A 144,179-nucleotide genomic window follows, 5' to 3' on the forward strand; every position below is an offset into this window, starting at 1 on the left:
GCATGGTGGGCCACGATGTGCTCCACTCTCTCCTCTTCCCCCTTCATCTGTTCCCGTGTGCTCTGATCAGACATGCTCCTCTCCTAGAGGTGCAGATTCAGTGCTGTCCTCTGAAATACATTCTTCTGCGGGGAAGGGCAGGTGTCCACGTAGTTGGGCTTGGGGCTGGCCCCTCAGACCAAGATGAGACTTTTTTCATTCTCTTCACTGCCAAACGAATTTCTTCATATTATTTTGCCTTGCTTTGTCCGGTCCCACTCCACTCCTTCCCCAAATTGGCTCATTGTGCTCGTAGGAAACTCCTGTACACCAGCTCTGTAGAATCACTCAATATTCCCTACATCTTGCCTCAATGAAAACCTAAACCGTCCCAAAGCAGTCTGTTTGCTCCGCAGCCCTGTGAAGGGTTGTTTCTTACTCTTCCCCTCCTGATGCATCTGAAACATTCAGTCTGACACCATTGTGCTCATCGGTGATGCATTTAGGCCATTATCCTCTCACTCTTGTACACAATTCTTTTTGATTTCGAGATCCGAAGTCTGGCTTTACCATCTTCATCTCTCTCACTGTCGACTCCCCTTATCATGTCTTCCCACTCACTATAAAACCTGGCTCTTCATCTATGACTTCCCGACCGCCCCCCTCCACCCCTGCCTCCCCCAGTCTGTTATCATTGAGAAACTTGAACTGTTCATATGAAAGACCCACACTCCAGAACCTCCTTTATGTAGCCTTTTAACTCCAGGCATACGTTTACAAATTCTAATTGCCTATCTCCCTCACTCTTACCTCTGGATGTTTTTGTTTCTCATGGTTGTTTTGATTTTCAGATCTCAGATGACTAATGATCGCAAGCATTTCTTCAGATGTTTGTTGACCACTTGACTGCCTTCTGGGTGTACTGTTTGTTCATGTCCTCTGCTCAGTTTCAAAATTAATTTTTATAGATAGATGATTTCACTGCTGTCATTTGGCTTTTTTTCCTCCCTCAAACCATTTTATTAGGAGATAATCCAGACATCATACCATGCCATAGTTCAATCATGTCAAGCAGTGTTGTACAATCAGTTTGCTCATTTTTTTTTGTCGTTGGGTTATTCAACATTTTCTTGTTGAGGTGTTGAAATTTTCTATAGATTGTAGAGATTAGTCCCTTGTCTGGTATCTCACTGGCAAAAATTGTTTCTCATTCTGTGTGTTCTCTTTTTATTCTTTGGGTGAAATCTTTGGATGCATGTTGTTATTGTTAGGGGCCATCCAGTCAGTCTGGCTCACAGCAACCAACAAAATTAAATAGTGCTCAGTCCTGCACCAATTGTGAAATTGTTATGTTTGAGTTCATTGTTGCAGCCACTATATCAATTCATCCTGTCAAGGGCCTTCCTCCTTTTCTCTGCCCCTCTACTTTGCCAAGTGGCCTTCTCCAGACACTGGTCATCTCTGGCAACATGTCTAATGAACGTGAGACGAAGTTTCACCATCCTTTCTTCTAAGAAGCATTCTGGTGTACGTCTTCCAAGACAGACCTGCTTGTTCTTTTGACTGTCTATGATACTTTTAAAAATCTGATTTAACTTTTTTAATGTATAATTTAATGACACCAATCATGCCCTGCAACTGTAGCCAATATCTGTAGAGCAACCGAAGTTTTAAAAAATTCATATATCATAATTTGATAGCTTAATCATATTAAGAATAGTTGTGCAATCATCACGACAATTTCAAAACATTTTCTTTTTTCTCATACTTATTATTAGCTCCTCCTTTCCCCCAGCCTCCCTATCATGTCCCTAGGTAATTATTATTCCAGTTGCTATTTCTATAGATTGGCCTATCCTGTATTTCATAAACAGAAAATCATAAAAACAAAAACAAGACAAGCAAAAAAACAAAAACCCAACAGTGATAAACAAAACAGAAAAACCTCAATGGAAAAGACAATAGAAAATATTAAAAAATTAAACAACTTTCTTCATCAGCACCATGACCCAAATGCATTGATTCTTCTACAGTCTTCCTTATTCAGTGTTCAACTTCTGCATGCATATGAGCTGATTGAAAATTCCGTGTGTTATTGGGTCAGGCACACCTTAGTCCTCGCTTTTCAACGCTCTAAAGAGGATTTACCAATGCAATGGGTAGTTGGATCGCTTCTGTGCTGGTATGTATTTCATCAGGAGAAGTCCATGTGCATAGTAACCATTTGTGTTGTTGAAAAATTATTTGTGATTAAGAAGTCCTTGGTCTTGCAAAATTCTACCATGTGATTTCCAGCTTTGTTTCTATCAACCAACTATTCTTCCTCTGTTTCCACCTCTGGCCTTCCAGTTGCCAATAATTATCAATGTATCCTGAATGAATGTTTGATCAATTTCAGACTGAAGTTGATAGCAAAATTCTTCTGTTTCTTCATCACGAGCTTTAATGGTTAGTGCATAAATTTGAATAAAAGTTGTATAGACTGGATTTCCTTGTATGCTGCTAGGCATTATCTTCTCACAGACAGCATTACCCTTCAAGATAGATTTTGAAGTGCCTCTGGCATCTGTCATTCCTAGCATAGTAAACCATATGATTGTCTGATTCAAAATGCTAATTCCAGTCCGTTTTACCTCACCAGCACCTAAGACATTGATCTTTATGATTCCATTTCATTTTGACAGCTTCTACTTTTCCTCAGTTTCTATTTGATACATTGCAAGTTCTGATTATTAATAGATGCTTGTAGCTGTTTCTTCTCATTTTGAGTCATGCCCCATCAGCAAATGAAGGTCCCACAGGCTTGACTCCATCAACTTCTAAATGGTTGACTTGACTTTGAGAAGGCAGCTCTTCCTCTTTCTGACCTGAGAGGCTCTTCTTCTGGCACTCCCTCTGACAAGGTTCTGCTGCGATTGATGAGGTTTTCAGTATCTGGTGATGTTTTGATATTATCTATAAGGTTTTTAGTGGTTAATTCCTCTGAAGTGAACAGTCAATTCCTTCTTTGTAGTCTGTTTTTAGTCTGGAAGCTTTGCTGAAACCTGTTCACTTTGGGGGATGCTACTTGGAAATGCCAGTGACTTAGCTTCCAGAGACACAGAAACGCAATCCCCACAGTACAGCAAAGTGACAAACAAGTGGTGGTTTGATGCGTACAAGTATCTTGTGGTTAGGAAATCCTATTCTTCTATTCTCTGTTTTGCTGTGTGTGTTTTCATTATATTTGATAGTGTGTTAATGCTAGCTCATCTTTTAAAAAATCGTTTTATTGGGTGCTCGTACAATTCTTATCACAATCCATTCATCCATCCATTGTGTCAAGCACATATGTACATTTGTTGCCATCATCATTCTCAAAACGTTTGCCTTCTACTTGAGCCCTTAATATCAGCTGCTCATTTTACCCTCCCTCCCCACTTCCCCCTACCTCATGAAGCCTTCATAATTCATAAATTATTATTATTTTGTCATGTTATACTGTCCGACATCTCACCCCACCCTCTTCTCTGCTGTCTACCCCCCAGGGAGGAGGCTATTCATAGATTATTTTAATCAGTTCCCCTTTCTACCCTATATTCCCTCCACCCTCCAGGCATCGGCACTCTCACCACTGGTCCTGAAGGAGTCATCTGTCCTGGATTCCCTGTGTTTCCAGTTGCTATCTGTACCAATGTATATCCTCTGGTCTAGCCAGGTTTGTAAGGTCGAATTGGGATCATGATAGTGGGAGGGGGAGGGAGCATTTAAGAACTAGAGGAAAGTTATATGTTTCATCGTTGCTACCCTGCACCATCTGACTCATCTCCTTCCCACAACCCTTCAGTAAGGGGGTGTCCAGTTGGTTTGAGTCTCCACTCTGCACTCACCTACATTTACAATGATATGATTTTTTGCTCCTTGATGAGCAATACCTGATCCCTTTGACAGCTCATGGTCACACAGGCTGGTGTGTTTCTTCCATGTGGCTAGCCCATCAGTTTTACCACGCTCTGAAAGGGTTTCTGTGCCCTGGAAGTATGGCCTTTGTGTGAACATGGTGCTGGGTTCAAAGGGAGGTGATCTGGGGCTATCGGTCAACTATGTTTCCTGTATCTGTTTTTCTTGAAGGAGGTATGAGCAGTGCATTTTCACAGCTACCACAGAACATGAATGCATTCCAACCTTAGTTATTTAGCAGAAATTCCATAGAGCTCTTTAAAAACATATGTACCTCCTGAAAATTTTGATTTAGTTGGTCTTGGATGAGATCAGACCATTTTATTTGCAAAACCTCTCATAGGTAATTTTGACTTACAGCCAAGTTTGAGAACAATGATCTGTATGTTGATAACAAGGCCCACACACACAATTGCCTGCTGGCTCTTTCCATTTGGATGTGCTCATTGTCCTGTCAATGTAATCTGCACCAAGCTGCTTCTTCCTCTTGCAGCCCCTATTTCCTTTCTCCTTGCACTGGTCCAGATCAGAAAACGCAGCATCATAGTCAGCTCTTTCTTCTCCCCGACTTTTTACAGTTAGTTCATCACTAAGCTTTGTTGGGTCTGACTTCTTGAAAGAGATACATTTCAATCTATGGGTATCTTCCCCTCTTCTTCTCCAATGCCACTATGATAGCTCATGATACCATCCCTCCCTCCATTCTTATCTCCTCTAATTTATTTTCACGTCTTGGGATTCTTCCAAGGCCTGAACTGATAATGTCACTGGCTCTCAAGATGAAAGCCCCAATCACTTACCCATTATATAAAGCTCAACACGTGCAGAGCCCTGTTTATCTGTGACATCTTATCTCTTGCCACCACCCTACCTCCTGCTGAGTGACTAGCAGTTCTGGAAGATCTCTAAGCCCTTTGTACCAGCTATAATTGGTAGATTCCTCGGGTGAGAAATACCTCTGTCCTTGGCTTTGCATTAGAAAGAATTCACTCTGAAGCCTAGTTTTGTGATCTAAGCGAGTTTTTATAAAGGATAGAAGTTTCAGGTTTTACAGTTAATTGAACACAGGACTGCACCCCCACTTGTGACAACCAGAGGCCTGAGAGAGAGAGAGAGAGAGAGAGAGAGAGAGAGAGAGAGAGAGAGAGAGAGAGAGAGAGAGAGAGAGAGAGAGAGAGAGACCACAGCATAGTTGAGCAGAGGCAAGGGATCAGTGGGGAGGGAGGGGGCGGTGGTCTCCAGGTTCCAGCCTTTGGGCACCTGCAGCTGAGAGGCGTGGTTGACGGTACTAGTTGATCCCCATTGGCTGAATTAAACCCACCTGGCCTAGATTGGGCCAATTCAGTACTGCCCACCCCACCTCACCACCCCCTTCCCCACCCACCCCCCACAGCTCTGGGACTGAATTGGCACGTGCCCTTTAGCCTTTATCAGCTTTTAACTTCCTGTAAGGGGCCCCTAGGTATGGAGAGGAATAACCCCTAGCTTGCTACCTAACCTTACTTCTTCCTGAAACACGGCCCTCCTTCCTTTCCTTGCTGATCAGTAGGTCTCTGCTTTCTTGCGTCCTACCTTCCTTCCTCCCCCTTCTCCCACCAGGGCTTGGTGAGGTACTTGCACCCCATAGCTTCATGCATTTCAGTTTTCACAGTGGTTAATGTGAACTTTGAGACTGTGGATGTGCTGACCATCTCAGCACTTAACATCATTTCTAGCACAACGTCATCATTCAGTAGCTATTTGTGAGTGGAAATGAGTGGGTGATATCATTGCTTTTATACTAGACACTGATGCGCTAAGCTGTGTCCTGAGGGCTGTGAGCAGTAGAAAGAACATAAGCTTTGAATCTCAGCATGGCCATGGCCACTTTTCAGAATGTAAAAATGGCAGGGAAGCAGCATCTGATCTCCCCTGACTTCACCATGGGAAGGAGAATCAAGCTCAACATCAGTCTGAAGCTGATTCCTATGAAGTAGAGGTTAGGTAGGTCAGGTCAGTCTCTACCTTCCAATCTTCTTTATCAATTTTGACACCAATTGTCTTTTCCATAGCATGCTCTGCTTCTGTGCTGGGTTCAATAATTGATTGCCATGGTTACATAGAATTCACAGATAATACACATAGTTATGGGGTCCATTAAACAAGTGATCAAGATACACTCCAGGATCCGAAATGGTATGGATACAGTTCTTCCTATCAGGGTCATCTCTTCTCAGCTGTGCCCACAGGCATGCCTCTCTCAGGCAGTAGGCCTCTCAGACACTCATCCCCTTGGCCTCTGCCCTACTTGGGATATGTTACAAAACTCTTTTAGTACTATCTGTGGATGCCTACAGGCCACTCTGCTTTGTCATAAGCCTTAACCCAAAGGTTTGGCTATAGCTCCCTGGGTCAGCCAACCTACCTTTCCTGAATAAGTGTCTGAAGGTAGCTCGTTCTGCAAGGGAGCCTCCTGTCTGAAGGCACTCAGCTTTCTCACTCCACGAGCTAGGAAGGCTGCTACTCTGTCTTCTGCTCTTGGTGCTGCTGCCTCAGTTGCCTGGTTTTGTTGTCACTTCTCTGGTGTCACTGCTCCGTTGCCTAGATCTAGGAGGTTCTGTATGCAAGGATCCTAAGAGCCAAATGATCCTGTGCGCCACTTCTGACTTGTCTTTCTTGGTGGTGGAGAGATCTGCCATCCTGATTCTGAGATGGCTCATTTAAAACCCTGCAGGATGGCAAATGGATCAATCCCCCTATTCCAGTTTCATACACCTTATTTGCATGGCCCTACCCACCATTTAAAGAAGCCTGATGGCATAGGGGTTGTGTGTTAGACTCCTCACTGCAAGGCCAGCAGTTCAAAACCACCAACTGCTCCACAGGAGAGAGATGAGACTTTCTATTCCCATTAAGAGTTATGGTCTCAGAAATCCACAGGAGCAGTCCCACTCTCCCACTCTTCTCTATATGCTCACCAGGAATTAGAATAGCCTCAATGGCGGGGGGGGGGGGGGCGGTTCTTTCATTCTTCTATCCATATTGAAAAGAGCCCAATGGTTAAGCATTGTCCTGCTAACGGTAGGTCATTAGTTTGAAACCATCAATCATTCTGTGGGAGAAAGTTGAATCTATCTGCTCCTATCATGATTTACAGCCTCAGAAACCCTACAACTTGAGATTGACTTGATGGCAGCGGGTTGGTTTTGGCTGGACCCAGTCATCAGAGAAGTGACAAAGACTGTGAAGAGCCATCTCAAAGAAATCAATGCCTCACACTGAATAATCTCGGCCCAGTACACAATCTTTTTGACCTTCAGTTTTCTCATCTTTAAACTGAAGGGTATATTTTCGGATTTTGTAATAATTAAATGATTCATCCCTTAAAGCACAGTGCCTAGCACATGAAAAGCATATCCCCAAATTTTAATTCCTTAGCCTCCTTGACCTTTGTAATATCTCAGCTTAATTCATCGAGTCAAATCCAATCTGCCTTCTTATTCTTTCCCCCCTAGAGCTATTTCCTTCCTGTCTATTAGACTAACTTCCCACAACTCATCTACATAGCCACCTTCCTCTTTTCTTTGATTTCTTCCACGAGCTGAGTCCTGTACCTCATTGCTGAAGCAGACACACTAATGATTTCTGCAGAAACTGTGGCGTCAGGCACTGCATCAAACTCATAAGTTACTGCGCATCCATGTGTGCACAGGATAGGGTTACATTCCCAGGTGGTCACGTGATAAGTATAACTGCTAGAGTGGATCCGTTAATGGTTTTTGCAGAAATGGTGCTGTCAGAGCTCTCATCACGTGGAGACGTGGACTCCCAAGAGCAACAAGGATAATAAATTCTACGGTGTCAGAAGTTCTTAGCTTGGTTTTGAGCATTAACTCACAGTTTTATGTAAGCATTTGATGGGGAACAAAAGCTAGCTAACAAATCCTTCTCATCCAGTCCATCGAGAAATAATGCATGACTCGGGACTGCTGTCCAACACATTCATTAACTAACCAATGAGTTATCGCAGCATGTGTTGAGTGGCTGCTATGTGCCAGGCACTGTGAACGGCTCATAAAATAGTCTAGCACAGTGGTGGGCTCTAGCTACTGTGTTCCCTCTAATCTGTGCCTCAGTTTCTCTGACTGTCAACTGAGAACAACAATGGAATATTCCTGATAGGGTTGTTAGGAGTAAGTTCATTAGGGGTCACGTAACGTAGTACAGTGTTGGCCACAGTGTGCCCTTAAAAATGATCGCCGCTGCTGCCGTGCAGACTCAGAGGAGAGGCATCCCGTCCAGGTGAGGAGATCATGAATGGCTTCCTGGAGAAAATGGTGCCAAAAGTGAGGTCACAAGGATGAGTGTAAGCAGGGAGGGACCATTTGAGAGGCTCGGAGCAGTGTGCACTAAGCCCCTCGGTGTTGTGATGGTGACTCAAGATGGAACGCTGTTCGTTGAGTGAGAGTTGTTGGGTCCGTGTGTGCATGTGTTTTGAAAACAAGAGGGTCATAGAGAAAGATGAGAACGGTAAGCAAGTACGCTCCATGTCTTCCACCTGTCGGTTCTCTTCTCCTCTACCCAGCTCTGTGACCGGCTTCTATGACCGCTTCAGTGGACTCTGCTTCCACTTCCACTGTGTTCGGTCATTGAGGAGGCAGGAGAGTGAGGGTGAGGAGCCACGCTGTCCTGGCTCTTTCCTATGGCATCACAGCAACCCGCTGCTCCTTTGAAGCAGCTGTGTCACCTAAGAGCCTAGTGAAGAAAAACTCCAAACCAGGAGAATACCAAGAAGGCCACCAACTCTGATGTCCATTTGCTTCCTGGGGGTTTCTAATACCCACTGAAGTTTCTAACCCCACCACAAACACCAATCCTGACCGGCAAAGAGGAAAAGTCTATCTCTTTATAATCCCCTTTATTTTACCTTAAAATGGTTTAGAATCAATTATATTGAACTTTCCATTTCCCCTGTTTGCTTTTCCTATATCCTCCTTTGTTAATTATTTGAAGATGACTGACTTTACAGCGTCGTTATCTTAATGGAAGTGGCACCTATGTTCTGCTGTAGCAGAAGCCTCTGTATTTGGATCGCCCTGGGAGCGGCTCAAGAGAGGAAATCCCTGGAATGACTTGGACCAAAGAATTAATTGCCTAAAACATAAACATATAAATTGAATAGGTTCACAATATTTTAATTGCTACACAAAGATTTACAGTGGCATCTGTAACTATCTTTAGTACTCTACATAATCCCTGCCATGTATTAAGCACTTAATACATGATGTCTATTATTATTTTGTAAGTTAGAGATGATGCAGGTGTGGTTAACCCTTTTGTTGCCAAATTATATATATTTTTTGCATTGAATTTTTCGTTGATGTCATGTGTTTTCAGTAAGGGAGAGAATGCTAAAAGCAAGGGAACTTTTCTTTTTTCTTTTAAAGGTAATGTGGATTTTAATATAATCATGTGGGATACACACGTCCCAAGTGGGCTCTGATGGTAGGATTGATGGGACGAGGCCCATTTCTTCGTTTACACCACTTTATGGGATTCCCACCAGATGGTAGCACATACTACAACTGGAATAGCATCTTCCCAAGAGATCTGAGGCACTGAAAATATCACTAGGTGATATATGCCCTAGAAATGGCATTTCCTATGCGCTGATTCTGAAGGGCTCTCTATACCGCACGGACAACTAACCAGCTATTTATGTGGTCTTTCTTCTTAAAAGAAGCTTTTTATCTGAGGTGTGTGTGTTTCATGGTTTGTTTCTTTGTTTGTTACCCTGCCTCTGAAACCTATCTAGGTGGAGCTGTGGTAGAAAGAACTGTCTTAATCTTGTTATCACCTGACAGGCTAACTTGGATGTTCTGGTTCCCCAAATTCCTCTGCAACATTCTTTTTTTTCTTTCTTTTTTACATTTTATTAGGGACTCATACAACTCTTATCACAATCCATACATATACATACATCAATTGTATAAAGCACATCCATACATTGCCTGCCCCAATCATTCTCAAGGCATTTGCTCCCCACTTAAGCCCCTTGCATCAGGTCCTCTTTTTTTTCCCCCTCCCTCCCCTTTCCCCACTCCCTCATGTGCCCTTGGTAATTTATACATCGTTATTTTATCATATCTTGCCCTATCCGGAGTCTCCCTTCCCCTCTTCTCTGCTGTCCCTCTCCCAGGGAAGAGGTCACATGTGGATCCTTGTAATCAGTTCCCCCTTTCCAGCCCACTCACCCTCCACTCTCCCAGCATCGTCCCTCACACCCTTGGTCCTGAAGGTATCATCCACCCTGGATTCCCTGTACCTCCAGCCCTCATATGTACCAGTGTACAGCCTCTGCCCTATCCAGCCCTGCAAGGTAGAATTCGGATCATGGTTGTTGGGGGGAGGAAGCATCCAGGATCTGGGGGAAAGCTGTGTTCTTCATCGGTACTACCTCGCACCCTAATTAACCCATCTCCTCTCCTAAACCCCTCTATGAGGGGATCTCCATTGGCCGACACTTGGGCCTTGGGTCTCCACTCTGCACTTCCCCCTTCATTTAATATGGTATATATATACATATATACATATACACACATATACACATACATACACACACTTATATCTTTTTTTTTTTTGCATGATGCCTTATACCTGGTACCTTGGCACCTCGTGATCGCACTGGCCGGTGTGCTTCTTCCATGTGGGCTTTTTTGCTTCTGAGCTAGATGGCCGCTTGTTCACCTTCAAGCCTTTAAGACCCCAGACACTATCTCTTTTGATAGCCGGGCACCATCAGCTTTCTTCACCACATTTGCTTATGCACCCATTTGTCTTCAGCGATCCTATCATGGTGGTGTGCAGTCAATGATATGATTTTTTGTTCTTTGATGCCTGGTAACTGATCCCTTCGGGACCACTCGATCACACAGGCTGGTGTGTTCTTCCATGTGGACTTTGTTGCTTCTGAGCTAGATGGCCGCTTGTTTATCTTGAAGCCTTTAAGACCCCAGTCACTATCTCTTTTGATAGCCGGGCACCATCAGTTTTCTTCACCACATTTACTTGTTCACCCATGCAACATTCTTACAAAGCAGATCTCAGCTGGGACCAGTCTTTCACAATATAGGGAGAGGATCATTCAGGTGCTGCCCTACAAAATTGCCCCAAGGTCATCTCAATCCAACAGCCATTCCCACCAGAATGATAAGGAAACCTTACTGGAAATTCAAGTCAAGATGGGGGTAGGATATGAAGGACCAGCCTCCCTGCTTCCCCACAACCAAATGGACCCAAGGGTCAGTTGTGTAATTGAGGGGTACGTTAAGGAGACATTAGAGAAGATGCAGCAAAGGCTCACCTCTCCATTGGAAGACAGTGCTTTATTGACTCCAAGATTTACATAATCTTGGGCAAGCAAGCCACTTTAAACTCAAAAACAGGAAGGGGTTATATAAGAGGCATACATGTCTATGACAGGTAGGCACATACATAACAAGATAGGCAGGTTGTAGAGTCAAGATGGCATCCTAACCGTGGTGTCCCTGAGTTGGCTTGACTTCTGACTTCAGACTTCTTCAGGGTAACAGTCCATTATCCTTATCAGAAGGGAGTGGGCCCTGCTTTGGGCGGGGCAGACAATAGGGTCGGATTGTTTTGAGGGCAGACAACCTTCAGGCAGATAAACGTCAAGCAGTTGACCTTCAAGAGTGAGCGACCATGTGTTTGCAAAAGCACCTTAAATGTGGGAATATTATGGGGGGGACAATGAGGGGCATAACTTTTACTTAGAAGAATGTGAGTGGGACAACGTGAAGTTTTCCTCCACAGGAGGAATGCTGAGTTTGTCTGCTTACACCCCTCTTCCTGGTTCTGTTTTCCCCCAGTAAAGGCATGTAGGCAGAAAAGGCAAATCTCTTGGAAGGAAAAATGGAGAGGAGGGTGAGGGAGGGGAACCAAAACAAACAACAACACAACCTCCTTCCCCCCTGCCCCGCCCCCGCTTAACAATACTTACATAGATCCCAAGGTGAGAATATGCCTGGTACTAAGTGTCTAATGGGACACTTTTTACCCTAATTTTAGAGCACTTTTTTTTTGTTTTTGTAGTAAAATGAGGTGCCTTGGCTGATATTTGGGTTGGTTTATACTCGAGTATACATGGTAGCTTCAAGGCAGCCCTTGGAGGCCCAGGCCTTGTGCTATAGACTACTGGGACTCCCTTCTGTGGACACGTACAACGTCCTCATAAGCCGCACCATAAGAACTCCATGTGGAAACACCACTAGGTGAACTAGACTTTACCAAAACCTCACCTGTAGCTCTTGCACTTAAGGCTGAAACTCCCTCGTATGAGGAAAAGCAGACGACTGCTAGCCCAAGAGCATAACTGGTGGTCATTGGACTTTGGTTTGCTCTTGCCTTGAGGGTGTCGAATGAATGGTTGCTTACAGTTTTAATGCCCTCCTTGCTTCATTATGGCATGCATTAATCTGGTAGATGTGACTTTCTGTTGTGAATGAATATTATTGGAATATTTGTCCTATTACCAGCTCCTATTGTTTGTGCAACTTGTGTTCAGTCACTTAAGAGTTTAATCTGTACAAGCCAACAATTCATCTATTGTGGTTCTTAGTAGGCCGATAATTATATATGTTCCTTTTCTCAACAGTGTTTTAAATTTTATACCATTGGCTAAACCATTGACACTGTTGATGCATAGTGGTTACACATCAGGCTGCTAACCCAGAGGTCAGCAGTTCGAAACCAACACCCAGCTTCACAAAGGAAGGGTGGGGCTTTCTACTCCTCTAAAAAGTTGCACACTCAGAGATGCACAAGGGGCAGCCCTACCTTGCTTTATAGGGCTGCCATGCTATTGATGGCAGTGGAAGTGGTGCCCCAGGGGGATGATTGATAATGCTCTATAACATCAAAGGACAATCATGTCTCTAAGGCGTGCCAGAGGCATGGTTTGCTCTTAACTCTAGCCCCAATCTAAGAACAATTAGTTCTTATGACATGGCCTTCCTGATGCTCACCCTCATGAAGAGATCACTGAAGACATGGGCGCTATAGCAAAATATGGTGAAGAAATTAGATGGTGCCTGGCTACCAGAAAGCATAGCATCTGTGGTCTTAAAGTCTTATTTTCAAACAAGCAGCCTTGTAAGTGAGGTGTCAACTAAATCCACTTGGAAGAAGCACAGAAGCCTGTGTGATCCAAGGATTGTGCATCATATAATCCAATTCTAAAAGGATGGTATTAGAGTTTAAATTGTGAACACCTGGTCTGCAGGCTCTAGGTGACAGTGGAAGCCCAAAATCCATTAGTAGGGTCAACACATGGATTAAGGCTCCCATGAATCTCCTCTGATCATAGTTGAGGGGTTTAAATCGTCCTCTTATCAGACAGCATTGCAAAGTCAATTACGGCACATGGAGTTAAGTTAAAATTTAGTAAATACGTGTGTATTAAGGTCCTGGTGAATCCCCTCTGACCTTGGACCAAGGACGTGGATAGCCTTGTTATCATGCAGAATGCATCGGAGAGAGGAGTGTGGGAGATGCAGCTGGGCTAAAATTTAGCATCCTATCATTTGATCTCCCTTATAATTCATTTAAATTTGTTCTAATTTTTAATATTTTCTACTTTCTTTTCTATTGAGGTTTTTAATCTATTTTACTTCATTGTTTTTGTTTTGTTTAATGTCTTCCTGCATGTGAAATCTAGGATACATAAATTTGTAGAACTGTAACTGCATTAATAGTTCCCTGGAGGTGTGGCAGGGGAGGTTGGGGGCAATGGGAAGCTCATAAAGGTGAGTATAAGAATTAAGAAAATGTTCTAAAACTCATTGAGGTGGTGATTGTACAATTCTTCCTAAAGTGATTTAAGGATGGAATTGTATCACATGTGATTTATATGGCAGTAAAGTGTTGTGGGTGGTGGCAGGGGTGGGAGGAAGGTAGATCTCACTGAGTAGTAATGGCTCTGCCAGCACAAGCATCCCGGTTGCCAGTCCTACTAAAACTCTCACTGTAAGTATGACTTGGTCAAGGTCACTGGCAGCTGAGAGATTTTCCCCAGCGATGAGAGCTCCTAATACTACCATGGCTGGCCTCTAGGAACACTCTGGTCTCACGAGTCCCACCCAAGAGCTTCACAAGAGCTGAGCTGAAGGGATCAGTCAATCCTAGAAACGGGCTTTCTACACAGTGCGAGTTCTTGATCCTAATGTAATTAGAGAATTCCCAGACTAGTTTGCTTGCCCAGTCCTCCGTGTTGATAGAAACCAGCTCCTTCTCTGTGACACTTCCTCATGTGGATTGCAGACCAAGGTACACAGACCCCGCGTTCCCGATCCTTTGGGGAGTGTATATTGGTAAAATAGGGTGGTTTTCTAAGTCTTTTCCAGAATCTTCACTCTTCTCTCTCTGTATGGGCTCCTACTCATCATGTCGAGTCTTGAGTAGTTCTGCATAAATTAGTGGTTACCAGGGGCTAGAAACAGAGTTAGAGGGGTAGAAAAATGAATGTGCTATAAAAATACAAGCTGGGAGATCTTTATGGTGATAGAATGTTCTAAATCTTGATTCTTATCAAAGTCAATATTTTTATCAAGTTATTGTACAAAAATTATGCAAGCTATTATCACCAAGGAAATAGAGTAAAAGATATGTGGTATCTTACTAACAACGGCATGAACATCTATAAGTAATTATCTCAAAAAAGTGAAAATGTAATCATAAAAAGTTTTAACTATTTTACTGTTTATTTTAAATAAAAGGACTTCAATATTTAATTGTAATAAAAGCACCGATATGCAAAGTGCTGTGTCTTGGGTACAAACAGACAAGTTTTCTTAAATTTTTAATATATGCAAATATGTATACTTAAATAACTAGTAGGTGATATCTATAAATTATAAAAATAATGTCTGTTGTTCAATGTCTGTTGTTGTTGTTGGGTGCCATTAAGTCAGTTCCAAGCCGTAAGGACCCACAGCAACAACAAAATGAAACACTGTCCGGTCCTGCACCACCTGACAAGCATTGCCCTGCTTGAGCTCCTTGTTGCAGCCCCTGTGCCAATCCATCTTGTCCGGGGTCTTCCTCTTTTGGGGAAGGAGCCCTGGTGGCTCTGTGGGTTAGACATTTGACTGCCAACTGCAAGGTCAGCAGGTCAAACCGACCAGGTTCTCAGTGGGAGAAAGACGAGGTTGTCTGCTCCCATAAAACTTTAGTCTCAAAGTCCCTAAGGTGTAGTTCTATACTATCTTAGAGGGTTACGATGAGGAATCGACTGGAAGGTCGTGGGGGTTTCCTACCTCACCAAGGGGACTGGTCCTTCGTGATAACATGTCCAAAGCACGTGAGGTGACGTCTCACCATCCTTGCTTTGAAGGAGCAACCTGACTGTACTTCCTCCAACATAGATTTGATTTTTCTTTGGGCATTCCGTGCTATAATATTCTTCATCAACATCCTCATTCAAAGGTGTCAGTTCTTCAGTCTCCCGTGTATATTATCCAACCTTTACAAGTATGTGACATGTGACAATGAAAAGTACCATGGCTTGGTATTTTAGCCCTCACAGTGACATTTTGGTTTTTTAACACCTTAGAGAGGTCTTTGGCAGCAAGTTCGGCCAATGCTATACAATGTTTCATTTCTTGTTTGCTGCTTCCGTGAACATTGATCATGAAGACTTCAATCTTCTCCCCATTTACAAAGATGTGACTTATTGGTCCAGGAGTGAGGATTTTGGTTTTCTTTCTCTTGAGGTAAATGTATATGAAGGGCTGTAGTCTGTGATCTTTATCAATAAGTGCTTCAAGTCTGTCATCATGTAAGATTATGTCATGTGCTGTTCTCAAGCATCAGTGAGTCTTCCTTCCAATCTGATGGTGCATCCTTCAGATAGTTCAGTCGCTCCGATTATTTGCTCAGCGCACAGTTAGACTCAGTATGCTGAAAGAGTATGAAGAAGCATGGCGCACATCTTTCCTGATTTTAAACCATGTAGGTAGGATCCCTGTGTTCTGCTGGAAAGATTGCCTCTTGGTCTATGCCAGGTTCTGTATCAGCACAACCAAGTATTCTGGTCTTTCTATTTTTCATAATATTATCCATAATTTCTTATGTTTCACAAAGTCAACATCATTCTGACAATCTCTGCTTTCAGCCAAGATCCATCTGACATCAGCAGTGATGCATGTGTTACGCTCATTCCACATTTCATTCTGAATATGACTTGACTTTCTGACAAGTCTTTATCAATGTACTACTAAAAAAACCATTTTTAATGAGCTCCAGGCAGATTTTACTGTTTGAGGTAGAATGTGATATTTCTCTCTGTTGTTCTAAATTAATGTGGCCTGGACACCTGTGGTATCAGTGGTAGGATGGAGCCATCTCTGCTCTCTGGCCATCTCCCAAAGATGCCTGGCTTCTCCTGTTTCATAGAACATGCTCCCTGTTGGAGCTGACCGTAAATAGCTTCCTTGAACTCCTCCTTCCTCTATGTGAAATGCCTTCAATTCTGCTCAGCCCCTCGGCCATGCTGGGTGAATCATTTTTTTCTCATCTGGAGAAATAAAACACAATTCAGAGTCTTCGGGTCAAAATAAAAACCTTTTTGAAGAGGGGTGTCAACCAACCCAGGGACAAAGAAACAACAGGTAATCTAAAATTGATGGCGAGGAGGGTGTTGGATGCCTGGTGGGGCTTGATCAAGGGCAATGTAGTCTAGAGGAATTACTAAAATCCAAATGAAGGTTGAACGTGATAGAGGGACAAGAGGAAAGTAAAAGGAAATAGAGGAAAGAACTAGGAGGCAAAGGACATTTATAGAGGTCTAAATATAGGCATGTACATATGTAAATATATTTATATATAATGATAGGGAAATAGATCTATGTATTGTACATATATTTATATGTTAAGTATTAAAGTAGCAGACAGACATTGGGCCTCTACTCAAGTACTTCCTCAATGAAAGAACACTTTGTTCTAATAATTTGGGGGGAAAAAAAGGTGGACCTTTGTAAGAAGAAAATTTCCTGGTAAGCAAACAATGCAAAACAAAAGCCCTGCATCCCAGGTATACAACATACATTCTTGGCTGGGGGTCAAGGTCCACAGCTAGGCAAAAAGATACTATTTTCCCCTCAATTTTACTTGAGCCAAACGAGGGTTTTAAAGAGGTACACATGTTACTTCTGACACCAACTAGAAAGAACTAAAGTCTGTAGTAGGACAGCTGCTTCCCCCCCACAAAAAAAATGGCTTGATACCCCATAGCGGCTGTCCCTTTAGGAATCTAAGGAATTAAATTCAAAAGATCACATCGAGGGACAAAAAAATCAAGATGTTATTATCCAAGAATTAGAACGTGACAAGGAATCTTGCTTGGTTGACTAAGCAAGTTATTCTACGCCAAGATAAAGTTTTCAAGGCAGGGGAGCAGTGTAATGTGGGGGGGGGGGGTGAGGGCAGATTTGGTGGAAAACTCACTTCTAGAACTTAAAGATCTTATCCTGTCTATTTCATGGCAGGGGTAGATTCTGCTCCCAAGCAAGAATCAAGGGGTAATCTGCATGCTTCCTCTTCTCTGTTGCAGGTTGGGCCCCAGCATTTCTGGAAACTTTTGATTTCTGTATGAGTCAGCGATTTGATTGCAAACAACAGAACAAGAATTGGAATAACTTAAGCGGAACAGCTTATCATCAAGAAGCTTAGAGAAACTGGCTCAGAAATACAGTGTTGACCCAATGGAGGCCAGGCAAGTGGACCCATGGCCAATGTCATGTCCTCTCACTGGGGTCATTGTTGCTGCTCGCACCTTGCTACATACCAGTGGCTCATCTACCACAGGAGCCTGGTGGGCATCACTATTGTCACCACCACGTAGGTGTGCTTGAGCTTGGAACACAATGAATCACGATGAAAAACGTAGTAAACTTTGGAACATCCTAACTCAACTAGGGCCTTCAAGAGGATAGCCTATAAATCTGTATTTGTAAATAAACTACCAAAGCTGATTTTCAAGAACTGCTGGATTTGGAAAGCATGGGCTTAAGGGTGGAGTATTAATCACTGTTGCACTGCTCAAAGGCTTCTTGTTGGTATTCTATTCAAGTTTCTTCATTATTATGAAGTGTTGTTGTTGTTAGGTATCATTGAATCAATCCAAACCCATAGGGACCCTAAATACAGCAGAGCTAAACACTGCAAACGCCTGTGCCAACCTCACAATTGTTGTTAGGTGTGAACTCGTTGTTGAAAGCACTGTCGATCCATCTTGTCGAAGGTCATCCTCTTTTTTGCTGCCCTCTACTTTAACAAGTGTGACATCCTTCTCCTGGGAATGGTCTCTCTTGACATGTCCAGAGTGCATGAGGCAGTCTGGCCAGACTTGCCCCTAAAGAACATTCTGGCTGCACGTCTTCTAAGGCAGATCTGTTTGTTCTTTTGGCAGTCCGTGGTACTTTCAATATTCAAATCACCACAGTTCAAATGCACCCATTCTTCTCTTCGCTCTTTCTCACTCAGTGTCTAACTTTCACATGCACACAAGTTGATTGAAAATACCATGGCTTGGATCAAAGTCACCTCTCTGCTCTTCAACACTTTAAAGAGGTCTTGTGCATCAGATTTGCCCAATGCAATATGTCTTTTGATCTCTTGATTACTGCTTCTATGAACAGTAATTCTTGATTGCGGAGCCAAGCAAGACAAAAATCCTTCACAACAATCTTTTCTTTATTTATCAAGGTGTGACTTATTGGTCCAGTTGTGAGGATTTTGGTCTTCCTGACCTTGAGTTGTAATCCATACTGAAGGTTGCAATCCTTGATCTTCGTCAGCATGTCAGTGCTTCAAGTCCTCTCTTTCAGCAATAAGATGTAGTGTCTGGGGTCTTAAAGGCTTGAAGTTAAACATGTGGCCATCTAGCAGAGAAGCAAAAAGCCCAGCCTGTGTGATCATGAGGTGTCAACAGAATACATCAGAAGACCCAAAACAAAACAAAAAACAGTTTTGAGAATGAGAGGGGCCAGAGCAGAGACCCAAAACTCATCTGTAGACAATAGGACCTTCCCTCACAGAGGAGTCACAAAGAAGGAATGAGTCAACCAGGGTGCAGTATAGCACTGATGAAACACACAATATCCCTCTGGTTCCTTGAGGCTTCCTCACCCCCCACTATCATTTCTGGCTAGAACAGCATGTACACTGGTACAGATAAGAGCTCATGACACATGAATCCATGCCAGATAAAACCTTCAGGAACATAAATGGGAGTAGCGATATCATGAGCGAAGGGGGGAGGTGAGGGAGAAAAGGGGAGGAAGGAGGAACTGATGGTAATAATCAATGCATAACATCCCACCCCCACCAAAAGGGATGAACAACAGAAACATGAGTGAAGTGAGACAGCGGTCAGTATAACATAGCTAAATAATAATTTATCAAGGGTTCACAAGGATGGGAGGGTTGGGGAAAGAGGGGGCGAAAAGAGGAGTTGATACCATGGGCTCAAATAGAAAGTTAATGTTTGGAAAATGATTATGGCAACATGTACAAATATGCTTGATACAATTGATGTATAGATTGTTGTAAGAGCCGTAAGAGCCCCCAATAAAATCTTTAAAAATATATAAAAATAGTAATAGAAAAGTCTTCCGCCAATCCCGATGCTGCATTCTTCTTCATATAATCCAACTTCTCTGGTTATTTGCTTAATTAATTTTCAATCTATAAAAAAATTAAACACTGCCATCGAGTCAAGTGTTGCATATGATAAATTAGTTTGAATTTCTTAGAATGAATGCTATCAAAGCTTCGCATGCTCTGATTCCATCTCGTTTTCCCAGGTAGATGTTTTCCGCTGGACTATGTGAATCCACCACATGGGTCCCCCTGCCTGCCCAGCTCCTTCCATGGCAGGGCTGATGTTTCCGTTTCATCTTCCACTTCTAGCTGCTGGCATGAGGTCCCATGAGCTTTTCCTGATGCCCTCTCGGCTTTCTCTGCAGGCTGTACCTTCTTCTTTACGCCTGTCCTAGGGGGAAATCATCACGCAAATGTAATAGTGAGGAGGAGACAAAATGTTATTCGGCGTACGCCAAAGGAAAGAGACAGAAAGGGGCGGGGCATGCCGCCAAGGATGGGTTTCCCCGGATCCACACACGCAGACATCTGTCCCAGAGTTGATTTGGGGCTTACAGCAGATGAGATAAAGGAACAGTAACTGCTGCATATCCTTGGTCAAAGGCTTTCCGATCAAGACTGTGAGGAGGAGTTTTTTGGTCATCCATCAGGTCAGAATTGGGAGGACAAAGGGGATGGCTCTCCCCTGGTTGCATACCGGGAACTGCCTCGGCCTTGTGTGTTTCTCCTTTCACCTATCTGCTCTTGGTCTGTTTCTGTCTATTCAGTGTGTTTGTTCCTCCTTCAGCCATCTTTCCAGTCACTAACCCTCTCCTCCCTGCTTTCTCAGATCCCCAAGGAGATTGCTCAAGGCTGTTGTGCTTGGACCTCACATTGGCAGCTCGGTGGTCGGAAATAAAGTTGGAGAACTCACGATGGCATTTGAACTAATCTTAAGGGTTAGGATGAAGTCAGGGCTCTGTCAGGGGTGCCTTTGCTTTTATGCACTAACTCCTGTCTCATGATTTGTGATATACTTTTTTTCATAATTGTTATTTATAGTAATAGATGATAAGAAAATTTGCATCACCTATGTATGAGGGGGGTTCAAAAAGTTCATGGGAAATGTTCCTTATCTTTTAATTCTATTTTCCCATGATCTTTTCAAAGCCCCTCATATATAGCACCATTCCTAGTAATAGTCCATAAAAATATTTTTAAAAACCAAATAATTTAATAAAAACATTTTAAACTGCCACCTTGGGGATTATCCCGTCACGATTGTAAAGAGCATTCAACATGTTGAATGATGCCAATTCGGGGCAGAACCGGCCACAAATCCTAGGAACCCAAATAATAATCTGCTTTTCCAAATGATAGACAATGATTCTTTAAAATAAATGAATGATTACACGAAGTCCCTGCGGTAGAGTGAAATTTCTTAATTTGGCTCTTCTACCCAAAGTCTCTGTAACTGCCATCAAATGATGGGCGTACTGTGCAGATAGGCTACATACAGCACTCATAGAAGAGATTGGTTGATTGTCATTACCATCTCCCCTGGCTATAAGGATGAGCCATCTTTTGAGAAGAAAAAAACCCGGATGATCTTGGAAGAGCATGTTCAAGATCTCGCTGAAGTGCCAGAGGTCATCTAGACCATATGTGACATGGAGACTCACAAGAGCAAGGCCAATGCTACGGGTACTTTTCCTTATCTGGCCCAGGACTATGGAATTGTGAGACAGAGTGTCTAACTGACTGCTTCTTGGTCCATAGAGGCAAAAACCAAGGGAACACATGATCAAGAGACTGAGGACCAGAGAGAGATTTGGCTATTGGCTGAGGAGACCAATGAGTATCCTTACTGTCTGCTGATCCTGACTTGTGGTACCCTGTTAGCTTCCATAATAAACACCCTCAGTTGTGTGTTTGCCTGTGAGTTCTGTGTGGCCTTTGCAAGAATTATCAAACCAAGCATAACCGCAGGGTGGTGTGGGAAGAATGACTGGTGTCAGAATAGGTAAAGAAGGATGGAGCATGATTCCATGAGGGTACAGGGAGGGAGGTGCCGAAAGGGAGTAGGGGGAAATGGATAGCAATGATGGATGTATAACACCCCTCGAGGGAAACGAATAGGAAAAATGTGGGTGAAGGGATAAGTGCTTGGTGTAAGACATAAAAAATAATATATACTTTAATAAGAGTTCATGAGGGTGGGGGTGGGGGAGGGAGGGAAAAAGGAGGAGCTGGTATCAAAGGGCGCAAGTAGAAAGATAATGGTTTGAAAATGATGACACCAACATAGGTACAAATTTGCTTAATATAATTGATTTATGGATTGTTATAACATCTGTAAGGGTCCCTGATAAAATGACATAATATAAAAAAGGAAATTTAACCAAAACTCAAAAAAAGAAGGATGGAGCATAGATGTTTGTCTGACTCCTGTTTCAAGGCAATGGGGAAGCCAGAGGTCAAATTATATCCGCCTCCATGCCATTGACAACAAGGTCCGTGCAATGACCAATGTTACTTTCTCTATCACCATACTGCGTATCGATAGCACTGTGCTTTTGGTAATTAGTCCAACTGCCTACTGGGCCACATGAACTTCAGGTCCCATGACCCAGAGATGAGAACTAGATCCCGAGATTATGGCCCTTTAGTCATTGTTGAACTCACACCCATGGCTTAATTTTCAGCTAAAAAATAGACAGGATTTTGAGGGGAACAATAACACTAGAGAGATACCCACAGCTCAGAATAATCAATCATTTGAGGTCAAAAGGGCAGCATTTATCCCAGGATAAAGTTCACAAGGGTTCACAAGGGAAAGAAGGGGAGCAGGAAACACAAGGGTGGGTGTGGGATGTGTTGTGGGACATTGAGGGGACTGCAATGAATGAGGCGAAATAAAGTATCTGTGACTCCCTGAATGTAAAGTGATGGTCTGCTCCATAGGCTGCCTCCCAATCCACCATCAAATAGTAAGGGGTCAGTTCACCACCCAGCAAAAGCTAAAATGTGCCAAGGTTCCTTATCATGTTAACACTGAGAGAAACTAAGGGAAGTGTATACAGAAACTCTTGGTACTTGGCACTTTTACAATGAACCAAAAATGGCTCAAAAATAAAAGGTATAGTAAAACAAATTTCTGTCTACAGCATCCCACTCACGACTTTAAGAAGAAAGTGATGAATGATGTGGGAATTAAAATCAAAAGCATAACTGAATTTTATCTTCTCCTACCCCTTCCAATTCCTCCTCCCCCCATCTTCTGTGTTCCCAAGTCAGGCTCAACCTTCTGCCACAGAGCTGCTAGGGGGTTGCACCATGGACCTTGTAGTCAGCAGCTCAGTGCACAGGGCACTACCTCACCAGGCCTCCTTTAAATTCAGATAGAGAATGTCCAAAGCCAGATATATACTCACTTTATGATGCGAACCAAGAAGAAAAGATTGCCCATTCAGCACAAACGGAGAATAGCTAAATCATTGTATAACTGACAAATTACGTGAAAAAATAACTGCCAAACCACTGAGAATCATGGCCCAGCCCAGTTGATACATAACCTTCCCATCACCACAGCAGTATTTACTGTGGCCTCCCATCTCAGCATTGATTACAGCCAGGAGACGGGTTGTTAATACGCAGAATAGTCAGGTTATTTTCTATTGTAATTATGAAAGTTTGGATAAGGAGGTATTGGATAAGTGAGGGGTAGGTGTATGTGTTTACTTTCATTTGACTCTGTACCTTCAAGGTTTCCTGTGTCTGTTGTTTGGAAGTTATTATTACCAACCAAGATGAAAAGGGAAGCAAACAATACACTTCATTCCTTTGCCTTGACCTGGCAGCTCTGGCACTCTGCTCTAGCTGCATCAACAGAGATGAAATAAAGAGTGTAGGATGAGGCTTTCTTAATACAATTTGAGGGTGATTAGTGAGATTAGAGGTTCCAAAGAAAAAATTCCAGATTCAGAAAATAATTGTGCAAAACCATCCAACACAATATGAATTCATGACTCTACATATTTACTCGGCGAATATTGCCATCTGGCACTGTAGGCACTGCCAGCGAGTTGATTCCAACTCATAGGAGAGGGTAGAACAACCTATTTGGGATAATTCATCTTCTCATGAAAGTTATCCAGTGAAGGAGATATAATTAGCAAATTATTATACGGTTATTTTACTGTGATGAAAATATGTACAATGAAGGGAATGTACAATATAGTCAGAGATTGTATAATGGGAGATTGCATGTAGTCCCTCATCTCATCTCTCGGCCTCTTGATCTTTGATTTACTTCTATTGGTAGTCATGAAAGAGGAGTCCTATTGGCCCTGCGGTTAAACAGCTCAGCTGCTAAGTCAAAAAGGTGGCAGTGTGACTCCATCACCTGCTCCCTGGGAGAAAGATGTGGCAGTCTGCTTCTGTAGGGATTTACAGCCTTGGAAACCATGAGGGAGGGCTCTACTGTGTCCTATAGAGCTTTGATGGCGCAGTGGCTAAAGTGCTCAGATGCTAACGCAAAGGTCGGCGGTGGAACTCAGCAGTGGCTCTGCAGGAGACAGATGGGTCCGCTCCCTTAAAGAGTACAGTATTGGAAATCCTTTGAGGTCGTTTACCGTACTCATAGGGTCATTATTCATTGAAACGGACTCGGTGGCAATGGGTGTGGTTTTGAGGTTAGTGTTGTTGTTAGGTTCGGACCAACAGTGACCCTATGCCCAACAGAACAAAACACTGCCCGGTTCTGCACGATACTCACAATTGTTCCGATGCTTGAGCGCACTGTTGTAGCCACTGTGTCGATCCATCTTGTTGAAGGCCTTCCTCTTTTTTGCTCTTCCTCTACTTTATCATGCATGATGCCCTTCTCCAGGGACTGGTCTCTCCTGACAACATGTCCAAATATGTAAGATGAAATCTTGCCATCCTTGCCTTTAAGGAGCACTCTGACCACAGTTCATTGAAGGCAGATTTGCTTGCCCTTTTAGCAGTTCATGCTGTTTTCAATATTTTTTTTGCCAGCACCATAATTCAATGGTATCAATTCTCCCTTAGTATGCCTTATTTAATGTCCAACTTCCCATGCATATGCAAAAATTGAAATTACCATGACTTGGGCCAAGAGCACTGTAGCCCTCAAGGTAACATCCTTGCTCTTCAATACTCTAAAGAGGTCTTGTACAGCAGATTCAGCCATTGCAAGGATCTCTTGACCGCTGCTTCCAGGAGCATTGATTGTGGATTCATGCAAAATGAAAGCCTTGATAGCTTCAACCTTTTCCCTGTTGACCATGACGTTACCAGTTGTGAGGATTTCTTACATTGAGTTAATCCATACTGACACTGCCATCCTGATCTCCAAGTCCTCCTCATATTCAGCAAGCAAGGTTGTTTCATCTGCATCCCACAGCAGATACAAGATAACTTCTTACAATCCTGATGCCACATTCTTCTTCAGATAGCCTGCTTCTCTGATGATCTTCTCAGCATATACATTGAATAAGTATGATGCACAAGTACAAATACAACCCTGACTTAAAATATACCCTTCCTGATTTTAAACCATGCAATGTTCCCTTGTTCTATCCCAACAATGTTTCTTGGTCCATGTACAGGTTCCACACAAACACAGTGATGTGTTATGGAATTCCTAGCCTCGAGGATGTCCACAGTTTGTTATGATCCACACAGTCAAAAGCTTTGGCACAGCGAATAAAACATAAGTAAAATTCTTTCTAGTATTCTCTGCTTTGAGCCAAGATCTATTTGACATCAGGATTGATATCCTTTGTTCAATGTTCTCTTCTGAATCTGGCCTGAACGTCTGGCAGCTCCTTGTCAATGTGCTGCTGCAATCATTGTTGGATGATCTTAAGGAACATTTTTCTTGCATGTGATATTATTGACATAGTTCTCTAGTTTGAACATTCTGTTGGTCACCTTTCTTTGGAACAGGTACAAATGCGAATCTGTTCCAGTCAGTTGGCCAAGCAAATCTTCCAAATATCCTGGCTTAGAGGAGTAAGTGCTTCCAGAACTTCTTCAGGTTGTTAAAACTTTTTGATTTGTATTGCATCAATTCCTGGAGCCTTATTTTTGGCTTACACTTTCAGTACAGTTTGAACTTCTGCCATGAGCACCCTGGGTTCTTGTTCATATGCTACCTCCTGAAATTATAAAATATTGACTAGTTCTTTTTTCCCTTTTACTCATTATTCCAGTCTTATTTGCTTCTGCTCATATTCTTCTCTAACGGTCTGGGGGAACCAGTAAACCTGTGTGAATTCTGTGCATGTAGATTTTGGAAAATTAAATAGCCTTTTTAAAAATCATTTTATTAGGGGTCCATACAACTCTTATCACAATCCATACACACATCAATTGTGTAAAGTACATGTGTACATTCATTGCCCTCATCATTCTCAAGACATTCGCTCTCCACTTAAGACCCTGGCATCAGTTTCTCATTTTTCCTCTCCCTTCCTGCTCCCCACTCCCTCATGAGCCCTTGATAATTCATAAATTATTATTTTGTCATGTCTTGCCCTGTCTGACATCTCCCTTCACCCACTTTTCTGTTGTCTGTCCCCCAAGGAGGAGGTCACATGGAGATCCTTGTAATCGGTTCCCTCTTTCCAACCCACCCTCCCTCTACGCTCCCAGTATCGCCACTCACACCACTGGTCCTAAAGGAATCATCTGCCCTGAATTCCCTGTGTTTCCAGTTCCTATCTGTACCAGTGCACATCCTCTAGTCTAGCCAGACTTGCAAGGTAGAATTTGGATCATGATGGGAGGGGCGGGGAGGAAGCATTTAGGAACTAGAGGAAAGTTGTATTTTTCATCATTGCTACATCACACCTTGACTGGCTCATCTCCTCCCCTAGACCACTCTGCAAGGGAATATCCAGTGTAAATAGCTTTTTTTTTTTTTTTTTAAATTTTAACAATTTATTGGGGCTCATACAGTTCTTTTCACAGTTCATATATATACATACATCAATTGTATAAAGCACATCTGTACAGTCTTTGCCCTAATCATTTTTTTCTCTTTTCTTCTTTTACATTTTATTAGGGACTCATACAACTCTTACCACAATCCATACATATACATACATCAATTGTGTAAAGCACATCCATACATTCCCTGCCCCAATCATTCTCAAGGCATTTGCTCTCCACTTAAGCCCCTTGTATCAGGTCCTCTTTTTTTTCCCCTCCTCCCTCTAAATAGCCTTTTTTTAAGATCATTTTTAATTGGGTGCTCTTGCAGCTCTTAGAACAATCCATAAAATTTAATTGTATCAAGCATATTTGTACATATGTTGCCATAATTATTTTCTAAACATTTACATCCTCTTTGAGCCCTTGGCATCAACCCCTATTTTTACCCTCCCTTCCCTCCTCCCACCCTCGTGACCCCTTGATAAACTATAAATTATTATTAATTTCATATCCTACACCAACCGCTGTCTCCCTCCCCCTATGGTTTCCTCCTCCCTCCTCTCCCCACCTTCTCCCTGCCCCTCTAGTATTCCTACTCCCATTTCTGTTCCTGAGGGGTTTAATTTGACCTGGATTTCATGTGTCCTGAGCTCTTATCTGTACTTGGATACATGCTCTGGTCCAGCCCACAGTGTGAGGCAGGATTTGGGTCATGATAATGGGGTGGTGGTCGTGAGGAAATCTCAAGGAACCAGAGGGATATTGTGTGTTTTAGGTGCTACACTTCACCCTAGTAACTCATATCTTCCTTGTGACCCTTCTGTGAGGGGAAGTCCTATTGTCTAGAGATGGGTTTGCAGTCTTTGCTCCAACCCCCCTCATTCTCAACAATATAGTTGTTTGTTTGTGGTATTCTGATGCCTGTTACTTGATCCCGTTGATACCTCATCATCACACAGGCTGGTATGCTTCTTCCTTGTGGGCTTGTTGCTTCTCTGTTAGATGGCCCCTTGTTTAAATTCAAGCCTTTAAGACCCCAAATGCTATATCTTTTGATAGCCAGGCACCATCAGCTTTCTTCACATTTGCTTGTGCATCCATTTTTCCCTCGGGGATCATGCTTGGAGGGAGAGCATCACAGAATGCCAGGTTGTTAGAACAAAGTCAAAGTGTTCTTGTGTTGAGGGAGGGCTTGAGCAGAGGTCCAAAGTCCATCTACTTCCTCAATGTTTTGCCATATAAATTGTGTTAGTCTGGGTACTTTAGAGAAACAAATCTACAGAAGCTCATGTATAAGAGAGAGTTTTATATAAAGGTTAAGTGTGCATCAAGAAAACATCCAAACCCAGTGCTGCCGAAGCCCACAAGTCCAACATTAACCCATTAACCTAACAACAGTCCACAAAATCCTCCATTTCACAAAACAGACGCAATGATGCCGACTGCAGGAGGAAAGCCGAGTTAGTGAATGTGTAAACATCTCAGTGCTGGCCGGGGTCTCCACAAGACTGCTCCAGCACCCAGGGCTGCATCAAGGTAGGTCCATGTGGTTTCTCCTCAGAGATGTCTTGCAGGAAGAAGGGCCTTGCTAGTTGAAGCAGGAACTGGCTAAGACAGCTGCACCCTGGTCCAACAATCAGAAAGAAAGAGACCTGAGAACTAGAAAGGCGAAGCTCACCTAGCTATTTATCCCTCCTCTTTCAATTAACCCCACATGTATTTATCGGCCAGGTTGGCACAATAAACTAACTGCCTCATAAATATATGTATCTATACAAATATCTCTATTTGTATGAAGTAATATATTTACATAAGTGCACACCTATGTTTATACCTCTATCCATAGCTTTGCTTCCTAGATCTTTCCTTTGTTTCCTTTTTCTTACCTCCTTTCCCACCATCACATTTGCCCTTCTTCTGCCTCTTAGTAATTCCTCTCAGCTATATTGCTGTTGCTCCAACATCCACAGGATCTCTAGGTCCTCCTCATAGTTGTTTTAATTCCCTAGTTGTTCCCCTGTCTATGGTGTTGTTTGCTTCCCACTCCCATCTTCCACCTCCTCCCTCTAAGTCCCTCCAGATCCTTTGGTCCCATTGCTTTCTCCTCGAGCTTGCTCCCCATGCCTATCTTAAATAGGTAGGCAAACAAACAATAATGTAGACAATACCAAAACAATTTAATAAAAAGAAACAGAAAAATATACATAAATAAAAATAATAATAACTAGCAAAAAATCCCCCCCAAAGCATAGATAATTCCAGGTCTGTGTGCTGACCTTTATGACTATCTCCCCACTGGTCCTGGGAGCTCCAGGAACTGACCCCCCTAGCCTGAAGTCTATTTTGGGGGAGTAACTAGCCTTTCTCAGCATTATATCTTACACTATACATGGCCAACTAGAGGAATTATGATCCTGGATGGCTCTAGTTAATACTCTCTTTTTTCTTGTTTATCCTAGTAATATGTAATGCTGAAGGTCTCCACTAAACAACAGCTATCCGTGGCCCACCCTCTCCAACAGTCCTCCCTGTTCCCTTTAGTGGCAAGAGAAGTGCCACCGTTCACTTCTGAGATGGTACCAGCGACAAGCGAAGAGCCATGTTTGGGTTGTTTTGCACTTGGGGGGGTGGGGGAGGGAATCATTGCCATTCTTCAGGCATGCCCATGCAGCTCAGCATCTTGACAGGGAAAGGCAATGCCTATGTATTGGGGAAGACCTTGAATTTTGCATTAGTCTTTCTTATTTAAGTTTGTGACCCAGGATACCTCTGATGACCCCAGGTTTCATGATCATGGACATCAACTCTAAGAAACCATACTCGGGAGCTAATAAAGATGTGCATGACCCACGTACTAATATATTCAACCTTTGCTCACCATGTTCGTGTGCCCTTTTTGTGCTCACTACTAAAGAGGATTCAAGATGGAAAAGATAAACTTCTAAGTTCTAGGAAATATTGGTACTACATTGATACAAAAAGGATCATCCTCAAGTATTAATATTGCTTGAGAAAAGCTAATGAAATTTTTTGAGACCTAGCCAAGTGGAAAGCAGGTCAGGGTAATCCCCAGTGCCAAAGACACAAAGCCTCACGGCAGATGCAGAAGCTGAAGCCAAACCTCTTAAGAGAATATTGATGAATCACTATGAACCTTTGAGGCCAAGGTGTGGAGTTTGAGCACTCTCCTGGGCTGGAGGTGAGGCTTTAGGTTTCCCACAAAGGCCAGGGTTTACAGGGGCTGCTTTTCCCATGATAGTGAAACAGATGGACATTGAGCACTGGCCAGCAAGCATCATAACAACTCTCTACTGAGGGAAAGTGGCATCTAATAGAAACCATATTCTTGGATGTGTAGCACAAGTATGGGGTCTATAAAATTGAAATTGCCCTATAGAACAGCGTTCTCCACCTGTGGGTCGTGACCCCTTTGGGAGTCAAACAACTCTTCCACAGGGGTCACCCAATTGATAACAGTAGCAAAATTACAGTTATGAAGTAGCAACGGAATAGTTTTATGGTTGAGCGTCACCACAGCATGAGGAACTGGATTCAAGGGTTGCAGCATTAGGAAGGTTGAGAGCCACTGCACGGAAGAAGGAAGCCCAAAGCAAAAAATTAACCTAAAACCTTGTAAGTGAGGCATCAATGAAATCTGTAGGCTCTAGAAGAGGCCTCACAAAATGCCCTTGCAGATATGCCTCCTGGTTCAGGGGCCCCCAAGACCATCCCAAGGGTCAATAATTTATTAGGAAAACTCACAGAACTCAGAATTCAGTCATACTCACAGGTATTATTTATTACAGAAAAGGATATAAAACACCACCTGTAGCGGGAAAAGGTGCAGGGGAGAAGTCTGGAGGAAAGCCTGTATAAACCTCCAAAAGTCCTCACCCCGAAGTCACATAAGACAAGTTTAACCGCCCCCCCCCCCGGTTACAAGTTATGACAACACATATGAAATGCTATCTAGCAAGGACACTCGTTAAAGATTCAGAGCCCAGAGTTTTTCATCGGGGTTGGGATGAAGACACCTTTTGCCTAGCTTGGAGCTAAATTTCAGACTCTCAGATGGAAGATACAGGTTCAGCATCAACCACTTGGTTTGCCTAGATAGTTGAGGCACATTGAACCACTCTTAGCAACTCTGAGAATAGTGGGGATTCTTGTAGCATCGAGGTTCCAACATGCCAGCCAAGGACCAACCGTTCAAGCAAGGCTTTCTAGGTTTAATAATTGAAGTTGGCTAGGTTGATTTTTTTAATGTCCATCTCCACCTCAGAGGGAGCCCAATCCAATGAAAGTAATTTCAGATTTGAAAACTGACCAACCTTTTTGCACTTCAGGAAGGGGAGCATAAGCCGCCACTCCTTAAGGCAGGCTGTGTATAGAGAAGTCCCGTCTAAGAGTACAAAAGGGGGAAAGAAACAAGAATACAAAAGGGGGAAAGAAACAGGGGAGAACCCTGGCATGTTATCTCAGTTATGGGATCAGAGTTAACTTCAACATTGAGAAGTCATGCCACTAGTATTACCCTTGATAAGCTGTGATGAGAATGGAACTTTATCTCTATGGGCTTCCTCCAAGAACAACCTAATCAGAAGAAAACTATTAGGTAAATCTCCCAGTAAGAGGCATTTACAAAATACTTGTACAAAATACATTTACAAAGTAGTCCTCAAGATTGTCAAGGTCGTCAGAAATAAGCACATCTGAGACACTGCCACAGCCAAGAGCATCCTAAGGAGACATGATGACTAAATGTAATGTGGCATCCTGGGTGGGATCCTCAAACAGAATAGGGTCATGAGGTCGTTAAGGTTTATTGTGCCAACCTGACCAATAAACACATGTAGGATTAATTGAAGGGCAGTTTGATTGAAGGGCAGAAAGATAAATGGCTTGGCGAGCCTCGCCTTCCTTGCTCTCTGATCTCTTGCTCTCTGATGGTCCGACCAGTGTGTGGCTGCCGTGGCTAGTTCTCTGCCTCAGCTGGCAAGGCTCATTTCCTGTGAGACATCCCTGAGGAGAAGCCGCATGGACCTACCCTGATGCAGCCCTGGGTGCTGGAGAAGCCAGTGGAGACCCCTGCCAGCTCTGAGATACTTACACCGCCACTGGATTTAAAGATATTCTACCCTCTGGCCTGTGATTGTCCTGCATTCGGCGTCATGGCATGTGTTTTGTGAGTTTGAGGAGGACTTTGTAGATCAATGTCAGACATATGGGCTAATGCCAGGCTTATGGCCTCAGACTTGACTGGGTTGGGATGGTTTCTTACTGTACACTTACCCTGTATATAAAACTCTCTCTTATACATATATGAGTTTCTGTGAATTTGTTTCTCTAGTCTACCCAGACTTACACAGTGGGGGTGGGGGCACCATGAGACCAGGTAGCACAACAACAATGTCAGCTAATAATGAGGGACATTGGATGAAGGATACATGAGAATTCTCTGTTCTACCATCACAATTTTTCTTTAAATTAAGAATACGCCAAAGTTTACTTTTTAAAAATTTAATGAGCCTCCTGAGAAAACAGGCCTCCCTGAGGTAGAATTCATTCTAACAAATGGACATTTAACACCCCAAATAACTAGTGAAAATAGTATGAAAGTGAATTTTTTCTTTTGCTTGATGACAACCATCCGTTTAAGGCATGCAAAGACCCTCCAACTTTAGAAGGCACGTACATCTGTGGTAGATTTGGTCACTGTCTACCAAGCGTTCATTCTCTCCTTCAGTCTTGCTGCCTCTTGCCAGTGATTGACTCAGGAACCCAGGACAATGTCAGTCAGCTCATGGCATTTCCTTGATGAATGCTGAGGGCTAGGTACTTCCACTAAGATACCCGATCAGAACACAGAGCAGGACTTGTATTTTTGGTTGTTGGTAGGTGCCACCTGACACACAGAGACCCTAAGCACAGCACAACAAAGCACTGCACAGTCCCGAGTCATCCTCACAAGTGTTCTTATACCGCAGTCCATTGTTGCAGCCACAGTGTCGATCCATCTCCTTGAGCGCTCTCCTCTTTGTTGCTGCCCCTCCAATTTATCAAGCATGATGTCCTTCTCCAAATACAGGTCTCTCTTGACAATACATGCAAAGTATGTAAGACAAAGTCTTGCCATCCTTGCTTCTAAGGAGCACTCTGGCTGTACTTCTTCCAAGACAGATTTGTTCCTTATTCAATTTCCAACATTCACATGTATATGAGTCATTGAACATACCATGGCTTGGGTCAGCCCACCTCAGTCCTCAAAGTAACATCCTTGATTTTCAATCTCTAAAGAGCAAATTTACTTAATTCAATGTTTCTTTTGACCTCTCTTGCTTACTGCTTTCATGAGCACTGAGTGTAAGCAAGAAAAATATGGATCCAAGCAAGGAAAAATCCTTGACAACTTCAACCTTTTATTCATTTATGATGATGTTACCTATTGGTCCAGTTGTGAGGATTTGGGTTTTCATTATATTGAGTTGTCATCCATACTAAGGACTGCCATCATTGGTCTTCATCAGCAAGTGCTTCAAGTCTTCCTTTTCTGCAGCACATGAAGAAGGAAAAAAAATCAGAAAAAGCTTCACAAGGAAATAAAATAGACCGAGTCCTTTAGAGGCATTCAATTTCATCAGCCAAAGAAGTGAGAAGAGGGACTTGCATTTCATGGGAATGCATGGCAAAGCATAGGCAGGAGGTGGGTGGGTCTGAGAATAAAGAAGGATATGAGCACAATTTGATACAGTGGAAGAGAAAATATGGAGTGTCTGGATATGGGAAGTGGAACTGGATAAGCAGGTCAAGCTAAGTTCTAGACAACTTTCGATTGGCATTTCAAAGAGTTTGAACATTATTCTTTTTTTTTTTTTAACAATTTATTGGGGCTGATACAATTCTTTTCACAGTTCATACATATACATACATCAATTGTATAAAGCACATCTGTACAGTCTTTGCCCTAATCATTTTTTTCTCTTTTCTTCTTTTACATTTTATTAGGGACTCAAACAACTCTTACCACAATCCATACATATACATACATCAATTGTATAAAGCACATCCATACATTCCCTGCCCCAATCATTCTCAAGGCATTTGCTCTCCACTTAAGCCCCTTGCATCAGGTCCTCTTTCCCCCCCCCCTCCCCTTTCCCCCCTCCCTCATATGTCCTTGGTAATTTATACCTCGTTATTTTGTCATATCTTGCCCTATTATTCTTATGTGAACTCTCTGAGACTTAACAGTAAGGAATATTGGAGCTTCACCTATACAAGCTGATGGGAGACACGGAGCATATTGGGATGGGCAATGGATTGGGACAAGAGGCCAATAACCCAGCCATCAGCCTCATCACTGAAAATGAGCCAACAGCAGGACATTGCTTTAAGTTTAAAGGAGTCATATTCAGTAACGTTTAAAACAGTCTGATGTTTTCCCCAGGAGAGATCATTCCCTAATAGAGGGTCAGTGAAGAAGAGGAAGGTTTCCAACGAGGTCGATTGACGCAATGGTTGCACCGATGGGCTCAACCATAACAACAGTTGTGAGAACGGCCCAGGATCGGGCAGTGCTCCCTTCTGCTGTGCAGAGGGTCCCTGTGATTCCGAACTCACTCGATGACACCTAACTATAACAACGGCCTCGGCTTTCCTTTAAGAAACCAGGAAAAGAGCAGCACATTAAACCCAAGGTAACTGGTGGGAGGGGAAATGATATATATTAGAGCAGACATAAATAAAATTGGAAGCAGAAAAACAATAGAGAAAAATCAATGAAATTGATAACCTCTAATCAGATGGATCAGGGAGAAAAAAGATACAAATAAGAAAAATCTATGAAATTGATAACCTCCACTTAGATGGGTGGGGGAACAGATGATACGCATTAGCAATATCAAGAATGAGAGATGTGATATCACTACAGAAAGTAAGAGAATAATCTATGCTAAACTTTTTATTTTGCCCAATCTGACATAGCAATAATTTTATCGTCTCCTACAAGTGTTACAGTTTCAGATTTTAAAATTAAGTCTATAGTCTGTTCTGAGTGATTTTTAAAATACAATATGAAGTATAGATCAAAGTTAAGTAGCATGTATATGGATAAACATTTGCTCCAGCATTATTTGTGGAAAAGACTGTCTTTTCTCCATTGCATTGCTTTCCTGTTTTTATAAAAAATCAGGTATTCATATATATGTGAGTCTTTCTAGGCCCTCTCTAGTCCATTTCATTGACCTACCTGTTTCAGGTTACTTACTATATCTTTCTGATAAATCCTGAAATCAGATAGTACTAGTAATTTGGCTTCTGAGATGTTTGCTTATTCTAGGTTCTTTGCATTTCCATGTGAATTTTAGAAACAAATTGTCAATTCCTACCAAAAAAGCAATACATTTGATAGAATTGTGTTAAATCTATTGATCAGTTCAGGAAGAATTGACCTTTTATATCTATTGAGCAATTCAGGGAGAATTGACTTTTTTTTGAGAATTGACATTTTAATAAGACTGAGTCTTACAACCAGTGAACACACTGTGTATGCCTCTCTATATAATGAGGTCTTCATTAATTGCTCTCAGCAGTGTTTTGTAGTTTCAATTCTGTATGTCTAGGAAAACTTTTGTCAGATTTATCCTTAAGTATTTCATGGTAATGGTGAGAGGGGTGGTGCAGGAAAAAGGGAGATGATGTCAAGGAGTCCAGGAAGGAAGAGAATGTTTGGAAACTGACTGTGGTAGCACTCGTACAATACTCCTTGATGTGATTGAGCTATATATTAACTTCAATGAATAATAAATGTTTTTTAATTAATAATAATTTTTTAAAAGATTTAGTCTTAAAAACTCTAAAGGGAAGTTTTACTCTATCATACAGAGTCATTAAGAGTTGAAGTTGACAGGGACAAGGGAAAAACGAATGGTTCAAAACCAGTGGAGAGAGGGGATGGGAGGACTCGTTGGGAGAGACCAAGGGCAAGGTAACTGAGAGGAATTACTGAAACCAGAATGAAAACTGAACATGGTAGTGGGACAGGAGGAAAGCGCAAGGAAATAGAGGAAAGGAGTAGAAAGCAAAGGGCATACATAGAAGCCTAAATACAAACATGCACATATGTAAATATATTTATGATTATGGGGGAAATAGACCTATGTGCATATATTTATAAGTTCAGTAGTAGGGTAGCAGGTGGACATTGGGCCTCCTCGCACACACTCCCTCAATACAATAGCACCTTGCTCAGGTTAACGGTCATTGCATGATATGCACCTTCCCGGCATGATCACTGAAGACAGACGTGTGCATAAGCAAATGTGGTGAAGAAAGCTGATGGTGCCTGGCTATCAAAAAGATATAGCGTCTGGGGTCTTAAAACAAACAGTCATCTAGCTCAGAAGCAACAAAGCCCACAGAGAAGAAGCGCACAGCCTAAGAGAATACATGGTGTTGAAGGGACCAGGTAGCAGACACCAAAGAACAAAAACCATCATTGTGTGATCACCTTCCCCACATAAACGCTGAAGATGAATGTGTGCATAAGTAAGTGTGGTGAAGAAGGCTGATGGTGCCCGGCTATCGAGAGATTTAGCGTCTGGGGATTTCAAGGCTTGAAAGTACACAAGCGGCTAACTAGCCCAGAAGCAACAAAGTCCACATGGAAACAGCACACCAACATGTGTGATCGTCAAGGGCCGAGGGGACCAGGTTTCAAGCAACAAAGGCGGGGGTGGGGGGTGGGGGGTGGAATCACATCACCGTGAATGAAGGGGTGTGTGTGATGGGGACCCAATGCCCATCTGTAGACAGCTGGACATCCCTTGCAGAGGGGTAGTGGGGAGATGAGTCACTCAGGGTTCAGTGTAGCAACAATGAAACTCAAAACCTTTCTCTAGTTCTTGAACACGTCCTCCTCCACCCTCCACCCCCCCAATTAGCATGATCCCAATTCTACCTTGCAGACCTGGTTAGACCACAGAATGCACAGCGGTGCAGTAGGGATCTGGAAACACAGGGAATCTAGGACGGATGAACCCTCAGGACCAGCGGTGAGAGTGGCGACACCAGGAGGGAAGCGGGTGTAGAAAGGGGGAACCGATCTTGGGGATCTACATGTAACCTCCTCTCTGGGGGATGGGCAACAGGAAAGTGGATGAGGAGAGCCGCCGGGCAGTGTAAGATGGGATAGAGTAATAATTTATAAGTTATTAAGGGTTCGTGGGAGAGGGGGGAGTGGGGAGGAAGGGGGAGGGAAAAAAGGAAAATGAGCTGATTCCAGGAACCCAAGTGGAAGGTGAATTTTGAGAATGATGAGGGCAACGAATGTATATGGGTGCTATACTCAGTTGATGTATGTATGGATTGTGATAAGAATTGTAATGACCTCAATAAAATGATTTATTTTTAAAAAAATTTAAATAAAGTTACAGCCTCAAAAAAAAAAAAAGAGTTGAAGTTGACTCAGTGGTAATAGGCTTGGGTTTGGGATTTGGGTTTTATATTTTAAATGGTGGTTTTATTTCAATTTCTAATTGTTTTCATTGTACTATTTTTATTTTTTATGTTTTGTTCTGTAGAAATACAGAATTTTGTAGAAATTCTTGGAAAAGTTTGTACATTGCAGTTAAATACTGCAATGTTGTGAAAGTCACTTATTAATTCTGGTTACTTTCTGACATGTACTGTTAGGTTTTCTACATTTATAAGCATGCCTTTGTAAATAAAGAACGTTTCTCTTCTTTCTTTCTGATCTGCATGCCTTTCCTTCCTCTCTTCTTGCCACTCCCCGTTCCCTGCCTCCCATCTCTCTATCCCTTCTCTTTTATTTCTTCTTCTCTTCCTTGAGTTGGACATAAATTTCTTAACTACAGCATCATGAAAAAGTATAAATTTGACTTAATAGACATTTAAGACTTCTGTTCTTTGAAATATAGTGTTTAAAAAATAAAAAAGACAAGCCATGGACTGGGAGAAAGTATCTATGAATCATATTTCTGTTCAAGATTTTGTATCCATAATATATGAAAATTCTCAAAACTCAATAACAAGAACACAAACAACCAATAAATATGAACAACAGCTACCATTATAGAATGTTTTAGTTATGGACCAAGCAGATGGATCCTGATCAAAAGGAAGAAAAGCAGAGAACAGGACTCTAAACTGATCTAGAAATCAGGCTTAGTGGATCCACTGACACTGAGGTGATCCCCACATCTAATGCGTACAAAGAATCCATAAATCCTGAACCCAAACTATCGCATAAAGGCATCATTGAACTAAACAGCTTAACCAAATTGATAAAGGATGTGTGCCTTGATGGTAAGACCCCTGTGGAAAAATGGTATGGCACTTATTCAAAAAATAGGAATACCTTAGGATCCAGCAATCCAATTCTTATGTCCATCCAAGAGATTGAAGAGCAATGGAATGAACAGACACATGCACATCTATGTTCCCTGCAGCAGTAGTCACAAACAAATAGCCTCAGTGGACTGATAATCAAATTGTAATGCACACATGCAATGAAATACTATGCAACAATATAGAACAATGGGAAGGCTACAAAATATCTCATAATATAGATGAATATGGAGGACAGCATACTGAGTGAAATAAGTTAGTTACAAACGGACAAGTGACCCTGCTATTACAAAAAGTTAAGAATATATATACACACAGAAAGCCATGTTCTTTGATGGTAACCAGAGCGAGAAGAGGTAAGGAGCAGGAAAAACTTTCTGCATAGTTGACACTTGTTATTTTTGGCAATGAGAAAGGTAACATCAAATATAGATGAAGTGTGCACAATTTGGACAAAGTAAATGAAGATACTAGGAAGCACACAGAAAAAAGGGATAATTCTGATAAATGTTATAACATAAACAATTCTGCAACTACAGCAATAATAGCTTACATGCCTTCAGGAGTGTGTGCTCACACGTACCATGAGGGAGTCAAAGAAAGGACCACCGTTGGATAGAGTCCTATGTTTCTCTGGAGGGTCTGAGTAAGAGAAGATGGGGGAAGCTATTAGTCTATATAATTCAGATGTGAGTGACTATTCACACGGGACATTGTGCTTGTCATCTTTCTGAGTATAAAGTCAACCATTTCAGAAGCAAGGAGTGGGCATTTTACTACCAGCAAGAGAGAAGAGCCAGGAGTGGAGTGCATCTTTTGGAAATTGAGGCCCACGTGTGTTAAACTTCCTTGATGCAGGAGAGAGCTGTGGCACCAGAGGAGGAGCAGAGGAGCAGCAGGACAAGTAGCCAGAATATGAGCCAGAGCAATGGACTTCCCAGCCCAAAAAGCAAGTAAAGTTGAATGCTTTGGGGCAGGACGCTGGCTTGTGGAGTAGGGTGCCTCTAGGCACTCAATTGGTGGAGCTGGATTTGCTGATCCATAGAGCTGGAACTGAGTCACTACAGGCTGCAGCTTATGGCAGAGTGAAATGCCCAAAGGACATTTATTAGCAGTCTTAAAAGAGCTGTGTAACATTTCTCAAACAAGGCAGAGGCCAGGACAAGAGGCTGAGAACCCGAGAGAGGTCTGCCTGTGAGCACAGCTGAGAAGGAACTGTCCTAATCGAACCATTATATGAGTATTCTTTCAACTGAATTGTAACTATTAACTTCCCCAATAACCCCCACCCCACGCCTTACCCTTTTGTTCATAAGGTTGCCAGTGGCTAATTAGAAGTGGCTAGCCCAGTCCTTGTTTCCAGCCTGTTCTGTGTGAGTTCTGTTTGGCCATTACATGAATGATTCAACCTAGCCCCAGAAGTAGAGTCTTGGGGAAAGGACAGATGGTGTTAGAATAGGGTTAAGAAGGATCCAGGGTGAGGCATTTTTGGCCCGGTCATATGACAAATAGCTTTGGGAGCTGGAAGAGGTCAGATGCGGTCCCCATGACATTTCCTCAGCCTGCTTCCAATATTGCATCAATTTTTGGAAATATTTCAATTAATTTTCGTCCAGTTCCTGAAATGTTGTTCTTTGCTAATGCCTTCAGGTCAGCTTGGACATTTTTCTTCAAAGCTATCAGTTCTTGATCATATCCTATCTCTTGAAATGGTTGGATATTGACCAATTTCCCCCCCCCCATTGTTTACACCACCCTTTTCTTTTTAAAACCATTCTATTGGGGGCTTTTACAACATTCCATACACCAGTTGTATCAAGCATATTTGTACATATGTTGACTTCATCATTTCCCAAACATTTCCTACTTGAGCCCCTGGTATAAGCTCCTCTTTTTCCCCTCTCTCCCTCATCCTCATGATCAATTATTTTTGGTACAGTGATTGTGTGTTCTTTCCATCTTCTTTTGATACTTCCTGCATAGTTTAATATTTTGACCATAAAGTTCTTCAGTATTTCAACTTGAGGTTTGAATTTTTTTCTTCATTTCTTTCTGCAGAATAGTAGCTTTCGACTATTCAGAAGGTTTTCAACAGCTAATTCCTCAAAAGTGGGCAGCATATTCCTTCTCTGGCGTCTGTTCTTAGTCTGTTTTGCAGAGGTGACCATGCTGGCGTTTGAAGTACCCTCAGCATGGCTCGCAGCATCTTATCCGCATACAAGCCTCCACAAACAGTGGAAAGAGGCGGCGAGTCTCCGTTACTGGTGATGCAAGCTATGTGTGCAAACAGTGAGAATGGCGACACAAGGTGAAGTCAGTGTCCGATGTTATTGAACTTTTCATGTAGAAAGTGCGAATGGATATATATATATATATATATATATATGTAGTTGTGCAAACTTCCCCTAAAATAATTTTTTAAGTGGACAAAACATTTAAAGAGACATTTCCTTCAAAGAGGGCAAGTAAGTATAAGGATACCGGCAACAATACAGAACAGTTGGCACTTTCACGGGTGATAGTGGTACAGCTACTTTGGAAAACAATTTGATAGTTTCCAGAAATTGAAACATATACCTACCATATCTGATCACCCCTGTACCCCTCACTATCTACCTAAGAGAAATGGAAACATGTTTATAAAGGCTTTATTTATAATAGCTAAAAACGAAATAACTTAAGGTCTACCAGCAGGTGAATGGATTAACAAAATCAAGTGTATCCTTGTGAATGACTAATAGCAATACAAAGAACGGATGGATCTCGAAAGAATTGTGATGAATAAAAGAAGCCAGACACTATGCTGTAGGATTCCACTTGTACAAAATTCTGGAAAATGCTAACTAGTCTGTGACAGGAAGTGATCAGTGGGTGTCGGTGGGAATGAAGTGTGATTGAGTGGGAAGGAGTGAGTTAGGGACTTAACTGTGTCCTCTACAAAATATGTATCAATTTAGCTGGGCTATGGTTCTCAGTATTATGTAATTATCCCCCATTTTGTAATCTAATGTAATTATCCTATGTGTTGCAAATCCTCACCTCTATGATGTGAATACAGCAGGATTAGAAGTGATTATGTTAATGAGGGAGGGTGCAATGAGAGGATTAAACAAGGAGCAGAGGCGGCCTGACTGCCACCAAAAAACAGGAAGTAGGAGCAGAGTCCACCTTTTTGGACCCGGGGAAGCTCCTGCACCCAGGGGAAGATTGACGCCAAAGCAGATGAGGATCTCCAAGGACACAGGGCCCAAAGTTGATGAGCTTAGAACCTAGAGGCAGCAGAGAAAAGAAGTCTTCCCTCAGAACGGGTGCCTTAAATTTGGACTTCTAGCCATTTTTTTTAACTTCTAGCCTTTAAACAGTGAGAATAAATTTGTGAAAGCCATTCACTGTGGCCTTTCTGTTACAGCAGCACTAGGTAACAAAGAGGAATAACCAAAGGTCTTGAAGAAACATTTGGGAATGTTTTTTACGTTTTTTTTCTTGATTGTGGTAATTATTTCATGACAACGTGCATCTGGCAAAGCTTATTAAATCATACTCTTAAGCATGTACAGATTTTATATGCCAATTTTACTTTAGTGAAGTTATTTACAAAATACGTACAGGAAGCTCTGAGCACAGACTGGATTGATCTCCATAGATTCCATCTGTTGGAGATTCAGGAGCGCTACACAATCAGGCATTTGCACATTAAAAAAAAAAAAGGCCATGGAAGCCAACTGAAGATGAGCGAACACTGGTATAGAGCAGTGTGGGAAATCTTTGGAAAGGTTGAAAATTGTTCTCATTTGCTCCACATCTGATCATCATGGAAGACCTTGGAGTCAAAAAATATTGGAGCCACAAAGAGTCTAAAACCCAAACAGCTGACAGGTAGCTAGACTAGGACAAAGGAGGGTTGTCTCCCTCAAGTGCCTGAGCTAACGAAAATTAGCTGACCATGCCACAGCAAAGGAGTTGGAAAGAAATCAGGCACACTAATTAGACACCTATGGGAAAATCCAGAACTGAGCATGCTCAGACTCAAGTGACCTAGGCCCCAGTGGGAGGTACACCTGGAGGCAAAGACTAGGCACCAGCAACATGACTTCACACAGGTGCACTTAAAGTCAGCCATAAAGGTCTGCCAATTTTTTCAACCACCCCTACCCAGCTAGTGGGGCCAGGAGGGAATAAAAGCAGGTGTGCTCTGCAAGCGGAGGGGGGCCATCTTTCCTGTGTGCGCTGCATGCAAGCCTGCGGCCCCTTTCTTGGCCTGTGGGAATTCCCAGCTCTTGGTTCAGCACACGTGGTTCTGAGCTCCTGTTAAGGTGTTCTTTTCAAATGTTTGTTGTAGTTTCTTCCATGCTCTCTTGAAATAGCCATTTTCAGCCATAAATTTTCCATGGTACCTGCCATGTGACCTTGTATGCTTCCTAGGGATAGTGTGAACTTTCTGAGACTGTGGTACCTGAAACTTCCCTTTCCCTCATAAAAGTTACTTGGATTTACAAAAGCGCTTCTGCCGTGCGAATTCTTTGAGTGTTGTGAGGCAAAAACCAAGGCAAACCACTCCAGAAACCTAATACAACCACAAAACACAGCCTAAACAACCTCATTGCCATTGCGTTTATCTGGACTTAAAATAACTTACATGGGGTTCTGGAGACAAGAGCTCACACCTCATCTTTCTCCTGCAGAGTGGATTTGAACCTCCAATCTTGCAGTTAGCAGTTGTTGTGTTTTAAAGATGAGACAATGAATCCAAGGGAGATATAGGGAATTGTCTTAGACCCAAGTTTATAGGGCTAAGCATATAATGTAGGTTCTCTGAGGCTTAGTCCAAAGCTATCCTAAACCTTGGGCAAATGCTACTCTAAGATAGTCTGCTAATATATGGAATAGGACAACTGCCTCACATGCACGTGGAAGCTGGACACCGAATAAGGAAGGCTGAAGAAGAATCCATGCATTCGAATTATGTTGCTGGCAAAGGACATGCAAGTACCATGGACTGCTAAAAGAACAAACACATCTGCCGGAGAACAAGTGCAGCCACAATGTTTCACGGAGGCAAAAAGGGCAGGACTTCGTCTCACATACTTCGGACATATTTTCAGGAGAGACCAGTCCCTGGAGGAGGAGGTCATGCTTGATAAAGTAGTGGGCCAGAGAAAAAGAAGACCTTTGACAACATAGATTGGCACCGTGGCCGCCCTGATGAGCTCAAATAAAATCAATTGTGCGGGTGGCAACATGCCCAAGCGATGTTTTTGTCTGTTGTATCCAGGGTCGCCACAAGTCAGAACTGACTCGGCAACACCTCGCAACATGGGACACGGACTTCTTTCATACCTATGTGGGCAGTCAGAGATTGGAAGAAAATGCAACCGTCTCCATCTTCTTGTTTTCTGCCACACCACCGCCAGCTGCCCCCTCACCCCCACCCCCCAAGACAGACATCAGCTCTGACGGCAGCATTGTCTTCCAGCTCCCCTCAGGGTCTGAGCAACCAGGAGCCATTGCATTCACAGGCGCACTCTTTCAGAGGCAGTCCTGCTCTCATTCTTGTTTTGAAAACAAATTTGTTCTAACGTGACTAACTTGTTAGGAAACAATTTAAGTATATTAGGGGTTTTACTTTTGCCTATGAAATGTTATGAGTGAGGAACACTAGGCTGAAGCAGAAAACTCTATGTAGCTGAACTGAGCTGCAGAGGGATACCCAAGACACACACACGCACCCCTCAAAGATTTGCCAGCTGCCCCAGGCCACCAATGTGTTGAGTTGCCCTCAACTCCATATTGTTTTGAAATCCTTCGGATTTCAGATGAGTGTCTCCTCCACTTCACTATAAATCATAAGCTGCAACTTTTCCAATGCCCACTTCCACCAAGCTTGTCTTTTTTTAAAATATAGGAACATATTGTACTGAGTGTAAAATGTATGAGTTTCTTAACTATTTGTCATGTGTAAAAGCATGCTGTTATTCTTATTAAGTTAGTATTTCTCTCACACACTCGCTCTTTAAGAGACATGACATTTTTAGAGTTGTGTCCTGAAGCTCATTTTCTCCACAAGCCCTGTGGTTTTTATTGCCCTATTTTGCACGGTGTGGTAATTTTTATGAATGCTTATCTCGAATGCGTGCAGATCTGCATTGGGAGGGGAGGGTAAACCCTTGAAAGAAGTCCTGAGTCCAGTAGCTGCACATAAGCACTCACAGGCACGCACAGTGTGGTTTGAATACTAGCAGGCAGATGACGTGGCATATGAGTCTGTCTCTGGGCTGAGTGAGAAACAATACTTTTAGAATTAGCTCACACCATGGTTCTTCTTGTTGGGGTGTTTCCCTAACTCCTTCCTCCTCTTAGTTGTACAAAATAGGTTGCTTTTCCCTTCCTGATCCTCTACAAAACTAGTCTGGAGATCCTGACCAGTGACTGAGCTTGAATGGGATGGAAATGATTAGCACTGACCCACTGCTTAGACCCAATGATTCTGGTTTAGCAATGACCCGCCACCAGCTTATAAGTTCAGGTGCTGGACACAATATTTGACCAAAGTGGCCTGCATCAGAATTAGCTGGGAGAATGGAATAGAATGAAGATTCCCTGGTGCCACTCCAGCTTTATTGAACCAAGACCAGGGACCCAGCATTTTGACGGACACTCATAGGCCTTTAGGTACACTGAACTTTGAAAAATAGTGTGCTAAGTTTTCTGAGTTGTAGAAGAAACATGATTCAGAGAGCCAGATTGCAGGTGCTTGATGATATATATATAATCCAACCATGTTTTGTTTGAAATATCTGACTCTTGCTCTGTTTTATGTTTCATTGTTGTTCAAATGCAACAGCTTCTGTTCAACATTAGACCATCATTGTTATCTGAGTGCCACATGTTGGCCTGTTGTGGAGAATTCACTGATAGAAGGGAAGTATCAGAGAGGGATATGACTTATTAAGTGGGGCTCTTTTGTAGCTGGTTCATTAAGTTCATATCCCATCCGTCAATTTTTTGTTTGAGAACTTTGAAATAATTTCTCTTGTGTGTTCTGAAACAAACATAGGACATTTGTAGCTTGCTACTGAATACTTTGCCCTATAATCTCACCACTGATTTTATTTGGGTAAAGATGAGTTGGGGAGAAAGCAGTTAAGAATGGCATAGATGTTATGACTATGCCAGGGGACCATAATTCTTTTTCTGGAGAAGATATTATTCTTTATTATAATGTACCGTACAGTGATGCTTTATAAGCTCCAGCAAGCATTAATGGGATGTTAAACATCTTTCATCTTGGAAAGTGAGTGTTTTATTATGATTTAAGTCAAAGGTAAAATAATGAAAGATCTTAACTCCCTTCTTAGTACTCCTAAATATGTATTACAACAACAACAACCCAAAAAAAAAACCCTTCCTATGCTGGGTGGGTGGGGAAAAAAAGCAAGTTCTATCAGTCATTATGGGCAAGAGGACATTATAATGAAGAAATTTTTTTTTTAAAGCCACGAGGGAAGTGGGCAGGAGATAAAGTGAGCAGAATTAAAATGCATTTGTTTGTCTCTTTTGAAATCATTGCAACAAGACTTACCAAGGTGCACATCAGTATGCATGATATGTAAAATGTCACCACTTTTCAGAGACCAGTGAGGGATTAGCTAAACCTCCCTGCCCAGAAGTTCCGAGTTATTGTATGCTGACCATCCATCTTTCCCACCTTTTGCCTTCAGCCCCCAAGCAATACTTCACTTTACTTTTTCAAGAATTCCCATATTCTGAGTGGGACAAGTATCAAACTCAGTGAAGCATATAGGGACAAAATGACATCCTATCAACAACTTACTTTCAAAGGAGAGAAAAAACATGCACACACATGTACAAGTGTGTGTGTGAAATTACATACAAGGGAGCTTCTTTACAAAGTTCATGAAAAAATAGAATTGAGATAATGGAACTTTCCTATGAATCTTTTGAACCCCCCCCCCCTTTTATGTGGATTTATATATTACAAACATCTAGGTGAAGTTATATGTTACATGCACATATGTAGTTGTTCTACAGAAAGGAAAAGCCAATGGGGTAAAATATCGGCACTTGTTGAAGCTAAGAAGGAATATGGCTGTTTATTGAACTATGCTTCCCACTTTCTAAATGTTGACAATGTTTCATCATCAAAATTTGGAGGGGGAAATGCACAATTTAACCAGTTAAAGTTGCCAAAAAACATATTGGTATTCTAAACCCCCCTGAGAGCCTGCACCTCTGCGCGTGACTTGGTGTGGCCACTCCTGTATGAGGAAGTGAAACTGCAGGCTGCCCTGCCTGTGGTAATTCTCTTGAGCCTGAATGTGTTCCCTCCCAGAGGCGCGGCGGCTATTAAAGTGTGCACTCGGTCTCTTCCAGGAGGATTCGCAGGCCCCCGCGCCGTCTCGGGCGGGTAGGCGCGGCCGCAGGGAAATCAGCGGCGGAGCTTCGGGAGGCCCCGTCTCGGCATGCCCTCAAACCCGTAAGCGTGGACAGCAAGCACGGCTCCCAAGTGGGGAATGTGCTTGTCAAAATGCGTGGCAAGGCTGGGTTTCTTCCAGAAGCGGAGTGACGGAATCAAGAAGTTCGCCAGACTTAGTGATCTCTGCTGAAAGCACTTTTAATTCAAGAAGGTAAAGCTTGAAGCCAGAGGTTCCTCTCAGCTACTCGTCCCCCCTCTTCTTGAAGGGGCTTCAAAACCGCTGTCCTTCCCAGCGCCTCCGCTCCTTCCAGCTGCGACCCCAGCCTTCCTTACTGCTGGGCTGGGGCTGGAGGGCGGCAGCCCTCCTCCTCTGCCAGGGCACCCCTCCCTCCCCTCCGCTCCGCCCCCCACCCCCGCCAGGATGCCTGAAACTCCGATAGTACGGAACCATACACACGCCAAGCTTTTCCTTCGCACACAAACGACGGCTACCCAGGGTTGGGGCAGCGGCGTCCCCCCGCGGGGCGCCCGCAAGGTGCGGGGGGCGCCGCTGTCCCCCACCCCCCGCCGCGTTGGCCCGGCTCCCCGACAGCCGGACGCGCCCGATGGCATCTCGCCGCTCGGGCCTCCGCGCCGTTGGAACGTTTTCGGGCTGCGGTTGACCGAGGTTCACTGAAACTGCAAGAAGTGAAACCGCAGATAAGGGGCTTATTACTGCACCTCGCAGCGCCCCGGGATCTGATAGCTGCTTCAGCAGCTTCTTTCCCAGTTGCCAGTCAATTGCCTTGTTTACTCTCTTCCCTCTCTGGGAGCCCAAATCCCCCCTTTCCCCCGCGCATCTCTCACTGTCAGCAAGACAACTCTGATGCCTAGTGACCCTGGCCTATACGTAAACTGATAAATGCTCTCGCTCTCTCTCTCTCTCTCTCTCTCTCTCTCTCTCTCCCCCTCCTCTCTCCCCTTCTCCTTTTCCTCCTCTCCCACTTTCCTGCCTTTCCCCTTTCTTCCTTCTTCCCAGGGTGGATGGCCTAGTAAGCAAAGTAGGCACCGATTTATTGGTGCTTTACTGATGCGTACTGAGCAATGCCACGTTTTCCCACCGTATCAAAGATTCTGTCTCTCTCCCAACCTCCCAGCACTTTCTTACAGCATGAACACCTCTTCAAGTGTGCCAGCCCTGACCTGGTCGGGGAAGGTGCCCTGTGGGTGAAGGGGTGGTCGCCCCGCTGCTCCTGGGGAGAAAACCGAGGCGGTAACGTTGTGAGTCTCGGGATTGTACAACTCTCCTTGATGTGATTGAGGTATTCGATCGTGTGATATGTGGATGAATAAAATGGTTAGAATGAATAAAACAAAATAAAATTGTTTCGAAAAAGAAGCACAGTAGTAGCATGGGACGGAACGGCCTGCGATTATTCAAAAGCAAAGATCGGGAGCGGAAGGGGCAGGGCGGCTGCTTGAACAGGACACATTGAACGCAGTGGAAGAGAAGGTGGACACGGTGATAAGGCAACCCATCCCTGAACAATTGGTGTGGAAGTTGTCGAATGGGAACCAAACTTGTTCGTGTGAACTTCCATCAAAACTCAATAAAATATTATTTTTTTTTAATTTCAGGCATGGGAAAAAAGATTTAAAAGTCTTGGAAACCCAGAGGGTGTTGAGTGCATGTTTACCTTGCACATTCGATGACCTGCCCTTTCCTGCCCCCACCCTCTTTCTTCCCTACATACTTCTATTTCTTTAAGCACAACAAATGCCCTAATGTTGTGTCAGCTATACTTTCTTAGTCCCTAATATTAGTCCCTCGTCTCTCTGACCTGTTAACCCGTTCACAGCTGACTCCTCTCTGCACCTGCTGCACCCATCTTAGTTCTACATTCCATAGAAACCAAGAGTCTAAAAGCATGTTTGTTAGGGACTGGTTTCTAGTCCTCAAGGAATGCAAGTTCATGGCAGGTGAGGCGTCTAATGTGGTCAGCTGGACCTACTAATATTCTCTATTTACCTCTGAGGTATAGCTCTGTGAGTTCCCAGCTACCAAATAGTTGCATCTACTGCACCAGGAGCAATTGCGTCCCACTGTATGGTCTCTGGTCAACCATCTGACCACCCAGGCACAGACACCTTCAGGGAGCTTCCTAAAGCACCATCAGGGTGACAGGTTGGTGCACACGCATCTGCCGCCGCTATTATTAGAAGCATTTCATACTTACTTACTAAGCTCTTGTTCAGGATGAAGTAGATTAAGATTTATGGAGGCTGAGCGGTAAACACATGACACGGGGTTTTTAGGGCAGGCTGGGTGGCATGCCATTTGATATTCAGCACCACACCTTAAATGCTCAGCCGAGCACCTGCTTAAAGGGCAGCAAGGCAATTCAAATATTTGAATGATTCATCTGCATGGGCCTTCCAGGTCAACCCAATGAACCTCTGGAATGGGTGGCGTTTGGCAATGCCACAGAAAACGTGCTAAAAGGAAAAACAAGGGAAGCAGCCCTCACCCACTAACAGTAAATGAATCATCTTGACCCTTTGTGCCCTGTTACTCCCTGAAGTTCAGGGACAAGAACACCTGCCTAGGACTAGCCTTGTGAGATTGTTTTCAAGGATGAAATGCTGAATGCAGGCCAAGCGCTTGGAACGCAGTGCAAGCGTAAAGAGAATGCCAAATCACAACCGATACTTTGACCCTTCAGCCCTCCTATAGACGACAAAGGTCTTTTATGTGTTTTATGCAAATTTCATTGCATGATGATCATCTCATTGGTGATTAGAGAGCCATTAGATACGTAACAGTCAACTAAGCTGTGTTGTGACTTTCCCACAAGTAGAGTCCATGAGAGTGAGAGCAGAGAGAGAGAGAGAGTGAGAGAGAGACCTTTGAGAAGTCCGTGCCGAGCGTGGTGAGGTTTGCTTGCACTGTATCTGCTCTGACACTGAGAAGGGCAAAACCAGGCAGAGGAGACGATGCTGTCACATTTCACTGAGACTTCTGATGCAAGCTTACCTGACTGAGAATTGATGGAGGACCAGTCCGCATTCGCACTGGCCATTCAGGGCTGCACTGACACTTGGCCTCTGCCAGCGCCGAGGTGAAGAGACGGTAGCACAGAGGTGATGCTGCAGTAGTCAGATGCTGTTGAGACTCGGATCATGATGACTTTATGCAAAACAGAAAGTCTTGTATGAACTTCATGATCTTTGGCGTGTTTGAGTCAACAATATGGCTATTGTGTCAATCAAATTGAGAGTTGCCCTCATTTTCATGAACCCTTTACTTTATGCCTTGCATTGGGTATATCTGCTGCACAACACTTCTTTCGAATACCGAAAGACAAGGATGTTACTTTGAGGACTGGGGTGAGCCTGACCCAAGCCAGGGTATTTTCAACTGCTTCATATCCATGTGAAAGTTGAAGACTTAATAAGGAAGGCCAAACAAGAATCACTGCATTTGAATTGTGCTGGAGGAGAACATTGAAAGTACCATGGTCTCTCAAAATAAGAAAGACATCTTTGGTAGAAGAAGTATAGCCAGATGCTTTCAGAGGTGAGAATGGAGAAGCTTCATCTTACATACTTTGGCTATGTTGTCAGGAAAGACAAGTCCGTGGAGAAGGACATGCTGGGTAAATTAGCAGGGCAGTGGAAAAGACCTTTGACAAGATGGGGTGGCACAGTGTCTGCATCGATGGGCTCAAACACAGAACAATTGTGAGGATGGCCCCGGACAAGGCAGGGTTTTGCTGTGTAGTGTGTAGGGTTACTATGAATCGGAACTGACTTTACAGCACTTAACGGCTTTACTAAGAATGATGTCCTTCTTGTGTTACTGATGATGTGCCTAAAGCCAGTGAGTCAAAGTCTCACCACCCTCACGTCTAAGGAGCACTCTGACCCTGTTCCTCAAAGACCGATTGGTTTCCTCTCCTGACAGTTCACAGTACAGCCTCACCAGTGGTAGAGTTTGAATGCAACAGACAAGTCCAAATGAAATCTCTCGATAGTTCTCGCTTCTCTAGAAGATGAATGACAAATAGTAAAATGAAACCTATGGGGAAATACCTAGGATGAGAGAAGGGACATCATCCTGAAAACTGGGATAACTAAGGGGCTTCTAAAAGGATTTTCTATAGCGATTCTTTTTTAAAATTGGGGGTTGGAGGGAATTTTTACCTTCTTGAAAAGCACAAAGTAGCTGATGTCTTTGAAACAGATTCCGCAAACCACAGATGTGGTTGAAATGAAAAGACTGTGAGATGAAAAGAAAGGGCACTGGGCGAGATGAATTATAAAATAGTAGAATTAAAATCCGTACTGGAAGCAATAAAGGAAAAACGGGCAACGTGGTGCCACCTCTTTTAGGGCATACATGCCTACTAGAAGTATCAACCCCACTGCCATCAAGTAAGGCTTTGGAAATGGATTTGAATCATGGAACTCACAGTCAACAGCCCAGTGTTTAAATGGCATTGCCAACAAGGCTTCTTCAATATTATCCTGTGTGTGTGACCTTCAACCCAGAAATTTTACTTCTAAGAATTTAGTCTAAGTAAAAATAACACAAGTTTCTGAAGATTTACATACAGAATTTCATCAACAGCTCTGGAGTCTTAAAGGCTTGTCTTAAAAGCTAAGTCTTAAAACTTAGCCACCGAAGTCCCCATGGTAAGAGCACACCAGCCTCTGTGAGCCAAGGATTAGAACATCCATGATCAGAGGAAGGAGTTATAGTTGAACTTGAATGTGGAGCACCTGGTTTTCAGAAGGCTATGGAATGCTGGTGAAAAGCCCAAAATTCCTTTGCAACATCCATTAAATTCTCTCTGAACATCAGCTAGGAACAGGAATAGTCCTGCCCTCAGAGTGCATTGGAGAGGACATTACTGCCACCTACCCGGTGAGCCCAAAGATGGCAGCCTCCCTTGGGGGTTTGTCTGGGTGCATCCTTGATGGAGATCACCATACTTGGGGGTTGCATAGTCATGAGTCACACCCTGACTGCCTTGCTGAGGTCCCTAAGCCAATCTTATCAGCTCTCTTTCTCCCATAATGTACACATCTCAATCTAGACCCCGTTCCTACTCTGTTGATCTCACCTATAACTATGATGTATTTATCTACTGTCAACCATTAATTTGTGACAGTTTTCATTTGTGGGGAAACTGCCCCCCCCCACAACTAATCACGGGTTCTGTAGGCACAATTGTATTGTTAAAATATATAAAGATTATAGTAAAGTCATAGAGAGTAAGAGAAGTAGAAGAACAAGTAAAATAAAGGACTCAGATACATTTCATGGTAACATGCTCACCTCAGTCCTTCTTGGTGGTCCACATGGAAACTCGGGAGGAGCAGTGGGTAGGAGAGAGAGAGAGAGAGAGAGAGAGAGAGAGAGAGAGAGAGAGAGAGAGAGAGAGAGAGAGAGAGAGAGAGAGAGAGAGAGAAATGCAAGCCCCCTAATTACAGGTAAAGACATACGTCACAGGAAGGGGTTGTACTATAGGTAGTACAGTAATGGGAGGGGGGCGATCTAGGGGTGTACATGCTATAGCAAGAGAAGGGATTGGGGTACACATGTGACAAGAAAGACCCTAGACTCATTATGGCAGCCTAACCTTGGTCACCCTTCAGGGAAACAATCTACTACTATCCTTATCAGAAGGGAGTGTGTCCTACTTAGGGTGGGACAGACTATACAATCTGATTGCTCTAGATGGCTGATAGCCCTTAGGGAGGATAACCTCTGACCTACATTCGTTGACCTCCAAGTGTTTACCATTAGTAGCAAGCAGCGAAGTTTGGCATATATTTGGGGAAGACAGTGTGGGAGAAATCTTTCTGTATCCCACATTCATTGAGTCCCTTCACATGTCCTTTAAACGTTCTATAGATCAGCCACCTTGAAATAATGGTCTCCCTCATCTGGATAATATGTCTTTGTCTTGTTCTTTCCATTTAAGACTTTCATAAGTGTTCTTAATTTTTTTCATCAGGTTTTGTATAATAGAAAAGAAGAAAACAGAATATTTTAAGTGCCCACCAAGAGCAGTTTAATTTAAAAAGTCAATTGTTGTTATATGACAATATTAATATGGACACACTATGAATAATGTTAAGAACTCCTTAAACGTAATGATGTCAATTTTTTTTTAACATGAGCCATGGTGAGATAAATTGTTATGCACTGAGCCACAAACACAAACATTGGTGGTTTGAGTCCATCCATCTGTTCCAGGGGTCCTCAAATTTTTTAAACAGGGAGGCAGTTCACTGTCCCTCAGACCCGTTGGAGGACTGGACTATAGTTTTAAAAAAAACTATGAACAAATTCCTATGCACATTGCACATATCTTATTTTGAAGTAAAAACAACAAACAGGGCAAAAACATTCGGCGGGCTGGATAAATATCCTCGGTGGGCTGCATGTGGCCCGTGGGCCAGTTGTTTGAGGATGCCTGAATGGGAGAAAGATCCTTCCATCTGTTTACGCAAAGATTACAGAAACCTGGATGGAGCAGTTTCACGCCATCACTTAGGGTTGCTGAGTCCAAAATCACTTGACAGCACCCTACAACAACAATATATTGTTAAATAACAAATGAATGGTTGAAGTAACAAATAAATAATAACAAATAAATTATGCTATTGACAAGAGTCAGCTTCTAGTTTAAATTTTTTTCAGTGTATATCTGTGAAGCAAAGGGGACTGGAAAGGTATTGTTAGCTCTTGCTGAATGTGGTAGTCACCTAATCTGGTGTCAATTTAAGGATTAAGAGTTTAGGGGTGGAGTCTAGGCTGTCAATCCAGAGAGCCAATGAGACTTCTATGTGGGCATGGCCTCCTGAGAATTCTGGGAAATCTGGTACTTTCCTCCTTGGAGGCAGGAGAGACTCTCTCTCTGTTACACCCTGGGAGACATAGCTGCTGACAAGATACTTGGACCCACCCTGATGCAGCCTTGGGAAACCATGCGAAGACCCCTGCCAGTGCTGAGATGTTTCCAATGCCCTGGATCCAAAGACTGTCAACCCACTGGTCTGTGGTCTTCTAAATTCAGCATTATTGCATGTGTTTTGTGAGTCTGAGGAGGACTTTATACATTGGTATTGGACATATGGGCTAATATCAGACTTATGGTCTTGATATAGACTGGGCTGAGATGTTTTCTCAATGTTCAATTGCTCTTGTATATAAATCTCTTTCTTATACACATATGTGTGTCCATGGATTTGTTTCTCTAGTCTACCCTGAGTAACACACTGAATAACCCCTCACCCACACCCCAGACTCACTGTCTTTGAATGACTGCCGTCTCAGAGCATCTCTATAGGAAAGAATAGAACTTGCCCCTTATGGATTCTAAGGTTAAAATCTTTATTGACATCAGAAGAAAACTACTCCATCTTTCTCCTACAGACCAGCTGGTGGGTTCAAATCAACAGCTTTGCAGTTAGCAACCAAGTACTTAACCATTGAACTACTAGTTTCCTTTGCTGCATAATAAGCCACCCCAAAACTTACTGTCTTAAACAAACAGCCATCAAGGTAGGAGTACAACAGCGGATCTCTGTTGACCTGGAGCAACAGGGACAGAAGGAGACCCACGGATTAGAGAAGCAACTCGACTATAGGCTTAATTATCTCTAAGAACTACGTATGCCTTCTTTAAAACCGGAAGAACCAGATGGTGCCTCGCTACCGTGATTGAATGTTTCGATAAGGGGGACACTTGGTGGATCCTGTTACAGAGGCAGGAAAAGGTCGAGCAGAATTTCAAATGTCAACAGAAGTCAGCCACCACTTGTCTATCAGTTTGCCGTCCTGGGTTGGCTTGTGTATGGCTCCAATGCTGGAAGTGATGTCACTGGTATTTCAAATGCCAGGGAGTCACCCAAAGTAACAGCTCTCAGTGGAGCTCGCAGACTATGAACAGACAATGAAGAAGGACTTGGCTCCCCACTTCAAAGGACAGATCTGCTGAAAACTTTATGCACAGCTTCAAAACCTTGCCAGATCCTGAAAGCCTAAAGAATGGAAGCAGAGCATTGCTGGAGACAGCATGAGAGGATGGCTCCTCAGGTCCGGGGGCACTTGAATTGTGACTGAGGGGAGCTGACTTCTCGGAAGGAGTTGCCTGGTGGCATGACTCAGGTAAAGCCTGTGGGAGTGAAATCTTTGATGTCGCCATTTGCTGAAGGGTAGGACTCAGGAGAAGGAGAAACAACTGCAAAAGTCTACCTAACAATCAGAATGTGGAATGTGTGAAGTATGAACCTAAGAAAATTGCCGGTCATCAAAAAATGAAACGGAAAGCATAAAGATTGATATCTTAGGCATTAGGGAGCTGAAATGCTCTAGTATTGACCACTTTGAGTCAGAAAAACCATATGATTTACTATGCATTTAAAAAAGCAATTAATAGGAATGACATTGCAAAATTCATCATGAATAATAATACTGTCTATAATAGGATTATATTTATCCATGCTCAAGGGAATCCAATCACTATAACTATTATTCAAATTTATACACCAACCACAAAAACTATTGATAAAGAATTTGAAGAATCCTATCAATAACTTCTGTCAGAAATTCCTGACTGATCAAATGTTCAATCAAGATGCATTGGTAATTACTGGAAATTGGAATACAAAAATTGGAAACAAAGAAGAAGTAAAAGTAATTTGAAAATATGACCTTGGTGATAGAAATGAAGCTGGAGATTGCATGATAGAACTTTGCAAAAAGAATGACATATTCATAGAAAATATTTTCTTTCAACAACACAAAAGATGACTGACTACACACATGGAATTCCCCAAGTAGAATACAAGGAAATTAAATTGACTACATCTGTGGGAAGGTATGATGGAGACTCTCGGTTTCAGCAACTGGCATCAGACCAGGGGATGACTGAGGAGTAGACTTCAGTTGCTCATATGTAAGGTCAGGAAAAGGCTGCAAAACTAAAGTCAGTCGAAAAGAGTCAAAATACAGACTGTAGTGTAGTCTACCTGAATGTTGAGAACATCTTAGGAATGGATTTGACACACTGAACACTGATGACGGAAGAACTAATGACCTGTGGGAAGACAGACAAGATATCATTTATGAAGAAAATACAAGGAAAGAAAGAAAGGATCAAAGTGGATCTCAGAAGGGACTGAAAATTGCTCTTACTGTCGAGGAGCTAAAGCAACGGAAAGTAACGATGAAGTCAAAGAGCCGAATAGAAAATGTCAAAGGGCAGCTAAGAAGACAAAGCCAAATAGTATAATGAAATGTGTAAAGAGAATGAGAAAACAAAAGGGAAGCACACACTCAGCCTATCTTAAACCGAAAGAACTCAAGAAAAACTTCAAGCCTCGAGCAGCGATCTTAAAAAATTTCTATGGGCAAAATATTAAATGATGCAGGAAGCATAAGGAGAAGATGGGAAGACTTCAGACTCATTGTACCAAAAACAAGTACTTTACATTCCATTTTAGGAGGTAGCCTCTGAGCAAGAACACCGGTGCTGAAAGAGGAGGTTCAAGTGGCACCGAACACATTAGCCGAAAACAAGGCTCCAAGAATTGATGGGATACCTGCGGAAATAATTGCGCAAGCTGATGAAACACTGGAAGCACTTACTCGTCTAAGCCAGGAAAATTGGAAGACAGCTACTTGGCCAACTGATTGAAAGAGATCCATATTTGTGCTCTTTCCAAAGAAAGATGACAGAACAGAATGCTCAAACTATAGGACAATATCATTGAGATCACATGCAAGTAAAATTTTGCTGAGGATCATCCAACAACAGTTGCAGCAGTACATTGAGAGGGAACAGCCAAAAGTTCAGGCCAGATTCAGAAGAGGACGTGGAACAGGGATGTCACTGCTGATGGCAGATGCATCCTGGCTGAAAGTAGAGAATCCCAGAAAGGTATCTACTTGTGTTTTACTAACTGTGCAAAGGCATTTGACTCTGTGAGCATCATAAACCATGGCTAAATTGGAGAAGAATGGGAATTCCAGAACAGTTCATTGTGCTCCTGTGAAACTTGCACATGGATCAAGAAGCAGTTGTGCGAACAAAACAAGGGAATGCCACATGGCTTAAAATCAGGAAAGGTGTGGGACAGGGTTGTGTCTTCTTATTACACTTGTTCAATATGTATGCTGAGCAAATAATCAGAAAAGCTGGAGTATATGAAGAAGAATGTGGCTTCAGGATTGAACGAAGGCTTATTAACAACCTATGATATGCAGATGAGACAACCTTGAGTGCTGAAAGTGAGGAAGAATTGAAGCAATTGATAATAAAGATCTATAATTGCAATCAGTATGGATTACAACTCTGTGAAAAAGACCAAAATCCTCCCAACTGAACCAATAGATAACTCCATGATAAATGGAGAAAAGGTTGACCTTGTCCAAAAGTTTTGCCTTGCTTGGATCTATAATCAATGCTCATGGAAACGGCAGTCAAGAGATCAAAAGATGTGTTGCATTGGGTAAATCTGCTGCACACGACCTTTTAGGAATATTAAAAAGCAAGGTGCTACTTTGAGGACTAAGGTGTCCCTGGCCCAAGGCATGGTATTTTCCATCGCCTCATATGGATGTGAAAGTTGTACGTTAGATAAAAATGCCTAGAGAAGAATTGGTGCATTTGCATTGTGGTCCTGGTGAAGAATATTAAAAATACCATGCACTGCTAAAAGGACAAACTGATCCGTCTTGGGAGTAAGGCCAGAGTGCTCTTTGGAGGCAAGGATGCCAGTACCTCATCTTACATACTTTCGGACATATAGTGAGGGGAAACCAAGAGACCAGTCCTTAGAGGACATCATGCTGGGTAAAGTAGAGGGGCAGTGAAAAGAGAGGCCCTCAACGAGGTGGATTGACACCTTGGCTGCTACCATGGGCTCAGACATAGGAGCAACTGTAAGGATCGTGCAGTGTCATAGGGTCGCTATGGGCTGTAGCACTCGGTGGCACTTAACAGCAACAACATTCAGACGGACTGGACCCGTGTCAGCTGGAGGAAACCCGTAGGCACTGCCCTGGATACTTTGAAATGAAACAGTGCCTGGAGGTCATCTTTAAACTAAAACACAGTTCAGCTCAAAAAGCCAAGAATGTCACCCTTAAGTATTGTACTATTTTTTAAAGTTATCCATATCAGAGGAAATGGACAATACTAACTCTAAAGAATAGCTGGAAAGCTTAAGGGGCAGTGGGTCTAAGCTAAAGGGGGAGAAACATGTAAAGCAGAAATAATGAGTGTCGACCCAGAGCAAAGAAAGGAATCAACCTCTCAGAGCAATCTGTGTAGAAATGGTTAAATGGGAGCATGTTTCATTGGGCATAATTTGCCCCCAAACAAAATTAATTTAGAAGCAACCGCCATTTATTTAGTTCAGGACTTTGCAGGATGGCATTTTGAGGTGGACTGATTTGGACAGTTCTGGCCTTGACCGCTCCACTCATGCATTTGTAGTGAGCAGCTTAGTGGGCTGGAAACTGGCTGGTCCAAGATGACGTCAGTGGTGACTGCTCATCTCTCTTCCCTTTCTGGTCTGATTGCCTAAAAAACTATCGTCGCTTTGTCCATGTAATGACACCATCCTTCTGCAGCTTGAGTATGGTACTATTGCCACACTCTATTGTCCAAAGAAAACTCCAAAGCCAGCTTAGATTTAGAGGGGTGGGGACACTAGACTCTAAATCTCCATATGAGGAATTTCCAAGTCATAATATAAAAGAACAATGATACAGGGAGGGGCTAATTGTGACCATTTTTTGCCTATAATCTACTAGCAGTGAGTATTTGAGAAATGAAACTATAGGTGATTTTTTTCTATACTAGCAATTTTTAACAATAAGATGTAATAATTTTCCCTCTTTAATATGTGGTGCTGGAAAAAATGGATATCTACCTGCAGAAATATGAAGCAAGACCCTTACCTCACTCCATGCACAAGAATACAATCAAGGTGGGTCACAGACAATTAGGGCCATTAATGAGGGAATTTGGATAAACCTGAAAAAACTTGGCACAGGTAATACATAGGCTATTGGAAATAGGGAAGGATACAAACACAGAGGAGTCACAAATTGACAAGTGGGATATACTGAAGATAAAACACCTGTGTACATCGAAAGAATTCACCAAGAGAGTAATAAAAGAACCCACAGACTGCGAAAACATCTTTAGCAATGACACATCAGACAAAGGCCTTATTACTAAAATCTATAATACTTTGCATGCTTACAATAAGAAAAAACTCACTGCCCACTAAGGAGGTGTGCAAAGGACCTGAACAGAAGTGTCACAGAGGCAGAAATCCGAATGGCCAATAAACATATGAGAAAATATTCCCAATCACTAGCCATAAGAGAAATGCAAATTAAAACAACTATGAGATTACCACCTAACACCCTCAAAGATAGCCCAATTCAAAAAGTCAGAAAGTAACAAGTGTTGGAGGGACTGTGGGGAGATAGGAACTCTAGTCCACTGCTGGTGGACCTGTACGTTTGTACAGCTATTATGAAAATCAATTTGGCAATATCTAAAAACAGTTGGAAATTGAGCTACCATACAACCCAGCAATCCCCCTACTGGGTATGTACCCCAAAGAGGCAAGAAACAAACCATGGCCAGACATCCCTGCTCCAGTGTTCATTGTTGTACAGTTCACAATTGCAAGGAGTTGGAAGCAACCCAAATTTCCATCCACAGACTAATGGGTCAAAAACTTTGGTACATACATACAATGGAGTACTATGCATTCTTAAAAAGCAGCAAAGAACGCATGAAGCACTTTGTCTCATGGGAAGAACTGGAGGAAATCATGCTAAGTGAAGTAAGCCAAGCACAAAAGGACAGGTACAACGTGAGTCCACTGAGTTAAGCTTAAAAAAAGAAAAACGGGACATAGGGGAAAAACTATGATATACATACATCCCTGGGGTGATGCCCAACACTATGGCAGGGGCCAAACCTAATCTAGGGATACATACAGCAACCAAGAAAGAAAGAAAGAAAGGGGCAAAAACATTATGGGTGGGTGGGGAGCAGGGCACTAACCCACCCAAGGGGAAGATATTGTTTATATCTCCACAGGAGAGGGAGAGAGAAACCAGGCTTCAACCCAATGCACCAAGACATGAATACAACATACGGGCATGTACCAGGAAACCAATAAAAAGGTCTTCAGGTCCCAATTATGTGGACACCCCCACACCCTCAGAAGAATGCACTTCAGAGGACAGCACTGGGTCTACAGCTTAGAGAGAGGAGTACGTTGGATTAGAGCACAAGGAAGAAATGAAAAGGGATGGAGAGGGAGGGAAGGACATCCAGGCCCACCAAACCGCAAATATGATATTCCTGCTCAGAGAATACAACACACAGAGAGGACCATAGGGCTGGCCCCACCATAAGATACGACGTCCCTCACTATAACATAGCCCTGCGGGGGACAATACTGAAGACACGGTGTGGGAATTGTGTACAGTCTGACCCCATTACGCTGGGGCAAAACACTAAGGACATGCAACAGAGCAGCAAGGGAAGCAAAGTGATGAAATCCCCGGGGGAATACCAAAAATATACTTTGAAGAAAGAGTGTGGCACCCCATCAGACTCAACTGGAAAACACTTGTAAAGGCCAACAAACAGACCTTGAAGTATTTATAGGCCTTTCCATTTTTGTCAATGGCTTTCTTTTTGTTATTGTTGTTGTTGTTTTGTTGTTATGGTTTTGTTGGTCTTGACTTCCTATTTTATTTGACTTTGCTGGGTTTTTGCACTTATTAATGTATCTGCATGTCTATCTAGATAAGACAGGTGGGATAAATAATTCAGAGATGAAACGAATGGAACCAATGGTTCGGGGGGCGATGGGAGAAGGGGAGATGGGAGAAAGTAAGGCAGGAAAAACCAACCCAGCGACAAAGGAACAACAAGTGAACTAAAATCAGTGGAGAGAAGGGCGTGAGATGCCTAGTCAGGTGTAATCAAAGGCCATGTAACAGCGAGGAATTACTAAACCCAAATGAAGGCCAAACATGATGGTGGGACAACAGGTAAGTAAAAGAAAATAGAGGAAAGAACCAGGAATTAAAGGATATTTATAGAGGTCTAAATATAGGCATGTACACACATATATATAATGTACACATATATATATAATGAGAGGGGAATAGAACTATGTACTCATATCTGTATGTTAAGAATTAAGGTTGCAGATAGACATTAGCCTAGACTTAAGTACTCCCTAAACACAAGAACACTTTGTTCTAACATTCCGGCATTCTGTGATACTCACCTACCTGACATGATCCCTGAAGACAAAATGGGTGCATAAGTAATGTGGTGAAGAAAGTTGATGGTGCTCGGTTATTGAAAGATATAGCATCTGGGGTCTTAAAGGCTTGAAGATGAACAAGCATCGATCTAGCTGAGAAGCAACAAACCCCACATGAAAGAAGCACACCAGCCTGTGTGATCATGAGGTGCCATGATCATGGGATCAGGTATCGGGCATCTAAGACCCAGAACAAAATTATACACAAGGTGAATGGGGAGGGGGGCTGGTGTATGGAGCGGAGACCCAATGCCCATCTGTAGACAATTGTATATCCCCGTACAGAGGGCTCACAAGGAAGAAATGAGCCAGTCAGGGTGCAGCATAGCACCAATGAAACACAACTTTTCTCTAATTCTTAGGTGCTTCCTTCACCCCACTATCATGACCTCAATTCTACCTTACAAATCGAATTAGCCCAGAGCATGCACACTGCTACAGATAAGAGCCCGCAACACAGGGAATCCAGGATAGAGAAACCTCCCCAGGGCCAACAAAGAGAGCAGAGATATCACTCCCTCTCAGGAGAACAAACCATGGAAAAGTGCACGATGGGTGATGGAGGAAAATGTAAGATATGGAAATAATAATCTGTAACTTATCAAAGGTTCATGAGGAAGTGTGGGTGGGGGAGGGAGGGGGAAGAAATGGGGAGGTGATATCAGGGGTTCAAGGGGGAAGAGAATGCTTTGTACAAAAGTGCTTAACACACTGGATGAACGTATGGATTGTGATAAGAGATGTAAGAGCACCCAATAAAATTATTTAATTAAGAAAAAAAGATGTGATAATTTTATTACCCAAATCAAAATATTATCATCTTATATTTCACTAGCATTTTACTGCCATTATAAAATAATCCTAATACAATTTTAAGTTAAAAAGAGCAAAAAAATAAATTATATATAAAACATACCCCAAAAATAAAATTGCATAGAAAAAGACCATGATGGAAATCATCAAAATGTTAGTACCTCTGGCATATGAGGCATGAGCAGTTTTATACTTTACTGAACTTTCTCAATTTTCCACAATTATCAGAAATCACTTAATCACTTCAATAATTAAGAATAAATTCTAAAAACTGAAAAATTCAAGGCTTTTTAAAGATGACCTTGAAAAGAAGGTTGAGTATTACTGTCTAAAAGATGTTTGGGAACCTTAGATAATTGTATGCCACACACTGAGAAATGATTAACTCAGTTCTCTGCACCTGAAGAAGCTTAATGATAGGAAAGTAATTTTGCTGAAAAACAATGATGAACTTGTTTTCATACTTTCACAGAATCATTTCAAAAATGTTGTTAAGTTGGATTTGAGGAAAATTATAGTGCAATTTCTACACCATCCAACAGAATTGAACAGAAACCCTATATTTTGTAATTGTTGGGTGCTGCCAGCTAATATAAAGCTCCCCCAGCATTTAGCCTCTCCTTAAGTTGTTTTTGGCTCTCATCCAGTCAGCTATGAAACATAGCAGCCTTAGGTGTAGTAGAACACAACATTGCTTGGTCCTGTGCCACCCTCATGATGGTTGAGTATGCTTGAGTCTATTGTGAGAGCCACCGCACCTATCCATCACACCGAAGGTTTCCTTCATTCCAATGCCAAGCATGATGTCCTTCTACAGTGAGGAATAGGATTTTTGTTGTCTTTACATGCAGGTGAAATCCATAGTGAAGACTGTAGTCTTTGACTTCTATTAATTTTTTAACTTGTCATTTCAGTATAATGTTCATTGCAACAGTAGTCAAAAGGTGCAAACAACAAAAAATGCTCATCAACAGATGACTGCTTAAGCAAAAGATGGTATATACAAGTACATACCATATAATATTAGTCATGTCCACAGAGAGGACCACATGGCCAGCCCCACTATGAGACATGAGGTCCCTCACTGAACCTTGGTCCTGTGGGGGACAGCACAAGAGATGCAGTGTAGGAATTGTGACCAACCTGATCACACCACACTGAGGCAAAGCACTGGGGGAGTGCAGCAGAACAACAAGGGAATGGAGTGGCAAGGTCCCCAGGGAATGCTGAAGGTGGACTTTGGGGCCAGGACGTGGTACCCCAACAGACTACTGGAAAACACTCCTAAAGGCCAACAAATGATCTTTGAAATAACTACAAGCTTTTCTTTCTTGTTGTGTTTTGTTCTTTGTCAGTGGTTTGTTGTTGTTTTGTTGTATATTGTTGCTTGGTTTTGCTCTGTCTTGTTTTTGTGCATGTTATTATCTCTGCAGATATGTCTAAATAAGATAGGCTGGATGAACAAGCTGGAGAAAAAACAACAGGACCTACAGTTCTGGGGGGAAATGGGATAGGGAGAGGTGGGTGGGTAAGGAAGTGGTGTTAACAACCCCAGGGATAAGGGAACAACAAGTGATCCAACTTGGTGGTAAGGTGGGTGTGGCAGGCCTGGTAGGGCATGATCAAGGGTAATGTAATGAAGAAGTATTGCTGAAACCCAGGTGGGGACAGAGCATGATAGTGGGACAAGAGGAAAGTCAAGGGAAATAGAGGAAAGAGCTGGGAGGCATAGGGCATTTATAGAGGTCTAGACAAAGACATGTACATATGCAAATATATATCTATGAGGATGGGCAAATAGATCTATGTGCCTATATTTATAGGTTTAATATTAAGGTGGCGGAAGGACATTGGCCCTCTACTCAAGCACTCTCTCAATGTAAGAATACTTTTTTCTATTAAATTGACATTCTATGATGCTCACCCTCCCAACACAACCACTGAAGACAAAGCGGGCGAATAAGCAAATGTGGTGAATAAAGCTGATGGTGCCCAGCTATCAAAAGAGATAGTGTCTGGGGTCTTAAAGGCTTGAAGGTAAACAAGTGGCCATCTAGCTTAGCAGCAACAAAGCCCACATGGAAGAAGCACACCAGCCTGTGCGATCACGAGGTGTCCAAGGGATCAGGTATAAAGCATCATCAGAACAAAAAAGTTTTACCATAGTGAGTGAAGGGGGAAGTGCAGAGTGGAGACCCAAAGCCCATTTGTTGGCCACTGTAGATCCGCTTGCAGAGGGGTGTAGGGGAGGAGATGAATCTGTCAGGGTGTGATGTAGCACCAATGAAGAATACAGCTTTCCTCTAGTTCCTAAATGCTTCCTCAACCCCCCCCACCACCCAACTATCATGATCCGAGTTCTACCTTGCAAGTCTGGATAGAGCAGAGGATGTACACTGGTGCAGATAGGAGCTGGAGGCACAGGGAATCCAGGGAGTATGATACCTTCAGGACCAGGGGTGTGAGTGGCGATAATGGGAGGGTAGAGAGAGAGGGGGTTGGAAAGAGGGAACAGATTACAAGGATCTACATGTGACCTCCTCCCTGGGGGGTGGACAACAGGAAAGGGGATGAAGGGAGACATTGGACAGGGCAAGATATGACAAAATAATAATCTATAAATTATCAAGGCCTCATGAGGGAGGGGGGAGTGGGGAGGGAGGGGGAAACTAAAAGAGGACCTGATGCAAAGGGCTTAAGTGGAGAGCAAATGCTTTGAAAATGATGAGGGCAATGAATGTGCAGATGTGCTTTACACAATTGATGTATGTATGGATTGTGATAAGAGTTGTATGAGTCCCTAATAAAATCTTTAAAAAAAGAATATTTTCCATAAAGAGGGCTGACATCCTGATCATGCCACAACATGGGTAGACCTTAAGGACAGTATGCTGAGTCAAGTAATTTCATAAGTAAGTGAAATGATAAATAACAGAAGTAAAACTACTCTAGTGTATCACTTATATGAATTAAGAAAATACAGAGAAACCCAAAGTAGTTAGTTGTTACTAGAGACAAAAGGGAAGGGAAATAGGAGGTATTAGCTTGGGGTACATTGCAAGTATGGTAGGACGAATGTTCTAGATTATGGAAAGAGGATGACCATGAGTGTCCAACTGCAGAAACTGACAAGACGTATGTGTTATTTTATGCCAATCATAATTTTAAAAGAAAATGGAATAGAGTCACTGTAACAAAAAGAATTGGCCAATATCCAGGCCACGTATGAACTGTTGGTACTAAAGAAAGAAATTTAACCTTCTGCTGAAGGCATACACCAAAACTAAGGCTTCAGGACGGAATTCAGGACAGAATACCAACTGAGATACTTCAACAAATTGATGCAGTGCTGGAATGGCTCCCTTATCTGTGTCAGGAAACTTGGAAGATAGCTACTTGGTAAACAAACTAGAAGAGATCCATGTTTGTGCCTATTCCAAAGAAAACCGAATGTGGAAATTACCGAACAATGTTAGTATCACAAAGTTTTGCTGAAGATAATCAAAAAGAAACTGCTGTGAATTAACAATAGTTCAAGTTGCATTCAGAAGATTATGTGAAACAATGGCTATCATTGCTGATGCCAAATTGATCCTGGCCCAAAGTAGACAATACCAGAAAGATGCTTACCTGTGTTTTATTGATTGTGCAAAGGCATTTGGCTGTGTCAGTCATAACAAATCATGAATAATCTTAAGAAGAATGGTTATTCCAGAATTCTTTATTGCATCCATAGGAGTGCTGTACATGGAGGCAATCCTTTGAACTGAACAAGGGGATACTACATGGCTCAAAACTGGAGAAAATGTGAGGTATGGTTGTGTCTTTTCACCTTATACTATCTGTGTGCTGAGCAAATAATTGGAGAAGCTGAACTATATGACACAGTATCAGGATTGAAGGAAGATTACTTCTAAAACTTACGTTGTACACATAACAGAACCTTGCTTGCCCAAAATAAAGATCACTTGAAGCCCTTACTAATGAAAGTCAAACCTTAAGGATGGATTTCCCCTGAATATAAATGTGTCAGTCTGGGTAAACTAGAGAAACAAATCCATGGACACACATATGTGGGTAAGAAAGAGATTTATATACGAGAGCAATTGAACATTGAGAAAACATCCCAGCCCAGTCCAGATCAAGTCCATACGTCCAATATTAGCCCATATATCCTACACCAATCTATAAAGTCCTCTTCAGACTCATGAAGCACATGTAATGATGCCGAATGTAGAAGATCACAGGCCAGTCTTTGGGTCCAGTGTCATTGGAAACATCTCAGCGCTATCAGGGTCCATGTGTCTTCAGCTGCTCTGTTTCCAGGGTGTGAAGAGTCTCCTACATCCAAGGAGGAAGTCCTGGATTTCCAAGAATCCTCAGGAGAGGGCCATGCCCACACAGACACCTCATTGGCTATGATCTGATTGACAAGCTAGACTCCACCCCTACACCCTTAATCCTCCCATTGACGAACGAGTATATGTCTACCCCAGTAAAAGAAACAAAAATCCTCACAACTGGGCCAAGAAGTAATACTGATAAACAGTGAAGAAACTGAAGTTTTCAAGGATTCTATTTTGCTTGGAGCAATAATCAATGGCCATGTAACATCCAGCAGTCAAGAAATGGAATGATGTATTACCTCATATAATAAGTCTGCAAGTGTGAAGAAACAAAGATGGTACTTTGATGACTAAGGTGTGCTTGATACAAACCATAGCCCTCTCAATCACCTCATGTGCATGGGAAAACTACTATGAGAGAGGAAACCTCCGTAAGAATTGACGCATGATATTATGGTTTTTTTGGTGAACGATTTTGAATACAGCATGGATCTCCGAAAGAACAAACAAATCAGCATCGGAGAAAATGCAGCCCCAATGCTCCTGAGCAGGGAGGTGGTGAGAGTTTGTGTCCCTTACTTTGGACGCATCGGCAGAAGGGACCTGTCACTGGAGAAGGACATCATAAAGTAGATCAGGCCACTGGGACAAAAGGACACCTTCAATATGATGGATGGGCACAGGGGCTTCCACACCTACAATCGTGAGGATGGCACAGCACTGAGCAATTATATATACGTCTGCAATTATTTCATTGACAACTGAAAACAATTTGAGAAGCTGAATCTGTAGAAATGTTATATTAGCTAAAAATGCATACTGTGGGTATGTCTCTTCAAATTGTTGCTTTCAGGCCTTTGGGGCTCATACCTCGAGATGGAATTTCTAGATCATATGGTAGCCTGTGTCTAACGTTTTGAGGCACTTCCAAACTGTACCATGGTGGCTGTACCATCACACATTCCCATCAGCAGTGGATGCAGGTCCCCATTCCTTCATAGCCTCATCAACACAGGGTGTTTTCTTTTTCTTTGTAAATAATTGCCATCCTTTGACAGTGAGATGGTATCATATTGTGATTCTGATTTGTATTTCCTCAATGGCTAGTGGCCACCACTTTATCATTTTCACACTGTGGTGACTTTTATATTGCTGTGATGCTGGAAGCGATGTCACTGGTATTTCAAATACCAGCAGGGTCACTCAAAGTGAACAGGTTTCAGCAGACCTTCCAGACTAAGAACACACTATGAAGAAGGAATAGGCTGTCCACTTCAGAGGAATTACCCACGGAAATCCCCGTGGATAGTATGGAAACATTGTAAAGCCTGTGTGAGTAAAGCCTTCTGGACCTTGATTTGTTAATGGGGCAAGACTCCATCTGAGAAGAAACTTCAGAAAACAACCAGACTTGAACCTTCTGGATTCAGAAGACATCTGTAGCATCAGAAGAACAGCATCAAAATCAGGAGCCAGAGCATGCAACAAATTGATGGATTTCCCAAGCCTCCAGGAGGAAGTAAAGCTGAATGGTTTATGCAGGAGACTGGCTTGTGTAGTGGCATGCCTCTAGGCACTTAATTGGGAGAGTTGGATTTACCAATCCACAGAAGCAGAGCTGAGTGCCTTCAGGCTGTAGTTTACTGGAGTGGGGTACCTCTGGGCCCTTAATTCAAGGAGTTGAGTTTGTTGACCTACAAAGCTTGAGCTGTAAGCCTCTGGGTTGAGACTTACAGCATAATGGTATCCCCCTTTGGGCATTTATTAGTAGATTCAAAAGAACTTCATCACATGTCCTGATAAACAACTCTATCCTGAACATTTCTCACTAGCATTATAACTTATTAACTTCCTTAATAAACCCTTTAATCATGAATTTTGTCTATGAGTTCTATATAGCTGTTGCAGTGGTTATTAGATCCCAGAGAGGTAAAATAAATCCCAAACCTGCTGCCTTCGAGTTAACGCTGACTCATATTGACCTCTGTGGGTTTCCAAGACTGTCACTGTTACCGGAGAAGAAAGCCCAGTCTTTCCCCCGCTGAGCGGCTTGTGGTTTCAAACTGCCAACCCTGTGGATTGCAGCCCAACACATAACCCCTATACCACTGGGGCTCCTCTGAGAATTAAAATGGAGAACACCAAATAAAACAACAGAAAACGCTCCTTCCTAGTCTTTCACCTTGTGGAAGCTCTGATGAAACCTGCAAATCATGAGTGAACCCGTTGGTGTTTCCATCTGGCATAGCTTTCAACATCGGAGCAATCCACAGACCAGCACACCGGGACCAACTGACCGATGGCTTTGTAGTTGGGATTTCTTTGATCTATTTCCAATTGATTGTCACTCCAAGTGCAAGGGTGATGCTTCACAGACAGTTTCTAACTGCCAGCAGAACAAAGAGCAAAATCAGACTAGACAACTTCGTTTTCTAGGATTACCATAACAAAACACAACAAAATGGGTGCATTAAACAGCAGAACTTTATTTACCCTCAATTCTGGACACCAATGTCCAAGTAAGCATCTTGAACATGACAAGAGCTCTCCTAGTTTCTAATGACTGCAGGATATCCCTGGTACTCCATGGGACTTAGAAATGCATCTGTTTCCATTGTCAAAATGGGTCTCTTATTTTATTTTTAAAACAGTTGCATTGACACAACATCTACATACCATGCAATTCAACCATTCAATTATATCAAGAATAGCTGTACAATCATTACCACAATCAATTTTAGAGCATTTCCTTCTTTCCTGCACTCATTGTTATTAGGTATCAGGCATCAAAGAACAAAAAAATCATATCATTGTAAATGAGGGAGAGTGCGGAGTGGAGACCCAAAGCCCATCTGTGGGCAACTGGACATCCCCTTACAGAAGGGTTGCAGGGAGGAGATGAGCCAGTTAGGGTTCAATATAACACCAATGAAACATACAACTTTCTTCTTGTTCTTTAGCGCTTCCTCCATTCCATTATCATGATCCCAATTCTGCTTTACAAATCCGGCTAGAGCAGAGAATGTACACTGGAACAGATCAGAGCTGGAAACACAGGGAATCCAGGACAGAGAAACCCCTCAGGATCAATAATGAGAGTAGCAATACCAGGACGGTAAGGGTAAGGTGGGGTAGAACGGGGGAACCGGTCACAAAGACCTACATATAACCCCCCTCCCTGGGGGACGGACAACAGAAAAGTGGGTGAAGGGAGATAGTGTAAGACATGGAAAAAATAATTTATAAATTATCAAGGGTTCATGAAGGAAAGGGTGGGGGAGGGAGGGGAAAAAATGAAGAGCTGATACCAAGGGCTCAAGTAGAACGAAAATGTTTTGAGAATGATGATGGCAACAAATGTACAAATGTGATTGACACATGGATGGATGGATGGATGGATGGATGGATGGATGGATGGATGGATGGATGGATGGATTGTGATAAGAGTTGTATGAGGCCCCAATAAAATGATTTAAAAAAACAAACAAACAAAAAACCCCACAGTTGTGAAAAGTAAATTATACAGGTTGTGGCAGTTACACAATCTACTGCCAACCTGAGGAAGGGGTAGTCTAGCCTGTCAACCAGGTAGCAACTTGATGACTTCATTTGGAGGTGTAACAGAGATAAATAGCTCCCTGGAGGCCAGACACACTCTCTTTGCTTCATCTTCCTGCTAACAATCCACATGAAGCTATGCTGATGGAGACAGAGCTAGAGCTGGAGGAGCCACATGGAGACCCACGCCAGTCCTGAGATGCTTCCACGCCACTGGATCCATAAGAATCTCTACCCACTGGCTTGTGATCTTCCAGCATTCAGCATCATTGCATGTGTTGTGTTAGTCTGAAAAGGAATTTATAGACTGGTATCAGACATATGGCCTAATATTAGACTATTGACTTGAACTGGAATGGGCCGGGATGTTTTCTTAATAAACAATTAACACACTCTCTCTTACACACTTATGAGTGTTTATGAATTTATTTCTCTAGTCAACCCAGAGTGACACAGAGGTAGACCATAATACATGAATTGTTGACTTGTATGGATCTCCATTTACTCCTTGTGTCTCCCTCCTATAAGATGTCATTCAGATGGGATTATCTCATAATACATTATAATCTCATTTAAGTGATAACAAAGGAAAACTCCTGTCCTCCTCAACAGGGTCACATTCATGAGTTCAGAGGTTAATACTTTTAAATATTCTTGGGGGTGGGGTGGTGGGCCAGGGGTGTGTGCACAATTAGATCCATAGAACAATATTAGAATCAGAGGTACAGAACTTAAAAAAGGAATTTCTTTTTAAAGCCAACTTGACCCTTGCAAACCCCGAGAACGAATGTCTCCTTAACGTCTGTCCCCTGGGTGCCCATCTTGCCTCACTCTAGTGCTACCTGTGTCTTAGAGACCTACTTCCACCTTCTGAACCAGGACGAAAACACTCCCCGGATACAGCCCTCAAGCTGAGGATGCTGGCGTTGTCTTAGCTTAGGTTCCTAGAAAGCAGAGCCGGAAGCTGGGGTTGCTTCGCCAGAGAAGGTGGTCCTAGCAAGAGAGGAACTCTAGGATGGTGAAGCAGAGAAGAGAAAGGCAATATGAAGATAGTATCAAGCTGACCAGCAATAAGAGTAAAACTTATTTCTCAGACGATGAGTTTATGCCCTTGAGAAACCATATGAATTGCAGCTTGGGGTCATCCTGGGGCAGGCAGGAGAAAATGAGGAGGACTGAATCCATAGGCTACTGTTTTCAATAGTGCCCCCCCCCCCACTGCCAGGCTGTGTGTCCAAGGGCAGTCATACCCTTAGACCCAAGGGAGAAGGACCTACGCTCTGGGTTTGGTGTTTTAGAATTGTCCTACACACTCTCAACCCCTGCACAACATAAATGCGCACACACGCATGCGCACGCGCGCGCACACAGCTATTGAAGCGTCGCTTTGCCCCTTGAGATCCTGCAAGCAGCACGGCAGCACAGCTTCTAGCCCTGAACATCTGCTCTGGGACTGAGACTGTTCATGCCCCAGGGGAGCACTTCTTCACACCTCTTGTCCCATTTCCTCAAAACCAAAAGCAAATGAGTCAACACGCCACCAATCTGTGTGGGCTTTGTGGCCGCTGGCAGTGGACACCAATGCCCTTTCATAGTCTGGACCTGATTTAGGTAAGAAAAAAAAGAGAGATTCACTAACTTGTCAAATCTCTCAGAGAGCATAAAGTGAAATACTTCCCAATCTGCCAGTATTCTTGCCTTTCTCTGTGTTTCTGCTCATGGTTATGGAAGGACTGACAAATTCATTGTATTCACATTTGTCTATGATGCCTGAGGAACAATTTTTTAAATCATTTTATTAGGGGGGTCATACAACTCTTATCACAATCCATAAATACATCCATTGTGTCAAGCATGTTTGTACATTTGTTGCCATCATCATTCTCAAAACATTTTCTTTCTAGTTGAGCCCTTGATATCAGCACCTCATTTTTCCCCTCTCCGCTCCCTCCTCCCCATGAACCCTTGATAAGTTATGAATTATTATTTTGTCATCTCTTAAACTGTCCGATGTCTCATTTTAAAATATTTAACAAGACATTGTACTCTTAAATTTGGATTCTCCCTTGGATTCAAATTCACCTTCTCATTTTGCTTTGTGAAGCGATGACTGTTGAGCAGGGCCATCGATGGGCTCCAACTCACAGCGACCCTCTGGACAACAGAACAAAAGGCCCCCCAGTCCTGGGCCAGCCGCACAACTGTTCTTATGTGTCAGCCTCGGGCTGTGGCCACTGCACCAATCCATCTTGTTGAAAGGCTTCCTCATTTTCTCTGTCTCTCAGCATCATGGGTCTTTCCTGACAACATGTCCAAAGGACATGGAACAACATTTCGCTGTTCTTTCTTCTAAGGATCCTTCTGGCTGTACTTCCTCCAAGACAGGTTTGTCTGTTCTTGTGGCAGTCCCTGGTACTTTTCAGAGCACATGTCTATGTTGCCAGCTACTCCCTCTCAGGCTCTGCCAACAGGGAACTATAGAAAGAGACCACAGGGAAGGAGGATGGAGAGGGGCTTGTTGGGTGTTCTTGTTGACATAGTGGTCACAATGGTACTTCAATGTGCCAGTGGCAATTGGTTCCAGGGTACAGGTTATTTGAAGTCAGTTTGGAGTCAGCATCGTTCATTGTACCCCTTCAGAGATACCAGAACTAGCCAGGCAACTTCTCCTTATCTAGAGCCTGTGTCCTTAGTGTGGCTTGGTCTTTCTAATGCTTCTTTGTTCCCAAGCTGGAGGCATGGGAGCTTCTGAAGATAGTTTAGGCTACATTTGTAGCACCTTTTTGCCTTTTGAGTCTTCTAATATCTGTTTAGTTTGAATCCTAGCAGCACAAGTCCAGGCAGTGTTTCCTTCGGTTGGACATGGGGTCACTATGTGGCTGAAAGCCACAGCCCTGATGATGGAGAATAATGATAATTCTTTCCAGAGTAAATAAATGCATAATGAGTGCTGGAATTGTAAATGGTTTTACTTTCTTGGTGTTGGAAGGATATACATATAATGGATGTTACAATTCAATATTTTCAGGCACACAACTTTACTATTCATTACATTAATTGTGTTGTACAATTATTGTCCTCAATGCAGTGGTTCTCAACCTTCCTAATGCCTCGACCCTTTAATACAGTTCCTCATGTTGTAGTGACCCCTCACCCATAAAATTACTTGGTTGCTGCTTCATAACTGTAATTTTGCTACTTTATTAATCGGGGGACCCCTGTGAAAAGTTCATTTGACCCCCCAAATGGGTGGCTACCCACAGGTTGAGAACACTGCCTTAATGGATGTCAACTTTTAAATTATTTCATTTTTATAAACTTAATACGAGCCCCCAATAAAATGATTTTTAGAGACTTAATTTCAAGAATTAGTAAGGTTTAATTTTAGTTAAATACTTTTGATTTAAATGTTGATATTAATATTTTTATGTATATGGTCTTCCAAGTTTAATAGACAATTAGAACATTATAGAAGAGAAAAACCTTCTTTTAGAACATAAATAAAATATTTTCCCTTTTAGAATCAACAACATTATAAGTATATTCAAAGTTGGTGCATCTTTAATACTGTTACTTTTGTTGTTACATTTCACTTAGAAATTTGAAAAATAAAAACAGGGTTAGGAGAAATAAAAAACAGACATTCCTGCAAAAAAAAATAAGAAAAAGAAAATCCTCAAAGGAGTGACCTCCTTACATTTTCAAACCTTGGAAATGAGCAGCCTGTGGTTAGATATCGCCGTCACAAAATCAACAAGCAGCACTGCATTACCTTACGAATCCGCTGTTTAATGAAGATTTAGTTACTCAGTAAAAACAAGCAAGAAAATGATCTTATCAAATACACAACTTGAACAAATTAGATGACATTTCCACAACGTTAAAGCCTGTACCAATTGGGGGTTTTAATTATTGATTTGGAAAATGAAGATGCATATAGGTTCCATTCTTACTCTTGGCCCGGCCCTGCAAAGGTTAGGGATAGACATTTGCAGGGAGAGAGGGAGAGAAACTGAACAATAACCATTGTTTCAAAAACACAGTAAGAAGAAGAGGATTCCCTAATAAAATGTAAAAGAAGAAAAGAGAAAAAAATGATTAGGGCAAAGACTGTACAGATGTGCTTTATACAATTGATGTATGTATATGTATGAACTGTGAAAAGAATTGTATGAGCCCCAATAAATTGTTAAAATAAAAAAATTAAAAAAAAAAAAAGAAGAAGAAGAGGATTGCCGTACACTGTGACGTGCCCTTGTTGTTGCTGGTGCTCGTGGCCATCAAGTCACGGCAACACCAGAGAGCGGAGCTGCTCCAGAGGGGTAGGAGCAAACCTTCGCTTCTGCCTGTCTTTTGAAGCACTTCTATGCGAGTTCTAAATGGCAGCCTTGTGCCCAGTAGCCTGGTGTTTAACTGTGTGCACCACTCAAAGACTCTAGTGACTAGGAAAGAGCTGGATTCTCATACCAGGGTAAGTGGACGCGTATTTCTACGGGAGTTTCAGTTTGTACGTGCCTGGGTTTATCAGTAGGTGCTTGCTGATACGTTCTCTCAGCGACACACTTGTCTTAGTCTTATTAGGGTGCCTTCAAAAAAACAAAAAGGATACATGTTGTGCTGTAGAAAACAAATTCAAGTTCAGGGTTAACATCCAACTTTTAACCAAACTCATCTGGACATCGTCCCAGATTACTGAAGCTCTGCAGCAAGTTTATGGGAATACTGCCCTTCTCTACACATGGTTTTTTAGATGGGTCGAGCATTTTAAGGAAATCCAGAAAGACTTCAAAGATAAGCCAAGAGAGGGAAAACAGTCAACTTCAACAAAGCTGCTGGTGGAAGAAGACCGTAGAATGATCATTAATGATGCAGTTACTGACGTGGGGATCTCACATAGCTTGACATTTTCCATTTTAAGTGAACACATTAGACTCAACCAGCTTTTGAATTGATCAGTGCCAGAAATGTTGAGCAAAGCTCAGCTAGCTCAAAGAGTTTACCAGTCCATCAGTATTTTAAGGAAGATCAAAGCTAATAAAGATGATTTTACAGAATGAATCACAACTTGGGACACAGTTTGGATTTCTCCAATAGGAGAGAACAAGGACCAAGCCAAACAGTGCCTTCCAAGGGGATCTGTTGGTCACTTACATTCAAGGCGGCAAAGTGAGGTCAGAAGATGATGGCAGCCATTTGGGAGGGATGCTGAAGGGGTGATCTTGATTGATTCTCTTAAAGGACACAGGGTGATCACAGGGACTGATTAAGAAGAAGTTTTAAGAATATTGAAAACTTCAATGGCAGACAAAGGGCGGGGGAGTTGGGTAAGGCAGGAAATTTGTGCGAAAGAATTTTCTTTCCTGACAGCAGTTGCCTTGCTCATTTTTCAAGGGTAGCAAGGGCTGGCCTATAAGACTTGCATTGGGAAAACTTACCCCATCAGACTTCAAAGCATATTTTAAATATGTAATATGAGAATATGAATTCCTCAGGGGTGCCCAACCTGCCATTTTTGTGTGGTATAAACCAAGAAATGCAGAATTCCTTTCAAAAGGGTTAAGGGAGCTGGAAACACCACCCACAGAAGTGTACAGATCTAGATGTAGGCTACGTCCAATAACAGCATCGCATTTCAGCGTTTTTTATTTAATAAAGACTTCTACGACTTTCTAAAAATACTTTTTTTTTTAACTTACCCTCCAACTAGAGGGCTTTGAAAAGTTAGAGGGATAATTCCATTATCTTTTAATTCTATTTTTCTACAAATGTTTTAAAGCCCCCTCATGTTTGCTTCTGCATTCAATCTGATATAAGATGTTTTGGTTAAAATATCTGAAAAAAAAATCCAATCTCAGATCTGATTTGGAAAGGGGTAACGCTTGCTGACTCCTTAAAGAGTTCCCAGGGTTCCCCATTCCTTGAACCAGAATCTTTGAATATCTTAGGTAGGACTCAGGAACTGGTCTTCAGTAGGGCAGTAATTAATTGCCACCAAAGACCCATCGTAGACCCAAGGCAAGGATTTTGTGTTCCAAGCCTGGTACCATATCCCTGAACTGTTATGAAAAACTCCCAAAAAACTGAACTCACTCTCATCAAGTCCACTCCAACTCACAGCGACCCTGTAGGACAAGGCACAATTGCCTCTGTGAGTTTCTGACCTTGTAATTCTTTATGGAAGTAGAAAGTCTCATCTTTCACCCAAGGAGTTTCAAACTATTGACTTTGCAGTCAACAGGCCTTCCAATGCTTTGCCTTCTTGAGCTGCCCTTTAAATTCCACTCAGCTCTTTTGCTTCATCCTTTCTTCCATTGTCCTTGCCTACTCTATGAGTCAGAACACGTTTCTGAGTCTCTTCGGACATCCACTTTGATCTCTTCTTTCCTACCTGTCTTTTTAATGACCTTTTCATGTCTTCATCAATGATGGTCTTTATGTCTCTCACAGCTCTTCGGGTCTTCTGGCATTAGAGTTCTTGAGCTGTTCCCAAATTCCAGGTGGGACACACTTACAGTCATAGCTTTGCCTCCCATGGACTGGTTTTCATTTTCTTCAGCTTTAATCTGAATCTACAGATGAGCAGTTGATGGTCTCTTCCAAAGTCGGCTCCTGGCCTGCTTTTAGCTACTGATATTGAGCGTCTCCATTTTCTTTTCCCACATACGTAGTCGATTTTATTTCTGTGTATTCTTTCTGGAATACACATTCTATGTATTCTGTGCATCCCATTTCATGTGTACAGTCACCATTTATGTTATTGAAAAAAGGTATGTATGATAGAGAAGTCATTGATATTGTAAAAATTTTGTTGTGCCATCTCCAGCTTTGTTTCTATCACCAAAATCACATTTTCCAATGACTGATCCTTCCTTTTTGTTTCCTATCACCAATAATTATCAATGCATTTTGATTACATGTTTGATCAATTTCCAACTGAAGACGGTAAAATTCTTTTATTTCTGCCTCAGTAGCTTGGTGGTTGGTGCATACATTTCAATAATAGTTCAAAAATTATTTTTGTTGCTACCTCATAACTTTAATTTTGCTACTGTTTTGAATGGGGCCACCCCCGTGAAAGGGTTGTCCGACCCACAAAGGGGTCATGACCCCCAGATTGAGAACCGCTGACCTAGAATATCTATCTTGATGTGTTCCATTTCATCTTTGAAGACTTCCAGTTTTCCTAGATTCATACTTCATACATTCTAAGTTCCAATTACTAACTGATGTTTGTACCAGTTTCTTCTCATTTTGAGTCATGCCCCATCAGCAGATGAAGATGCAGAAGGTTTTGCTCCCACAGACTTTTCTCCATCCACGTCATCATGCTCAGCTATACTTGCAGAAGGCTGCTCACTTTCTCAGTCATATTTTGAGGGCCTTCTAACCTGAGGGGCTCCTCTGCTGGCACTATCTTTGACAATGTTCTACTTTTATTCATTACGTTTTCAATAACGGATAGTGTTTGTCTTTTAAGTGATAATATTTCTATGTTATCTTTGGCATTTTCAGAGGCTAATTTCTCTGAAGTGGACAACCAATTCAATTCTTGCCTCGGAGTCTGTTCTTAGCCTGTAACCTCTGCTGAAAGCTGTTCCCTTTGGGTGAGCCTGCTGGGCCTTAAAATACCAGTGACATAGCTTCCAGCATCACAGCGACACACAAGCCACTACAGTGTGACAGACAAGTGATGAATTAGGCAGAGCAGGATTTAAGAATCACTTTCAGATTGCATCTGAAAGTGCCCCTATCACTTAGACAAAGAAAACCGTGTCTATGGTTCCGAACCTTTAGTCAAGGCCCCATTCTCCCTTCAGTGTAGGTGGGTGGGGGGAGAAGAGCTGTGGCTGCAGAGTGTCTGCCATCTGGCTATTCAAACTGTTCTCCCCTCTGAGATGACCTTTACCTTAATATCATGGGAACCAGTGACACTGCACCACCGTCCTCACACACGCCTACCCGAACCCTCCTCTTCATCAAAGGATGCTTGCGTGTGGGAGAAAGTCTCTAGACGTATCTTCACTCCAGGTTCCACTGCTGCTCGTTACCCCTGAGCACACAGACTCCCCGTGACGCCAGGCGGGACTGGGCCTGCTCCGCTGCCACAGGCACTGGCGTCCTGGAGGCCATTGTGACAGCCACTGGGTATCCCGAGCATGTTTTAACCTACAGCCTCATCTTCCAGCACTAGATTAGACAGTCTCCTCTTTCTTTTCTGTCTGAGTCTGGAAACCTCTCTACCATGGTTGATTCCACTGGTCCTTGAACTCTCAATGGCATCTCTTCCAGCAGCACAGCAACATGCATGCCATCGCAGTACGACAATCTGACATATGGGTGGTGGCCAGTTTTCTACTCGCATTGAATTTTGATCTCATTTGTATCCACCTTCTACAGCTCCTTGCTTTTCTCCCTTCTTTCAAAGAACATATTAAAATGAGAAATATCTATTTAAGAACTGCAAAGGTCACATGCACTGGAAGTCATTTTGAGGTAGCAGCAGGATATTTCATTGTGCTTTTTACCCCCAACTCCCTGTGGAGTTCGGCTGACCAATATTTCTCCCACCTCTCCTTCTGCATTTATATTTTGAACAACCAGATTCTTCCACTGGTCTATTGATTTATTCTGAAAGACAGACATATCAGGCACACTGAACCTGTCTCCTGATTAATGCCTTGTCTCCTTAGAGGCACCCCCAGTTGCCAGGAGTTGATTCCCACTCATGATGACCCCAGGTGTAAAACCCACAAGGTTTTCAGTAGTTAATGTTTGAGAGTCAGATAACTGGACCTTTCTTTGAAGGCAGAGCAACCACCTGGGAAATCAGAATCAACCATCGTGGTGCAGATGAAATGGATCCCAGCAGATCTTGGCCTCTGGCTCTGAAAGGTGGCCTCAACGCTGACAATCAGAACCCAAAGCCTAGCCGCCCCCAGGCAATGGTGGGCAAGCACCCTTCAGTTGATGTCCTTTCTAAAGATATGTCAGTGAGCCCCTTTTTAGGGGGGGAGGAGTGTCAGTAAATATTTATGCCTTATTTTTCTTTCTTAGTTTTTAAAAATCGTTTTATTGGGGGCTCGTACAACTCTTATCACAATCCATACATCCATCTATTGTGTCAAGCATATTTGTACGTTTGTTGCCATCATCATTCTCAAAACATTTTCTTTCTACTTGAGCCCTTGGTATCAACTCCTCAATTTTCCCCCTCCCTCTCTCACCTGCCTTCTCTTTCTTGATTCCTTTTTTTTTTTTTATTAGTTGCCTTTATCACTAGGCTGTTTTAAACCTTTTCATGTATTAGCTCATCTGTTCTTCACAGTCATCCAATGGGATAGGCATTAATATATATTTTTGATCATTTTATTGAGGGCTCTTACACCTACTACAATCCATATATCAATTGTCTCAGGCGTATTTGTACCTTTGCTGCAAATCATTCTTTCTAGACAATAACTTTCTATTGAGCCCTGGCACCAGCTCCTCTTTTTACCCCCTCTGTGCCCCCGTCCACCCTCATGACCCCTTGATAGATTATAAATTATTATTATTTTCATATCTCATACTGACCGCTGTCTCCCTTCCCCCATGGTTTCTGTTGCTCTTCCCCCTGGATGGGAGTGTGCAGTTGTGGGTCCATCATTATGATCAGCTCCCCTTTCTTCCCTCTCCCCCACCTTCGCCCTACCCTTCTGGTACCGCTATTCCCATTCCTGCTCCTGGGTTGCATGCAGGCATTAGTATTTTTATCTGTTAGACATGAAGAGTCTGAGGCACGGAGAGTTTAAGAAATGAGCCCAAGATCATATTCTTGGGAAATGGCGAGATTAAGAAACCGATCACTGGAGTGAGTGCATGCTCTTTGAGACTATAAATTTAATTATTATTTTAGCATATTTGAATTAATTAATTTTTTGGCCTTCCCCTTCACCCAAGTTTATACATGTTTACCATTTACCTTCTTCATTTTTGTCACCGTTCATCTAGAAGGATGTAAAAAAGTTGGTGGAAAATGCCATTACAAGATAGTGAAGTGTGGGGTTTTTTTTCCCCACAAACTAGCTGTAGCCCTCTTCCGTATTTCTGATTTCTTCTGGCACGCTAATTATAAAGTCTAACTCTCAGAGGGCAGCTTTATTTTCCAATTAAGTGGTTCCTCACTGTTGATCTCCTATACCACATTGGTCGGGTTACCTAATTTTCTTTCCTCTCATTAGAGCCAATTTTCTCTGGAATTAAAGTTTGTCTCTTTCTTTCCCAGGATACTCCTTCAAGTATTGGATGCACATATCAGGTGTCTATTAACTCTTCTCTATCTCCAAATATGAATATCTGTGTGCTTAGTTTCTGAATACATCACCACCTTGAACACGTTTGCCGAACATGCTATCCTTTGTCAATATCCCTTACATACGGTGCAACCAGGGTGTAGCCATGTGTATGGATCCTGACATATTCTGTCAAGTAGCTTTCTCAAAAGTGCCTTGTCAGTTACTAACTCTGTATCCGGTTACTTCTCTCGGGCTCAGTTGGTGTGCTCAATGGAGCTGTTCCATTCGTCCAGCAGCGTGCTCTGAGCCACAATAGACTCAATGGCACATAGCCACAAGGGGCTTGACCTTGTTCTGAAAGTGTGGGCTGTCCCTGAGGCACCAAAGCAGGGAGAGAAATCAGGAGGGGATTTGATTTTTAGCAAGTTCATTTCATCCTGACTGCCTGCGCTGAGTGAGGCTGGTGGAGGCTGCACAGCCTTCTAGGTGAGGGGCGATGATGGAGGCCTGAATTCAGAAGGCTGGCAGTGAAGATACAGAGGTGTGGGGACGTTTGAGACATAGTTAAGTGAGATCATTTGAGACTTGATAGTTTTATGGATTTCTGGATGTGAAAACTCTAGAATGTTAACCAAGGAAACTGAGTAGGTGATGCCGTTGACGGAGAGAGAAAATGCAGTCGGAGGGAGCCCATCCGGCGGGGCTGGCTTCAAGGACAAGTGATCTGAGTATTCAGAACTCTCCCACCATTTGGTTTCCTGCTCTGCTGTTGCTACTTGAGATTCCTAGCAACTTTTAAACCCAAAACCCAGCCTTACTGCTATCAAGTGGATTCTGAATCTCAGTGCCCTAGGCTATAAGTGTTTACAAAACAGAGGACTTGGACTTTCTTTCCTGGAGTAGCTGAAGGGTTCGAACTGCCAGCCTTGTGAGTAGCAGCCCGAAGCTCTCCCAAAAGCATCACCAGAGGCCCCCACATTGTGGGGTGGCACTAACCTAGCCACACCCGCCGCCATCCAGTCCGTGCTCACTCATGGCAGACCCCTCAGTTCCCAGGGTAGACCTGCTCCCTCCACACGTGTTTCAAGGCTGAAAACAACCACTCCTCAGAAAGGGCTTGGGATCGAGCTAGCATTCGGGCAAAGGCTTGTGCACAGTCCTGTGTTTGCAGCCACACCGTTTGAAGCTCTTGCTCCATCTTTGACTTTCATCATCACGTTGTCCCCTACAGCCAAGTCTTTTCTTTAGGGGTTTCTCTCTTTTTTCAGTTTTCAAAGAGTTTTTATTGGAAAGTCAAGTTTCTGTGAAGATACTGTTGGCATTTGGGGGGATACAAAATAAAATTCAAAACTAGAGTGAGAAATTTTCAGCTTAAATGGTAATAGACCACATTCAAATTACTGCTGGTGTGCTGTTATTTCTGCATTTCCACTGCTTCATAAAATAACTACCTTACTTAATGATATGCATTCAAGGAGCAACTATGCAAAAGTTATACAAATTCATTTGCCTCTTAAACTTACTGAAAATACCGTGTTGCCATGGGATTGATCATAGGCACCACTTCAGTAGCCGAATGAATGTGTCTTTTTTTCTCCATATGTTAAAGTAAAATATCTTTATAAAAATACTCCTAAATAAATAAATAAACCTCACTGCTGTCGAGTCAGTTCGAACTCATAGCAACCCTATAGGACAGGGTAGAACTGCTGCTGTGGACTTCCAAAACTGCAATCCTTCTTTTTATAATGTTGTAAAATTTATTGTGATAATGATTGTACAAACCTTCTTATTTTTTTTTAATTAAAAGATCACTTTGTTAGGGGCTTTTATAGCTCATAACAATCCATACATCAAATGAACTCCTATCTTCTATCTGTACCTGTGTACGTACTCCGGTTTAGCCCGCAGTGAGAGGCAGGACTGGGGTCATGACAGTGGGGGGTGAGGAAGCCTCAAGGAACCACAGGAATAGTGTGTTTCATAGGTGCTATACTGCACCCTGGTTGACTCATCTCTTCCTTGTGACCTTTCTGTGAGGGGATGTCCCATTGTCTACTGATGGGTTTTGGGTCTCTGCTCCAACACTATGTTGTTTTTTTGTTTTGTTTTTTAGACATTTTATTAAGGACTCATACAACTCTTATCACAATCCATACATATATCAATTGTATAAAGCACATCTGTACATTCTTTGCCCTCATCATTTTCAAAGCATTTGCTCTCCACTTAAGCCCTTTGCATCAAGTCTTCTTTTTTCCCCTCCCTCCCTGCTCCCCCCTCCCTCATGAGCCCTTGATAATTTATAAATTATTATTTTGTCATATCTTGCCCTGTCTGGCGTCTCCCTTCACCCCCTAACACTATGGTTTTGTATGTTTGTTTGTTTTTAGTCTTCTGATGCCTGTTACCTTATCCCGTTGACACCTCATGATCCTCATGGTGTGCTTCTTCCATGTAGGCTTGTTGCTTCTCTGCTAGATGACTGCTTGTTTAACTTCAAGCCTTTAAGACCCAGATGTTATATCTTTTGATAGACGGGCACTATTCACTTTCTTCACCACATTTGCTTATGCACACATTTTGTCTTCACCAATTGTGCGGGGAGGGTGAGCATCACAGAATGCCAGGTTATTAAAACAAACTGTTTTTGCATTGAGGCAGGGCTTGAGCAGAGGCCCAAAGTCTGTCTACTACCTCAGTGTATTATCATATAAATATATGTACATACGCCAATACCCCTATTTTAATGAATTAATGTATTTACATATGTACACATCTCTAGCCATAGCATTGCTTCTAGATCTTTCCTGTTTCCTTTTACCTTCCTCCTGACCCACCATCTCGCCCGTCTTCCACCTCTTAGTAATTCCTCTCAGCTTGATTGCTGTTGCTCCAACACTCCCAGGAGCTCTGTGTCCTCCTCGTTGTTGATTTTAATTCCTTAGTTGTTCCCTTGTCTGTGGTGTTGTCTGCTCACTGCTCCCTTCCCCCACCTTCTCCTCCTCCCAAGTCCCTCCGGAACAATCAGTCTCATTGCTTTCTCCTGGAGCTTGCTTCCCATGCCTATCTTGTATAGGCAGGCAAAACCAACAATTAACTGAGACAAAACAAAAAGAAAACAAGAGACTGAATAAAAAGAGGAAAGAAAGAAAAGATAATAACAACTAGGGGGACAAAAAGCATACACAATTCCAGGTCTGTCCACTGACCTTTATGATTATCTCCCCACTGGTCCTGGGGGGTTCTGGGAACTGCCCCTCCTAGCCTGAAGTCTATTTTGGGGACTCCTCGGGGGCTTTGTGGCTTTGATTTGCTCCTGTTGCTGATCTGTTATGTGCCCTTCTTGGTTCACCCCATTGTGGGGGTGATCAGATCAACACACTCTTTGCCATGTGTCCCCAGTATTGTCCTATCACAGTGTGCTCCAGTGAGGGGACATCATGTCTTGAGCTGTTGTTGGCCCTACAGTCCTCTCTGTGCCTTAGCAGCTCCATGCCAGGACATCATCCACTGGCCTTGGTGTGTCAATTTGGGGTCTAGACCCTCACTCTCTCTCCCTTTATCCTTCTTGGTTTACTTCCATGTGGACGTGGCAAGCTGGTCCCTCTTCCCAGCCTGTAGGGTTCGTGTTGTCCACTGTAGCACACATTTCTAGGGAGGGGTCAGTTTGACTCTGATTGGGACCGGCCGTGTAGACCTCTCTGTTCAAGAATTGCTCCATGTGGTTACGTTGTCCTCAAGGTTTGTTGCATCATGGTGCACACTCCCAGTGCTGTGGAGACACAACCAATACTCTTCCTCTGGGTGAGTTAGTGCCCTGCTTCCTCCCCCCACCCCCCCCACACACACTGTAATTTTTTATGGGAGTAAGAAGCCCCATGCTTCCCCCATGGAACGGCTGATGGTTTTGAACTACAGACGTGATAAAGAGCCCAATGCTTATCCACCACACCACCAGAGCCCCTTATTCAAACACGTGTATGCTAAAATTTAAAAATAGTCAGTCATATATGCTATCTACTCAGAAAACATAAAATAGAAATCATCTTATTTAACGAACTCTGTGTCCTTGCCAGTCAAAAATTCATACCTAAAGACAGTTAAAAAGCAAATATACTGCCATGTCATGTCTATTTCTTTCTTATACTTTTCTCCTCTACATCTTCCAGTAATAAATTTCAAAACTACAGGAAAATTGAAATAATTATTCAATGGTCAGTCACATACACACATATATACACAGTTTATTAATCTATTCTATTGATGGACACTTGAACAATATCTAACTTTTGGCTTTTATGAATAAATCTGTTTTGAACATTCTCATATTAGTCTTATTTCCTATTGCCCTCAACAAGTCTAGTTAAACTTAAGTATTTTCTTTTTTTTATTTTTTAACCTAAGTACTTTCTGAACCATATCTGTACCATTGATTTCCAGGTGTGTTCCTCTTGCCTTTGGCACTTTAAATTTTCTGTACAGTCACACACCAAGTCCCCTACAAAACTCATATCTAAAAAAAATTTTTAAATAAAAAAATTTAAAAAAACCAAAAACCTCATATCTAACAAAAGAGATTTGCTACTTTAGTTATTCTTTCTGCTCAGGGAGCATTTCCTGATACTTATTTGGCTCCTCTTATTTTATCTAAGATTTTTTTTCTGTACCTTTGTTGAGATATATTATTTGTTATTATCTAAGTACATATTTATCCTCTGAGTAAACTTGCAAATTCTAGAAGTAACTCAGACTAATTTATCTTCGGGTTTTCATACTTTCTCAAATGTCTGCCCATGGTAATAAATAATCATGAATGACTGGGATCTGATCAGATCAGAAACCATGAGCCCCATTCCTCTCCTGCTGTACTTTGATTCATGCAATGTAAGAGAGGGTTAACTCTTTCTTGACAGCTGTGATGGAGTGAAATTTCTTAATGGATATGGCTTTGTAGCTCACACTAAGTGAATGGATGGGACTATACAAATAGAGTTTGTGGAATAATAATCGGGGTGATTTATGTAATACTAATAGAGGGGATTGGTTTGTTTTAGTTGACACTCCACTGGCTATAAGGACCAGTCATCAGCAAGGGCAGAGAGAGAAATTCCAGGACCATTGGAAAAAGAGTACCTTTGACTCAAGATAAATCTGTCTGAAGTGCCGGAGGCTGAGACCAGAGGCACCAGAGACTGTGGGAAAGAGCAAAGTAGTGAGGCTGAGAAGAGAAGGCGGGACAAGGAAACCCTGATACAGTGCAGGAGCAAGGTCAAGGCTACAGGCCTGTGAGGCAGACAGAAGGGCTTCCTGATCCTCTTATGCAGAGACCAAGGAGCCATGTGTCTCAGAGACTGAAGATTGGAGAGACACTTGGCTGCTGACTGAGGAGAGGTATTGCTGTGGACCAATGACTGCATCTTTATTGTTTAATGAGCCTGACTTGGGCTAACCTGTTAACCCCTTGAATAAATCCCCTTAATTGTGAATAGCAAGGATGGTGAGCCTTCTTCTCATTTACTTTGGACATGTTATCAGGAAAGACCAGTCCTTGGAGAAGAGCATCATTCCTGGTAAAGAGGCAAAAAGGCAGCCAAAAAGAGAAGGCCCTTAACAAGATGGACTGGTCCAGTGACTGCATCAATGAGGACAATTGTGAAGATGACACAGGGCCATGCAGTGTTTCATTTTAAGATCGTTGTGAGTCAGAACCAACCCAATGGCACCTAAGAACAACAAGCATGAGTATTGTCTGTGAGTTCTGTATGGCCATTGCAATGAATCACCAAACTCAGCAGAGATGCAGAGTGCCAGGGAGGACCAGGCAGTCCGGGAGAGATAAGAGTAAAGAAGGATGGAATGTAGAGACACGTGCGATCACTGTCTGATGGTATGACCTCCAAGATGTTTTATGCAACAAGTGTTTACGTAACAGAGTTTATAATCAACAACCCCCCTCAGTTTTTAAAAGTTTTTGCTAGTCTATGTCTCCCGCAACTATTTGTGAGGCTGATCTTTAAAACTTCATGTAGAATGATCAATCCGTGACCAATTTTGTCTTCTGAGACTCTGTCGTGCATTCTGTGGAGATACAGTGTCCCTCCAGCTTTCAGTTACCTGTCTATGTGGTAAGTATCTCTATTTTGGTAAGTACCTCTTCTAGGTCTTTTTGTATAGGTAGCTAATACAAACATTTAATGTATGGCCCAGTACTAAATCCTGAACACACGTGCAAGACTCGCCCAGGCCAACCAGAGCTGGTCCAGCCAATAGGTGGGCGCTGTTATTAAACTAGCTAAGCAGCCACATAATTGTATTATTTCCCAGATCATTTTTCTTGATTAATTTCCTGATGACGTTCCTGAACTTGTGGTATCACGATTATCTTTGTCAGTTGCCTCATTAAACTAAAACCAAAGAAAGAAAAGCAATTCCATCACTTTCTTCTGTTCTATCAATCATTTTAAAAAGAAGAAAATTAAGCTCTCTTGATAAACTCAAGCTGGTGCCTACTAACTTACAATCAGTTGCTGTGAAATTGTTCCTAGCTCATGGTCACTCACATGTAGGGTAGCATTCGGCTCACCGGGTTTTCAGTGGCTGATTTCTCCAGAAGTAGATCTGGTCTTCCTTTGAAGAGGTGGGGCACTTAAATCTCCAACCTTTCAGTTGGCAGTCCTTCAGACCACCCAAGAACTCCACTAACTTGTTAAAGGATTCGAACTTGCTCAACAATGCCAAACGCTCGCTAAAAGTAACAGTTCCACACTTAACACGCACACATGTTTTCCAGGGTTGAAGGGAAGATGTCACTCTTACAGACATCAGTGTGGTGACGCCTATTAATCACAAAATCGGAGCCCACACACAAAGTAAATCGAACTGCCATTAATCTCCCTCCTAGTCTGCCCATGGGTGAGAAATGCCGGCTAGAGCCTCAACCCTGGTATTTCTCAGTACAAACACACTCTACAGCTTGCCCTAGCTGGAGACAGCCTTGCAGACACCTCCCTAGTTCAATTCTTCTTTCCCATCACCAGCTCTTCTTAGAAGAATTTCACCATCAGTTGTACAAGATTAATTTCCAAGATATTCTTAAAATCACAGGTCTTTCTTGCATGTTGTTAGGTGATGTCAAATTGGTTCTGACTCATAGCAACCCTGTGTAACCCAGAAACATTGCCTGGGACTGGTCTTTCCTGATCACATGGCCAAAGTACATGAGAAAAAGTCTGGTCAGTCTCACTTCTCAGGAGCATTCTGGCCATACTTTTTCCAAGGCAGATTTGCTTGTTCTTTTGGCAGTCCATAGTACTTTCAATATTCTTTGCTAACACCAAAATCCAATTCTTCTCCAGTCTTCCTTATTCAATGACCAACTTTCATATGCATGAGACAATTGAAACTACCATGGCTTGGGTCAGGTGTCCTATTGACCTCAATGTGACTCCTTGTTCTTTAACATTTGTTGGCATAAAATTTAATAATATTTTTTTCTTTTCAGAAATTATTTTAATGAACGATATAAATGCCAGGAGGGGTCAATCTCTGAAGAAGGACTTCACGCTTGGAAATGTAGATTAGCGAAAAAGAGGAAAGGCCTCAACAAGATGGATCGGCACTGTGACTGCAACAACGGGCTCAACTACAACAGTGATTGTGAGGACGGCTCAGTGTTTCCTTCGGTTGTACCTGGCATTACTGTGAGTCAGAACCCCCTCAAGGACACCTAACAACAACATCCTACACACAGTTGATCTGGCATAGTGTTTGTGGATCCAAATAAAAGGAAACCCTTAATTTCAATATTTTTGCCATTTATCACAATGTTGCTTATTAGTCCAGTTGTGTTTTCTTAATGTTAAAATGTAATCCATGCTGAAGGCTGCAGTCTTTGATCTTCATCAGTAGGAACTTCCAGGACTCCTAACTTTAGCAAGCAAGTGTGTATCATTGAGCATTCCTCCATTCTTGATACCAAATTCTTCTTCATATAGTCCAGCTGCTTGAAGTATTTGCTCAATGTATAGAATGAATAAGTATGGTAAAAGGATATACTCTGACACACACCTTTCCTAATCTTAAATCACACAATATGCCCTTGTTTTATTTGAATGACTGCCTCTTGGTTTATATCTTAGGCTGGGTTCTCTAGAGAAGCAGAAAAAGTGACGCCTATCTGTATATACACAGAGAGGTATACATTCAGGAAGTGTCGCACACAGTTGTAGAGGTGAGAAAGTGCCAAGCCTATAGGTCGGATATCAGGCTGCAAGCTATTTCTGACTCACCTAGTTGTTAAATTATCTTCAGCAAAATGTATTTGTGTATAATATTAATTATTATACGCAAAAATGCGAAAACCCCAAAATACTCAGTCATTGAGTTGAGGCCAACTCATTGCTACCCTGTATTTATTCAGTAATTTCGTCCTTCTGTTGAAACACTTAGAAGAAAAGGCACAAATACAAATCTCTTCCAGGTGGTTCCCCAGGTCACCGTCTTCCAAATTTTTTGTCATAGAGTGCAAGCCCTTCTAGTGTTCCATCTGTCTGTTGAAAGATTTCATTGGGCATTCCTTCAATTCCTGAAGTCTTGTCTTTCACCGATGCTTTTGGTGAAGCTTGGACTTCTTTCAATGCCATCAGTTCTTGATCTTATCCTACCTCTTGAAATGGTTGGACATCAACCAATTATTTTTGGTCCAGCGACTGTGTCTATTCTTTCTTTTCCGGATTCTTCCTGTGTCATTCAATATTTTCCCCCTAGGATCCTTTTATATAAGTTACATGATCTTTTAAGTCAGGTGAGATGTTGTAATAATTTTATTCAATTGATTCTCTTTTCTGTGCCTTTGGAATAAAGAGAAAACCTGAAGGTAAAAAGGCAGGTAGAAATCTTCTTCACCTTAGTTGGGGGAGGAAGGGGAAACCTGCCACAATGATCTACATATAATCCCCTCCCTGGGGGACTGACAACAGAAAAGTGGGGGAAGGGAGATATCAGAGAGTGTAAGACATGACAAAATAATAATAAATTATAAATTATCAAGGGTTCATGAGGGAGGGAAGGTGGAGAAGGGAGAGGGGGAAATGAGGAACTGATACCAAAGACTCAGATAGAAAGAAAATGTTTTGAGAATGATGATGGCAACAAATGTACAAATATGCTTGACACAATAGATGTATGTATGGATTGTGATAAGAGTTTCATGAACCCCCAATAAAATGATTTTTTTTAAAAGAAAGAAGTCTCCTTCACCTTGCCCTGATAAAAAACCTAAGAGAATTGTAGCAACAGCCATTGGCTGCTAACTGAAAGTTGACAGTTCAAACCCAGCCATTGGTCCTGTAGAAGAAAGACTTGGTAATCTGTTTCCCTGAAGATTACAGGCTAAGAAAGCCAAGGGACAATTCTACCCTCTCTCATAGGGTTACTTTGAGTTGAAAATTAACTCAGTGGCACACAACAGCAATAGCAACTTTAGATAGCCAACCTTCCCCAATATGGGAACTGTATTCACAGGTATCTGGGATATTCTCTCCCTTCCTCACTTTTTAAAAACCTTAAAATTTCATGACCAAAGTCAGAAACTGACATAGTATTATAGTTTTTGTAGTTCCCTGAAGAAACATTGATCTTGCTATTGAAATGTTTCACTGATTTCACTAATCAGAAGGTTGTTAAGTTGGACAGAAGATACCATCTCAATCCAGCAGAGTCTCACTAATGCAAATCTCTAAGAGGCTGGGAATTGGACCAGGAGCATCAGTTTGTTGCTAACTACACATCTGTGGATGGGAACCTTCAAGGTTGAGTGGTGGGCTGGTACACCAGCTCTGGCCAAAAAAAAGGTCTCACTTGTAGCATTTGTCAGTTTCTGTGATATAAATATTCCCATTATAAAATATCTCAATGTGATGAAGAGGAAGAGAAATTCTTGGAGAAGAGAGGAAGGACAAACTACCTTTAACCAGAACCAGCTCTTGATGTCCAGAAGCACACAAATGATTGGCATCTGTTTGTCTAAATAAAGCCATTCTCTTCCCTAAAAATAAATAAATAAATAAATAAATAAATAAATAAATAAATAAATAAATAAATAAATAAATATCTCAATGATCAAAGTCACTGACCCCCCATGTTGGGAAAGGATGTACACAATTCTGAGTTAGTTGGTTTAACTGAATCCACTACCCCAAAACCAAACTGGTTGCTGTCTTGTAAATCCTAACTCATGGGAACCTCAGGTGTTCCAGAATAGAACTGAATACAAGGTTTTCAATGACTGTCACCTTTCAGAAATAGATCACTAAGACTTTTGTCTGAGACACTGCTGGGTGGACTTGAATCACCAATTTTTCTGCTAGCAGATGAATGATTAAGCACACTTCCGAGAAAATGCATGTTGTTAGGTTGGCTCTGACTCATAGTGACAACATAATGAAACACTACCCAGTCCTGTGCCATCCTCACAATTGTTCTTATGGTTGAGACCATTGTTGCAGCCACTGTGTCAATCCATCTCTGCACGGGTCTTCCTCTTTTTCATTGCCCCTCCACTTTTCCAAGCATGATGTTCTTCTCAAAGGGCTGGTTTCTCTTGGTAACATGTTCAAAATACTTTTGGTGGTTTATTTTAAAATACAAATTTATAGGCCATACTCCTGGAGGCCCTGATCAAGTTAGGATGTCTCAGAGACTAAGTTTACTATATTTTCATCATATTTCAATGTATTCCAAGTTGAGGCAGTATCTAAGTGGTGGTGACACAGCGGTGGAAGAGCCATTGGTGATGCTCAGTATGGCAGAAGGGCCACAAGAGCTGAGGTGGCTCTAAGGGAGGACTCTCACTGGGGTTGGCTATAACAGGCAGCAGAGCCTGCCGGCCTTCATGGGGGTGGCAGCTCGCCTTCCTTCTGTTGCTCTGTCCATTCCCACAGACTCTGAACTAAAGGAACTTGGTTTACTCAGCTTGAGGGCTATTCTTCTGGTTTGAAGGGACCTTGGGTTTCCCCTTTCACTGACTTTTACTTGGTCTTTATTGAAGAAATACCACTCTGCTTGCTAGTGGGTGGCCATCTCCCTCCCATCTTCACTCGTTCTTTCTGGTCCAGTGACTGTATTCTTTCCATCTCCTTTTGATGCGTCCTGCACCATTCAATATCTTACCTATAGAAGCTTTCCATATTGCAACTTGAAGCTTGATTTTTTTCTTCAAATCTTTCCACTTAAGATACACTGAGTATATTCTTCCTTTTTGGTTTTCCAATTACACATTGCTGCATACTTTATTATAAGACTTTACATTGTCTTCTTAAGCGGCCCTTTGAAATTTCTGTTCAGCTCTTTGACCTCGTCATTTCTTCCTTGTGACTCTGTGATTAAGAGCAAATTTCAGTCTCTTCTAACATACACTTTGACTTTTTTTTTCCTCTCCTGTCCTTTAAGTGACCGTTTACTTTCATGTATAATATTCTTGATGTCCTCCCACAGCTCATGGGGTCTTCTGTCATTAGTGTTCATAGAAACATAGTTTGTTTCCAACTTTTGCATTCCAGTCACCAAATAATCTTGATTCTATGTTTGATCAATTTCAGACTGAAGACATTCAATCTCTTCCTCATTTGCTTTAGTAGTTGGCGGGCTGTTTTGAATGGATTTCCTTGTATATGCATAGATATTATCTTTTAACAGACAGCATTGTACTTCAAGATAGATCTTGAAATGTCATTTTTGATGATGTGTGTGATCTCATTCCTCTTCAATTTGTCTTTCTCAGCATATGATTGTCTGATTCAAAATAGCCAGTGCCGGTCCATTTCAATTCACTAAGCTTAGGATCTTGATGTTTACGCATTCCATTTCCATTTTGATGACTTCTAATGTTCTTAGATTCATATTTTCTACATTCCAAGTTCCAATTATTAATAGACATTTGCAGGTGATTGTTCTCATTTTGGGTCATGCCTCAACGGAAAATGAAGCTCTCAAAAGCTTTATTCCATTCCTGCCTTGTGGGTGACTCAATGGAGAGACAGTACTTCTTCCTCAATCCTACGTGGACTCCAACCTGAGAAGCTCACCTTCGGCTATTACCTGTGACAGTGTTCCACTAACATTCATAAGGTTTCGTGCCTAATTTCTCAGAAGCGACCAGTCTGTTCCTTCTGCATGACCTGTCCTTATTCTGGAAGCTCTGCTGAAGGCTGTTCATCTCGGGTGGCCTGCTGGTATTTGAAATGTCCATGACATCATTTCCAGCATCACAGCAACAAACAAGCACCCACAATATGACAAACTGACAGACAAGTGGTAAATTAAATACTAGATATGTGGATTTCACTTCATTTTCAAATGAGTAAAGAGGATTCAATGGAAAAAAATGTCTTCGGAGCAATAACGACAATCATCACTAGTAGAAATTGAGGACTTACTGTTCTAAGGACATGATACTAGTACTTTGCAAGTACCACTTAATTTAATTTGTATGGCAACTCTATGAGGTGAGTGGTATTATTATTTTAGGACAATCGTTTTAAGTTTAAGGAGATAAAATAACCACCTGCTCACAACTGCTCGGAAAGAGCAGCTTCAGTGTTTGGACCGCTGAACTTTGAAGCGCATACACTTAGGCTCTAAGCACAGCGTGAACTTGAAGTAAATGCGTTGCTATCTTGACTAATGTTATAATGATAAGCTATCTTAGTCATAAATTCTTGTCAATTTCACTTTTTTTCCTCTCTTTTAAATTAATGAGAGTTTTCTCTTAGGACCCTTTCCTAATTTAAAATGTGGGGTGTGTGTATGCATGCATGCATAGGGTGTCTTGAGGAATGTACACGGATAGAGAACTCGAGTGTTAAACTCTTCTCCTGGATTCCAGGCTGCAGAGGACTGATATTCCCGAATAAAGGCAGCCTGGCCTCCAGTAACGCTGTTGGGTAAGTGTTAAACAACTAACCACAAGTCTGGCAGTTCAAACCCACTAGCTGCTCTGTAGAAGAAAGACGAAGCTGTCTGCTCCTATAACAATTTACAGCCTTGGAAAACCCCGATACAGGGTCAAAATGAGTGGGTTTTTAGTGGGTCACCTACCAATCACTTAGTATTCTCTTAAATTCATGGGCAGTTTTCTTTTCACGTTTGGTCATTAGCCTGGGTGCTTTGACACCTCATGATTAAGCCATCTAGTGCCCCAGCTTCACGATGCCTGGATATGCAATGACCTTTATTCCACGTCTACTACCTCGACCCAGAGCCACGCCTCGGACCTTTGCACATCTGTTAGCTCCTCACAGGCATATTCGGGTTACAAAACACTGAGCCGGCAATAGCAGCTGGTCGTAGGGATAAGGATCAGATATGGGTACTGTTAGTCAGATATCTTCAAGACAGCCCAAAATGTAAACATTAGCCAGGTTAAAGTGAAGGTCCTTTCTTGACAGCTTTATGCTTCTTGTTATCATAAAATTGATTCTTGGGCAGTTGCCCAGTTACATCTTGATTTCTTAACTACAATGGCTTATTGCTATTTAACCCTCAGCTTTAAGACAATAGCGCTTATTTGTACTTGTTCTGAGAAATTGTATTTCCTCACGGTTTATTCTAGGAAATCCAATTTGAATTTCCTTAACGTTATAATTTATTTTAATTAACTCAATGAGTATAAAGAAGTTACCAGATTCTCTTGGAGCTAAGAAAAACACCTGTTTCCCTCTTGGTATGAGGTGTGATTACAATATAAACAGTTTATATGCCAAAATCCTTGTTCTCAATATTCACTGTGGAAAAATATCAAGCAGCACAAAAACAGGACTGTGAATCCCCATGTGCCTGTCCACCATCCTCATTCAGTAATTACCAACGAGGCTCCACACTTTCCGAGAAACATTTTGAAACTTCAGTGCGGGAATCTAGCCGTTTGTTTCGCTGGAGGAACTTAGCCGCCCGTGCAGTCAGCTCTCAAGGTGCAGAGCACCCAATGCTCAGGTCTCTCAGCCCTCACAGGGCTGGGACTACTGTTTGCCTCAGGGTGAGTTTCTATTTGTAACTCCGCTGCTTCATTGGTTATGGGTTTGTGTTGTTTTAAATTACACACGCCATACACGAGACCCATCAAACACCACAAAGGAGGAGCAGATGTTTTGTTTTTGTTTTTAAGTTCACAGTCTCCTCTTAGCTCTTGAGGTAACTAGTGTTAATAGGAACAGTTTGATTTTTATCTTTCGATGTTTTCCTTCATATGCATAAAGTACGTGCAAGCAAATGATACCATTCATTGCGTCACTGCCTGCCTCTCAGCTTCACACTCATCTCTGTTGGCGATACCGGGATTGCAAGTCTGCAAAGCACGTGTCGCCTTGGCTTTCTGGCTTCCGGTTAGGATCCTTGTTTACTTCCTGTTTGCTAACAGCTCCTGAGTAAGACTGAAAGTGCGTGGTAGCGACTGCCTACAGCAACAGCGTCAAGTTTTCCCCAAAATCGCAGGACCAGTCTCATGGCACCCTCCAGCACCGGCTGATGTACACACCTCCTGGATGATCCTCTCCGGCCCAGGGAATCTTCCGGATGCCTGCATGTCGACCTCGTCCTCTTCCTGACGTTGGGGAATGGTCGTTGCTTTCTGCCGTTGCCATCAGGAGATCATTTAGAGCACTCGAGTTCCCTTTTAGTCGAGTCGTGAGCAACTTTATACCTGATGCATTATTATTTTACTTTCTCCGTTCGAATAACGGCTCTGCTTTCACTTTCCTGATTGGACACTGACTGATACAGAAACACACCAGAAAAATGTACAGAAACGTTGAATTTTTCTTCGTTTCTGTACTTATTTGCTCAAAATGGCGCAATGCTGCAAGTTGTTTTTTCACTTCTTGTTTTGCCAACATCTTTCCAGATTAATACATATAACTCTAATTCATCTCAATAGCGGAACAATATTATACTAGAGGTATATGCTATCATTTTTTCAACCATTCCCCTCTTGATGGATGTGCAAATTACGTCTAAGTTGTTGCTATTGTAAAAATCAACATTCTTCTTCTTGTATCCTTACTGGCTAATATATTTGTTTCCATGAAACATAATCAAAACATAAACAAAGAACTTGATTGCTGTGTCAAAGAACGAGATTTATGTTTTAATGACATCTCATGCCCTGAATTGAAATCGTTATTAAAAGCAAAACAAACACCAGCTGCCGTTAATTCAACTCATGGTGATTCCATGTGTGTCCGAGTAGCCTATTGCTTTACCTTTCTTATTTATTTTGTTGTTGAGAAGATACACAGTCAAACATTCGCCGGCTCCACAGTTTCTACACGTACAATTCAGTGACACTGTTTGCATCCTCAGAATCATGTACCGATTCTCAGCCTGCTTGTTTGGGTTGTTCCGCCCCCTGTGGCATAGGTTCACTGCCCTCTACCTTCTCTCTCTGTTCTTTGGAGTTGCTGTTGCTAATCTCATCTCACATCAGTAGATCTTAAAAGTCCACAGTGTTCTTTATCAGGATTGCAAATCTGTAAACCACATAGTTCTAAAGAAAACTCTTGCTTCTTTTTGAGAAGTCGTTGGGGATAATTTTGGATTATGGTTAGTTGCCTCACGGCAGTGATTTCAGGTGTTCATCCAGCCTCAACAGCTCCAGAAAGTCTGAAGTCCTTGAGAATTTGGATTCTATTGTGCATTTCCTTCCTTTCTGTTGGGATTTCTCTATAGAATCTTGGGTCAAACATCTTCGCTAGTGGTAGTGGGGTACCATACAGCTCTAGTTTCAATGCAAAGGAGCAGTTATTCATGTAGGCTCTTTGGGTGTTCAATGACTGATTGTAGAAGTAGATCACCAGACCTCACTTCTTATCATGGAAGTTCCCCTGAAACTCATTCAACGTCCTGGGAAAATGCAAGCCTCCGTTGACAAGCACTTAATTGTGCTTATGTGGAACCTGTATGTAGACCAGAGGGAAGTCATTCAAATAGAAAGAGGGAATACTGCTTGATTAAAACTAGAAAAGATGTGTCAAGGTTGTATCCTTTCACCATAATCATTTATTAAATCATGTTATTGGGGGCTCTTACAACTCTTGTAACATTCCATACATCCATTGTATCAAGCATATTTGTACATATGATGCCATCATCATTTCCAAAACATTTTCTCCTGAGGCCTTGGTATCATCTTGTTTTTTCCCCTTCCACCCTTGTGACTCCTTAATATAGCAATTACATATTGTCATTATTATTTTGTCTCTTACACTGTCTGTTGTTTCCCTTCATCTATATTTCTGGTATGTGTCCCCTTGTGGGGGGCACTATATTTCCAACCTTGTGATGGGTTCCCCCTTTCTCCCCTTTCCCGCTCCCTGACCATTCCCCTGCCCTGCCCTCATGATGTTGCTACTCCCACTACTCTTCTTGACGGGGTTATCTGTCCCAAATTCCATGTATTGAAAGCTATTACCTGTACCAATTTGGGTTCTCAAGTCTAGCCAGATCTGTAAGGTAGAACTGGGACATGGTAGTGAGGGGTGAGGAGAGTATTCAAGAACTAGAAGAATGATGTGTGCCTCATTGGTGCTATCCTGTACCTTGGTTGAATCATCCCTTCCTTTAACTCTTCTGTTCAGGGGATATCCAGTTATATACAGATGGGCTTTTGATCTTTTGACACCTGATCCTGTTGACACCTCATGATCACACAGGCTGGTGTGCTTCTTCCATGTGGGTTTATTTGCTTCCCTGCTAGATGGTTGATTATTTAACTTAAAGCTTTTAAGACCCCAGACACTATATATTTTGATAGCCAGGTATCACCATATTTATTCAATTTGTATTCTTAGTAAATAATTTGAGAGCTGATCTATGTGAAATGGAATGATTAGAGGTCAGCTCATTAACAACCTGTGATATGCAATATTCAGATGACACAACTTTGCTGAAAGCCAAAAGGACTTGAAATGCTTACTAATGGACATCACAGATTACAGCCTTCAGTTGGATTACAAATCAATGTAAAGAAAACCCAAATCCTAACAACTGGACCAATAAACAACATCATAATAAACAGGAAAGATTGAAGTTGTCAGGGATTTCATTGTGCTTGGACCCACAACCGATACTCTCGGAGCACCAGTCAAGAAATCACATGCTGCACAGGAGCTCAGCAAAGACGGCACCTTCAGGACTACCAGGCACCCGACCCAAGCCTGGTAGTGTTCGGTCAACTGCCTCATAGGCATGTGAAAGCTGGACAATGAATAATGAGGACCAAAATGGAATTATGGGGTTGAATTCTGGTGTTGGTACTATGGAAATGACCATGGACTGCCAAAAGAGCAAACACATGTGCCTTGGAAGAAGTACAGCCAGAATACTCCTTAGAAGAGGTGATGCTGAGTTTTGTCTCGAGTACTTTGTACATTTTCTTAGGAAAGTAGTCACTGGAGAAGGACATCATGCTTGGTAAAGCAGAGGGTCAGCCAAAGAAAGAGAAATACTCTCACTAAGATTGGTTGGCACAGTAGCTGCAACAATGCATGCGCAAACATGACAGTTACGAGGCTGGCACAGGACCAGGTAATGTTTCCCTTTATTATACATGAGAACCAACATCATGCACCAAACAACAGCTGATGGACAAGTGGTGGCTGCTCTTGGGGTGTATTGTCCTTGAAGTGAACTTGGTCTCCTGCATGAAAAGCAAACATTCTCTCACCGCATTGCTGCTGCCCTCGTGGCCCATTGAGAGTCTACTTCTGTCTTTGATATTAGATGAAATTCATCATTAGTTTTCTACATTCATTTACTCAATGTAATTTAATAAGTAATTCTGTGCTTTCCTTCCTGATTTGAGGTGCTGCTCTATCACATACCAAAGAAAAAGAAATAGTACATATGTTTGGTGACTCTGGATTCTGCTACAATGGTCTGCTTGCCCCTATAGCACACTCTTTAATTTACTATTGTTTTATAAATGTCTCTCCTCTTTATTTTTCTTATATCAGTTATACATGGACATATTCTTCCATTTTTTCAAGTTACCAGAAAAATATCATTCTGGAATTTGAAGCGTAATTGGATTGAAGTTATTACTTTAAAAGCAAATTTATACCTTTAATATGTTAAATTGCTCCACTCATGAAAATAGCCCATTGTTTCATTTATTCAAATCTTCACTTAAGTCATTTTAAAAGAGTTAATTTTTCCTCATAAAGTTCTGTGCATTCTTTGGTAGTTTAATTCTTAGCACTTCTATTGTTATTGCTACTATAAATAATATCTTGTTGTTTTTTTCCCCTGGTTGGTTATTGCTGATGCAGGGAAATACGGTTGACTTTTCAACACACATCATGTATCTAGCAATCTTGCTGAATCTCTGTTTTTCTTCTGTAAATGACAAATAATGACAATCTTGTTGCCAGTCCATATACATTGTGGTAGTGACATAATTTCAGGTCAACTTGAAGATACATAAAATTGTAGTGGTGGAGTCTAGCCTGTCAATCAGGTCACAGCCTGATGGTGACTGAGAGCACTTACTCACTCTCATCCATTTATACCAAGAAACTTGGAAGACAGTTACCTGGCCAGCCAACTGGAAAAGATCACCATTCCAAAGATAGGTGACTCAATGGAAAGTTAAAAGTATTGGACAATAGCACACCTAAGTAAATTTCCTGAAGATCATTCAAAAACAATAGGAGTATGTGCATAGACAGGGAACTGCCAGGAATTGAATCTGGATTCAGAAGAGGACTTGGAACACGAGATATCATTGCTGATGACAGATAACTTGTCTCAGAGCAGAGAATGCAGAAAACTTGTGTTTTGTTGAGTATGTAAGGCCTTCACCTATGTGGATGTGCAGAGGGTGAAGTTACTTTGCATGGCTCTTCTTTCCATAGTCTTTATAACGTTCACCAATGACCAGGTGAAAACAGGCAAATAAGTGTAGGGGACTCTAAGGAGAAGGTTAGTGAGGTTTCCCATCTTCTGGGTACATGAAAGTCATTTCAGAAACAGGAATGGAGTCCTACCATCAAGAAAGAGGAGGCATCAGTAGAGGACATTAGAAATCCCTTCATGAAGTGACAGTAGTGGTAGTAACAGAGACACTACAGCAGCAAGGCCATGTGAGAGAACTTTGAGCATCCTGGCCCAGAATGAGAGGAACGAAGTACCTTGAGTCAGGAGGCTCGCTTGCAGAGTATGTGCCCTTTGAGCCTTGATCAGCTGCTACAGGAGCTTTGCAACATGTCTGAGAGGATGAGGATGAGTGTGAGACATGCTTGTCATCATGGCTGAGAAGAGGCACCGAAGACAAAAGAATTGCATGTTGTTGTTGTTGTGATTCCTGACTTGTAACCTATTTGTGAATTCGGTGTGGTTATGATAACACATTGTCAACCCCTCTATAGGAGGGACTATTGATGCCAGAATAAGGTAAAGATGAATGGAGGGTGAAGGTGTCTCCCTTGTGTAGTTGGAGGTCAGGTGTGACCCATATGCCACCATTACCTCAGGACCATAACAAATTACAGATAATATTGAGAAGAATGGTAATTCTGGAACACCTAATTGTGCTCATAGAGAACCTGTGCTTAAACCTCAAGAGGCAGTTATGCAAATAGAACAAGTGAATGTTGTGTGGTTTAAAATCAGGATAAGTGAACCTCAGGGGGGTATCCTTTCACCATACTTGTTTAATCTGTAGGTAATGTTGCGCAAATCATCCAAGATGCTGGGCGATATGAAGAACACAGTATCAGAATTGGAGAAACACTAATTAACATGTAAATAGCACAACCGTGCTTGCTTTCAAACTTAAGAAATGAACAAACAAAAAACCTCTCTCAGGGGGATGATCAATAAGACTATACCATAAATTAACAAGGTTTTGAAAGGGAGCCAAAAGGAGACCAAAACAAAGAAAGAAAAAAACCCATGAGATCCAGGAATGGATCCTAGCTCCAAATTAAGAATAAATAACTAAATCCTAGCTCCAATTTAAGAATAAATAACTTGGACATTATGGCCCTACTCAGAAAGCAAAGTGTGGTGAAGAAATTAGATGGTGCCTGGCTATCAGTTAAAATTGCATCTGGGTGTCCTAAAGACTTGTTTCTAAACAAGCAGCCATTTAAGTGAGATGTCAACTAAGTCCACATGGAAGAAGCACACCAACATCAGTTACTGAAGGATTGTAAATCATATAATCCAAAATCAAATTAAGAAATATTCTCAGAGTCTAAATTGTGAGAATCTGGTTTTCAGAAGGCGATGGATGACAGTGAGAGCCCAAGATACATTTGTGGACTCTACATAAGAAATAAGACTCTGGGAATTTCCCTCTATCCCTAATAGAAGGATGGGAGGAAAGTGATTACCAAATAGAGTGCATTGGAGAGATGAATGCAGATGGTCAAAATGATAAACCTGACTTGAATAGTTAAAACCTGTCTCCTCTCTGTTGATCCCCTCTCTGATGTATGCTAGGCCTGATCTAGTTTTCAAGATTTTCTTTATTTTGTTTGTTTGTTCATATTGGGGCTTATCGCAGATGTGTTATGTCATTGGGGATGACCCTCTTGAATTTGTGGTATATGCGTTTCTCTTTTCAGTCTATGAAACCCAGGATCGATGAACCTATAGGGACAGCAAGTAAAATAAGTTTCTGGAGGGTACAGTGGGGGGGGGGGGGGTAAAAGGAGCTGATATCAAGGAATTCAAGAAAGAAAATAATGTTTTGAAACTGACTGTGGTAGCAATTGTACAATGCTGCTTGATGTCATTGAACTATGGAATGATATGATATCTGTATTAAAATAAAATGATTTTGAAAACAAGACCCCAAAAAAACCCCATTGCTATCAAGTTGATTCCTACTCATAGCAGACCTATCAGACACACAGAACTGCTCCCTGTGATTTTCTGAGACTGTAACTATTTACAAAATAGAAAGCCTCATCTTTCTCCCTTAAAACAGATGGTGGTTTCAAACTGCTAACCTCTTGGTTAGCAGCCCAACATATGACCTACTAAGCACTTACTGATGAAGATCAAAAACTAAACCTCAAACTAAACTCACTGCCATTGAATTACTGCTGACTCATAACGACCCAGGGCTCCTGACACCTCAACCTATGGAAAACAAAACGTCGCAACTGGACCAATAAGCAGCAGATATGCAGAAAGTAGGACTGTTTCCTTTACCTAATTTTTAACATATATCTTTAAATTAAATTTTGGTCATTTAAAAGTATTCCTATTTATTTGTTTGTTTGTTTGTTTGTTTAAATCATTTTATTGGAGGAGGGGGCTCTCACAGATCTTATAACAACCCATCATTGAATAGAATTAAGCTCACTTGTACATATGTTCCCACCAAAAATTTCCAAAACAATTACTTTCTATGTGAGCGCTTGATATCAGCTCCTGGTTTTTCCCCTCCCTCCCCCTCCCTCCTGCCCTAAATTGTTCCCATTTAACTTGTTCCCTTGTATTTTATAGTTTTTATAGTTTGTCTTTAATTTTTTTCTCTGTTCTACTCTGATTTGGAATCAACTGGGTGGCAGTGAGTTTGAGTACAAAGATAGTCACAGATTTTAGTAGATGTGCTGCCGAAGCGAGCACAATAGTCACAGATTTTATATATCTCTCTTGCATCCACCTACCTTACCATATTCTTTTATTAATTTGAATCATTTTTGTTGAGCCTTTATGTTTTTGTTTAATATATGCATGGTTTAAAACCAGGGAAAGTGTGTGTTAAGGTTGTATCCTTTTACCTTATCCAGTCTGTATGCTGAGCAAATAATATGAGCAGTTTTATGGAGAAAAATGCAGCATCGGGATTGGCGGAAGCCTTATTACCAACTTGCTGTGAGCAGCTGAAACAGCCTTGGTTGCTGAAAGCGAGGTCAACTTGAAGCACTTACTGGTGAAGGTTGCAGTATGGATTACAACTCAATGTAAATGAAATCCAAATCCTCACCACTGGACCAACTGGCAACATTAAAACAAAGAAAGAAAAGACAGAAGTTGTCAAAGATTTCATTTTGCTTGGATTCACAATCAAGGCTCATGAAAGTTACAGTTACGAAAACAATGTATTGCGTTGAACAAATCTGCAGCACAAGACCTCTTTAAAGAGTTGAACATGGGCTAAGCTCGCCCCGCGGTCCCGTGGATCTGTGTCTTGCTTCAACAGTGTTTGAACGGAACAGATCCGGGGACTCCCTGCCGCCAACCCTCCGCCACTCAACAGGTTTCTTTCTGGAAGTAACTTGGGGACCATCTTCTACGCCAGCCCCTCCTCTGGGGACAAGCGAACACTTTTATTTGGCGTGTGGTGACCTCCAAACCGACGCATCATGAGCTCTCAGCTCCGTCAGAATGATTCCGCCGACGCGGAGGACGGCGTCCACCTTCTGGTCAACCTGCACCTGCAGGCCTCTGACACCTGCCTCTCTCTGGGCTTCTTTTCCGACCTTGACGATGTGGCCTTGGAAGTCTGGGGGCACTTCTTCCGCGAGCTGGCGAAGGAGAAGCGCGAGGGCGCCGAGCGTCTCTTGAAGCTGCAGAACCAGCGCGGTGGCCCCCCCTCTCCCAGGATGTGCAGAAGCCGTCTCAAGATGAGCGGGTTCGCACCCTGGACGCCATGGAAGCTGCCCTAGCCCTGGAGAAAAAACTCAACCAGGCCCTTCTGGACCTGCACGCCGTGGGGTCCACTCACACCGACCCTCATCTCTGTGACTTTCTGGAGAACCACTTCTTGGACAAGGAGGTGAAACTCCTCAAGAAGATGGGCGACCACCTGACCCACCTCTGCAGGCTGGCCAGCCCCCAGGCCGGCCTGGGCGAGGAGCTGTTCGAGAGGCTCACTCTCAAAGAAGACTAGGAACCTGCGGCGCCAAGCCACCTGCCAGGGACCCTCTGCCTCCCCACTGCCGGCCTGTGCCCCTCTGCCTGAACCCGTCTGCAGCGCCACCGCCCTGGAGCCCCTCCCCCAAGCTGGGAACCAAATGGAAACAATAAAGCTTCCTTTTGCAGCAAAAAATAAAATTAAACATGGAGGGGGTCTCTGAAAGGACTAAGATGTGCCTGAGCCAAGCTATGGTTTTTGCAATCACCTCAAATGTATGAGAAAGATGGACAATGATTAACGAAGACCACAGAAGAATCGATGCATTTGAATTATGGTGTTGCTGAAGAATGTCGGAAGCCCCGCAGTCTGCCGGAAGCACTTCTAACTGTTGTAGAGGAAGTACGGCCAGAAAGAACCCATTATCTGTGAATTCTGTGTGGCCGCTGTAACAAATTATCGAACCCACAACAGGATGTCATAATTTAGGTAACTTACCAGGAGAGATCAGTCCCTGGAAATGGACATCATGCTTAGTAAAATAGAGGCTCAGCAAAAAAGAAGAAGAAGAAACATTTTTAAAAAAGGAAGGAAGAAGAAATAAAAAGAGGAAGACCCTTGTCGAGGTGGATTGACAGTGACTGCAACATGGGGCTCAGACGTAGAAGCCATTTGGATGGCACAGCATTGGACATGCCTCACTCTGTTATAGGAAGGTCACTGTGAACCGGGACCAACTGACTGATGGCAACTAATAGCAACAACAACATTGAGAAATCCTGTCTCATTATTTATGTATATACTTCTATTATTTCATTTTCCTATCTCATTTTCTTAGTGAAAACTTTAGAACCAAGCTGAAAATTAATTGTGCTAGGAAATATCACTGTCTTGGTTTTTATCTCCCCCACACCCAAAACACACACAGTGGTTTAACTTTTTACTCTATCATGATAAGGCCCTTAAATTCCTATTTGGCTTAGAGTATTTATTAAGAAAAATTACTGGTGGTGGAGGGAGGGGATAAAGCTGATATGAAGGAGTTCAAGAAGAAAGAAAATGTTTTGAAACTGACTGTGGTAGCGATTGTACAATACTGCTTGGTGCGATTAATCTATGGAGTGTTATGAATGATAGAAAATTAAATTAAAAATAAAATCTCTTATTTTGTTAATGTATTACATTATATTAGTGCATTTACTAAGGTTGAATTAACTCTTAATTTCTTCGATGCACCTAAACCTTTTGTGTTGGACAAAATAATATTTTGTTTGATTTTTACATTATCCTATACATAAATTTATATAAACATAAAATTTTAATAAATACAATACTGCAATATATTATTTTTGTAGTGAATTATTATTTTTCTTTTTTTGCTTAGGGTTTTCTTTTTTTAATCGTTTTATTGGGGGTTCATACAATTTCCATCACAATCCATACATACATACATCATGTCAAGCACATTTGCACACCTGCTGCCACCATCATTCTCAAAACGTGCTTTCTACTTGAGCCCTTAATACCAGCTCATTTCCCCTCCCTCCCCACTACCCCTCCCTCATGAACCCTTCATAACTGATAAATTATTATTATTTTGTTATATCTTACACTGTCCGACATCTCCCTTCACCTACTTTTTTGTTGTCCATCCGCCAGGGAGGAGGTTATATGTAATCGGTTCCCCCTTTACAACCCATGCTCCCTCCACCCTCCCAGTATCGCCACTCACACCACTGGTCCTAAAGGGATCATCCGCCCTGGATTCCTTGTGTTTCCAGTTCCTGTCTGTATCAGTGTACATCCTCTGGTCTAGCCAGATTTGTAAGGTAGAACTGGGATCATGGTAGTGGGGCAGGGGATGGGGGGAGGAAGCATTTAGGAACTAGAGGAAAGTTGCTACATAGCACCCTGACTGGCTCGTCTCCTCCCTGAGACCCTTCTGTAAGAGGATGTCCGGTAGCCTACAAATGGACTTTGAGTCTTCATTCTGAACTCCCCCCTTCTTTCAAAATGATTTTTTGTTCTGGTGATGCCTGATACCTGACCCCTTCAACACCTTATGATCGCACAGTCTGATGTGCTTCTTCCATGTGGGCTTTGTTGCTTCTGAGCTAGATGGCCGCTTGTTTACCTTCAAGCCTTTAAGACCCCAGATGCTGTATCTTTTGATAGCCGGGCACCATCGGCTTTCTTCACCACATTTGCTTATGCACACATTTGTCTTCAGCGATTGTGTCAGGAAGGTGTGCATCAAGGAATGCCAGTTTAATTGAACAGCGTGTTCTTGCATTGAGTGAGTGCTAGAGTGGAGGTCCAATGTTCACCTACTGCCTTAATACTAAACCTATAAATATATGCACATAGATCTATTTCCCCACCATCCTACATAAATATATTTACATATGTACATGCCTGTATTTAGACCTCTTTGTCTCCTAGTTCTTTCCTCTATTTCCTTTTACTTTCCTCTTGTCCCCCTACCATGCTCAGCCTTCATTTGGGTTTCAGTAATTTCTCTTGTTTTCTCATTGCCTTTGTTAAATCTCTACCAGGCCTCTCACACCCTCCTTGCCACTAATTTTGGATCACTTGTTGCGCCCCTGTCCCTGGGTTGGTCAACACCTACTCCTTACCCCCACCTCCCCCTCTTCCATGTCCCCCCAAAACCATTGGTCCCTTTTTTTTCCCCTCCAGGCTCTTCATCCAGCCTATCTTATCTAGATAGATCTGTAGAGATAATAATATGCACCAAAAAACAAGGCATAGCAAGACAGGCAATGAATGAGAACCCAGCGATGACAACAAAAAAGAAAACCAATGACCCATAAAAGAATAAATTAATTAAAAGAAAAAATTTAAAAAGAAAAAAGCCTGTAACTAGATCAATGTCTGATTTTTGAACTCTAGGCGTTTCCTCCAGTCAAGTCCAATGGGGTGCCACACTCTGGCCCGAGTCTATCCTTTGCACTCCCTCTGGAGCTCCCTGCTCTGCTCCCTCTGTTGCTCTGCCGCACACCTTTAGTGGTTTGCCTCAGTGTTGCAGGGTCAGTCCAGGCCAGTCCCGACACTGAGTCTCCAATGTTGTCTCCTGTAGGGCCATGGGTCAGTGAGGGACGTCGTGTCTCATAGTGGGATCAACCATATGGTCCACTCTGTGCATTGGCTGTTTGGAGCGGGGATATTGTCCTCCAGGTCTGACAAACCAGGATGTCCTCCACTCTCTCTTCCTCCCCATTCATTTGCTCCCATGTGCTCTGATCAGATGTGTCCCTCTCCCCGAGCTGCAACTTCAGTGCTGTCCTCTAAAGTAAAATCTTCTGGGGGAGGGGCAGTGGCCCATGTAGCTTGTATGGGGGTTGAAACCTCAGGCCCCTCCACTGGCTCCCCTTTCCATGCTGGCATGCTGCATTGGCATCCTGGAACACTGGATTTAAGTCTGGTCCCTCTTTCCCTGTGGAGACACAAACAATACCCTCCCCTTGGGTGGGTCAGTGCCCTATTCCCCTGGCACACATCTCCACACACACCCCACCTTTTCTCCCTCCCCCACCCCTCCTCTTTAGTTGGCTACCATATATATTTTTTTTTCTTCTTTTACATTTTATTAGGGACTCAAACAACTCTTACCACAATCCATACATATACATACATCAATTGTATAAAGCACATCCATACATTCCCTGCCCCAATCATTCTCAAGGCATTTGCTCTCCACTTAAGCCCCTTGCATCAGGTCCTCTTTTTTCCCCCCCTCCCTCCCCATTCCCCCCTCCCTCATATGCCCTTGGTAATTTATACATCGTTATTTTGTCATATCTTGCCCTATCCGGGGTCTCCCTTTCCCCCTTCTCTGTTGTCCCTCTCCCAGGGAAGAGGTCACATGTGGATCCTTGTAATCAGTTCCCCCTTTCCAACCCACTCACCCTCCACTCTCCCAGCATCGTCCCTCACACCCTTGGTCCTGAAGGTATCATCCACCCTGGATTCCCTGTACCTCCAACCCTCATATGTACCAGTGTACAGCCTCTGTCCTATCCAGCCCTGCAAGGTAGAATTCGGATCATGGTAGTTGGGGGAGGAAGCATCCAGGATCTGGGGGAAAGCTGTGTTCTTCATCGATACTACCTCACACCCTAATTAACCCATCTCCTCTCCTAAACCCCTCTATGAGGGGATCTCCATTGGCCGACACTTGGGCCTTGGGTCTCCACTCTGCACTTCCCCCTTCATTTAATATGATATATATATACATATATACACATATATATATACATATACACATATATACACATACATACACACACTTATATCTCTTTTTTTGTTGCATGATGCCTTATACCTAGTCCCTTGGGCACCTCGTGATCGCACTGGCCGGTGTGCTTCTTCCATGTGGGCTTATTTGCTTCTGAGCTAGATGGCCGCTTGTTCACCTTCAAGCCTTTAAGACCCCAGACACTATCTCTTTTGATAGCCGGGCACCATCAGCTTTCTTCACCACCTTTGCTTATGCACCCATTTGTCTTCAGCGATCCTATCATGGAGGTGTGCAGTCAATGATATGATTTTTTGTTCTTTGATGCCTGGTAACTGATCCCGCTACCATATATATTGCTTAGGGTTTTCTTTGTCTCTTTTTCTTTCCCTCTACCATCCGTTCCTTGCCTTGCCCCAGGTAATCTTGGTTAATAAACAAGTACTTACTGATTTCTTTCCATATCGTCCTCCATACTTACATAATAATATAAAAACGCCTCCATTGCCATCATATTGTTGTGGTTGTTAGGTATTGTCAAGTCATTTCCAACTCATAGTGACTCAAGCACAACAGAACAAACACTGCCTGTGTCTATTCTGTCCTCACCATTGTTACGCGTGAGCCCAGGGTTGCAGCCCCTGTATCAATCCGGCTCACTAAAGTTTCCTCTTTTTCACTGCCCTTCTACCTTACCAAGGGTGAGGTCCTCCCGGGACTGGCCTCTCCTGATAACACGTCCAAAATACTTGAGAGGAAGTCTTACTTCCCTCCTCACTTCCAAAGAGAATCCTGGCTGTACTTCTTCTAAGACATATTTATAGGTTCTTCTGGCAATCCATGGTACTTCAGTATTCTTCACAAACACCTAATTTAAGTGTATCAATTCTTTGGTCTTCCTTTTTCATTATTCAACTTTCACAAGCATCTGAGGTGATTGAAAATCTCATGGTTTGGATCAGACACACATAATTCTTCAAAATGACATCCTTGATATTCAACTTAAACGAGATCTTGGGCAGCAGATTTGACCAATGAATGTATCACTTGATGTCTTGACTGCTGTTTTCCTAAGCACTGATTGTGGATCTAAGCAAGATGAAATCCCTGACAACCTCAACCTTCTCTCTGTTAACCACGATGGTGTCTGTTGGTATAGTTGTAAGGATTGTGGTTTTCTCTACCTTGAGTTGCTGAGCATGTCTTCTTTTTGGTTTTCTACATCTATTATATTTATTATATTTTATTTTTCTGCTTGATCTGCCTTTGAAATTTTCTGTTCAGGTCTTTTACTTCATTGTGCATTCCGTTTGCCTTTTCTATTATGTGATTAAGAGCAAGTTTCACTAGATGGTGCTCAGTTATCAGAAAGAAAAGCGTATGGGGTCTTAAAGGCTTATCTTTAAACAAGCAGCCATCTAAGTGAGGCATCAAGTAAGGCCACATGGAAGAATCATACCAGTCTGTGTGATCGAGGGATTGTAAGCAATCAAATCCAAGTCAGAATATGAAGCCTTTGATGAATTCCCTCTGACCATAGACAAATGATGTGAATGGCCTGGCTATCACGCAGAGTGCATTGCAAAGTGGATTATTGCACATCTGTTAGGTTCAAATTTAACACTTTATTGTTTGCTCTCCCTTTTGACCCATTTAAAATTTGTTCTAGCTTTTTATATTTTCTACTTTCCTTGCTTTTTCCCCCTATCATTTTACTGGGGGTTCTTACAGCTCTTATTACATTCCTTACATCAATTGTATCAAGCATATTTGTACATATGTTGCCATCATCATTTCCAAGACATTTTCTGCTTGAGCCCTTGATATAAGCCCCTCTTTGTTTCCCCTCTCCCCCATCCTCCCACCCTCCTGTATCCTTGATCAATTATATATTGTTATTTCATATCTTACACTGTCCTTTGTCTGCTTTCACCCACATTTCCATTATTCATATTGAGGTTTTTCTCTGTTTTACTTTGTTATTGTTATTGTCAATTTTAGTGGTGGTGGTGGGTGTGTTTGGTATATTTTTCTTTTTTTTCAGTTCTGATGATAATTATTTATTTATTTTTAAAACATTTTATTAGGGGCTCATACAACTCTTATCATAATCCATACATATACATACATCAATTGTATAAAGCACATCTGTACATTCTTTGCCCTAATCATTTTCTTTTCTTTTTTTACACTTTATTAGGGGCTCATACAACTCATCACAATCCATACATATACATACATCAATTGTATAAAGCACATTCACACATTCCCTGCCCCAATCATTCTCAAAGCATTTGCTCTCCACTCAAGCCCTTTGCATCAGGTCCTCTTTTTTTCCCCTCCCTCCTGGTATGTTTTTCTGTATGAGAATTCCAAAGTAGGTAAATCTCTAGAGGCAGTGAATGGGTTAGTGGTTTCTTGGGGGCATGACAGGGGAGGTTAGAGGGAAATGGAGAGCTACGAACAGTGAGTATAAGAGAAGAATATGTTCTAAAATTAATTGTGATGATGATTGCTCGCATAACTTCTCTTCATATGATTGAAAAATTGAACCGTATGATATGTGAATTAGATTCCAATAAAACTAGTTTTTTTAAAGGGAAACTTCCAGAGTCTCTTCTGATATGTACTTTTTTCTTTCTTTCCTGTCTCTTTAATGATCTCTTGATTTCATCATACATAATATTCTTAATGTCATCCCACAGTTCATCAGGTCTCTGTCATGAATGTTCACTGTATCAAATCTGTCCTTGAGATGGCCTCGGCTGTCGGATGGGGTAGACTTACAGTCCTGTTTGGCTCTCCTAGACTTGTTTTCATTTCCTCGTGTCAACCTGAATTTACATATGAGCAGTTGATGGTCTGTTCTACATCCAGCCCTTGGTCCTATTTTAGCTGCTTATACTGAGCTCTCCATCACCTCTTCCGCAAATGTGGTCACTTTGATTTCTATATATTCCACCTGGAGAGGTCCAGATATACAGTCCCCTTCTGTGCCGTACAAAGGTATTTGCTATGAAGCAGTCACTGGTCTTGCAAAATTCCATTATATGCTCTCCAGCTTCATTTCTATCTTCTGCCCATATTTTCCAATGAATGTTTCTTCCTCTTTATTTCCAACTTTTATATTCTAATCAGCAATAATGACCAATGCAACCTGATTGCATGTTTGGTCAATTGAAGACTGAAACATTGGTAGAATTCTTCGATTTCTCAAGTTGTAATGATTTTGTCTTGCTTGGATCCACAATCAATGCTTGACCTCCTTTAAGTGTTTCTTGGTCTCCTAGCTCCCTTATTCAGGTTATTCTACTTGTGTTTTGTTGCTGTTGCTATTCTGCCTCCGTTTAGTATTCTCCTCTGCAGGTCTCTTGCCCTCTCTGGAAAAGGTAAAACCCTGAAGCGTCCATCTTACCACCATCCTTCGCTTTCTTCTTTCACTCACCCTGAAAGAAAATTGGCTGTAGTTAATCTTTGTATGGTGATGGCTACCAAATCTCAGGTCTGGGTCAAAGCACTCTTGTAAGGGCCTCTGTGTTCACCTTGGACTTTCCTAAATGTCTCATAAGGATCAGAGCAAAGTGTTCAAATGTGAACTCTTCACGTTTCCTCTGAAACTTGTTTTTCCCCCTGTAGCTATCTGTGACCATTTGACACTGCTGTCTGTCTAATGGTCAGACCCAGACGCACGGTGTGGTAATAATATGAGGTAGCGTGAATTCAAGGCAGAAACGCCACCAATTGTCATAATTGAAAAAGAGATTTATCATAGTTTTTTTGTTTGTTTGCTTCATAACCTTGACAAATATTGGTATTGACATCTGGGTTCTCCTGTTTTCTACAAGATTTTACAACTCATACACTTTTATCTCTTTAAGGCATACAGCATATATATACTCTATGCAACACTTTAAGATTTATTCTAATTTACAATTCTTCTACATAAGGAAAAATAGAGTTATGCTGCTGTGTTTGTGTCTTAGTTTGGTTATTGACAGGAGCAAAAGCAGTGAGAGATAGTGTGATAGACTGGATAAGAAAGGGCTATATAGCAAGAAGTAATTATATGAGAGAGAATCCAAAAGAAAGTGGGAAATTTTTTCCCCAAAAACTATGTATTTAAATATTTTTACAAAGCAAACTTATCACCTTCAAATTTCTCTCCATTATACTTAATACATGTGTCAAGTCTGTGATTCCATCCTTTGGAAACATTTTTCAAACTCATCTGTTTGGATGGCTGACTACACCTTCTTTGTTCTTTGTTCACCTCTTCTTCATCATCAAATCACTGTCTTTCCTATCCCTTTGCATTTGCATGAGTCAGGTGAGTCAGGTGTGTGGGGCAAGAGAGGCATGCTGTTTTATGTCAAACACTAGCACACTGAGATGACTACATGAGCAGGTGCACTGTCATGGTGGCAAAACCAGTGCCCCAGCTGCCGCTAATCCAGCCTTTTTTGTTGCACACTGTTACACAATCTTTTCAGAACCTCTAAATGGAAAGCTTGAATAACAGTCAGACCTGGTGGAATGAACTCCAAATGCACTCTCCCCCTCACATCAAAAAACAAATGAGCATCATTTTTGGGGGGAGGGTACCCCCTTGTATATAAAGAACACATCCCAGCCCAGTCCAACTCAAGTCTGTAAGTCCAATACTAATCCATTAGTCCTTCTTCAGACTCATGTAATCATATGCAATGATGCAGAATTCAGGAATATCACAGAGCAGGGGGTGCAAAATTTTGTGGAGCCAGTGGCAGTGGACACATATAAAGGGCTCTGGTAGCAACCAGGTTCATCCAGCAGAAAGGTCAAGGTAGAGAGAGAAGACGAGACCCTCTTTATGAGAAGGCCATGTCCACAAGGAAGCACCATCAGACTATGACCTAGTTGACAGTTTGGATACCACCCCTACACTTTTAAATACCTTCAAGTTGACATGAAATTATGTAACTAACAGAGATAGAGAGAGAAAGAAACCAACAGATAGAGACAGAGAGACAGTGGGTGAATAGGAATGAGATTTACTGCAAGGAATTTACTCTTGTAAATGTAGGCCTGGTAGGTACCAAGATCTGTAATCACAAGATAGAAGTGTGCAGGGTCAAAAAAGAGGAAGAGTATACTCTGCCAGAGTATCCATTTATATTCTAGAAGGAGGCCATATCCCCAAGGAAACTCTCCTTCCAACTGATTGGTTGATCACATCCTTCCAACTGATTGGGTGATCACTACCTAATGGAAAGTGATTATATTAAATTTTGACATATTTATATCAACCAGTTCAACAGCTGGCCAAACCTGAGAATCATAGCCTATCAAAGTTGAACCTATGACATGTCACAATGGAACATATCATAACTGGCAGCTAACCTGTAAATATCTACACATAAACTCAAAAATTTAAATGCATCCTACAGGCCTTTTGGCTCTTGTAGACTTATTTTTACTTTCGTCAGCTGAAATCTGTACTTGCATATGAGCAAATGATTGTGTTTTCTATAGTCTGATTTGTTTTTAGTGATAATGTTGAGCTTTTTCATTATCTCCTTCCACACATGTAGTTGATTTGATAGCTGTATAGTCCATCTAGAGAGCTATACGTAAATTCATTTTCCCCCTTATATACAAATTCAAATTGAAGCTCAATAAAATTAAAACAAGTACACAAGAGCCAAAATATACCTTGCGTATATCCCACCTATAATTAGGGACTATCTCAAGTTTTATTTAATGCACTGAATATTAATAACCAAAGACCAGACAAGTGATTAAATGGCAGGAAGGACCTCACACATGAACAAAGCAAAAGGCTATTAAAACATAAAAGAAAGAAAAGAACATAATAGATATGAGAAGAGACTCTGAAGCTTGTTCTTAAGCAAAATGTAGCTAAAGGGAATGGAAGAATTAATTTTTTTTAAAAAAAGAACTAAACAAAACATTTCACAGGGCAGTTTGAAAAGACTAAGTATTACAGTGTAATGGGAAAAGTCCTGGTGTTAGAGAAGCACAGGAGAAGAACATGTTCAGCATATCTCTCAAGATGAAAGAAGTAACGAAAAAACTCAAGTTTCAAGTTGAAATACTGAGGTATTCTATAGGCAAAATGGTGTCATAGTGATTACATGTTCAATTGCTAATCACAAGGTCAACAGTTTGAAAGCATGAGCTGCCCCTGGGAGAAAAATGAGTCTACTTCTATAAAAATGTAGTCTCAGAAATGGCAGTTCTACCCTGTTTCCTATAGAGTGTCCCTGAATCCAAATCAACTCTATGGCAAAATATTGAATGATTCAGGGGGCATCAAAAGAAGGAATACACGAAATTGCACCAAAAAGAACTGATCAACATTCAATTATTTCAAGAAGTAACAAATGATCATGAATAAGTGTCACTAGAGGAAGAAGTCCACACTGTCCTGAAAGCCTTGGTGAAAAACAAAGCTCTAGGAACTAATGTAACTGAGACATTTCAATAAACAGAAGCAAAGCTAAAAGTGCTTTCTTATCTGTGCCAGGCGGTTACTGGCCAACCAACTGCAAGAAACCCATATTTGAGCTCATTCCTAAGAAAGATGATCCAGCAGACTATAAATATTGCTGATAAATATCAATAGCACATAAAAATAAAATGTGTTGAAGATCATTAGAAATTGGTGAGGTAGTACATCTATAGGAAACTGCCATGAATTCAACTGGTCTCAGAAAAAAAGATGTGGAACTGAGGATATCATTACTGATGCAGATGGGTCTTGGCTGAAAGTAGAGAACATGAGAAAGATGCTTGCCCATGATTCACTGAGCATGCAAAAGCATTCAATTGTATGGATCATAACTACAAAAAAGAGGAATTCCAGACTCTTTAACTAAGCTCATGAAGAACATGTACAAAGACCAAGAGACAATTATTCAAGCAGAACAAAGAAGTACTACAGTGGGCATAAAATTAGGAAAGTTGTTTGCTAGGGTTTTATTCATCCACCAGACTTATTCAATCTGTGTGCCAGGAAAATGAATGGAGAAACTGGACTACATGAAGAAGATCTTGCCATCAACACTGAAAGAAAATTCATTGACAACATACAACTTTCAGATGACGCAACCTTGCTAGTTGAACGCAAAGAAGGCTTGAAGCACTTACTGATGAAATTGCAGCCCGCAGTATGGATTACACTTCAGCATTGTTGTTGTTAGGTGCCATTGAGTTGGTTCCTACCCATAGCAACCCTATGCATTAAGAAAACAAACACCCTCACAACTGGATCAATAAGCAACATCATGATAAATGGCAAAGATATTAAATTTGTCAAAGATTCCATTTTCTTGGATCCACAATCCATGCTCTTGGAAGTAACAGTCAAGAAAGCAATTGACCTATTGCATTGGCCACATCTACTGCAAAAGGCCTCTTTAACGTGTTCAGTAGCAAAGATGTCAACTTGAAGATTAAGCTGTGTGTGTTAGCCTGGGTAACTAGAGAAACAAATTCATAGAGACCCATATGTATATAAGAAAGAGGTTTACATACAGGAGCAATTGAATATTGAAAAAATGTCCCAGCCCAGTCCAGATCAAGTCCATAAGTCCAATATTAGCCCATATGTCTGATACCAATCTATAGAGTCCTCTTCAGGCTCACGAAATACATGCAATGATGCTGAATGCAGGAGGATCACAGGCCAGTGAGTTGGAAGTCTTCTAGGTATAGTGGCGCTGTAAGCATCTCAGTGTAGAAAGGGTCTCATCATGGCTTCTCTGGCTCCAGAGATCTGGTTGCATCAGGGTAGGTCCATGTGGCTTCTCCAGCTCCCAGGACATAACACCGTGTCTTGTCAGCAGAGCGTCAGTCTGAGTGTGAGCCAAAGGAGAGAAGTGTCTCCCACCTCCAAGGAGGAAATGCAGAGTTCCTAAAATTCTCAGGAGAAGGCCATGCCCACACAGAAGCCTCATTGGTTATAACCCAATTGACAGACTAGCCTCCACCCCTTCACTCATAATCCTCTCACATTAACAAATGATTGTAGAACTACCACACTCTGCCTGACCAAGTCACAGTATTTTAAATTGCCACATAGACATGCTAAAACTGGACAATTAATAAGGAAAATCAAAGAAAGATTAATGCTTTTGAATCTTGGTGGTGTTGAAGAATACTGAATGTAGCAGAAGCCGTGAAAAAAATTGAACAAGTCTATCTTGAAAAAAGTACAACCAGAATAATACGTATGAGTTAACATGATGAGACTTGGTCTCACCATCTTTGGACATGTTTTTAGGGGGGACCCACCACAGCAGCTCCATGGGAAAAAGACTGGACTTTCTACTCCCTTAAACAATTACACTCTCAGAAACCCACGCGGGGTTGCTAAGAGTTAGCATTGGCTCCATGGCAATGAATGAGTCCCTGGAAAAGGACATCATGTATTGTCAAGATCCAAGGCGGGAAGGAAAACTGGCCGAGAGATGAATTGATGCAATGGCTACACAGTGGGCTCAAGCATAGTAAAGATGGTGAGGATGATGCAGGCTGAGTCAGTGTTTTCTTCACTGGAGCCACATAGGTTACGATTTGCCAGGTGTTACAGTTGATGTACCGCAGTATCTGTCGTGGTTTCTTTACTCATGTCTGTGCTTTACAAAGAGTTAAGAACTTCATTTAGAGAAGCTGAAGGAAATACTTCATGAATATTGAATATTACATTAGGCAGTACTAAATTACCCCATTTAGTTTAGCTAGTTCATGCATTGAAACTCACTTTGATCTATTCATTTTGATTATCTGTATATCAAATAATGTAAGATCTTCAATTACAGCCATAAATTTGAATGATGAAATTATCATATGAATGGTTTTGAATTCCATATTAATATTACCTTTAAAAACATTGTGTGCTTCTTTCTCTCTTTTCTAATGTGCTTCTTTCTAAAGGGAAAAACGTCTCCATTGAAATTAGAAATGTGTACATCTTCCCCTGAAAACTAGAAATAAGGCATTAAAGAAAAAAGTTAGATTGGGTTCATTATCTTCAGATAACTCACCACTCTGCTCACAAAGAGAATTTAAATTATACAGACATCTTTAATGAATAAGGACAAAGAAATGTCATTAGAAAGATCAAGTCATTTTCAGTTATTTACTTTTTTAACTGAAAGTCTTTTTGATGGGCATAACATTAAGGATTATATGAATCAGGCTAGTTGAGTTGAATGGAAGGAAACAGCTTGCACACTAACTATGGGTGAAGGTCAATAACTAACAGGAAATTAACAGCAGCAAGAGTTACCAGAGGACTAGGCTTCTTGAGGAACTCCGTGGTCCAGTCCTGGCAATGCTGGGAAGCCTGTGCTAAGAAGTTATAAGGCTGTGCCTAACGTAGCCAAAGGGACTGGGGCACCAAGATGTCATGAAGTTCTCCAGACTAACATAGTTACACTTCCAAGCAGAGTCAAGAACAAAATAATTCAAAGAGGCACTATGATTTTACCAAGAAAGGAGAGTTTCTGGTGGCTACTTCATCTTCAGATTGTGCTCTGGGAATTTATTCCATGAAGTAGAAGAGATTTATAGTTCAAAGATTGTCACAGATTATTCCTTCACTTCTTCCTTTCTGCCTTCATCTGTCTCTCAAGCTCTTTGACTTGGTATAAGCTTTCTCATGCTGACTTTCTCACGCATGTGTGGGTGGGGGGGGGGGAGGGAGAGGTCTGTGGATCATTAAAAGATAGAAATGATGCAAACATTTAACACCCGTGGCTGCTAACCAAAAGTTCACCCAGAGGAACCTCAGAAGAATGGCCTGGCGTCCTATTTCCAACAATTCAACCATTGAAAACCCTCTGGAGTCCAGTTCTACTCTTAGACACATGGAACTGCCATCAGCCAGTCAACTTAATGGTAACTTTTCTTTTCTTTTTTTTAGGATTTAAAACAAGACAAATGCCTGCCAATCACATAACCTATCCCTGTAGCCCTGTCCCTTTTGAATAAAGGTCATGGATAGAGAGAACTGGATATTCTCTTATAAGAAATCTGTTCAAGGGAGGGAGGGGGGAAAAAAAAGAGGACCTGATGCAAGGGGCTTAAGTGGAGAGCAAAAGCCTTGAGAATGATTGGGGCAGGGAATGTATGGATGTGCTTTATACAATTGATGTATGTATATGTATGGATTGTGGTAAGAGTTGTATGAGTCCCTAATAAAATGTAAAAGAAGAAAAGAGAAAAAAATGATTAGGGCAAAGACCGTACAGATGTGCTTTATACAATTGATGTATGTATATGTATGAACTGTGAAAAGAATTGTATGAGCCCCAATAAATTGTTAAAAAAAAAAAAGAAATCTGTTCAATTTTTTGTGGGGTTTTTCATCCATTTATGCATTCTTTATTCATCATTCAACAAACATGTATTATATCTCTAATGAGCTTGGTATGAGTCTTCCAGATCAATGATTTTTGATCAGTTTTATTGTTGCAATGACTTCATAAATCACTCTGAAACTAAATGATAACATAGAAGAGCTACTCATAGTTTCACCTTAGAGTCTATACCCAAGCCTGAAACTCATAAGCATGTTTCATAAGGATATCAAATGGAAACAATTCCAAATTTTATCAACTACAGAATGGATACATTGTGGTATAGTCCTCCAATAGAATACTATCAAGCTGAAACCGCCTACAGGTCAATTCTGACTCATAGCAACCCTATATAGGAAATCCTCTGTGGATTTCCAAGACTGGAAGCTATTATGGGAATAGAAAGTCTTATCTTTGTCCCACGGAGAAACCATCGGTTTGTTGCACTGCTGAAACCAAAATGGATCAATATCAAACTGCACAGAATGGCATAGATTAATTCTTTAAACATAATGTTAAATAGTAGATATGATGTGAAGAAATATGGCAGTATTTACATTGTACTATGTGAAATTCAAAAGTAAATTAAAGGATACTTTAGTGTTAAAGGAATATATATGTAGAAAGTACCATATAAATCTATAAAGGAAAGCAAAGAAGTGGGTACCCTACATACATTGATCAAACCTGAAATCAAGATGCAGTGATAATTATTGGCGATTGAAATGTTGGAAACAAAGAGGAAAACACAGCAATTGGAAAATATGGTATTGATAATAGAAACAATGCTGGAGATCACATGATAGAATTTTACCAGACCAAACAGAATTCTTCATCAAAAATACTTTTTTCAACAACACGAATGGTGACTACATATTCAGGCTTCTCTGGATAGAATACACAGAAATCAAATGGATTGTATCAGTGGGGAGAGATGATAGAGATGCTCAATAACAGCAGCTAAAACCAGGCCAGGGGCCAACTCTGGAACAGGTTGAAGCTGAATAAAATTAAAGAAAGTTCATGAGAGCCAAAATAAGGCTTTGAGTATATCCTACCTGAATTTCAAGAACAGATCTGCTGCATTGAACACTAATGACAGAAGGCCTGATGAGCGGTGGGAAAACATCAAGAACATCACACATGAAGAGAGAAAAAGGTTATCAAAAATAAAGAAAAGATCAGTGTGGGTATTCAAAGAGACTACAAAATTTGCTCATCAGAGAGTAGCTAAGGCAAATGAAAGAAATAGTGAAGTCAAAGTCGGAACAGCAACTTTCAGAGAGCAGCTTGTAAAGACAAAGTAGAGTATTATAAGGAAATGTGTAAAGATCTGGAGTTGGGAAACAAAAATGAAGAACCTTGTCAGCACATCTTAACCTGAAAGAACTCAAGAAAAAATTCAAGCCTGGAGTTGCAATACTTGAAGATTCCATGGGTAAAATATTGAGCAATGCAGGAAACATAAAAAAAAAAAGATAGAAAGAAGTTACAAAGTTACTGTACCAAAAAGAACCGATCAATGCTCAACCATTTCAAGAGGTACCATATGATTGAGAACCAATGGTACTGAAGGAAGAAGGTCAAGCTGCACTGAAAGCATTAGCCAAAACAAAGCTTCCAGAAGTAACAGGATACCAAAATGAAAGGTTTCCATAAGCTAATGAAGCACTGGAAGCACTCACCCATTTTTGCCAATAAATTTGGAACAAACTTACTTGACTGACTAATTGGAAGAGATCCATATTTGTACCAATTCCAAAGAAAGGTGGCCCAACTGAATGCTCCATTTATAGAACACTGTCGTTAATATCACATGAAAGTAAAATTTTGCTGAACATCATCCAACAACAGTTGGAACAGTATATTGACGAGGAGCTGCCAGAGGTTCAGGCTAGATGCAGAAGAGGATGTGGAGCAAGAGATAGCATTGCTGATGTCAGATAGTTCTTGGTTGAAAGCAAAGAATATCAGAAAATTGTTTATTTGTGTATAATTGTCTGTGCCAAGACATTCGACTATGTGGATCATAACAATCTATGTATAACCCTGAGAAGAATGGGAATTCCAGAACATTTCATTGTGCTCTTGTGGAACTTGTATATGGATCAAAAGGCATCTGTGCAAATATGACAAGGTAATACTGCAGAGTTTAAAAGGGTTATATCCTCTCCCTATAATCACTCAATCTGTATGCTGAGCAAATAATTAGAGACACTGGATAATATGAAGAATGTAACATCAGGATTGGAGGAAGGCCTCTTAAACAACCTGCAATATGCAGGTCACACAACCTTGCTTGCTGAAAGTGAGGAGGACTTGAAGCATTTGCTGATGAAGATCAGGGATTCCAGGCTTCTGTGTGGATTACAATTCAATGTAAAGAAGAATAAAATCCTCACAATTGGACCAATAGGTGACATCATACTTTTAAGGCTAAAGTGCCCCTAACCCAACCCATGTCTTTTCAATCATCATATGTGTATGTGTGTTAGACAGGGTTCTCTAGAGCAGTGGTTCTCAACCTTCCTAATGCTGCGACCCTTTAATACAGCTCCTCATGTGGTGGTGGCCCCACCAACCATAAAATTATTTTTGTTGCTACTTCATAAGTGTAATTTTGCTACCGTTATGAATCGGGCTACCCCTGTGAAAGGGTCATTCAACTCCCAAAGGGGTGACAAACCACAGGTTGAGAATCACTGCTCTAGAGAAACAAAACTTATTATTTTAGATAGATATAACACAAAGAAATAAACAGCTATTTAGTTCACAGAGCAGTACAGAGGGCCCAGTTCAACTCACTTCTGTGAGACAGTTAATATACTGGCAGTCCTTCAACTCATGAGGGCTGCTGGGTGTAAGTCAAGGAAGCAAACAGCTGAGTCTTCTGTAGAGCAATACAGGCAATCTGGCCACAGACTGCAAACAGCAGGACAGGTCACCAACAGTCAGCCAGGTGTTCATTTTCAACATGTCCCAGCTCAAGTGAGGTATATACCAGCAGTATGGTGAAGAAGGTCTCGAAGGAACCTCAAACAATAGTGACATGGTCCATGGGTTGGGTGTCCCACAGTTAGTGTATCTCACAAGTTTAGGTAGAAAACTAGCTAAGGCAGCCACACACTGGTCTGATCATCAGAGAGCAAGAGACAGAAAGGCAAGGCTCACTGAGTCATTTATCTCTTTGCCCTTCAATTAAATTGCAACCTTATTAATCCCATGTGTGTTTATTGGCCAGGTTGGCATAATAAACTACCTATCACAGTATGTGAAAGTTGGATATTAAATATGGAAGACTGAAGAGCAGTCAATTCATTTGAATGCCTTTTGGAAGCCAGGATGACAATTTGTCTCACATACTTTGGACAACTTATCAGGAGAGACCAGTCCCTGGAGAAGGACATTATGCTTGTTAAAGTAGAGGAGCAGCAAAACAGAAACCCTCAACATATGGATTGACGCCATGACTACAGCATAAGAACATGTTGGGTGAGGTCCAGGACAGGCAGTGTTTCATTCTGTTGTACATAGATATGGTGGTCATGATTCAGCACTCATTTGAAGGCACCAACTACAACAACATGATGTTAACGAGGCAAAATACAAGCCAGTTACCCTAACACAACAGTTACCCTAATAAAGCATGATACAATCTACAGGATGAGAGTCTATCTTGAGTCAATCTAATCAGAGATCAAAGGGACCTACTGCCACCAAGAAAGAAGAGCCAGTCACAGAGAGTATCCTTCAGACCCAGTTCTGCACTGAGAAATCTCCTAGCCCCAAGGGAAGATTGGTGCCAGAGCACTTGGGAACCTCCAAGGATGCCTGAGCCACAGATTGAAAGGAAATATGAACCTTCCCCCAGAGCCCAGAGGTGACAGAGGAGCAAAGTCTTCCCAACAGGGGCACTCTAAAGATTCTCTCCTCCAAAGCTGTAAGAAAATACATTTAGGTTGCAGTCTCAGAAACGCAAAGTTCTGTCCTGTACTGTAGGGTCGCTCTAAGTCAACCTTGACTCAATGGCAGAGAGAGTGAGAAAGTAATCCTCTTGGGATTTCTTTCAAGGCAGCACTAGATCGATCACTAAGACACTGGTGTCTGACTAAAGGATTTCCCCCTCGGGAATGTGCAGGATTGTGTGCCCTTTTCAGAATCCTTGAAAAACTAATTGCTAACCATACTTCTCTTTTTTTTTCTCTTTGTGTTGGTGTGTGTGTGTGACAGATAGTTTTCTTATTTTAAACAAAAGACTGCAGTACAGTTTTGAAGCAGCTTTGGGGAGTGACTGATTCCGCAGGTGGCCTTTTTCACAGTCCAGAGGTGCGACAGGTGTTGAACTGATTGTACTTCAGAATATTTCTTTGCCCTAGGAAAGATGATAATAATAGCTTTTATTAAAATATCACTTACTATATTCCAGAACTTAACACACTGTGACTAATTTTCATATATATTTATATATACGAATTTATCTTTGCTGCAAGTATATCATGAACGTGATAAAGCATACAGGAGACGACCCCCTTAAGAGACTCAATCACTGGGTCTAGTCCACTAAAACGAGCAGCTCAGAGGACAAGGTCTACTGGCACAACATAATTCACGAAGACAGTGAGCTATAGCCTACTTGAGTAAATAACAACTGAGATCTTAAAAGCTCCTAAGTAGACATTGAAAGTGCAAACATTGATCTCTCCCTGTCTGGAGGAAAGAAGAAAGATGAAAATAAAAAGACATATGAAAATAATTAGTCCAGGGGACTAAAGGACCACACAAACATCAGTCCCCACCACCCTGAGACCACGGGAATTAGATGGTGCCCAGGTGCCACCACCAACTGCAGATCCTGGATAGAGTGGGAGACAATGTAGAATAAAGCTCAAAGTCATAAAAGTGGTCAGGCTTATTGGTGGGAATCCTGAGACTATGTCCCTCAGTCACTCTTCATATTGGGACGTGAACCCACTCCTGGGATAGACTAAGTGACTGGATAAATCAAAAGTGCATCATGTATCCATGGGCAAGGGTTAGGAAAGAAGGCGGAACAGAAACAGCAGGCGCCAGGAGAACGAAGAATAGAAGATGGTACATTGTGGGGATTGCAATGGATGAACTGAAACAAAACATGTATGAATTATTGAATGTAAACCGATGATAGACCTTTTCCTAAGTCACAACAAAAGTTAAAAATGTTTTCATATGTCATTTCACTAAATCCTCATAGCAACTTTATAAAGTGTGGGATTAATTTAATCTCCTTTTAGAAATATAAATGCTTCCCAACATAATTTCACAAATCTGCTTGCTCTTATCTTGTGAAGAACTTTGGTCATGGATCTGGATAAAGAGCCATGTGTGGAAAGGGGTCGTTGATGTATATATAACATCAAGCTATTGAGCTCAAGTCATGCTGACAGAGGCACAGAAAGAGAAAGAGAGAAGGGAAGGGGGAAAATACTTATTTATTTAGAACTTTCATCAGGAAGAGTGAAAACAAAGAGAGACCAGATTTAATAACATCTATATTGTAACATTGAAATATAGGACAAATCAATATCCCAGTCCTCAGATATTTTAACACAATGAATAACTTATATATGGTAAGTAAGGCAATGCATATTTATTAGAAAATGCCCAAACTGAAAGCCTGAAGTTATTTAGAATGTATGTAGCAGCATCTGATATTAGGCACATTGAGCATGATGTGTTTTGGGAAAACAACTTTCTATGTTTTTGACAAATAACACATCCGAGATGACATCTGAATAATAAACTTAGCCTCGATAATATATTTTCAAAAGTAACATGCCACTCTGTTACTCTAAATACAAATTTTCAAACAGCAAACAGCCTTTTTTGTCACCTTCCCTTATGTGTTTTTCTTCACCTATTTTGCCAGCTGTGATGCTATGTAGGCAACAGGTAACAGATGTTCCTAGAGCTTGCTTAATTATTAGAAATTTTCAAACATGCTTAGCTACATTGGTAAGAAATAAAAGGTACCTGAAATTGAAAGCAGATTAATTTACCCATTGAATGTAACAGATTATAGATTAAAATCCATCATCTACTACGTTCCTTGAACGTTCCAAACCTTAATCTTCTCATCTTTAAAATGAGAAATTATCTGTGTTGTGTCTTCCTAGGTTGGTGGTGATTAAATGAGATGATCTTTATACTTCCCAGCATAACTGTCACAGTGTAAGTGTTCAGCATATGTTAACTAACGTTTCCGCTTTCAGTGAATTCATGTGAGTTCTTTGAAGTAAGCAAGTTGACTTGATGTAGAGACTGGCTGCTGTCTGGTGACAAAGGAGAGGTTGTCGAAGTGGCACTCCACAAGCCTCGCCTCATTTACAACAGTGCAACGCAAACTTCAAAACCAGGAATGCTCGTATGTGTGTGCACACAGAAAGAGATTTACATCCAGAAATGACTTACAGATCTCTGGCCTGGAACTAGTTTGCAGTGAGATGGCCAAACGCACCAAGAAGGTCGGGGTCGTGGGTAAATATGGGACCTGTTACGGTGCCTTCCTTAGGAAAATGGTGAAGAAAATTGAAATCAGTCAACATGACAAGACCGCTTACTCCTTCTGCGGCAAAACCAAGATGAAGAGATGGGCTGTGGGCATTTGAGAGAGCAGTGGCTGGTGTGGCCTGGACCTACAGCACCACCTTTACTGTCACAGTAAAGTCTGCCATCAGATGACTGAAGGACTTGAAAGATTAGTAGAAGATTCACTACCTGAAACCTCTCTGGCCTTTAAAAATGGGTTAATTTATGTAAAAAGAAAAAGAACTGGTTTCTATAGTTGTAGAAGTAGGGAAGTCTGAGCTGGTTCAGATGTAGATCAGATGTAAGCTGGAGGCTTCTGCTGGCTCTTGTGGCTTGCTGCTGCTCAGGCAGGGTCTCTCTCTCTCTCTCTTTTAATCGTTTTATTGGGGGTTCATACAACTCTCATCACAATCCATACAGACATCAATTGTGTCAAGCACATTTGTACACTCATTGCCCTCATCATTCTCAAAACATTTGCTCTCCACCTAAGCCCCTGGCATCAAGTCCTCATTTTTCCCCTCTCTCCCCACTGCCCCCTCCCTCATGAACCCTTGATAATTTATAAATTATTATTTTGTCATATCTTTCCCTGTCCGATGTCTCCCTTCACCGCCTTTTCTGTTGTCCATCCCCAGGGTCTCTCTTATACAAAAGGCCACACACCCAAGGAAGTGTCATCAGGCTGCAGCCTGATAGGTGGGTCGGGCTCCACCTCCACCCTCACTGAGATATGTCGAGTTGGCATTAAATATAACTATCACAGACCACCCGTTGTCAACTTGTCACTTGTACCCAACTCTTTAACTATTCATAATTCCCAAGCATAGATAATAATAAATCATACTTATGCTTAACATACACAATGAACACATATACAGTTGAAAACTTACTAACCCTACATTCAACTTATATTTTATAAATAAAAAAACAGGAATAGTGGATGCGTACATACAAATAGGAATTATCATAACAATTACAGTTTGAGTTTCTGCAGCTGGAATTATAACAGTTACAGTCATGTGACTATAACTATCTTCTTTCTCTACCCATTCCATATTTCTTTTGCCCTCAGCAAGTAACTTGACTGCTCATAGTTATTTGCCTGGGAGGGTGACCCAAACCTTCATTCCTGAAGATCTGGGCTATAAGTCACGTCAGAATTGGGATGGTGTACTTTACTGTTGACTTTAATTATAGGACTTGGTAGTCCTATATAAGAGACCTACAAGAGTATGTCTTAAAGGGCTAGAGAGGACCTAAGGAATTTCCTGATTCCAAACATATTCTTCTTTACCTCGATTATGCAGTACTAGTTCCTTTTCCCCTTGGTAATTAGGATCAATCACACCACTCAACACAGTAATGACCTTCTTTGCCTTTGATCCACAGGCATGAGGAATCCAAAATGTCCAGGAAGCATTCTTAACTTCCAGTTCTATGGAACCAGTACTGTGTTTCCAGGTGGGAGTATTCCTTCCTTTGGAGTGAAGACTTCCAGAGGCAGAGAGCCTAGGGCTTGGGGGACAGGAAGCAAGGATGTGGATGTGGTAAGCAGGTCGTTGGGAGTAATAATGAGTGGTGCCAACTCTCATTTCCACCCCTTGGTTCCTGGACTAGTGAATACTGTTTTTTGGAGAAACAGCACCATATATTGGACCCTGGTTTAAAGCATATACAGCCTCCCAAAGAACATTGCCTCGGCCTTGTAAGATGTTGCCACCAGCTGATGATGTAATTGTGTCTTTTAAGAAGCCCATCCCGTAATTCTATCATACAAGCTAGTTCAGGATGATGGGACCATAGTGAATTCTGTGAGCATGTGTCCATTTTCACACTTCATTTGCTGTGAAGTAAGTCCCCTGACACATCACTGCGGTGATGCTGTGCAGGGTAACATGTTAGTAAATGAGTCATTCTGTAAATCCATGAATGGTAGTTTTTGAATAAGTGTTGCGTATAGAGAAGGCTAATCTGCATCTAGGTAAGGATCTAGTCCAGGAAGAATGCTGTCCTTTCCCTGACGAAAGTGGTCCTATGTAATCCACCTACCTTCAGGTTGCTGGCTGATTGGTCTCTCCTGATGACAAATTGGAAACTCAGCAGTGGCAATAGCCAAGTCAGCCTTTGTGAATGGAAGTCCATGTTGGTAAGCCCACACATAACCTCAATTCCCAGCACTAAGATCACTTGGTTCATGCACCCATTGGGCAAGGAGAGGAGTGACTTGGAAAGAGGCTGGCTGGGTTCCACGGAGCATGTCATCCTATCTGCTTGACTGTTAAAGTTTTCCTCTCCAGAGGTAGTTTTTGATGAACACTCACATGAGACACAAATATCTTCACTTTTTTTGGACAAGCCAGAGAGGTCTGTCCACATACCTCTTCCCCACACCTCCTTGTCACCAATTTTCCAGTCATGCTCCTTCCAAGTTCCTGACCATCTGGGCAATCTATAGGCCACAGCTCATGAGTCCATATACAGCCTCGAATTTGGCCATTTCTCCTTCCAACTAAACTGAATCGCCAAGTGTACCCCTCAAAGTTCTGCTCCTTGCAAGGATTTCCCTTCACTACTTAAGTTCAGAGAGGTCCCATTTTTTCCCAATCAGTGTGTGTTAGTCTGGGTAGACTAGAGAAACAAATCCACAGAAACTCATATATATATAAGAGAGTTTCATATAAAAGGTAAGTGTGCATTAAGAAAGCATCCCAACCCAGTCCAGTCCAAGCTCATAAGTCCAACATTAGCCCATATGTACGACACCGATCTATAAAGTCCTCCTCAAACTCACAAAATACACACAATCATGCTGAATACAGGAGGAAACCTAATCGGTGAGTGTGTAAGCGTATCAGCACTGCCAAGGGTCTCCACACAGCTTCTCTAGCACCCAGGGCTGCATCGGGGTAGGTCCATGTGGCTTCTCCTCAGGGAGGTCTTACAGGAAGTGAGCCTTGCAAGCTGAAGCAGGGAACTAGCAAGGCAGCCGCACACTGTTCTGACCATCTGACAACAAGAGACCAGAGAACCAGAAAGGCGAGGCTCACCGAGCCATTTCTCTCTCCGCCCTTCAATTAATCCCACATGTGTTTTTCGGCCAGGTTGGCGCACTAAACCTTAATTATAACACAGTGCTATCACTTTAATAGCAGGCACCTTTCTAGGTTGAGAACTAAGATGATGTTATAATTCAGCTACTCCATATGCGAAGACTCCGCATTTGTTTTCAGTTCTGCTACTAAAAGAAATGAAGCTTTTTGGTTTTGTTTTTTTTCATGGCACAAGTAGAAGCTTGGGGTCTTTTATTCAACATTTGAGTCAGGCTTCTGAAGCTCTGAATCCATCTTTTCTTTTTCCAGTTGGTCTATTGTAAGCTTCCTTCCACTTCTCATCCTGACAAAATTGTAGGATATCAAACAAGCAGCCCCACAGAGCCTCGCTTCTCACCAACACTTCCTCGACCAGTGTTGCCATTTGAGGTAGGAGCTCTGCCACTTCACACCCTGGATGAACAGTCCTCTCTTTAGTAATAGTGACTGACGTCCTTGCTCACAGAGACAGGGGCGGCGCTCGCACAGTCATTAGGCCTAATCGGACTTAAGAACCAAGTTAGAAAACTCCTCTTTGTGATTTTTTTCCCCTCCAGAACCACTCCTGGTACTAAAAGTGTTGTGTATTAAGTTGAGTTCTCTAGAGAAGCAAATCAGTGAGATTCGTTTATGTATGCATATAGAAAGAAGCGTATATAAAGAAATGGCTTGCACAGTTAGAAAAGTATGTAAGTCCAGGCTGGCTCAAGTCCATAGATCAGATGCAAGCTGGAGGCTTTTCCTGATTCATGTAGCCGCAGTAGTGTGATGGTTAGAGTTGATGCTAACTAGACATAACTGGATCAAAGCAGGGGTGGAACCCAATTTATTAATCAGTCACAGACTGATGACACCTCCTTGGGGTTATGGCCTTTTATATAGAAGAGAGACAATGAGCAGAGACAATAAGACAATGACCAGCTCCCTCTTGTCCCTTCACTTTCTGCTGGATTTAGAGCCTACATTTGGCCCATCAATCGCCTGTTCTGTTGCCTATCAATCACAGAATCTGTCAGCGGACTGCTGACCTTGGATTAATTTGACCCATCTTGGATTCATTCACCTTTGCATTCACCATCCTGCGGCCCTCCTGCTTAATCTTCCTGCTTCCTGTTTATCAGCTTCCACAGCTACACGAGTCAGAGAAGCCTCTAGCTTACATCTGACCTATAGACTTGAACCGGACTGGATTTACAAACTTCTACAACTTTGTAAGCCATTTCTTGATATAAATCTCTTTTTTCTCTTTGTGTCACTGGTTTCTTTCTCTAGAGAACACACCCAGATATGTTGCATTGACATGAAGTCTAACTATCACAACCAGCAAGGTCAGCTCTTCACAGCTCAGGTGTGCTTTATATAACTATAGGTGATGTTATACGAGTGCAGAATAGGGGAAGGCCAATTGATACTGTAAAAAAGGTAGTTCACTTAAGACTAAAATAAGATTTAAAAAATAAAATAAATAAATAATTTTTAAAAATAAGTAAGATTGAAAAAGTCGATTAAATATATTATCACCTAATAATCCAACCCAAATCTTGTGGCTTAAAACAAACCATGATATTCTCAGAGATCCTTTGCTGGCACCTCCATTTGATTAATCATGTGACATAAGTTCAGTCATTTTGTGTCCCAGGTGCCCCCATTTTAAAATGAAAGTATAGCAATATTTCACCTATTCTTTTCACGGCTGTAAGAACCAAATAAGAACTTGTGGTGGAAGCCTGTGTGATCATGACATGTCAATGAGATCAGGTATCAGGCATCTTAGACCCAGAGCAAAATCATACCTAATGTGAAGGGGGGCGCATGGAGAGGAGACCCAAAGTCCATCTGTAGACAATTGGACATCCTCTCACAGTAGGATTACAAGGAAGAGATGAGCCAGTCAGGGTGCAGTATAGCACCAATGAAACACACAACTTTCCTCTAGTTCTTTAATGCTTCATTCCCCCCATTATCATGACCTCAATTCTAACTTACAAATCATAGTAGACAAGAACATGCCCACTGCTACAGATGCCTGCAACACAGGGAATCCAGGATAGATAAACCCCTCAGGACCAACCATGAGAATAGAGATACCAAAAGGTAAGGGCAAGTGAGGGGAGAAAGGGGAAATCGATCACAAGGATCAACAACATATAACCCTTCCCAGGGAGAAAAACAACAGAAATGTGGGTGAAAGGTGACAGAGGACGATGTAAGATATGAAAATAATAAACTGTATAACTTATCAAGGGTTCATGAGAGAAGGAAGGTGGGAGAGGGAAGGAGAAAAATGAGGTACTGCTATCAAGGACTCAAGTAGAAAGAAAATGCTTTGAAAATGATGATGGCAACATATGTACAAATGTGCTTGACACAATGGACGAATGTATGGCTTGTGATAAGAGCACCCAATAAAAGTATTTTTTAAAAGCCAAAAAAAGTATTTACAAAACCATACCCCATGTGAATGGGGGTACGGGGCATGGAGTAGAGACCTAATGCCCATCTGTAGACAATTTGGCATCCCCTCACAGTGGCATCACAGGGAAGAGATGAGCCAGTCAGGGTGCAGCATAGCACTGATGAAACACACAACTTTCCTCTATTTCTTTCACCCCACTATCATGACCTCAATTCTACCTTATAAAACGGATTAGATCAGAGCCCACAACAAAGGGAATCCAGAATAAATAAACCCCTCAGGGCCAACAAGGAGGGTATACCAACAAGGAGATATACCAGGAGGATTAGGGGAGGGTGGGGACAGAAAGCAGGAATCAATTACAAGGATCAACCTAGAACAAATAACAGAAAAGTGGGTGAGGGGTGACAAAAGATGAAAAAGTAATCTATAACTTATCAAGAGTTTGTGAGGGAAGGTGGGGGGGCGGAAATGGGGAGCTGTTATCAGGGGCTCAAGTGGGAAGAGAATGCTTTGAAAATGATGATGGCGGCATATGTGTAAATGTGCTTGACACATTGGAGGAATTTATGAATTGTGATAAGATGTAAGAGCCCCAAAAAGTATTTTTTTTAAAAGAAAGAACTTGTGGTGGAAATTGAAGGCATTATTATACTATATGAAAAGTCCCAAAGGGGTGCAAATACCATTTTTTGGCTGCTAACTTAAAGTTTGGTTGTTAGAGCTACTCAGAAGCCCCTCTGAAGAACTGGATATTTTACTTTAAAAAATCAGCCATTAAAACACCTATGGAGCACAGTTCTACTCTGAAACCCATGAATCAAAATTAACTCAATAGCAACTGATTTGGTTTTGAATAGTACATGAAAGTGTTAAAGTTTGGTATATGCTGTCTTCCAAAGGCTAAATACAGAAGCAAATGAAGGACTAATCCTTGATGGGAATGTAGTATTGATGAACTTTGAGGTCCTCAGAGATCAGTACCTGTGTTAGTCTGGGTAGACTACCAAAACAAATTCATAGACACTCATATGTGTATAAGAGATTTATATAAAGAGTAATTGTACATTAAGGAAACATCCCAGCCCAATCCAGATCAAGTCCATTAGTCTGAAATTAGCCCATATGTCTGATACCAATCTATAAAGTCCTCTTCAGACTCATGAAACACATGCAATGATGCCGAATGCAGGAAGATCACAGTGACATTGTAAGCATCTCAGCGCTGGCAGGGCTCTCTCCACGTGGCTTCTCCAGCTCTGAGGCTCTGGCTGTTCTCAGCCTGTCTCCATGAGGCTTGTCAACAAGAATGTCTCGCAGAGACTGAGCATGTGTCCCACCTTCAGTGAGGTCATTAAGCTACGACCTGATTGATAGGCTAGACTCCCCTCCTTCACTCTGAATCCTCTCAAATTGACAACACATAATGTAATTATCACAGTAACTAAAGCCTTGAACCAAACTAATTACTTCAGCTTGATTTGGCGATGAGGCAAAATGAGGGCCAACTAACAACTAGATGAGAACACTTATGTGTAGCATATTAAATAACAGATTTGTAGTTTGACCAAGATCCACGCATACTAGTTCTTTTTAAGAAATATTAGAAAAGAAGTATAGTTTCAATGATTTTTATAACATTCTGAACAAAAATTTAATTTATTCTCATTTTATTTAACCAGAGATCTAGTTTGCTTAACTTCATGATGCAGAAAAAGGAGCACATTGTAAGAGAGGCTATACTGATAGATGATTCGGACTTGAAAAGTAATAACCACAAGCAGAGGTAGAAAGTGGTTGTATGAACTGAATGAAAAATGAGTAAAATTTTAAAAGAAACAAACAACAAAACAATTTTTTTCAGAGTGAGAATGGTTGTACAACTTAAAAACTGTCATTACACGACCTGAATTTGTTCTGGGTGCAAGTATCTCTTACTGGTTCCATGACAGAAATGGCTTCCCTGGCTTTTTTATTATTGCTGGGGCTCTTTTCGTTCTTACGCATTATTAGTATTTTTGTCTGTATGCTGTTATGTTTTTGCCCTTACCACCTTAGAGCAATTTTATTTTTTATTGTTTTCTGTTGGGTCTCCCTGCTGTGAAGCACGGGAGTGGATGTATAATGATAATAACAGATACAAGGGGGTATAGGGAAAACAGAGTGGGGGTGGGTGATAGGGAGGGAAAGGAGATTTCAGGAGTAACTAATGAAGACAGTAGGGGGAGGGAGCATGAGAATGGATTGTGATTGCATAACTCATCTTAAAGGCAATTTAATCATGGGGGAGGGGAATGCTTTACACTTGATGTGATTGCACAATTCTCTGGGATATGATTGAACTATTGAACTATATAATATATAAATTGTGAATAAAACTGTTGGTGTGGGGGATAAAAAAACTGTCATCAGTTCCACTGAATTGTCCTTGTGGAAACTGTTAAACCAGTGTAGGTTTTCCTGTGTGCATTCTCAACAACATCAATAAAAAAGATACATGATTTCTGTTTTAGAGAAATTAATTCACCCAAGGTAATAATAGGTCTAGCAAAGAAACCACAGATCTACATAAATAATGAGTTTGATTTCATTTTTGTTCAGCAAGTTTATGAACAACTCATGAGAGTATAGAAAATGATTTGAAATGCTTGTTTGTGATTGCTGGCCTAGGGGAATTGCTTGTCGAGAAAGAAAAATGTTCTAGATCCTAGCATGTAGTCTAGGCTATTAGACTTAATTCTTTCTCTCAGAGTGGCCTCACCAACTCAAAGGTCTCAATTATCACCTTTACAGAAACGTCTCCCTTTCTATTACTATCTCTGTCAATTCTTCAGGTTTCAAACTTCTGTCACTGAATGGCCTACTGATTATAGCATGGCCAACTGCCCTGTCTTGCCTAGAACTAAGGGGTTCTGGTATGTAGGACCTATAGTGCCCAGATCAGGAAAAGTCCAAAAGAACTGGGACAAGTAGTTCACTCTAACACTGATCAACTCTGCTCGGGCCCTCCTGAAGTGCCTCATCTGCAGCATGTCCAAAATGAGCTCACCATCTGCCCCTCTTGCACATGATTCCCCTCTATCTTCTCTCTAACAGTAGACAGGTTGCTGATCACTGATAGAAACATTAGCTTCATCGCAGATGGTTCCCTCTCACTTAACTCCCACATCAAATCATTTCATTTCTTGAAAGACAAATTAAGCCTCCTATCTGCTGCTTTTGAAAACTGTGTCACTTTACTTGGTTTAAGTTCTCCATCCTCTCTTACATACATGGACTGCTGTGAAAGCCTCCCATTGTGGAATGAATATTTAACATATTCATCTAGGAACAATAGGCCCCTAAGGGGCTCAAGCAGTTTATGATCTGCTGCTAACCTAAAGGCTGATGATTCAAACCCAACCAGAACCTTTGCAGAAGATGGCCTTGATGAACTGCTTCCATGAAGGTTTTAGCTAAGAAAGTCCTATGCAGCAGATCTACTCCATAACACAGTTTAAAAAATCATTTGCCATTGAGTAGGCTCTAACTTTAATGGCAATGGGTTAGTTAGTTAAAAAACCAAAAACCACCCACATATATCTCTGTATTTGTAGGGTTTTAATTAGTAGATTTTTTTAATATGTCTTCATTGAAATGAAAGACTGAAGAAGTGTCTCAGAGTTAAGGAGACTAATGGGACATGACTGAATCCTGGACTGGAAATGTGTGTGTGTGTGTGTGTGTGTGTGTGTGTGTGTGTGTGTGTGTGTAAGTAAAATTATATATGGACTATAGACTAGTATTGTATCCGTATGGAATTTCTTGGGTTAGATTATTGCTCAATGATTATGTATCTGAATGTTTATGTTCTTAATATTTATATACTAAAGTATTAAGAAGCAATGACCTTAGTAACTTACTTTCAAACTTTCACCCAGCAACTTAAAAATTAGAATAAGAGAATAAATTAAAAACAAAAATGATAACTAAACTGGCTATAATTACTTAGCAATGTTGGTGAAGCAGTAATGATCACTGTTATTGGATGCCTGGAATGTCCTGTTTCAGTCAGTGTTCTCGAAGGGCCTCTTCTGGGTAAACGTAACAATGATCTGAGGTCTGGTGGCCAGTCTACCTAAGTGCGCATGCGATGGCTTCTCCTCAGTTAGCCTGTACTCACCAGGCATGCAAGAACCTCACTACTGTTTCAAGTTTACCCAAATGTCTTCTACTCTCTAAAACTTCTACTGTTATTGTATGTAACTCGTTCACATATTGGAATGATAATGTCTCTCTCAATGACATTGTAATTTTTATTTTTTTAGTTTGTATTATGGCTATTTTTCATGTCCTTATTCCTTGATAAAATAGACTCACTTCTCACTTATGAAAATAGTCACATAATGGCCTGGTCAATATTTGAAAATAAGCATTATGTGAAAATGACCATATCAGATCATGTAATAATTAAAGGAGTATGTCAGCTTTGCTGGGCCAGGATTCTCCGTGGTTTGGCAGTTAACACCTAGTAATAGTTTCCTGTGACCTGACTTAACACAATATAATAGTTGCCAATCAGTTGTAAGCATCCATAATGAGACAAGATTAAGGTGGAATACAAGGCCTTTACTCGAGTCACACCCCTGATACAATTAATTGCCTCAGGGATGTGACTTGCTGCCAATATAAGTGGATGCTGTGGGAAACTTGCTTGCTTTTTGCTGAATCAGGACCCTGCATCTCACTCATCAACCTCAAGTTCTTTGGACTTGAGCCAATAGCCTACCATACTGTCTGCTTATTATGGGAGTCATTGGCAACCAGTCATCTAACTTGCTGATGTTAGATCTATTGCATCTGCAACCACAAGCCTGATCTGCTGGCCTGGGCTTATTCCATCACTGCAGCCACCAAGGTGGTCTTACTGCTAATCATCAAACCATATACAGTGTGAATCAGCCTAAACCTCTAGCTTAACATATGTTCCACAGGACTTGGAACATGCTTGGGCTTGAATCTGCCCTTTTGTACACATGGTTGAGGCATTTTATTGATGGCTCACACACACATATACATAGAGGAGCCCTGGTGGTATAGTGGTTACACATTGGGCTGGTGGATTTCAGCTTAATTGGATCCATAATCAATGCTTATAGAAGCAGAAGATAAGAAATCAAATGATACACTATATTGGTTAAATATTTGAGTACTAAGGTGCACTTGACCTAAGCCATGGTATTTCTCAGTCACCTCATATGCATATGAAACATGAACATTGAATAAGGAAGATCAAAGAAGAATCGATGCCTTTGAATTATGGTGCTGGCAAAGAATGTGGTACCAAAAGAACAAACTAGCCTGTGCTGGAAGAAATGCCATCACAATGTTCCCTAGAAGCAATATGGTGAGCCCTGATTCAGCTCACGTACTTCAGACATGTACATGAGCAACCGGGAAAGGCCAGGCCCTGAGAAAGAACATCATGACTGGTAAAACAGAAGGGCACCAGAAAGTAAAGAAGACCATGGGACAGATATATTGACACCGTAGCTCCAAAAATATGCTCAAATATATAACACCAATTGTGCAATGGCACAGGACCAGGCAGTGTTTTGTTCTGTTGTACTTAGGTCTATATGAGTTGGGGCTGAGTCAACAGCACCTAACAACAACAGATGTTTTAATGATGATAAGCGAGGAGTCAATGTGTGAACTCCCCCAAGGGAAGAACTGGATCTATCAAATGTGTTTCTTCCCTCTCTTCCCTCTTTATATTCCTCCGTTTCCATTGTCAGCCCCACTCCTAGCTTTGTCCTTCAACCATTAGCTCTTTAAAGTATTTTATCCTGCCCATCCCACCTTGCAATATCCACACCTAATGTTTTCATGGGATCTGGATCTTTTCCATCCAGTTCATTTTATTTTATTTTATTAGGGGCTCATACAATTCTTATCACAATCCATACATACATCAATTGTGTAAAGCACATTTGTATATTCATTGTCCTCATCATTCTCAAAACATTTGCTCTCCACCCAAGCCCCTGGCATCAGGTCCTCATTTTTTCCCCTCCCTCCCCACTGCCACCTCCCTCATGAACACTTGATAATTTATAAATTATTATTTTGTCATATCTTGCTCTGTCCAATGTCTCCCTTCACCCACTTTTCTGTTGTCTGTCCCCCAGGGAGGAGGTCACATGTAGATTCTTGAAATCGGTTCCCCCTTTGCAACCCACCCTCCCTAACCCCTCCCAGTATCACCACTCACACCACTGGACCTGAGGGGATCATCCACCCTGGATTCCCTGTGTTGCAGTTCCCATCTGTACCACTGTATATCCTCTGGTCAAGCCAGACTTGCCAGGTAGGATTTGGATCATGACAAGGGGGGTGGGGGTGGGTTGGGAGGAAGCATTTAGGAACTAGAGGAAAGTTTATTTGTCATCATTGCTACATCGCACCTTGACTGGCTCATCTCCTCCCCTAGACTCTTCTGTAAGGGGATGTCCAGTGACCTACAGATGGGTTTTGAGTCTCCACTCCGCACTCCCCACCCCATTCACTGTTAAAATTTTTTGTTCTGATGATGCCTGATACCTGTTCTCTTTGACACCTTGTGATCGCACAGGCTGGTGTGCTTCGTCGATGTGGGATTTGTTGCTTCTGAGCTAGGTGGCTGCTTGTTTACCTTTAAGCCTTTAAGACCCCAGACGCTATATCTTTTGATAGCCAGGCACCATCAGCTTTCTTCACCACATTTGCTTATGCACCCATTTGTCTTCAGCGGTCATATCACGGAGGTGAGCACACAATGATATGATTTTTTTGTTCTTTGATGCCTGATAACTGATCCCTTCGGCACCTCGTGGGCACACAGGCTGGTGTGCTTCTTCCATGTGGGCTTTGTCACTTCTGAGCCAGATGGCTGCTTGTTTACCTCCAAGCCTTTAAGACCCCAGACACTGTCTCTTTTGATAGCCAGACACTATGAGCTTTCTTCACCATATTTGCTTATTCACCCGCTTTGTCTTTAGTGGTTGTGTCAGGAAGGTGAGCATCATAGAATGCCAATTTAATAGAACAAAGTATTCTTGCATTGAGGGAGTACTTGAGTAGCGGCCCAATGTCCTTCTGCTACCTTAATACTAAATCTATAAATATATGCACATAGATTTATTTCCACATCCTCATATATAAATACATTTACATATGTACATGTCTTTTTCTAGACCTCTATAAATGCCCTTTGTCTCCCAGCTCTTTCCTCTATTTCCTTTGACATCCCTCCTGTCCCACTATCATGCTCACTCCCCACAAGGGTTTCAGCAATTCCTCTTAGTTACATTACCCTTGTCATGCTCAACCAGGCCTTCCACACCCTCCTCACTACCGATTTGGATTGCTTGTTTTTCCCTTGTCCCTGGATTTATTAACACCACTACCTTTCCCCCCACCTCTCCCTCTCCCATGTCCCCACGGAACTGTCGGTCCTGTTGTTTTCGCCTCCAATTGGTCATCCAGCCGATCTTATTTAGACAGACCTGCGGAGAAAATAACATATACAAAAACAAAACAGAGCAAAACCAAGCAAGAATATACAACAAAACAATGACAAAACAAAACACAGGAAAGAAAAGCTTGTAGTTAGTTCAAGGATTGTTTGTTGGCCTTTAGGGGTGTTTTCCAGTCCAGTCTGTTGGGGCACCACACCCTGGCCCCAAAGTCCACCATCGGCATTCCCTGGGGACCTCACCGCTCCATTCCCTTGATGTTCTGTTGCACCTCCTTAATGTTTTGCCTTGGTGTGGTGGGATCCGATCGGGTGCAACTCCCACACTGTCTCTGGTGTTGTCCCCTCTAGGGCTATGGGTCAGTAAGGGGCGTCATGTCTCATAGTGGGGCTGGCCATGTGGTCCTGCTCCAATTGGGAACATCAACCTCACGGCCTGGTGGGCCATGATGTGCTCCACTCTTTCCTCTCCCCGCCTTCATCTGCTCTCGTGTGCTCCGATCAGCTATGTCCCTTTCCCAAGCTGCAGATTCAGCGATGTCCTTTGAAATAAATTCTCCTGAGGGGAGGGGCAGGTGTCCACTTAGTAGTTGGGTTGGGGTTGGGGCCGGCCCCCCCCAGACCTCTCCACTGGTTCCCTATTCCATGCCGGCATGTTACATTCACATTGTGGAGTACTGGGTTAAAGTCTGGTCCCTCTTTCCCTGTGGAGACACAAACAATACCCTCCCCTTGGGTAGGTTAGTGCCCTGTGCCCCTGCTACCCTTTTCTTTATTCTATTTTTTCCTTTCCCCACCGCCTTTTTAGTTGTCTACCATGTGTATCCCTGTATTTGGTCTGGTCCCTGCCATATCACCTGGTCCTAACTCCAGGAATGTTTATATACCATAGCTTTTTCCCTATGCCCCTTTTGCCATTTTTTTTAAAGCTTACCTCAACAGCCTTCGAATTCTTTCCATCTTTAAGTCAATGCTATCCTGACATCTGTTTTCTCTCTTTTTCCCCTCTGGGTGAGGTTGTTCTATGATGTGAGCTCTTATTTACGCTTGGTGAGTGTTGTTCTTCTGCCCATACTGGGTCGGCAAGGATTTTTTGTAGGGCTGGGTTTCTTCTAACATATTCTTTGAGTTTTTCCTTGTCTGGGAAGACTCTTACTTCTCATCTATCTTGATCAATAATTTGGCTGGATAGAGTATTCTTGGGTTTGCATGGTTTTCCTTCCATTTTTGGAATATGTTACTCCACTCTCTCCTCTTCTTCATAGTTTCTGCTGATAGGTCTGAGCCTATTCTTACATGGGAACCTTTATATGTGATTGCTTGTTTTTCCCTCGCTGCTCTCATGATTTTCTCCTTTTCCTCAAAGTTGGATAATTTAACTGTTATGTGCCTTGGTGACTTCTTCTTGGGATCTACTCTAGCTGGTGTTCTTTCATCCTCCTGAATGGTTGCCTGGTTTTCATTCATTAAGCTGGGGAAGTTTTCCTCCAAGAATTCTCTCACTATTGTTGCAGATGACTTTTTTGTTGTGTCTTCCTCCAGTAAGCCAATAATTCTAATGTTCCGCTTCATAGCATCAGACATAGCTCTTAAGTTTTCTTCAGCTTCTCTGATGATCTTATTAGATTTTTATTCATGTTTGCTGAAGTCTGCTTGGATGTCCTCCAAGTCACTGATGCGGTTCTCTGATTCCTTCAGTCGCTTCTCGAGAGGTCCGTGAGTCTGCTACTGGTTTTTGTTAGCTCCTTCCTAAGCTCCTGTGTTTTCCTTTGGTTTATGGCTTTTATCTCTTCTATCATATCATCCTTTTTCTGTATTGTTTCCCTCATATCCTGTATGACTCCAAGTAGAATTCTGAAAATTTCTTTCTGTGGCAGCTCAATGTCTGCTTCTTCTATGCTTGTCATTATGTTCAGGACATCTTCTGACATTGCCTTTTGTTTCTCCTGTTCTTTCGTTGAGATCATTGGGGTTGATGACTGCTTGCATTGCGTTGTTTTAGAGGAGCCAGGTGCCATTTTCCAGGGAGTTGAAGAGCACTGGCTCTCTCTGGGAGACTTGTAGGAATGCTTCTTTGAACGACCCAGAGCTTATTTCACTATGGAATTAACCTACCACTTTATCCTCCTGTGGCTTCCCTCTCAGGGTAGTGACCCAGAAGGCTGGTGGGTTGTCCGCTTTGGTGTTGCGGAGGTAGGGCAGAGGTTCCTGCAAAAGCTTGGAATGTTGAGGAGTGCTGGCTGAGCTACCTTAGGACCCCAGGCACACAGGCAGGAATTCCCCTGTAACATGTTGAGCAGAGTATCCCCTCATGGAGGTCAGCAGGGCCTTCCCAAGCCTCAGGCCAGCTACACAGGATGGAGCTCACCTAGCTGGGTGTGGCACAGGCGTAAATACCCTAGGCTAAGGGGAGTGGTCTGGAGGTTAGCAGTAGTGTGCAAGAGACCAAGAAAGAGACAAAGAGAAAGGAAAAAACGATTAAAAAGCAAGCCCATGGAGCCTGTGAGGGGAGGGGAGGTGAATATAATGAAGAGATGGAAATAAAAGCAACAATGTTAGCTGAGTCCAGATCCCCACCAGTGGGCTGCAAGGGTTTAGTCCCTGCTCCAAGGCAACAGCAGCAAGCTGTGGCTGTGTTGAGAAAAGGCCCCTGGGCAGCCCTCAAAAACTGAGGGGGGAACAGAGAGGAGATGGAAACAAGAGAAATGATGTAGCTGAACCCCATCTCTGCCTGTGGAGCTGCAAGGGTCCAGTCCCTGCCCCAGGTGGGTGGTGGCAAACTGGCTGTGTTGAGACCAAGTGGCCCTATAGGCAGGCTCCAAATGGCCCAGGTTCTGGCCGAGACAGTGGTGGGGCCAAGGTCAAGCCCCAGCCAGCCTCCACTGAGGGTAAGCCAAAAGCCCCAAGGCTCTCAAAACCCTGTGGGTCTGTGCCTACTTATCTTTATGATGCTCCTCATGCATTCCAGCAGTGTTGAATTTCCCTCTAAGCAACTCTCCTGGGCTGAATTTTGCTGAATCCCTCTGGTATGTGTTATTCCGTTGCCATCTTCCCAGAAGTCCCCTCCATCCAGTTCTTATATATTAGTACTGGCTGATCCCCATACACTTTGAGGGAGAAATGGGAGTAACTCAATACTCCAAGGAAGAATTCTGGCATATAACTGGGAGCATCCACAAAATAGTGCATTTACCTCTTCTGTTCCTAAGTCCAATGGTTTATTTAGTTTACTAAAGATTGAAGTGAATTTTCAGTTCACTGGGTATTTGAGTTCATTGATGCTTAGAGCCCAAGCTGGCCTGAAGCATATGTCTATTTCTCTTCTTATTTTATCTAGCCAGTTGGAGAATTTGTGTTTGGGGTGGAGTCTTCCTGTTGGATAAAGATATAAGGAAAGGCTATAAATGGAAATGGGGACTGGAGCTGAAAGACTATTGTGTTCATTTGTTTGATTATTGAGAATGCACAAAACAATGAGTGGGAAGAAAGAAGAGCTACACCTTGCCTTCACCTGACACTTGTTGCTAGTTGGATTGACTTTGTCTCCCTCCCTCTCAGCAAGGTGGTCTGTGAGGCTTGTTGCACAACCTGAGTTTCCTCCTACTATAGGTCAAAGTTTGGAGTCCTCTGCAGTAGAAAGTACTGAGATATGTGACATGCTTAGTTAACAGTGGGGAGGTAAATGGTAGGCCATGGGAATATGGAAAGTCAGCTTTCCTTGCAACCAGTGCAGTAAATGTGCTCAGTCATTTTCAAGTGTTTACAATGTGCCAGGCATTTTGCATTCATTAGCTCATTGAATTATTCAAACAGTCCAATGAGTCATGTATTATCCCTATTTCACAGATATGAAAAGTTTATCTTTGACCAATTTTTAACAGGCCTAATGGCAAGTGATAGCCAACATTGTGTATTGAAATTTAGATATGTTTAACTTCAAAATTATCATGACATAATGCTCCCAATTATCCCAAATACCAGTAGTTTATTCAACAAATATTTATTGTTTGTTCACTGGGGGGAGATATTCATCAGAACCTACTAAGCTAAAGCAAAAATATGCCTTGCCCTTCGTATGAGCCTATAAACAACAAACAATTTTAAAAGCATTGCCATCAAGTTGATTCCAACCTATAGCAGACTAGAGGGCAGAGTAGAATGACCCCATAGGATTCCCAATGCTATAAATCATTATAGAAATAGAGTGCCACATCTTTCCCTACAAAGCAATTGGTTGGTTTGATCCACTCATCTTTCCAATAGCAGCCAAATGCTTAATGACTGAGCCACTAGGGCTCCTTTATAAAATAGCACAAGAGATAAAAATCAAATCATCACACAAATAAATGTTAAATTGAAGTCTGAATAGTATCATGAGGGAAGCAATGCATTTCATTGGGCAAATCTACTATACAACTCCTTTAGAGTGTTGAAAAGCCAGGAGGTAATTTTGAACATTAAGGTGCACCTGATCACAGCCATGATAGTCTCAATTGCCTCATGCATGTGAAAGTTAGAGATTGAATAATGAAGGCAGATGAAGAACAGATGTGCTTGAATTCTGGGGCTGGCAAACAATATTGAAAGTACCATTGACTGCCAGAAGGACACAGTAAGTCTGTCTTGGAAGAAGTATGGCCAGAGTGCTCCTTACAGGCAAAGATGGTGAGACTTCATCGTACACACTGTAGACATATTGTCAGGCAAGATCAGTCCCTGCAGAAGGACATCATGTTTGGTGATGTCGAGGGATAGAGAAAAAGAGGAAGGCCCTCAAGGACTGCAACAACGGGCACAAGTTTAGGAATGAGTTTGAGGTACCCCGGGACCATGCAGTGTTTCGTTCTGTTCTGTTGTGCACAGAGACTCGATGACACCTATTCTCTGTTCCACTGTGCGATGTTGGGCATGAGGACAACAGTCCACATCAGCAGGGATGCAAATAGAAAGGGGGACTACAGGGGAAATAACATTGTGTTAATTAGTTTCATTGTTGAGAATGTACAAAGCAATGAATGACTAGGAAAAAAGAAGAGCCACACTGTGTTAGTCCCAGTTGACTAGAAAAACAAATCATGGTCACTCAGATGTATGTAAGAGAGAACTTTATATTAAAGAGCAATTGTACATTAAGAGAACATCCCAGCCTAGTCCAGGTTAAGTCCATAAGTCCGATATTACCACATATGTCCATTTCTAGTCTAAAAATTCTTCTTCAGACTCATGGAGCACATGCAATGATGCCGAATGCAGGAAGAAAGATCACTGGGCAGTGGGTGGAAAGTCTTGTGGATCCACTGGTGGTGGAAGCATTTCAGCACTGGTGTGGGTCTCCACGTGGCTCCTCCAGCTCCAGGGCTCTCACTGCTATCAGCTTAGCACCATCTGGTTTGTCATCAGGAAGATGAAGCAGAGAGTCTGTGTGTGTATCTGGCCTCCAGTGAGCTATTTATCTCCATGGCACCTCCAAATGAGGTTGCCAAGCTGCTACCTGATTGATAGGCTAGACCCCAACCCTTCGCAAGTTGACACCAGATTTTGTAACTACCACACTCACCTACCTGTCAGCTTGTGGTGCCAGGGGCCAAATATAGTACAGCTTGCTAGTGCCCGGAGATCAAGGTGGTGGGGTATGTTTTGACTGTCTAGGAGTTCCCTGAGGGACCTGCAGAAAGGTTGACTTTTGTTTTGGTCCATTCAGGTTAGAACAGCTTTTTGGGTGGTATTGACTTCTGTTGAAAATAGATATATACTGCCTCCAACCATCTGTGGCAAGGAATGGCAGATAGAGCAAGCAGCAGATGAACCCAAAAGCCTGGGAAAGAAGGGTCTATGGAGGAAGATTGTTGGAGAATTAAGGACTTTGAAAGGCTACTATGTTTACTAGAGAAGCCAGAGTGTAATATGCATACCAGGTCCATATGCTCAAAAAACACCCGAGGGGACCCTACACTTGCACCTCTGGTTCTTCTCACCAAGATCTCAGGGCCCGTGGGTTCCTTATCTGATGATAGGCTCTTGGGGAATAGAGTCTCTGTCTGAATCATCTGTGTGCTCACCACTTCTTAGTCTTAATTAATATCTGTTGACTTGAATTACACAAGACAGGACGCCTTCTCCTGCTTTCATTATTGCTGCTTCTGTAACTTTCAGAAGTTAGGAAGGAGAGCTCAGCCTCTGGCTTCCAGTCTAGGAGGGCCATGACTAATAGTTACTGAGATAGTTAAGGTTTATTGTGCCCACCTGGCTGATAAACACATGGGGGGTTAGTTGAAGGGCAGAGAGATAAATGGCTCAGTGAGCCTCACCTTTCAAGTTCTCGGATCTCTTGCTTTCTGATGGTCAGACCAGGGTCCAGCTGCCTTAGCCAGTTCCCTGCTTCACTGGCAAGGCTCACTTCCTACAAGATATCCCTGAGGAGAAGCCACATGGACCTACCCCGATGTAGCCTTTGGTGCTGGAGAAGTCATGTGGATCTACCAGATCTGAGATGCTTATATCCTCACTGATTTGGCTTTCCTCCTGCAGTCGGCATCATTGTGTGTGTTTTGTAAGATTGAGGAGGACTTTTTAGATCAGTGTCAGACATATGGGCTAATGTTGGATTTATGGGCTTGGGTAGCACCAGGTTGGGATGCTTTTTTAATGTATAATTGCCCTTTAAATAAAACGCTCTGTTATACCTATGAGTTTCTGTGCATTTGTTTCTCTCTTGTACCCAGATTATCACACTTCTATTGCAATCTCATTGCCAGGCATTCTTTTGGGTGCTTTATATGTAATAACTCATTCCGCCAGCTATGATTAAAAGTCATGTGGGGTAAGGAAGTACCCCTGTCCCTGTCTTAGGTTTGAATGAAGAGAGCAGTTAAGTGAGCTCACCCAAGGCCATTTTAGTACCCTTATAGCCTTTCGCGTAGTTAGGAAGCGAATGAAGGTTTGGAATCTGAGTAGTCTGATCCAGGCCCTGCACTTTTGAATGTTAATAAAAGTTTTTGGTTTTCCAATTAGTCCCCATATCTTTTGTCCCCTCTCCTCTTGTGCCTCTTCAATCTCCCTTCCTGACCTTCAGCACTTTCCTACATGTCTTTAGTCTAAGGGGGCTGCCTTCCCCTTATCTCGGATGGTACTTATTGCCCACAGCCACGAGCATGAAACCATCTCGCCAGCATCTTTGTTGTCCACTCCCTTGACATAGATGGGGCTCCCTTTCTTATCTTTGTCAAGCACGTTTAGAGATGAAGCTGCTGAGCGGCAGTTCAGTTTAATTTGTTGGTTTTATTTGTTTGTTTCCAATTCCACAGAAGATATTTGTCCTGAACGTTCCTGAAAGCCAACCCAAATGCAGCTCAGCGTGGCAAAGAGCTGTTGATGGGAGAAAATTAAGGTGAGAGATAAAAGCAATCAGTACAACAGCTAGACCAGTCTGCAAATGTTTGCTGGGGAC

General features: G+C 42.0%; 1 pseudogene; it reads left to right on the plus strand.

Annotated features, from left to right (window-relative positions):
• The first annotated feature begins 102,055 nt into the window (after positions 1-102,055).
• Positions 102,056-102,582, plus strand: LOC142440791 (ferritin light chain-like; annotated as a pseudogene).
• The last annotated feature ends 41,597 nt before the right edge of the window (positions 102,583-144,179 follow it).

The sequence above is a fragment of the Tenrec ecaudatus genome, chromosome 2 (assembly GCF_050624435.1).
Source record: "Tenrec ecaudatus isolate mTenEca1 chromosome 2, mTenEca1.hap1, whole genome shotgun sequence".
NCBI lineage: Eukaryota > Metazoa > Chordata > Mammalia > Afrosoricida > Tenrecidae > Tenrec > Tenrec ecaudatus.